A 144,179-nucleotide genomic window follows, 5' to 3' on the forward strand; every position below is an offset into this window, starting at 1 on the left:
CACCCCAAAAGACCTCTTGATATTTACAAAGGTAAAAAGTTAAAAAGGAGGAGGATTGATCGCTTGGCAAGCATATGGAGAATGTAAATCCGTGCCGCTCTCGAGCGATTCACTTAAATATACACCTTCGGCCGAGTGATTGAGTGGTCTCCCGTGAGGTATGTGAACTTGTATATAAATGGAATTTTAATAAGGCATGCTATGCCCAAATAAGTAGTTTATCTTATGAAAAGTTCAAAATAAACCATGACGAATAAGATTGTAAATAAAATAAAAATAGAACCTATACAAACCTTGGATTCCCGACACTCTAGGACAAGTTAAAAAAACTTCTCTTCTACCTATTCCATTTGGGAGTGTAAGCCACATTAAAAGAGTTTTGCTTGAGGACAAGCAAAAGTTCAAGTGTGGGGGTATTTGATGTGTGTAAAATGCAACATATAAAACACATCAATTAAGGCATAAAACTAACCCTTTTTAAGTACTAATGTTGGAAAAAGAGTGTTTTTGTCTTCCTTTTGTATTTTCAGGATGAAATGAGCTCAAAATCACAAAAGAAGCAAAAAGACCACTAATTCTACCATAAATACAAGAAAAGGAACAAAAGTAAACTGCCCGGACCCTCAACGGCACCTCCCAAGACAAAGAGAAGAGAACAGAGTCTGAACACGCCCCGTGTCCAGTGAACACGGGGGCGTGCCCAGGAAGCAGCAGAAAAGACAAACCAGTAGAAGCTTCCATTGCTCACCACGGGGCCGTGCCCAGCGGGCACGGGGGCGTGTTGAAAGTACAGCAGGCGCATTAATTGTAATTCGCAATTACAATTAATGAAGAGAGAGAATGTCAGACGGGCACGGGGCCGTGTCCAGCGGACACGGGGCCGTGTCCAGCGTTCTGTTCAGCCTATAAATAGAGGAGCTTGGCTTCATTCTCTCTCATCCCTTGGCACACCACCTCTCTCACACTTCATCCACCACCCATCACCACCATAACACCATCATCCACCACCATCATCCATTGTCCATCATAGAGTGTGTGAGTCGTCTCGGGATCCAAGATTGATCGTAAGAGTTCTTGACAATCAAGGCCATGTTTGCCTAAGTCTCTTACATCACTTGGTGAAGACAAGTGTTTAGTATAATACTTTTTATTTTTAATCTTTTGCACTTTTTATTTGGTTTTGTATTAATGACTTTAATAACTAGTTACTTATGTTGAAGGTGATCTTTCCTTATCGTTTGTCCGTGGTGTCTTGGCATTATTTTACTGTCTATATAAAATAAAAGATTTTCACCATTCATATCTCCACGGTCTATATGGAGGTATGTTGGCTACCTGGTCGGGGGTTAAGGGAACGGTTTGGTAAGGGTCTTGCCCTTGTTCAGCGTTTAGAGGTCCTGCTTGGGACCTGGGTCAAATTTAGTAGGATCTCCTTCAATGCCCATAGGTATTGGATGGCGGGGATCCAAACTCTTTGACCCCCTCATAAGCTAACTACTATTAATACTATAACCCGGCTATTTAGGACTGTATCCCTGCTGACTCAGACTACTTAGCCGAGGGTAACGTCACCGCCAAAAGCGGGGCCTACCATAATTTGCATTAATAACTTAATTCATTATCTTTCAATAATCCGACCCTTTAGGATTGTATCCTTGCTGACTCAAACTACTGGGTTGAGGGTAACGTCGCCTTCAAAAGAGGGGCCTACTACAATAACTAAGATAATCTCTTAAACAAGTGCAAAAGTGCGAAAATAATCAAAGGTTATACTAATACACGAGTCGGATCCAAGTGATTCATCTTGTCTATCTGTTTTTATTTTATTTTTATTTTCAGCATTTAGTTAGTTTTTATTTTTTTTTTAGTTTAAAACATTTTTCTAACTTTTTGATTTGATTAGACGTTGAGGATAAACCGGTATTAAAAGCTCTTGTGTCCTTGGACGACCTCGGTATCTTACCAACACTATACTACGTCCACGATGGGTGCACTTGCCCATATGTGTGCTTAGTGTTAGTACATATCGTGTTTTATAAATTTAAAACTTGGCTAAAAGTGTAAAAAGGGCTTAAATAAACATCTAAAAACATATATACACTAACACGCATCAGAAGCCATGTAGAATTAAGGTTTTTGTTTTGAAAAAGGGTTTTAGGGTTTTGCTTTTGAAGAGGAAGGTTGAAGATGGAAGTCTCTGTTTTTGAAGGAGGTATTTATAGTGTTTTGAGACAGAGATCTTTGAGTGTTTTTCGTGGGTTATTTGTATTTAGGTGGTTTATGACACCTTAAAGATGTTTTAATCTGTTTAGGAAACAACCGTTTAAAAAACCTTTGGTTTATCTCTAATTTAATATAATTCTTTTATTGAAAATCGGAAATTCCAAGGATTTAGTAGATAAACACTAATGTCCAACTTGCACATTTTCTTCATGTGGGACCCTTTTATTGTAAAAGGTCCAATAGAAAACTTTTTTGAAACTAACGTTGTTCCTAACCTTTTCTTTTGATGATGTATCAGAAAATCCTTGAATAAAATCTTTGAGTGTTGGATTTTCTTCATACTTCATCAGCACTCACTTGATTCATATTTAGAGATTGAAGCATCCCCCCTTTTAATTTATTTTTTTTAAGATGAGAGGGAATAAGTAGAGTTTTGGAGATTTCACTTACATAGCATTTTTGAATTTCACATCTTTGTTCTAATCTTCAAGAAGTGTTGTTGTGCAAAAGATTTTCTCATTATATTTTGTTTCATTCCTTTTTTGAAGATGATTACCCAGAAAATTTTTAGTTTGGACAGAAACTTGTTACAAATCTTTTTCCATGTTGTCACAAGTTTCTTTAAATCTGGTTTTAAAACAATGTTACCTGATAGTTCTTCTCATTTTTCTGTTTTGTTATTCTGGTTATCTTAACTCTTTTCTGTTGTATTATCACATTTTCTAATGATTTATCAGCTTTTCTGATGTATCATCAGATTTTCTGATGAATCATCAGATTTTCTGATGAATCATCAGATTTTCTGATGTCTTATCAGAATTTCTGATGTTTCACCAGATCCATCAGATTTCTTTTGATCTTCATCTGATTTTTCTTGTTTTTATTAGATATGCCATTTTAATTCCCCTAGATCTATTGTGATGTTTGTGAGAAAACATAAAGCAAATATATACTATTTCAAAAACAATTACCACTAAACAAAAAAATAAAAAAAAAAACTACTGCTCATTGTACATGCCCTTAACATGCAACCAAAGGTAGGTTATATGACCACTGTGATTTGTTGATGGAACAAGGGAGGGAACACTGATGTTCTCTTGTAGAGCCATCTGGGCCCTTGGGTACCAACTTCTTACCCCTCCAAAGTCCAACTGTCTGGTTATCACCTTGGTCACAAAGCGAGGTTAGATCAGAAAAGGTTGACTAGTGTACATGTTTGATTCCAAGTCTCTCATGAGAAACTTAGAAAAGTTGTACGGTTTCTCTTGTACAACTACATGAACCACTTCCATCATCCTATAAGACAGCTCGTTGTAGTGTCCAATCTTCTTTGAAAAGCAACACTAAGCTGTGTCACCAAGTACTGGAATGGTGGTATGAAACCAGACTTGCTGATCTGCCTTGACACATTATGTGTTTGATAGCCCATATCCCTCAGAGTTTGTTCCACCATTTCCTTGTTGAGGAAGGTGTTTTCTTGATCATCAACCAGTTGGAGGACATTCCTGAGAGTTTCCTCCTTTAGGATGATTTTGAGCCCCATACCATACTTTCTATCCACATGGTGGTGCCATGGAAGACGGTTTCAGCATTCCACCAGAATTCTTGAAGGAGTTCTGGGTAGATAGTGACATGTGTAGATAGAGCATAGCCCAAGAGACTTTGCTTAATCATGTTTTACACATACCTGCAATCTTCCCATGCAGGACGTTCCAGATTAGACCTAAGTCTAAGGTTGTGATGTTTGTGAAGAGGGAGAGGAAAGTGTTATGGTCTCATTTCTTTTGGGGAAGCCATTTTTTTAAATGAAGTTTCTGAGAAAGTTTTTGAAGTAAAGATTGTTTTGATGAAGAAAATATTCAAGAGTTGTTAATATTTATAGATGAAAGTGATAGTTATGCCATAAATGGTATTAACAACCCAAGATTTTCTATTTCCTTTTCTTTCTCTTCATTTAAGATGATATATGTTGTAGTGAATATATGGCAGTCTTCGAAAACCCCAATTTGTGAGTAAGCATTGAATAACTAGGCGGCTACTTTCATAGCCCCTAATCATTTTTATGCCCCCATCTCTATTTCCTTATGAAAGATGACGTTGCATGCATTGGAAGTATAAGAAAAATTTAATTTTCAGCAAGTGTTTTCCTGTGACGGTTGATTTTCTCTGCTGTGACTTTGAATTTATCTTAATGCAAGTTACTTTCCCCCGTTTTGATTTTTTTTTAAATTAAAAAAAGAAAAAAAATCCAAAAACAGACTATCTACTGTTATGAGTTTATACAAATATGAGATATGAATAAAGATGGCAATTTCATAAAATTTTCTGATGATCAATGATGATTCTGATGTTTTAACAAAGTTTCTGATGTTTTATCAAAATTTCTGATGATTCATCAGATTTTCTAATAATTCATCAGATTTTCTGATAAACTATGAGATTCATTGATAATTTATCATATTTTCTGATATTCCATCAGATTGATGGATTTCTTTATCAGAAACCTGTTGTATTATTCTTTGATTATCAGAATTTTCATCTTGATGTTCATCAGTTTGGTTTTCAGGTTGTGACCTTTTGTTTTCTGAAATATCTTCATCTTTTATGTTAACCATGCCAAGCTTGCTGATTAGAAAATTGTGTCTCTTTTCATCAAGAGGTTTTGTAAAAATGTTAGCAATTTGGTTTTCTGTTGAAACAAAGTACATTTCTATGTTACCTTTTTCAACATGATCCTTTATGAAGTGATATCTGACATCTATGTGCTTGGTTCTAGAGTGATGAACTAGATTTTCTGTAATTGCAATTGCACTTTTTGAATCACATAGAATGGGTATCTTTGTCAGATTTACTCCATAATCCTTCAGCTGAATTTGCATCAACAACACTTGTGAACAGCAACTTGCTGCTGCTACATATTATGATTCTGCTGTTGATGTTGCAACACAGTTTTGTTTCTTACTTGCCCAACATACCAACTTTTCTCCCAAGATTTGACATGCACCAGATGTGCTCTTTCTGTCAATCTTGCACCCTGCATAATCTGCATCTGTGTATGCAATTAGTTCAAGATTTGTATCCTTAGGATACCATAGACCAAGTTCTGATGTGCCTTTTAGATTTAAAAACCCTTTTGACTGCTTTTAGGTGAGATTCTTTAAGATTGCATTGATATCTTGCAAGAAAGCATGTAGCAATCATAATATCTGGTCTGCTTGCGGTTAAGTATAACAATGATCCTATCATCCTCCTATAGGTTTTTATATCTACACATGTTCCATCTTTATCAGAATCAAGTTTGTTCCCTGTTGCCATGGGAGTTTTTGAAATTGAGCAATTTTCAAGTGAGTATTTGTGTTAAATTTGTTTTTACATACTTAGATTGACTTGTAAACCTAAGAAAAAGGTTAACTCACCCATCATGCTCATTTCAAAATGGTTGGTCATTAACTTTTGAAACTTTTTGCGGAACTTTTCATTTGTTGATCCAAATATAATGTCATCAACATATATTTGGACTAACAAAGTGTGTCCCTTGTGTGTTTTAAGAAAAAGTGTTGTATCAATAGTACCTTTTGTGAAGCCAGAATTGAGTAAGAAGTTTGAAAGTGTTTCATACCATGCTCTTGGAGCTTGCTTCAAACCATACAAGGCTTTGTTTAATTTGAAAACATGGTTTTAAAATTTAGGATCATGAAAGCCTTAAGGTTAATGCACATAAACTTCATCCTCAATCTTACCATTCAGGAATGCAGATTTCACATCCATTTGATATACTTTGAAGTCTTTGGATGCAGCATAAGTAAGAAAGATTCTTGCTGCTTCTAATCTGGCCACTGGTGCAAAGGTTTCATCATAGTCAATACCTTCTTATTGATAATAACCTTTGACCACTAACCTTGCCTTATTCCTGGTTATTATGCCATTTTCATCTGATTTATTTCTAAATATCCATTTTGAGCCTATGACTGCTTGTCATTTGGCTTAGGCACCAGATCCCATACCTTACTCTTTTCAAACTCATCAAGCTCTTCTTGCATAACTTGAATCCAATCTAAGTCATTAAGAGCTTCTTTGACAGTCTTGGGTTCTATCTTGCTTAAGAACCCAGCAAATGCACATTCATGTGCTGTTGCAGATCTTATTCTTACACCATCTTCTGGATTTCCAATGATGTCAGAATGAACATGTCCTTTTATCCATCTCAACTTGTTGTGAAAAGTTGTTGGTTCTAATGGATTTGAAGTTTCCCCATGAACATTTGCTTCAGTTGTATGGAATGTATCAAAATTTTGATTGTCAGAAATATTTTCATTGTTTTGATTCAAGCTTTCTGATACATTTTCCATTTGTTCTACAGGGTTAGCACATGAATTGTCTATTGATTTGTTTGTAAGAGATTGATCATGTTCTAGGAAATCTTCTATTAGCATTTCAAAAATATGTTCATATTTTTCTTGTTTATCAGAAAAGTTAATCTACTTCATATATTCATCAGAAACTTCTGTTTCTGATGAGTCATCAAAAGATACATATAAACTTTTTTTGATTGTCCTAGTGTTTAGAATAAAAATTCTATATGCTTTTGAGGACATAGAATAACCAAGAAAAATACCCTTCTATGCTTTTCTGTCAAATTTCTCAAAATTTTCAAAATCATTGAAAACAAAACATCTACAACCAAATGTGTGCAAAAATTTTACACTTGGAATTCTTCCATTTATAATGTTGTAGGGTGTTTTATTGTGTCTTTTGTTGATTATGGACCTGTTTTCGGTAAACAAGCATTTGCTATTGCCTCTGCCCAAAAATGAGTGGGCAATTTTGCATAAGCAAGCATTGTTCTGGCTGATTCCACTAAAGTTCTATTTCTCCTTTCTACCACTCTATTCTGTTGGGGTGATCTTGGACCAGAAAAGTCTTGAGAGATTCCTTTGCTTACAAGGAAGCTCTCAATTTTTGAATTTTTAAATTCTGTTCCATTGTCTGATCTGATCCTTCTGACTGTTAATTTAAACAGATTTTCAATTTTTCTGATAAAATTAATGATTAGATCAGGAGTCTAATTTTTCTTTCTTAAAAACTCTACCCATGTGTATCTGGAAAAATCATCTACAATTACAAGTATATACTTCTTTCCAGAAAAGCTTTCAGTGCTTATGGGTCCACAAAGATCCATATGCAAGAGTTTCAAATTTTGTGTTATTGAAGATTCAGAAATTGCTTTGTGTGAGCTTCTTTTGGATTTGCCCATTTCACAAGCTTCACAAATTTTATCCTTCTTTGAGGATATGAAAGGTAATCCTTTACCAGGCCTTTGCTTGCTAATTTGCTTACATTTTTAAAGTTTAAGTGGGCTAACCTCTTGTGCCACAACCAACTACTACCTTTGTTAATTTTTGAAAATAAACATAATTTTGGATGTTCATTTTCCTCTTTAAAATCAAAATAGTAGATTGACTGTCTTATCCTTTTTCCACTTAAATAAATTTTATTATCATCCATACCAATTAACAAGCATTTTTCTGGTAAAAAGGTTACTTGAAAATCTTTATCTTAGAATTGACCACAAGAAGGCTACTTTTTCTATGGTCAAACACCCATACTTTATGCATCCATACCCCAAAATCCTCCCTTTTACTCCATTCCCAAAATTAACCATTTTACCCAGTTTTGAAACAAAATTACTGAGTAAGCTCCTGTCCCCAGTCATGTGCTTTGAGCTTTCAGAATCGCAGTACCAGATCTGCTGCACATGATGGTCCTGAAATGGAAAAATTAGAGGGTTTTTGGTACCCAGACTTGCTTGGGTACTTTTTCTGATGAGATTTTAATCAGTTTATCTTCTTTTGATGAACTTTCATCAGAACATCCTTTACATGCTGAGCCATGAACATATTTTTCACTTTTCATTTGGAGATAGTGTTGAATAAGCTTCAGAATATCAACACACATACAAGTTTCATTATCAGAATTCTCTGATTTCTCTACTTGTTATGGATTTGTTGGATAATTTTGAAATCTTGAGTGAATCACTTCTGTAGTTTTTAAACATTTTTGTTTTGATTCACTCCCTTTTGCTTTTAAGTTGAGTTTTTAAACATGATTCTGTTGGGATTGAACCCTATCAGAGGAACAGATAATTAAAGCCAAAACTGGATCAGAACAGTGGATTATGAATAAGCAGATGCTGATACACTAATCTCTCCCCTTGAAAGTGATTACAACTACTGATGACCTCCTATCTGCTGATCTTACCAAACTGTTGTCTCATAACTGCTGCTCAACTAAAGATCTGATGGAAGACTAAAGTCCTGCTGATTCAATCTACTGCCTTGAGTCAAGCACTGCCGATCCGGACAAGTGCTGCTGGGTTCACAGCAGTAGAAGGTTGCAGCAGCTGTTTTAAAGTCTGTTTTGTAATAGAATGTATTAGCAGTAGTTAACACAAGCAGTGTCTGTATAGATCAGAGGTTAGAGTTTGTTAGGAGGTTAGATGTCACTTTCATGGTGACGTCAACAAAGATGCTCAGTAGTTTGCAAGTGCCTATAAATAGTTCAGTACTTTGTACTGTTCTATTAGCTCTTTGCATCATTCGTTTTCATTTTAATTCCGCTGCACAACTCATCCATTTTCATCTTAACTTCAAACACAAAATACAATCAAAAAGAAACTCAGATCCAACAATTGGTATCAGAGCTTGGACAGTCAAATTTGATTTAACAATCATTTTGACGTAAATAGTTCAGCTCAAAACAGTTGATACTGATCGTTTGTTCATCGTTGAAAAACAGAGTAAGGATTAATCACCACTAAAGTTGATTTCTCAGTGCCTGTAAAACAACAAGAATGACGTCACAATCTCAGGACGATAAAAACAACATTGGTTCTCTCTTTAAACCACCTATGCTAAAAAGAAATGAGTACAACATCTGGCAGAGGAGGATGGGTCACATCCTCGCTCAACAAAGCACAGGTTGTTGGAAGTCTGTTATCTTTGGTCCTCATGTTCCTACAGTGGCAAGTGCTGAAGATGCTAAAAAACAAGTTCCTAAACCCGTTGAAAATTATACTGAAATGGATTATCAAAAGTTTGAACTAGATGCTAAAGCATTTAGTATCATAGCATCAGCGCTGCCCAACGAAATATATGCTGGATTGTTACATTGTGACAATGCCAAAGAGTTGTGGGACGCACTTAAGGAACAGTTTGGAGGTACCGAAGAGGTCATAGAAAACAATAGGGAAATCCTGAACCAACAGTATGAAACATTTTGTCATGTTAAAGGTGAATCACTGACGCAACAATTTGAGCGGTTCAGTTGTCTCATCAGTGAACTGAGGCTTGTTAAAACCACTTTTACAAGCTCAACTCAAAACAGCAGGTTCCTCAGGTCACTGCCAGATAAATGGGACACAATAGCGTTTGTCACCCGAAACTCACCTGAGTTCAAGGATCTGACCTTGACCCAACTCCATGGTCGACTCCTGACCTACGAAAGGGAGTTGAACCAGAAAAGGAAGTTACAAGAGTCAGGGAAAACCGTTGATGATTATTCATTCGGTAACACTGCTCTTCTGGGTCAAGAAGAATCTGGTGGTAGTGGTAAGGATCAGGGTTATGATCACTTCATTGACATAACTGCTGGTGCAAATTTTAACAACCCTGATCCTCACTCTACAGGTTATGCATTCACTGCAAATGAAAACCAGATGTCAGACAATTTAAGCTTTGAACTAAATGATTTACAGCATTTTGACCCCACTGATCTAGAGGAAATGGACATCTTGCATGAACTGGCCCTGCTAAGTGTTAGAACTAGCAAGTTTTATAAAAGAACAGGGCGAAAATTCCCAGGGTTGCATGGGAATCTAAGGGTTGGGTTGGATAAATCGAAAATCAAGTGCTATAAGTGTAACAGGTTAGGACATTTTGCTAGAGAGTGTAGGAGTCAAACAACTGGTCCCATAATTACTCACCCTAGTTCAAATCCTAGACCTCAAAATCAAAACACTGTGCACTATGCTCAATATGCCCCAGCAGCACATGTGAACACTGCTCACTATGCTGTTGCTCCTGTGCCAGTGCATTATGTCCAAACAGCTGCTCCACAGATTCAATATGTTCAAACCCCTGCTCCTCAGGCACAAGTGCAACCTGCACCACAAACCACTGCTCCAGTAGCAACACAACCAGATCAACAAAGTTTCTTTACTCAAGAGTTTGTTGACTGGAGCAGTATGCCTGAAGACCTCAGTGATGAAAACTTTTCACTCTATGCTTCTAATGTTTCTTCTCATGATGAATTTTGTTTGATGGCATTAGAGTCAATACAGGAGGGTGTTGAATCTGAAGAGAAACAGCTGGTCTCTGAAACAGTGGATGAGGTGATTGAAGCAGTGGTTACTGCTGTGGCTGATGAAGTACTGTTGGAAGAAAGTTCAGGTACCCTGATTGAACCACTGACAGATCTATGGTCTGAAGAAGATAAGAAAGAAGAAAAGGCAGGTGAAGAAGAAGAGAGAGCTGGTGATGAAGAGAATACTCAGTGTGATTGTGCAATGATGGCTGCTGCCAAGGTATCACCTCAAGTTCTAGAAAAACTATGTTCTGACAATTGCATAATTGCTTTTGCTAACATCAAAGAGGTGAATGAAAACCTTAGGAACAAAATCTTAACTGATGAAGTCAAATTTGAAAGATCTTTAAAAGAACTTAAAAACAAATTGGCTGAAAAAGAGAAAGAGATTAGCAGCATGAAAGAAGAGCAAAGCATAACCAAAACCCAACTCCAAACTATGGTAGAAAAATACCAAGTTTGCAAAAAGGAGTTAGAGTCCACCCAGATCACATGTGAGAAATGGGTGGAATCATGCAAAGGGTATGAGGTTATGCTTGAGAAACAGATAAAAAGCAATGTGAAATTTGGGGTTGGTTATAGAAAACATGATGATGAAAACACTGCTTTTGGAAAATCTGTTTCAACTACTAATGTAACCACTGAGTACATCCCCACAAACAAGTATGGCCAAGAAGTGAAAATCACTGACAAACTTGGTAACAAAATCACACTTGACAGACCAATGGGCCCCTCTGCTTTTGAGGAGATTGAAAATCATCAATTTAAACCAAAATGGTCTGATGAGTGTGATATTCTTGAAAATTTCAAGCCAATGGACTTTACATCAACTGATGGTGTTAAAGCTCCAAAAGCTAAAGTCATTCCTCTTAAGGACATCCCAGCAGTGGTTAAAACCTCTGCTGCAAAGGAGTCTGAAAAGAGGAAGAAGAAAGAAAAACTTGATAACTTGTTTTGTGAATTTTGTGAGAAAAGGAACCATCTAACAAAAGATTGTTTCCACTTAAAAGCTTATGATATAAACAAAACAAGTGTCATAGTGTCAGCTGAAAGCTGCATTGTTTGTTGTAAAACAAACCACAAAACTCAAGCATGTGTGTATCTCAAAAACTTTGACATCAAAAAGAATGAGTACCTTGCTAAAACATCCTTGAGTCCATCAGCATCACCATCTGTCAAATTCACAAAGAAACAACCACTGTTTGTGCCAGTTCAAACAGTTGTCACAAAACAGCTGAACCAAACATCTGTTAAAAGAGATGTTCAGGTTACTGATGCACCCCCTGCCAATCAGTTCAGAAAAGGCAAGGAAAAACAGTCTTACCAAAGGATTCCACACGTTTATGAGGTCTACAAAAAGCCCTCTAAACCCAGAGTGAATAGGCATCCTTTCGGTTACCAGCAGGTGATTGGGCAAGACCCTCAACAGTGGTTAGAAAGGAATAGTACTAAAACTGTCCAAACCCCTGACTTAACCACTGTTCATCACACTGTATCCATGTCAGACACTGTTGAGACTCCATCCAAAGCCCTGTTGGCTTTGGAGTCCTTAATGTACTAATCCTTTTACTTCATGTGCAGGGAGCTTCTGCATGCTTTGATAGTCTTTGGTATGTAGATAGTGGAGGCTCCAGGCATATGACAGGATGTAAAGCCCTCCTCAAAGACTTTAAAATCCATGGTGGGGGTGATATATCCTTTGGTAATAATAGTAAAGGAAAGGTTTTGGGGTCTGGAACAGTGCAATCTGGCAATGTAAAATTTGAAAATGTCAATCTAATAGACAATCTAAAATTCAACCTTCTGAGTGTATCCCAAATGAGTGACAAAGGGTTTGGGTCATTCTTCACAAAAGATTGTTGTAGGATTGTTGGACCAGAAATGGTCAAAAAGATTGAAGCAATAATAAAAAATGGTCAAACTAAACTTGTTGCTCAAAGAAGTGGCAATGTTTATGTTGTTGACATGTCAAAAGAATGTCCCAGAGCTGATGCCTGTCTGTTCTCAGCTGCCTCTAACAAAGAGACAGAACTTTGGCACAAAAGACTGGGGCACACAAATCTTAAGACAATAACAGATATTTCAAAAAATGGTTTGGTGAGAGGCCTGCCACAAAAATTGTTTTCATGTCCTGAACATTGCATTTCCTGTTTAAAAGGAAAACAACATAAAAGTTCCCACAAGTCCATTGAAGAGTCCAAAACAACCCAGTGTTTGCAAATGCTACACATGGATTTGTTTGGCCCAGTTCAAGTCATGAGCCTTAAAAAGAAAAGATATTGTTTGGTAATAGTTGATGACTTTTCTAGGTTTACATGGACTTTCTTTTTGCACTCTAAAGATGAAACTGCAGGCATTTTGCAAGACTTTGTGACACAGGTTGAAAAGCAATTTGACCTTCCAGTGAAAAGCTTTAGGAGTGACAATGGCACAGAATTTAAAAATAGGGAGTTGGATGCTTTCTGTGTGAAGAAAGGGATTGTAAGTCAGTACAGCATCCCTAGAACACCATAGAAAAATGGGGTTGTTGAAAGAAAGAACAGAACTTTGATTGAGGCTGCCAGAACCATGCTTGCAGATTCAGGTTTGCCATTAACTTTCTGGGCAGAGGCAGTAAACACTGCTTGCTATGTCCAGAACAGAGTTTTAATAAACCCCAGGCACAAAAAGACTGCCTATGAAATTCTGTATAAAATCAAACCACTGATCTCATACTTCAAAGTGTTTGGCTGCCCATGCTTTATTTTGAACTTAAAAGATTCCATTTCAAAATTTGCAGCCAAAATAGATTGTGGTTATTTTCTGGGATACTCAACCACTGCCAAGGCCTACAAAGTGTTCAATGCACGGACCAAGGTAGTGGAGGAGACTTTGGATGTAAAGTTCAATGAACTTTCATCAATGAAAATCCCAGCAAATCCTGCTGAACTGTTTGATCTTGAAAAATTCACTTTTGAAAATACTGCTGTCAAGACTAACAGTGCAGGTCCATCAGAGGATACAACACCAGACTATGGGTATGAAGTCATCATCCCTCAAAGGTCTGCCACAAAAGGGAAAGCATCAGTTGTTCAAAACATCTGTGAAAGCTCAACTACTGCTACATCAACAGTTGTTGATCAAAGTAGCCCATTTCCCACTGCTTCCACATCCTCAAACACTGCTGACAAAAGTCCTCAAACAGTGGATAAAAGTCAGCAGTGGTCCACTCCATTACCACCCATTCCACCACCTTTTGAAGCCACTGCTGGGTCATCAAAGTCACCAGCAGTGGTTAGCTCAGATGATACACATTTGCAGCCTTCACCAACAAATGCCATCATACCATACCAAGGAGATTTAATCTTCTTGAGATCTCATCCACCTGATCAAATCATTGGTAAGATCAATGAAGGGGTGCTCACAAGAAGCCAAACCCAAAACATTTGTCTTTTTGCTGGTTTTCTATCACTCCATCAAGCAGTCAAGTACCAAGAGGCACTAAAAGACAACAGCTGGGTAGAAGCCATGCAAGAGGAGCTCCAACAGTTTAAGAGACAACAAGTATGGGAGCTTGTACCACTGCCAAAAGAGGTTAGTCCCATTGGCACAAAGTGGGTCTTCAAGAACAAAACAGATGAAAGGGGCATTGTTGTCAAGAACAAAGCCAGGCTTATGGTTCAAGGTTACAGACAGGAAGAGGGGATTGATTATGATGAAACATTCGCCCCTGTTGCAAGATTGGAAGCTATCAGACTGTTCCTGGCCTTTGCTGTCAACCACAACATGAAGGTGTTTCAGATGGATATCAAAAGTGCTTTCCTCTATGGTACATTGCAAGAAGAGGTATATGTATGTCAACCTCCAGGCTTTGAGGATCCATTTTATCCTGATCATGTCTACAGGCTAAACAAAGCCTTGTATGGCCTGAAACAAGCACCTAGAGCCTGGTATGAAACTCTTTCCAACTTTCTTCTCTCAAATGGTTTCAAAAGAGGTACCATTGATAAAACACTGTTTCTTAAATGGAGAGGGAAAGATTTAATGATTGTCCAAATTTATGTGGATGACATTATTTTTGGAAGCACATGTACCAAAATGTGTGAAGAGTTTAGAGAACTCATGACAGCTGAGTTTGAAATGAGTGCAATGGGTGAGCTGCAATGCTTTCTTGGTCTCCAAGTACAGCAATTGCAAAATGGAACTTTCATTCATCAAAGCAAATATGCTAAAGAACTTTTAACCAAATTTGATATGAATGATTGTAAACCATGCAGCACACCCATGGCCACAAATAAGCTGGTCATGTCTGATGAAAAGGATGAGCTGATTGACCAAACACTCTATAGAAGCATGATTGGGTCTTTATTGTACCTAACTGCATCTAGACCAGACATCATGTTTGCAACATGTGTCTGTGCAAGAAGTCAATCAGCTCCCAGAAAATCAAATCTCATTGCTGTAAAAAGGATTCTCAGATACATAAAAGGTGCTCCCACACTTGGTATCTGGTATCCAGCTAATGGGAATATCAAGCTTTCAGGTTTTTCAGACAGTGACTTTGCTGGGTGTCACACCACAAGGAAGTCCACTTCAGGAGGGTGCCAGTTTCTAGGTGATTGCTTAGTATCCTGGCAAAGCAAAAAGCAAGCAGCAGTTTCAACATCCACTGCTGAGGCTGAATACATTGCTGCTGCAAGCTTACAGCCCAACTCCTGTGGCTTCAAAATCAGTTATTGGATTTTGGTATCACTGCCTTAAAGACACCACTCATGTTGGACAGTCAGGCAGCAGAAAATATCATCAAAAATCCAGTTTCCCATTCTACCACAAAGCACATCGACATCAGACATCACTTTGTGAGGGATTGCTATGAAAAAGGTTTGATTTCTCTGCATCATGTTCCAACTAAAGACCAGCTGGCAGATGTGCTCACAAAAGCACTTGATACAGCCACCTTTGAAAGCTTGGTCTCTAGGATTGGGATGCTAAACATGGAATAACAAGCAACATCTTGTTTTTCTATGAATAAAAGCAACAAAATGTTTTCAGAAAATCAAAAATCCATCCTTAAAAATAGCATAAAAATGAAAATGTCATTAAAATCCTTAAAGTCTGCCATAACCACTGATTGTTCAAAAGTCTGCTCTACTTCAAAAAGACGGCCCACTGCTGAAAGGCAACCTCTGTTTTCTCATTCCTTGATAACCACTGTTGTTCAAAAGCAGTGTCTTATCCACTGATATGCTATCCACTGATAGTGAAAATCATCCACTGCCTCCTCTCCACTGCTTTCATCAGTTGCTTTCACCAAAAGTACTGTCCTTCATTTTCACCAGTGGTTGTCACGTGGGCAGTACATAGCAGTCAGACCTTTTGTAACGGCTGCCACGTCAGCGTTCATTCTCTTTCCTAAAACATCCCCACTCACCATCAAAACAGGGTTTTACTGTCGAATTGAATTCTTAAAAATTCTCTTCTCAAAGCAGTTTTTCTTCTCATTTCTCACAAATTTCTTCGATCGTTTCGTTTCAAAAATGACAAAATCGAAGCTTTCTGCAAAACCCTCATCAAAATCATCGAAAACAGCCTCTCAAAAGGCAACTACCACTGAAATTCCATTCAAAAAATCTCACAATCTCCTGGGTCTTCTCACAAAACCAGGAACCACAGATGTTTTCGATTCCATTATCACCATCATGGCAAAATCAAAGTACAAAACTTTGCTCACCGCCGACGCACCCATCTACTTGGTGACCCAACGGGAATTTTGGAAGAATGCAACCCTTGAAAAACAAGAAGACCTTGCAACTGAAATTCACTCTTCCATAAAGGGTAAAGCTGTCCACCTTACACCACAATCCATCTCCGAAGTCTTTCAACTCGATGACCAGGCAGGTAAAACTTCCTTCACTAAAAACGAGTTGCATATTGACTTCATTGAACGAGGGTATGAAGCAACAATGATGAAGAAACTAACCTTAGAAAAAGGTTATTTTCCTCCTGCATCAAGATTTCTATTTCATACCCTCCTCCTATGTGTGTCAAACAAAACAACTTCTTTTAATGAGATCCCTATAAAGATTCAAAATCTGGGATATGCAATTCTTCAAGAAGAAAATTATAATTATTCTCGGGAAATCTTTAAAGATTTGGTAAATAATGTTGAAAGCAAATCATTCTTACTATTTCCAAGGTTTTTAAGTTATTATTTTCAAAAGAAATTCAGTAAGGATGATTTAGCTTTAATAAACCAAGGTGAAATAACTGCAATAAACTGCCTAACATCTGAAACTTTTTCACGAATGTTAGCACCTTGCAAAACACAAGCAGGGGTACCTGAGCAGAATTTAGCAGCAACCACTGCTCCTCAGGTATCTGCTGCCGAGCCTACTGCTCTAGGTGATCAAAGCAGCAGCCCAACTGTTTTGAAACCCACACCTACAAAACCCAAAAAGCCTTACAAAAAGAAAAATCAAAAACCCCCCAAACCAATCAAAATGGCAACTCTGGAGGATGAGATACCGGAGTTAATGCCTGTGACAACACAAGAGTCACAAGACACCACTGCTGCTTCTTCCTCACAGCAGATGGTACAAATATCTCAACACATAACCATAACTCCTCCTGCTTCTTCACAAAAAGAACAGGTTGTACACAAAGGGCCACCACATTATGATGCTCTGGATACACTCGTTTCCATCATCCACAGCTCAATGCCTGGAGCAAATCCGCTTTCTACACCCATCATCACATCCTTAATTCCACCAAAAACACAACTACTGTTGGATGCAATTGATTTGAACCAGGCATTACACAGTCCTTCTCAATCACCTATCAATGAGAATATGCCTCAACAAATGTCTGAGCCTGCTGTATCATTCTTTGCTAATCCACCAACACAACCTGAGGAGGTTACACCCATTGAGTTACAAGTAACTCTTTGTGGTAATCCAAGTGAAGCAGCCACTACAACTGTTCAACCTACAAGTTTACAGTTGGACAGTGGTTACATCCATAAGACTTCCTTGGAGGTAATTCCTTTTATAGCACCTCTGCCAACCACCAGTGGATTTATCTATCCTACTGGCAACATCAAAAGGTTGTCAAGTGTTGAAGGAAGAAGACCCCAGTACCAAGAAAAAGGGGCATCAGTGGTTAAGGTTTGGAGTAAATTCCCTACTTCTACCACTGATAAAACCACTGTTAGTGGGAAATCAGATGATCCCATTAAATTGGGTGATGGTTTAAAATACCAGAAATTGACGGCTCGTGTTGAAAAACTTGATAACTCTGTTGCAGAACTCAAAGAAATGCTACAACAGTTGTTACAAGTACAAAAGGTACAATCCACTGCTGTTCCACCTCAAGCACCTGCTCTACAACAGGCACCTGCTACAAATGAGCTCTGGAATCTATTTCAACCTTTTCTCCATCATCAAGCACAAATAGCAGATCAGCAACATGCAAAACATGTTAAACAATTGAGAAATGCTATGGAGTCTAGGTACAAAGACACTCAGGCTGATCTAAAGGCTCTCAAAACTCAGATCTTGCACTCCACTGGCACTGCTCCTCCACCAGTATTCTTCATTGATCAACTCCCCAAAGATAATGCCAAAAAGGGGGAGAAAATTCAGGAATGGAGAAGAAAAGGAATAACAGATGGTCTTTACCTCGCACCAGAAAATTCAAATATGACCAAACAGATTCCTTTGCCAGATGGGAGTAAGAAAATTGATGTGACTACAAATGCACTTGCAGAAGCACTTACATGTGTAAAAAGGGATAGAGAGGCCAAAAAGAAAGCCAAGGTGGATTATCCGGATCAGGGTACTTCAGGGTCAAGAGATGATGAAAATCTCTTTGATGAAAAGAAGAAGCCTACTAGAAAAGTAAGGCTACCCAAATCCATTCTGGTCAGACGTTCAAAGTCTGCTAAAAAACCACCACCTAAAACAGCTGTTGTAACTCCTGGTGTATCAGCTGCTGTTGGTACTTCAGTAGTTTCAACATCTGCTCCCACTCCAACACACACCACTTCAACACACACTACATCCAATGTTTTACCTCCATCACCACCAAAATTACAATCACCTCCTGTCAAAAGGCAGAAGACAGCAGTTGTTATAACTTCTGCTGTAAAGACAACAGTGGTTGGAACACCAGTTGTTCCAACAACTGTTAGTCTATCACAAACCACTGTCACTACAACCACCTTTCCATCCAAAACATCATCAGTCCCTCCTCAAATAAAGAGGAGAAGGCTAATTCCCAAAGATGATGTCACTTCACCATCTCCAACATCTTCAAAACCTTTAGCTCTTGTCAATATACCAAAACCAGTTCCACTTTCTTCAGTTCCAATGCACAAACCCTTACCTCCTGCAGGTGTTCAATTCCCTCTTGAACTAGAAGCTGTCAGAGAAGAGATAAAATCCTTCTATACTGAGGATGACCCTGCCAAAAGGAGTTTGCCTTCAATCAAAGGATATCCCTGGCCTGAAAACATTGAAGAATATTTGAAGATAAAGGCCAAGCAAGCAGAGGATATCTCGAAAAGAAACACACAAGGGAAATCTGACAAAGAAGTATCAAGATACTACCAATATCTGCTCACACAAGTCAGTTCCCTAGAACGTTTTGCTAAAAATGCCAGTCAACAAATTTCAGAAAGAGCAGCTGAAACTCTAAAGAAAGACTACATTGAAAGCATTATGTTCTACAAGAAATACAAAGGAGATAGACACATGTACAAAGAGTGGACTGTTCCAGAGCTTGAAGCTGAATCAGCCAGAATTCAAGTTATGATAAAAAGGAAAGTCACTCACACTCCTCCTGATTGGGCAAAGTTCAAAAAGAATGTACCTGAAAAGCAGTTGGAACTAAAAAGAATGAAAGAAGAATTGGTTGTTGCTGAATTTGGTACCAAAAGACAAGTTGCAATATGGAAAGAAGATTTGGTCAGGTCAACCTACAAAAGGTTGGAGGAATTAAGGAAGAAAGATCCAAAAATTCCTCAAAAACCTGACTACCCTGAAGCAGCGGTTTCAAAAGGACCATCAAAGCCGCAAACCAGGAGAGCCACTGCTCCAGCTGGTACTGCCATCTACAAAAGAAGGACACAAAGCCAGTTTGGAGCTGAAACTGTTCAAGAAATTCTTGCTGGAAATGCTGTCTTAAAAGAAGGCTTGTTAAGAACGTTAAAAGAAGAACTTGAACAGGAAAACTCTGCTACCACTGCTCAGCCAGTAATGAACCGGCCAGCCTCACCAAATACTTCTGCAAATAAACATCTCCCAAGAAACCCACCAGGCTCAAAAATACAAAAGTGGGCAACTGACAAACAGACCTGCGTATTGACTTTGCTCAGGCCTGGTGGAGTAGTGGATAAAATATCAAGGGAATAAGCTCTTGGCCTGAGTCTTGAAGATTTGCAGGATCTCCTTGATCTTCCACTTAGCAGGGATGATGAAGATACAGATGCCCTTGACTTTGAATTACAATTTAAAGGTCAGATAAGGGAGCTGTTAATGAGGCAATAAAGTATCCACAAATAATGAAGGGTTTTGGCATTATCTGTTCCAGGGGGAGATTGTTGGGATTGAACCCTATCAGAGGAACAGATAATTAAAGCCAAAACTGGATTAGAACAGTGGGTTATGAATAAGCAGATGCTGATACACAAATCTCTCCCCTTGAAAGTGATTACAACTACTAATGACCTCCTATCTGCTGATCTTACCAAACTGCTGTCTCATAACTGCTGCTCAACTAAAGATCTGATGGAAGACTAAAGTCCTGCTGATTCAATCTCCTGCCTTGAGTCAAGCACTGCCGATCCGGATAAGTGCTGCTGGGTTCACAGCAGTAGAAGGTTGCAGCAGCTGTTTTAAAGTCTGTTTTGTAATAGAATGTATTAGCAGTAGTTAACACAAGCAGTGTCTGTATAGATCAGAGGTTAGAGTTTGTTAGGAGGTTAGATGTCACTTTCATGGTGACGTCAGCAAAGATGCTCAGTAGTTTGCAAGTGCCTATAAATAGTTCAGTACTTTGTACTGTTCTATTAGCTCTTTGCATCATTCGTCTTCTTTGCACGAACAAACTACTGAGCACGGGCTAAGGGGGAGTTTGCATTCATACATCTATCTTTGTAATCCTTGTTGAAATTAAATTCAATCATTCGGTTCATAGTGTAAAAGATGTTTGATTAAAGTATTACTCTCATTTGATTGTATGCAAAGTTTGTTTTCATTTTAATTCCGCTGCACAACTCATCCATTTTCATCTTAACTTCAAACACAAAATACAATAAAAAAGAAACTCAGATCCAACAGATTCAGAATCAGATTCTGATGAAAATTTATTAGAAATCTGATGTGTTGCTTTCAGAAAGGTGGTGGGTTTATTTTCACTTGTTTTCACATACCCTAAACCCTCACCTCTGTTCTTTGGTGTTTTTTCAATAAAGTTAATGAAGAATTCCTTGGCTTGTTGAAAACCATTTACATTAATTCCTATATCATGGGTTTTCTTATATAGATCTTTTCTTTCTTTTTCATAAAATTCAATTTTACCTCTGTGATCTAAGCTTTCTTCTATCAGTAATTGGTTTTCAAGTATAACTTTATTCATGGTTCTTTGCAACTCATCAGATTTTTTGCTATCTGATTTTGTTTATCTTGCAGACTTAGAAAATCTGACATGAGTTTGTTTAATTTGTATTCAAGGTCAAAATTATCTATGTTTACCTTTTGTTCTGATGTTTTAGAAATTTCATCAGAAAGTGCCATAAGGCAGAAATTTGCCATATCTTCTTCTTCTTCAACAGAAGAATCATCAGACAGCCATGTATCTGTCCCTGCAATCAAACTGACTTGTTGTTGCTTCTTTGCTTCTTCTAGCTTCTTCTCATAGTATGCAACATCCTTCAGTTTCTTGGTTTTGTACTCTGATGCATAGTGACCCTTTTGTTTACATTTGTAATACACAACTTTAGCCTTTCCCTTATCCTTTGATCTACCTTCATCCGTAGATCTTCCTTCCATCCTCCCTCTATCACTTTTCTGGTATCTTTGGCCTCCTCCCCTCAACCTCTACTCAAAATTTTTGGTGAGCAGTGCAATTGCTTCAGCAAAAGCTAAAAAATCTGATGATGTATCAGAATTTTCAATATTTTGGCTGTTTGAAGGTTGTAGATCATTGGAAGGTGTTCTTTGTGAGTTAGAGATTAAAGCTAAAGACCCCCCTCTCTGAATTGATTCTTCAAATATCTCTTCTTCTCTGGGGACCAGAATGCTATATAAGTCATGAAGACTCATATTGCCTAGTTCTAAGGTAGAGGACAAAGTCATGGTTAGACTTCTCCATTCTCTAGGCAAAGCATCCAGAAATTTTATATTCATTTCATCATTTGATTTTATAATCCCAAATTTCTTTAGCTCATGTGCAAATTTGTGATATGTTTCATATAGTTTTTCATTTGGTAAGCTTTTGAATCTCTCATAAGAGGAAACATAGTTTGTTCTTTTGTTTCTTTTCATCATTTCCCCTCCTTCACAAAGATTTTCCCACTGATCATATATCTATTTTGGACGATGCACATGCATCAACTTGAGATAATATGTCATTAGGGAGAGCCATTATTAAAAGTGACTTTGCCCTTTCATCTGCAGCCACCAGGTCCTTGTCTTCTGGGCTCCAAAGTGTTTCACTTTTGGGAGCCCTAGAGGCAGGGATTCCTGGTGATTGATCAGTTGCTGGAATAGCTGGAATTTCAGTCGTTGGTATACGTGGACCCCTTTTAATGGATTGAAACAGAGCTCGGTCATGTCCATTAAGGAAATTGACCATCCTGATTTTCCATTGTGGGTATTCCTCTCTGACCAAGGTCGGACGTTTAGACATTGAACCAATGTTGAAAGCATTATTCCATGTTTGAATGTTTGCCATATTTAGAGAAAAAGAAGATGAGCAACAACTTTTCAAATCCATAGTCAATACCTTTCCAAATCCATTAAAGAAATGTTCAGGGGGAAACTTCAAATCCATCAGAACCAACAACTTTTCACAAAAAGTTGAGATGGATAAAAGGACATGTTCATTCTGACATCATTGGAAATCCAGAAGATGGTGTAAGAACAAGATCTGCAACAGCAAATGAATGTGCATTTGTTGGGTTCTTAAGGAAGATAGAACCCAAGACTGTCAAAGAAGCTCTTAATGACTTAGACTAGATTCAAGCTATGCAAGAAGAGCTTGATCAGTTTGAAAAGAGTAAGATATGGGATCTGGTGCCTAAGCCAAATGACAAGTCAGTCGTAGGCTCAAAATGGGTATTTAGAAATAAATCAGATGAAAATGGCATAATAACCAGGAATAAGGCAAGGTTAGTGGTCAAAGGTTATTGTCAACAAGAAGGTATTGACTATGATGAAACCTTTGCACCAGTGGCCAGATTAGAAACAGTAAGAATCTTTCTTGCTTATGCTGCATCCAAAGACTTCAAAGTATATCAAATGGATGTGAAATCTGCATTCCTGAATGGTAAGATTGAGAAAGAAGTTTATGTGCCTCAACCTTAAGGCTTTCTTGATGCTAAATTTCAAAACCATGTTTACAAATTAAACAAAGCCTTGTATGGTTTGAAGCAAGCTCCAAGAGCATGGTATGAAACACTTTCAAACTTCTTACTCAATTCTGGCTTCACAAAAGGTGCTGTTGATACAACACTTTTTCTTAAAACACACAAGGGACACACTTTGTTAGTCCAAATATATGTTGATGACATTATATTTGGATCAACAAATGAAAAGTTCCGCAAAAAGTTTCAAAAGTTAATGACCAACCATTTTGAAATGAGCATGATGGGTGAGTTAACCTTTTTCTTAGGTTTACAAGTCAATCTAAGTATGTAAAAACAAATTTAACACAAATACTCACTTGAAAATTGCTCAATTTCAAAAACTCCCATGGCAACAGGGAACAAACTTGATCCTGATAAAGATGGAACATGTGTAGATATTAAAACCTATAGGGAAATGATAGGATCATTGTTATACTTAACTGAAAGCAGAAATTATGTTTGCTACATGCTTCCTGGCAAGATATCAGTGCAATCCTAAAAAATCTCACCTAAAAGCAGTCAAAAGGGTTTTTAAATATCTAAAAGGCACATCAGAACTTGGTCTCTGGTATCCTAAGGATACAAATCTTGAACTAATTACATACACAGATGCAGATTATGCAGGGTGCAAGATTGACAGAAAGAGCACAGCTGGTGCATGTCAAATCTTGGGAGAAAAGTTGGTGTGTTGGGCAAGTAAGAAACAAAACTGTGTTGCAACATCAACAGCTGGATCAGAATATGTAGTAGCGGCAAGTTACTGTTCACAAGTGCTGTGGATGCAAACTCAGCTGAAGGATTATGGAATAAATCTGACAAAGTTACCCATTCTATGTGATTCAAAGAGTGCAATTGCAATTACAGAAAATCTAGTTCATCACTCTAGAACCAAGCACATAGATGTCCGATATCACTTCATGAAGGATCATGTTGAAAAAGGTAACATAGAAATGTACTTTGTTCAAATAGAAAACCAAATTGCTGACATTTTTACAAAACCTCTTGATGAAAAAAGACACAATTTTCTAATCAGTAAGCTTGGCATGGTTAACATAAAAGATGAAGATATTTCAGAAAACAAAAGGTCACAACCTGAAAACCAAACTGATGAACATCAAGATGAAAATTCTGATAATCAAAGAATAATAAAACATGTTTCTGATAAAGAAATCCATCAATCTGATGGAATATCAGAAAATCTGATAAATTATCAATGAATCTGATAGTTTATCAGAAAATCTGATGAATCATCAGAAAATATGATGAATAATCAGAAAATCTGATGAATCATCAGAAATTCTGATAAAACATCAAAAACTTTGTTAAAACATCAGAATCATCACTGATCATCAGAAAAATTTATGAGGTTACCATCTTTATTCATATCTCATATTTGTATAAACTCATAACTGTAGATATTCTGTTTTTTATTTTTTTCTTTTGTTTAATTTAAAAAAAACAAAAAGGGGGAAAGTGAATTGCATTAAGATAAATTCAAAGTCACAGCAGAGAAAATCAACCGTCACAGGAAAATTTTTTGCAGAAAATTGATTTTTTCTTATACTTCCAATACATGCAACGTCATCTTTCATAAGGAAATAGAGAGACACGGGGGCATAAAAATGATTAGGGGCTATGAAAGTAGCCGCCTAGTTATTCAATGTTTACTCACAAATTGGGGCTTCGAAGATTGTTGTATATTCACTACAACAAATATCATCTTAAATGAAGTGAAAGAAAAGGAAATAGAAAATCTTGGGTTATTAATACCATTTATGGCATAAATATCATTTTCATCTATAAATATTAACAACTCTTGAATATTTTCTTCATCAAAACAATCTTCACTTCAAAAAATTTCTCAGAAACTTCATTTTTTTTAAAAAATGGCTTCCCCAAAAGAAATGAAACCAGAACACTTTTCTATCCCTCTTCACAACATCACAACCTTAGACTTAGGTCTAATCTGGAAGGTCCTGCATGGGAAGATTGCATGTATGTGTACAACATGATTCAGCAAAGTCCCTTGGGCTATGCTGTATCTACACATGTCACTATCTACCCAGAACTCCTTCAAGAATTCTGGTGGAATGCTGAAACCATCTTCAGTGGCACCACCATGTGGATAGAAAGTAAGGTAATAGTGTCATACCCCGACCACGTAAAACGACAAATCGTGGCAGAAACGCCGGGGAGTGTTGTAACAGAATTATTGTTTCAAACCGTGGATACGAAGAGTTTTATTTCATTAAATATTAAACATTGTTTTAAAGTTAAACAAGCAAATCAAACATAGACTAATATCATTATTAATTCACTAAGGCCTCGTCCGGTCCTAAGTGAGCATGCTTCCTATTCGCAATCAACACTAAGCAACTTCACCATAAACATATGTAAAAACAAAGTCAGCAAAGAAATGCTGGCGAGTACATAGGTTTTGTGAGAGTGTCAGATTCATGGCTCGTTTATACGTTGGAATAAATTGTGCAACCTCATTAATTGTCATTAGAAAACGTTGTTTTATAAAATGTTTGTACCGTAAAATGAATAACCGAATCAAAATAGTTTGGTTATAATTTATAAACCTCGAAGCCATGAATCTTTACCCAAAACATTTGTTTTTCATAAACCAAATCGTAAATCATTCTCGTAATAAATCTCGTACAGTTTATATCGTTTCGAAAACCTCATTTGTGTGACATCGCTTCCAATTGTTTACCCAAATCGTTTAATTCGTTAACATCGCTTTAGTCGTTTAAATCATTCTCGTTTTAGATCGTGAAACTACTTTTGGTTGTCTCGTTAATAACATTCAAACCTGTGTGACTCGTCTATTGTTCAACTCGTTTTCGCATTAACAAACCTCCAAAGGGTAAGTTACCAATCATCAGATTCGGTCGTTACCCACTTAACCCACACATAACCATGGGTCCGGTCTGATAACGGGATTTGTCAGATCCTATGGTACCATAACCTAATACTGGTCGGTTTGGCCAAAATTAATGAACGTCATTTGTTAGGTAATTACAACCAGCAAGCTCGTTCACATTATCGAAATCGTTATTAGTTTAATATAAACCATCTTACTCGTTGTGAAACCATCGTTAAAACATCGAAATCATTTTGATACATATGAATCACCCCAAAATAGTTGAAAACAGTAAAATTGGGGAACTATGTACTCGCCTTCGGGTGCGTTTTTAAATGTTAACACAATCCCTCAATTGTTTATCCGCCCTAAATTAAATAAGAATGATTTTTAATAATCAAAAACCACACTTTGACATGCAAAATACTACTTATGTCATTTCTGTTTTAATATATATGAAACTGGTCTGTTTTCGGACATTTAAATAAAATGGTTAACTTATTCTAAAAATCCCCAAATTTTTACAGAACATCTTACACGAACCAAATATTATTGTGTAAAAATATCGGGTCTAGTTCATTACCATTATTTTATAAAAATTCATTTTCCCGGACTAAAGTCAGATTTGTTACTTTCTGATCGCAGTCTACGGAATAATTCACTAAAAATTAATCGTAAGTCCGATTGACGTAATTCCAGTTGGAGGATCACGGCGACAACAGTGACCATCTACAGTATAAGTTTCATGATCTAACCCTACACAGAATTCAGGTTACGACTGAAAACAGGACGCACATTTTCCGCAGAAAAATTCAGCTTAAGCTGCTGTTACGGAAAGACACTTTAAAAATAGTAAACGGAGTCCAAAAATTACGATTCCAGTGTCATTAGAACCGTATTTTATAATAACACATTATAGACTTAAGAAAATAAAGTTTTTGTTAAGTTACGATGCAGTTACAGCCAGTTAAAGGCGGCTGGAAAAGCAGATCAGCAAGCTATTTTCAGTCTTTTAATATTATAAAGTGTGTTCGATTGATTCCGTTAACATATTTAGCGATCACAACAATACTTACAGCAGATTATTACTTATATATTACATATTTATCAAGCAATATCATATTTCATTCATCATTTTAACACTACTTTAACCATACTTCATCTTTAGTTAGTTACACTTCAAGACTTGTTTATGTTCATTAGGCTTTCTATCTTTTTGATCTTTAAACATCATTAACCAAATAAAAACATGAACAAGATGAAGATCTAAGGAACTTAATACTAGCACAAGGCTAGGGGAGTTCGAGTGTAGAAAAGTGGTGGATAAAAGAAAATGAGAGCGGTCCTTCGACTTCCGAACGCACCAAGCTTCGTTGTTGACCTTCTTGCACCTTTGTGTATGTATGGTTTGCTTGCAAGAAGCTTGAAGATGGGTGTATAATGGTGTGGTGATGGCTGCCGATTTGGGGAAGGAGGGAGGAGAGAGTTTGCAAATGTTGTGATGTTGTGAATGAGAAAGATGATTAACCTCTATGCTTATTTATAAACCATACTTCCTTATTATCCACCATACACTATGTCTCATTAACCACAACATGTACAAATAAAATAATAAAAGAAATGTGGGGATGTCCCCTCATCCCATGACCGATTTGAAGAGGGGGGGGGGGTCTAGATGTAGGATGTAACCTTATGTTTAGTTTGAAATTGAATTGTAAGTATATAGTTAGTTGTCTAGTTAGTTGATATTTATATGGGGTGTTATAAGGTTCGGTGATCATAACTAGCTCAGAAAAGTGAAATAATGTTTCCAACATTATTTTGTTGTTCCGGGTAAAGTCCGGTTGTTTGGTTAAACACCGTTCCGTTAAAGTGTTTAATTATGTACCGGGTATTTTATTTAGCGTTCAAATCCCGATTTATGGCGTTCCAATTTATTTTTATTATTCTATAAAAATAAACTCGCCAAAATATTACTCAAATAAATTTCAGTTGCCAAGACTGGCTGCGTTGTCCGCGTTTCGCAGTAAAAGCACTGTGTCGCGCAGAAACACTCGGTACGCGCTTAAACTTGAAAAATAACGTTTTTAAGCGTTTTAATTTATTTTTCAACACGAACCTGATTAAAGTAAGATTTTAATCATAATAGAATATTTGTGGGATTTAAATATTATCCGGGTGGTCACCAACGTTCGTTTCGCAGTTTTGTCGTAATTAGTTCTTTAGTTCAAATAAACATGTTTTTGCCATACCGAATCCTTCGAAACTTATTTCTAAGTTATGTAAGGGATATTTAGGGTATGTTTGTCTTACGTCACAGTTCCGAAGTGTATGTCGTGTTAAACTGATTGCGTTTTAAGCACCAGTTTGCGTATAACCTTCCAGAAAGTGATTTAAAGCTTGAAATCGGTATCGAATCAAATTGTAAAATTAATAAACACAATTGCACATATAATAACACCAAAATACACATAATAACATCAAAGAATAATGTTTTATTGATAACTGACATTGTTTTACATTATACGATGATTACAGATCACAGTTGTCACAGTCTTGTAACATCTGTGCCTGTAATCATTGTGAACAGTTCAATTATCAATAAAATAATGTTATTTGATCCCAATGTTTGTTTCGTTGTGCTTTACATTTTTCGTGTTTTGACTTTTGTTCAATTTCAAACTCTACATCGCTTTCTAGAGAATTATACGCAAACTGGTGCGAAAACGTACTCAGTTTAATGCGACAAATACTCCGGAACATCAACATATACTCAACATACCTTAAATAACCTTTACATAACTTAGAAATAAGTTTTGAAGGCTTTGGTATGGCAAAAACAAGTTAATTCGCTTACAGGGACTAAACTTGACAAACTGCGAAAGTATGCCAATTTGAACTGTAACGAACATTCCAGAACATGTCCATAAGTTAAACATACCATAAATATCCTTTACATGGCTTAGAAATGGGCTTTGAGGGGTTTGGTATGCTAAAACAAACTTTTGGATCATTAAGGGGCTAAAAGTGTCAAAAAGTGCACAAGTTTGCACTTTTGCGTATAACTTACGTTCTGAATACATCTGGACATCCAAAAATTTATGTAAGCATCCTTATATTATGCCCAAGTGTATGGCATGAGAAAAATCCGTTCGTCGCGCAATTTGGATCGTCTTTTGCGCTTATGTGCATTCCGTCGTAATTAACCGAGCATCGCGACCGTACGGCTAAACGAACCGACATCCGACATATTTTTGAGCACATTTTCAGTTCGCTATACTTTAACATCATTTTAGAGCTTTGAAATGGGGTTAACGGAGCTTAAACGTGCCAAAAACGCATCAAATACCAAGTTATAGCGCTGCAGGGACCAAAACTGCAAATCTGCCAAACTAGGTCCTTACGGACCGTAAGGCAAAACCCATACGGTCCGTAAGGGGTCCCCAGTACAGCAGAAACCACATTTAATGCTGATTGGCTCTTCAGATTGCGAAAGGGTCGAATGCCTTTTCACCCAATGAAAGGCCAAGGGCCAAATTCAGTGTATTTAACCCCTGGACACATGTACGCACGAGATCAAGGCACGATATTCGATAAAACGATCCTAACGATTCCACTTTTCCTATAAATACCCCCCCCCCCATTTGTGTAAAAACCCACAAGAATCAGATCTAAAGCTCTAAGTTGAAACCATTGTTTCATACCTGAGCTATTTGATCTTGATTAGCACTCGGGGACCCTCCGTAAGTCTTCTTTCGCTCTTTTATTCGCTTTTCGAGTCCGAAAGTCGACGTTTAGTTGACTTTCTGCATTGACCAGCTTATGGTCGATGCGAAGTTCATGGAACTTCATAACGTGAGCGTGATCACGATGGTTATGGTCCGTAGTGACCATACCTACTGATTACCCCGTTATCTAGGCTCAGTGACGAGTCGTAGTTTCGGCCAAAATGCGCATTCTTGCGTATTTTGTAACCAAACTACTCGTGAGCATCAAAGCCGTTTGTTTTGATGCCAAACCTGTTTTCTAAACTTAGTTAAGCATGTCCTAACATGCTTAGCTCGTCACCTTTAGTGTAGTGCTTATATAGGGTCGTAAGGTAAGCGATCTAAACCATCGCTTATACTTTCGAACCCGACCCATTTGGTCGATCATTAGGATCCGACCAAACACATTAGGTGACCATAGCTATAACCTTTCAAGGTTATACCTTGTAGTCACGATGTTAGGCGTTCCGAACGCGTTCTACGCGAACGACGCGTTAGGGTAGCATAAGCTACCTAAACGGGTCGTGATGGACCGTAAGCACTTAGGTTAAGTTTCATTTTAGTATGTAGGCTTGTTTAAACCATATTACACGAGTCTCCATACTCGTTTGGTTTACAAACCCGCGTACTATCCGATCCTCCGATTTAGGTCCGGTATATTAACATAAGCTACCTAATAGGTGCCGTTGATATTCCGTGATCTCTCGCATTTCCTGATTATTTCACAAGAACAACAAAGCAACCTCAGGTGAGTACATTGAACCCCTCTTTTACTGTTTTCTAAACTGTTTTGGGGTGAAACACATGTGCCTATCTGTTACATTCATGCTTTCCATGTTTTCACATCATATGCCTGCTATGTTGTTAGTACATTATAGTACACGATTTCATTACATTTCATGCTATGTATGCCCATTGTGTGCGTACTTAGTACATTGATTTACATTACGTTTCTGTTGCATATGTTTACTCAGCATATGGACACATTGATTTACATGAACATTTCTGTTGCATATGTTTACTCAGCATATGGACACATTGATTTACATGAACATTTCTGTTGCATATGTTTACTCAGCATATGGACACATTGATTTACATGAACATTTCTGCTTCGTATGTTTACTTAGCATACTTAGTACAATTGTTTACATCACATGCCTTCATTTTGTTATGACATTTGGTTTGTTTAACATGGGACAATACATTCATTAACATTGATCACGTCGTTCGTTAGTAGGTAGTGGTACCATAGGAATTGACAACTCCCATTCCTGAAGTCCTGGGTTTGATAGGACTGGAAGGAATGACCGAATTCGATATACATAACTTAGATAAACCTTTAATTTGTTTAAGGGTTTATCGCCGCAGTCTCAAGGCTTGGATGTATGCATAGTTTACAATACCGCATAAATGTTAATATCAATTGAGCATGCATTTTCCGCAGAACATATCGTTGATTTAAACCACGTTTTACTTCAACGACTTGTTTTGTGCATATGGTTTAAGTTGATACATTTCGCTTACCATACATGACACATGTTGGGATTCCACATTACATGATTTACATTGAACATAAACACGTTGACATTGACATACACATTTAGTGGTTTACATTGAACATAAACATTTGACATGGCTTACACAATAACACTTGAGATTTGGGTTATACATGAACAATTTACATGGTGGATTGGTTTGGGTAAATGGTTTGAGTAACGTGGAGTATGTAATATGACGCAAACATGGTGGATACGCCGCTGGTACTTCCTATATATAAATGTTTGTATAATATTACATATCTTGGCGTTATCTAAATCATTTCAGTTTAAACATATAACATTTTATACAAATAACATACTTTCCATATAACATCATCTTACAAAACAACTTATCACATACAAACTCATTTTTACATGGTTATCCGTTTAAATCTTGCACTTATCTATATATATCATCTGATGTCATCGTTTTCCAAATGATTTACAAAGCAAGACAAAGTACAAGGTTCATGACTGACTGTTATTAAACATTCTTTAAACTCAAGTCATGACTCACATTTTCACAAAACCTATGTATCTCACAGGCATTTTTATGCTGACGTACCTACTTTCACATGTGTTTTCAGGAGCTATTCCATAGGGCGATGATCATGATTCTAGGGCGGACCTGTGCCTTAGAGCCTAAAAATGAAGTTAGAACTAGCATAATTATGTTTTGATTTCCGTACTCTCTTTCCAAGACAATGTAACACCCTTGTTTATAAATAAAATACAACTTGTATGCCATGGTTATGAAACAATTAATTCTGTTCACAACACTCCCCGACGTTTTCCGCCGCGGTTGCATGTTATACGCGGTCGGGGTGTGACAAGTCTCCCCTACTTTAGGAAATTTCGTCCCGAAATTTTATTTAGAGGATTCTTGTGAAAACAAATGTGGATATTTATCCTTCATCTGGTCCTTATGTTCCCAAGTAAACTCGGGGCCACGTTTGGATTCCCAGCGAACCTTGACCAAATGAATCCGTTTGCCTTTCAACTGTTTGTATGTACGGTCCACTATCTCCACAGGTTTCTCGACAAAGTGCATCGTTTCATCGATTTGAATCTCGTCAAGAGGGACGTGAAGATCAGCATCAGCTAAACACTTTCGCAGATTGGACACGTGAAAAGTCGGATGAACATTTCCAAGCTCTGGAGGTAGCTCTAGTCGATAGGCAACCTTTCCAATTCTTTCAACAATCTTAAATGGTCCAACATATCATGGTGCAAGTTTTCCTTTCTTTCCAAATCTCACCACTCCCTTCCAAGGTGACACCTTGAGTAGGACACGATCTCCGACTTGAAATTCTACGGGCTTGCGTTTCAAATCCGCATAACTCTTTTGACGGCTTCTAGCTGTCACAAGATTATCGCGAATTTTCTTGATTTTGTCTGTTGCTTCCAGAATGATCACAGGTCCAGTAAGCTGAGCTTCACCGGTCTCATCCCAACAGACAGGTGAACGACATTTTCGACCGTAGAGAGCTTCGAATGGTGCCATCTTAATGCTAGCATGATAACTATTATTGTATGAGAACTCAATCAATGGCAAGTGAGAATCCCAATTACCACCAAAGTCTATCACGCATGCTCTAAGCAAATCCTCCAGAGTTTGAATCGTCCTCTCAGATTGACCATCTGTTTGGGGATGATAAGCAGTGCTTAGATTCAGTTGGGTTCCCAAAGCAGATTGCATGGTCTTCCAAAAATGAGATGAAAATCTAGCATCACGATCAGAAATGATATCCAAGGGAACACCATGTCGTGATACAATCTCGTCTACATAGATCTTGGTAAGCTTCTCAGCAGAGAAATCCTCACGGATTGGTAAGAAGTGAGCAGATTTTGTTAAACGATCAACTACGACCCAAATAGCATCGTGACCTTTAGACATACGCGGTAACTTGGTGATGAAATCCATTGCAATGTTCTCCCATTTCCAAACCGGTATCTCTGGTTGTACAAGCAAACCAGAAGGTCGTTGATGTTTCGCCTTGACTTTGAGACAAGTTAGGCATTTCGATACATACAAGGCAACATCCTTCTTCATACTAGGCCACCAATACTGGGTACAAAGATCCTTGTACATTTTATCAGCACCAGGATGGATAGAATATCGAGACTTGTGAGATTCGTCCATTACTAAGGTGCGAAGATCGTCCTGATTCGGAATCCACAAACGATTCTCAAAATAGAGTAAACCATCGTCTTTCCTTTTGAGTTTAAGCTCAAGTTGAAGCGGTAGTTCATACTTCAATAAGTCTTTGATCACACAAGATCGTTGAGTTTGAAGGATGCGAGATTAAATATCAGATAGAGTTTGAACAGAATGAAGCTTGACTCGTTCCTTTCGACTAAGCGCATCGGCTACGACATTCGCCTTACTAGGGTGGTAGCGGATATCGCAATCATAATCGTTTAAGAGTTTAACCCAACGTCGTTGCCTCATGTTCAGCTCCTTCTAATTGAGAATATGTTGGAGACTTTAGTGGTCTGTGAAAACCACACACTTCGTTCCATAGAGGTAGTGTCTCCAGATTTTAAGCGCAAAAACCACAGCTCCTAACTCAAGATCATGAGTCGTATAGTTCTTCTCGTGAACTTTTAATTGTCTAGACGCATAAGCTATGACTTTACCACGTTGCATAAGAACGCAACCAAGTCCTAGATTCGACGCGTCACAATAGACAACAAAATCATCGTTTCCCTCAGGCAGAGATAAAACAGGAGCATCACAGAGCTTTCGTTTCAGCGTTTGGAACGCTTCTTCTTGCTTAGGTCCCCACTCAAAAGGCTTATTTTTCTGAGTCAAAGTAGTGAGTGGAACCGCGATCTTCAAGAAATTGGAAATGAATCGACGATAATAACCAGCAAGACTAAGAAAAGAACGAACTTCTGTAGGTGTCGTTGGTGTATTCCAATCCTTAATTGCAACAATCTTGGATGGATCTACATGAATACCCTGCTCATTGATAATATGACCCAAGAACTGAACTCCTTTAAGCCAGAATTCACACTTGGAGAATTTAGCAAAAAGTTGTTCCTTCTTTAGGAGTTCCAACGTCAAACGAAGGTGTTGTTCGTGATCAGCTCGAGACTTTGAATAAATAAGAATATTGTCGATGAACACAATGATGAACTTATCTAAATAAGGTTTACAAACCCTATTCATTAAGTCCATGAAGATAGCTGGAGCATTTGTCAAACCGAAAGGCATGACAGTGAACTCGTAATGCCCATATCTTGTACGGAAAGCAGTTTTGGGAATATCTTCTTCGAAAATACGAAGTTGATGATACCCAGAACACAGGTCGATCTTGGAAAAGCATGAAACACCTTGCAGCTGGTCGAAGAGATCATCAATTCTAGGTAGGGGATATCGATTCTTGATGGTAAGCTTATTACGCTCATGATAATCGATACACATTCGAAAAGATCCATCTTTCTTTTTCACAAAGAGGACAGGAGCTCCCCAAGGCGAAAAGCTCGGACGGATGAATCCTTTATCAGACAACTCTTGAAGCTGTTTTGATAACTCTTGCATTTCCGACGGTGCAAGACGATAAGGTGCTTTCGCAATCGGGTTGGCATTGGGTACAAGGTCAATATGAAACTCGACTTGACGAACTGGAGGCAAACCAGGCAGTTCATCGGGAAACACCTCTGGATAATCCCGAACAATCGGAATATTCTGAATACTCTTGCTCTTGTCCTTCTCCTCGGTGACATGTGCCAGGAAAGCGACGTATCCTTTTCGCAAATAACTTTGAGCCTTCATACATGACATAAGCTTCAAACCACCTGATGGCTTCTCTCCATGAACTTCCAGAATATCGCCAGACGGAAGAGGAATACGAACAATCTTATCGAAACAAACCACCTCAGCATGATGTTTGGTTAGCCAATCCATCCCCACGACAATATCGAAACTCCCAAGTTGCATCGGCGTGAGGTCGATGGGAAAAAGATGGTTATCAAGGTTTAACGGACAATCATGAATAACAGAATCGAGCACAAGAGGCTTACCAGTAGCAACTTCGATAGATAAGGGTTTCCTCAGTTTAGTTCTAGGTATAGCAAGCAAAGGCTCAAAAGATAACAAAACAAAACTTCTATCGGCACCAGAATCAAAAAGAATGGATGCAGATCGATTGTTAACAAGAAATGTACCATTGACGACGAGGTTGTCAGCTCGCGCCTCGTTTGCATTCAGATTGAATACTCGTCCACGAGCGGGATTCGCATTCGCATTGACATTGACATTTACGTTCGGATTTGCATTCGCATTTGCCAACCTCGGACAGTTGTTGCGGAAGTTGTCACACCCCTTTCTGCGGCGGAAGCACGAGGTGTGATCATGAATGGTTCTCATTGCATACGAAAGCTAAACATGCTATATGCTCATAAAATAACTTCAAATACCAACCATTCATAATTTGAAAACACAAGTTTAGCGTCTACATCGTGACGATAGCTTAAAACATTGTCTTAAAAGTTTACAACTTTATTTAAACAAAACACAGACGACATCCATAAGCATGGGTAGGACCGCGCGCACATCCATCTTTAGTTACCTGAAATACATGTGAGTTTTGGAAAAACGTCCACATAATGTTGGTGTGAATTCATGCCGTGATTGTTTTGAATGTTTAATATCCTTGAATGAAAACATAGTATGAAACTTGTAGAATGAATGAATGTTTGAATGTAACTCGTAAAACGTATATGTAACTGGGTACTATGACTGTTTGAATGTGTGAGATTGCTAGTGGTTTGCAAGGCCACTAACATATGTCACGACATAGGAAGCCACCAAACCTAGGCATTTTCGTCACCTTGACTGAGACACAGAAGCACTCATTGGTAGAAGTAGGCCAAGAGTGGGGTTGCCTGAAACCCATTAGATCTAACCTTGTGTTCCGCGGTCTGAATGTATACGTTGATTAATGGTGCTTATGATACCCTATTCGAGACATGGTCTAGAATGTTTCACTTGAATGTTTTTGTACCCATCATAACACATGTAAACAATATAAAATTTGTGACATGTATTTCACCCCCGAAGTGTAAAACAAAAACAGTTAAGGAAAAGGGGGAGCATGAACTCACAACTTTGCGTTCTTGTGCGTCGTAAACTTCACCGGGTTTGCTTAATTAACGTCGTGACTTATACGTGTTTTCTTAACGTTAGTTACTAGACTTGCGTCGCACAAGTAGAGTCACTCTCTTTTGTATTCGTATTGTTGTGTTAAAAATATTTTATATTTTTAACTAGGTATCTTACTTATATTATTTTCTCTAAAATTAATATAAGTATCTCGTGTTTTACACTTTGCACCCGAATTACGTGTCTTGTATATTGTAAGTGTATTTTTTATGTTTATACTCCTCATGAGTATTTGGTGTATATTTTAAGTCTTAATACACTAGCACGTATAACACATACTATATACACTTAGCACAAAAGTTGGTGATCGAATAATATATATTCTAAATATATATTTAGCACAAAAGTTGGTGATCGAATAATATATATTCTAAATATATATTTAACAAGTTTTGTAACAAAGTCATGGCGGGATTTATTTGGAAAAGCAAGTTAAAATATATTCATAACATTTGTCGTAAAAATATTTCCAAGTGTTATATTTCTAGAAAAAAATTTCGCCAGAGTTTCCTCTGTAACTGGAGGTGGCCACGCTTTCTAGCGTATCATTTTCTTTTCAAAATTTAATCAATAATTTTCCCAACATCAACAAACAATATTTCAACATCAACTAGTCAAAAATATACATAAATCGCAAACATATGAACTTGTGGGTTATGTAAAAGGGTGTAGTAACTTTCCATTATTTTTAGTAGATCTTTCCATCTTTATAAATAAAGTCGGTTCCTTGTGATCTTTATTCTTGAAGAAAATACATTTTTACAACTTCTAGGTCAAATATTACAAAAATAATTCTTTGTTAAAACCCTCGTTACACAAGTGTCTACACACTTGTTTATTCACAAAAACACCTTTTGTTTATGAAAGATCCGGCCTTAAAACATGATTTCATCATACACTTGGTTCTTCGAAAATACCACTTGTAGATCTTTAGATCTACTAGTTTAGAGCTTCATTTTACAAGAAAAATTTCTTTTACACAAGTTCATGTTATTATGTAGTAGTGTTCATCATCTAGCCCTTTTCATACTTTAACATACACTTAGTCCATGTTCTATGAACATGACTTAGCCGGGTTAGATGACGATCCGAACCACTACTAGCAACTAACAACACAAAATAATCATAACAAGACAAGTTTAACAAGTTTTACACCAATGTTCATTCTTTAACCACTTTGTTCATCATTTTACAAGACTTTTAGTTGGTGATCTTTAGTGTTTATGATTTTTAGCCATTAAATCATCTATTAACCATCATAAACAAGAACAAGATGAAGATCTGAAGCACTTACTACTAGCACAAGGCTAGGGAAGTTCAAGAGGGTAAATGAAGTGGATAAAAGCAAATGGTGATGGTCCTTCAAGATCCACTTACACCGAGCTTCGTTAGTGGCCTTCTTACACCTTCTAGTAGCCTTAGAATGGAAGATTGAAATCGAAAAATGGTGGTGGTGTGGCCTATGGTTTCGGCCGAAAGTTCAAGAGAGGGGAGAGAGGTGATCAAGTTTTGTGTTGGTGGTTAAGTGAATGTGGTGTGTGTGACAACCGGTAATTAACGGCCTCTAATCACGCGATTAACAAATGTTTATGGCGATAATAAATAGTGTTTAAGACGTAGATTAACTTAATTAGGCCTTTGTAGTGCCTAGGAACGTCTACCCGACTTTACAGTGCGCGAACGGTGGTTTACGGATAAACCTGTTAAACGGAAAACGGCAACGAATTGAAACCGAATGAAATACTGACAACGCCGAAAAGTACAAATTTTATACGCATAGTTTATATTTATAAATTTAGTTTTGCGAAATTTTTACGCTTTCGAACGACGCAAAGCGCAAACGTGAACGAAAAACGCGGAAACAGTAATGCACCGACAATCAACGACGAAACGGAAGCACCAGACTCGAATCTCATCTTGATATTAATATATTATGATATATTTGGCATCGTTTTCGAATTTTATTATGCGTAGTCTAAAACGAAATGAACAACGGACAAGAAACGACAATCGAAGCAGTTTATGCAATTTTTAACGCGACCGATGATCAAACGCGGCAAACAACGATTACTTACATATCTATAAACTTGAAATTTTAATTTACGACATTCCGACGATTTCGGTTATAAAAACGGGTCTTGTAGAGGATTACTGGCCACTTAAACACGGGCTTGTGGGCCTTGGGCCCAAGCCCAAAGCCCACTAAACCAAACCTAGCTATAAAAGGGAAGGTGAAACCCTAACCCTCATTTTTTTTGTCAGCCGCACATGCTTGAAGTCCCCCTTGTTCTCTTATTTGCTCTGCTAATCAAGAAATACACACACAAACATATGGAGACCATCTTCTCCAAACCAAGTCCTCAACGACAACCTGCTCTCCTTCTCCATCTCGTTGAAGATCGGCCAAGCGACACCCCCCCCATCTCGATCTATACGGCAAAACACACACACACACACACACACCTGAAATCAGAGCCATAACCATCTCTAAACACAACCACACCCACACAGATCTGACTATAGAGAGAGAGAGAGAGAGAGAGCGGCGGAGAAGAACCAACAGCGGCAGCAGCGCCGCCGTCTACGGCGGAGCGACGGAGGAGACAGGCGGCATCGGTGGTTGATGTTCCGACAACTCTTCGACACGCCCGGTAAGCGACGATTTGGTGGATATCAACAGCAATAGTGGCGGCGGAGGTGACGTCCGGTCACCATGAACGGTTTCCGGCGACTCTCAGGTTCCCTTGATGACGGATTTGGGTTCGTGAACGGTCCGATTCAGATCAACTTTAGGGTGGTTCGAGTCAGTTTGGTTCAGATTCGGGACACGAGCGGTTCGGGTTTCATTTAGATGGAGTCCAGTTTACGGTTTCACGTCGTTCGAGTTTCGGTTCGACAGTCAAAGCCTGTCAAACTTGGTCAAACAATCAACGGGTCAGAATCGGGTTCGGGTCAAAATTTGTCAACATCAGATATGTGTAGCTTCGGTTCAAGTGTTTAAGTTTGGTTCGGGTTCTTGTTCGGTTCAACTCAGATCTGGGGTTCAAGTAGTCACATCAGCAGGATCGGGTCACGGTTCGGTTCGGTTCAACAAGTCAGACTGCGGGTCAAAGTTAGTCAACCACAGGTCATGGTTCGTTTCGGTCAGATTTGATTTCGGGTCAAACTGAGTCAACTCGGGTCTACAGACAGTCAACGCTGTCAACAACAGTCAATGAAGACCCGGTAAAGTTTAAACGACACAAAAGTTTTGTTTCGTTATGCAGATTATAATTATACGCGACCGAGCTCGACCGTTATCTTTAGCGACTACTTACACTTTATTTTGCCGTATTTGATAAAGTCTTAAGTATATATTGTTTGCATTTATTGAATAATTGTTGAGCTTTGACAAAATACGACAACTTTTTATTGTCGGGTTATTCCAAAAACAGAGGAAACTCTGTCCGTTTTTCGTTAAAAATCCAAAATACAAAGCATAATTTTATTGTTTAATCGACACTTGTTGAAATCCGAGCTTTCTTATAGAATGAATAAAAGACGTATTTATTTTTACGACGTTATAAGTTAACGAAAAACCGATATTCAATCTAAAATAAATATAATTATTTATATTTGTTTCAAACGCCCAAACCTCGGAAACTTTTACAACAAAGCTATAATTAGTTATATTTCGTTCAAACGTCGTCATTCGTATAACTTTTATAAAATAAATATAATTGTTTATATTTATTTCAAATGTCGTAAAGTGTATACTTTTATAAAAATAAAAAAATAAATATAATAGTTTATGTTTATTTCAAACTTCTAAACGAAGTACGACACATTTCCGCACTACTATTCGCCTACGCCTTCTAACCGCAACGACTAACACGACTATGTAAGTATATTTATATTAAATATATAAATATATATATTCTAAACCATTCGTAAACTAAGTCGTTTTCGAGACTTAGTTTTATTCTGATTATAAATGGGATCAAATAACCATAGATTGGTTATTCCAGGTCAAGATAACAACACTTTCATCGAATTGTATGATTAACGATTCGGTAGAGCTCGGACACGTAGTTTAACTACGTTGTTCAATTAAAAACTTATAATTATTCCTTGGTTAGGAATACTATAGATGCACGCTAGCTAATTCACATTCTTGGAACGACACTACGGAAACACACTAAGCTAGCATTGCACAGGAACGTCAAGGTGAGTTCATAACCCCCACTATTTACTGTTTTACATTTTTTATAAATGTTTTCGGGGGTGGAAAGACATGCAAGTTTTGCAAAAATAAACAACTTTTCGATGAACGAAAACTCATATTTATAAACCGTGTTGCGAATGAATTTCAAGGAACTTAAATGGTTTACGAATGAGTTCGATCAAACATACCGGTTTTACAAATTTGATTTGCATATTACGAAACGTGCATGATTTTCTAATGGGTACGGGCGACACAGTCGAGGTGATTCGACACAGTCGAGGGGATTCGACACAGTCGAGGTTATTCGACACAGTCGAGGTGATTCGACACAGTCGAGGTTATTCGACACAGTCGAGGTGATTCACACAGTCGAGGTGATTTGACACAGTCGAGGTTATTCGACACAGTGGAAGTGATTCACACAGTCGAGGTGATTCGACACTAAAAACCGTCTACACAGGTTGAGTACTTCCTATGTCGCCGTATACGTTGATGTCCTCGCGAAACATTAACGATCAACCTATTCATAGACGCTTTACATACCCATTTAAAACATTAAAACTTTCATATATTCATAAGATTCATTTGATGGAAACTCACAAACACATGAATTACAAACTTTGGTTACGTTTTTCAAGTTATACCTAAGTAAGAGGAAGCGCTGATCCTGCTTACAAAGGTTCGTTTGGGCTTGGCCCATTCTCTCTCGTGCAATGCACAAAGACTCTCGTGGGCTAGACTCACAGTTCTCATATATTATGCCAAGAAAATGATTTTACTATATTTTCTCAACAACTTTAAACCGGTTACCAAAAAGATTTATTTTAAATCTTTTCAAAGCAAACTATGAACTCGCTCAACTTTATGTTGACTTTTTCGCATGTTCTTTCTCAGGTTGCATTTTTCAAAACTATGGAACGGTTGGAATAGGATAACCCACGGGATTTCGAGTACTTAGCAGGCGTTTAATTTCTAGAAGTCTTAGCTTATTTGCTTCCGCTGTGCAATGAAGATACCGGTCCAGTCACGCCAGCTCTGATTTTTCGGGGTGTGACAGATTGGTATCAGAGCTATAGGTTTCAGCGAATTAGGTTTCTGTAGAGATACCTAGGCTTTAACCTCACTATCCTCTGAGGACTTAGATACCAAGACTTGAGCACATACAGAACGCCTAAGACTCGAATATAGGTTCCAACCGTTGCCAAGAACAATGAGTCCACGATTTTGGTTTTAAACATACACAAGTGTTAGCGTTGATACACGGTTCAACATTCATGAAACAAATTCATACATTAAGCAAAACTTTGAGAGTTTTGGATAACATGCATTTAGGACCTTTGTAAAGTTTATGTCGAAACGCATTAAAGGTCCTCACTTAGAAACCATGACTAACAACTCGGGCAAAACGCCATTGTCTATATTGCCTATGCTTTTTACTTATCTGAGCAGGTAACCTACGCGGAACGAAACGTTAGTGCACAGGAATACACAAACATAAACTATACGTCAGCGGACGTCAAAGTACATCACACACGACTTTCGAAGCAAGCCCTTGGGGAAAACACAAATGGTCACGACAACAATAATGCTAACCCCATCAGCGGGAGTAACAACAACCGAATGCTATACTTTTCCATGTAATCCGGCAAATGACACGAGTCACCCTGAGGTACGTTACAGCAAGATTTCACAACAGTCGATACTTAGTCTGAAGAGACTCACAATGTTTGGCGCTGCAAATAAGTCACATGTCTTCGCATTCTCCCTACTTCATTAATGGCGACTACGCTATGTTCGACATTCCATGGTAATGTCAACTAACAAACGATTATCACGCGAAATTCCAGGTAAAGTCCTTAGATTTCTTTTGTTGAAATTTCGACTTTTTGCATATAGTGAGTAGACTTTCATACTTCTACTCCCCCTAATGGTCATTGCATCACAAAAATTTTCTTTCGTAATAGTGAATGCTCATTTGTTTCATTCTTGATGAATTCATATTTATACATGCGTCGTTTGTTACGCATGTGACTTCACTCGAAATTGTTGCTTTATCAACGTTCAATATTGTTTCTCTATGTTGATTATTGCATTGTGATTTGGACGATTGCATTGTTGTAAAGCGTTGACTCCTTGATATCGAGTCAATGAAACTTGTTGGATCTCTTTTCCTTTTCAAGCTACATACATGGTTTTTCGTTGTAACCATGTTGAAATTTCGTATCGATACGTGCATTCATTGTTGAAATGTGACTAAACCAAGTTCAATTGTTTGAACTTGCTCATGATATATATTCAATTCAAGGTCTAATATGATGGATTGAAGTCATCATATTCTACATAATCCCAACAAGCACTTCATTTGCTTTGAACCATAACATGCTTGTTTGGTCTTCGACTTCATTGAGTCGTTTCTTTGATCACGATCACCTTGTGGTGGCGTCTCACATATTTGAAGCTTGCGCTAATCTCGTTTGCACACATCATGTACGGATTTAATTGCTTATTTATTTGATTATTGATATTAAATCCGTTTGTTCGATTTATTGTATTAAATCAGTCTTAATGCAATTGTGTGTTAAGATGATGGTACACAAGTTCGTGTTAAATATTTCAAGGTATCTCTTAACGATTCTTTCAGCATCGGTCGAACATTTTGTGATATTTATTGCTCTTTTATTTTCGATCGAAAAACATTATTATTTGTTTCATTTTCAATTGAAAATCCTATGGGATTTGTTTGGAACACCCACATTTATTTCGTTGAGCCTTCATTTGATTTAAAACACGGTGATACTTGTTCGATCACCGCTATTATTGAGTTGTTTTATTCACTCTGACACCTTGTGGTGTCAGTATAAACTTGTAGCTTGGGCTAATCATGATCGAGCGTTTCATGCAATACACGGTGATACTTGTTCGGTCACCGCTATCATCGAGTTATTTCATTCACTACGACACCTTGTGGCGTCGGTATAAACTTGTAGCTTGTGCTAATCATGATCAACCGTCTCATGCGAAACTATATATGTTTTTTGTTTGACTCATCGTTTAAATGGTCTTAATGCAACTATGTATTAAGATGATGATACACCAGGTTCGGTTGTATTTCATTTCGGTATATCCTTGCAACACGTTGATTTTATCTTATTCATTTAATGATTCGTTACTTGACAAATCATTTTGTGATTCTATTCATTTGAGCTTGTTGAATTCGACTTTCAATCATACGACAACCAACGCAAGTTTCCGTTGGTAGTGAATTCTATTGTTTCACAGAAAAAAAAAATCGATTTGCACATTGTGAACGTTCATTTGGAATTTTATTGGTCGAAATCCCTCTTTTGTTGGACCCCCGTAAACTTGGTCGCATTAGTGATAGTATCACTACGCTTCGTTCACTTGACTTCGATTTTTGGAACAAACTCAGCTAAACCGTTGGGTTCTTATTGATGGAAAACGTCTTTACATTCATATAATTCGAATTAGTTTTGATTTGCTTATGCGGTCATTCACTTTGGTATTATTCGGACTTACCTAGGAACGACACAACTCTGAGGAGATAACCTAGTCTAAATTTCGAGGACGAAATTTTTGCAACAGGGGGAGAATGTGACAACCGGTAATTAACGGCCTCTAATCACGCGATTAACAAATGTTTATGGCGATAATAAATAGTGTTTAAGACGTAGATTAACTTAATTAGGCCTTTGTAGTGCCTAGGAACGTCTACCCGACTTTACAGTGCGCGAACGGTGGTTTACGGATAAACCTGTTAAACGGAAAACGGCAACGAATTGAAACCGAATGAAATACTGACAACGCCGAAAAGTACAAATTTTATACGCATAGTTTATATTTATAAATTTAGTTTTGCGAAATTTTTACGCTTTCGAACGACGCAAAGCGCAAACGTGAACGAAAAACGCGGAAACAGTAATGCACCGACAATCAACGACGAAACAGAAGCACCAGACTCGAATCTCATCTTGATATTAATATATTATGATATATTTGGCATCGTTTTCGAATTTTATTATGCGTAGTCTAAAACGAAATGAACAACGGACAAGAAACGACAATCGAAGCAGTTTATGCAATTTTTAACGCGACTGATGATCAAACGCGTCAAACAACGATTACTTACATATCTATAAACTTGAAATTTTAATTTACGACATTCCGACGATTTCGGTTATAAAAACGGGTCTCGTAGAGGATTACAGGCCATTTAAACACGGGCTTGTGGGCATTGGGCCCAAGCCCAAAGCCCACTAAACCAAACCTAGCTATAAAAGGGAAGGTGAAACCCTAACCCTCATTTTTTTTGTCAGCCGCACATGCTTGAAGTCCCCCTTGTTCTCTTATTTGCTCTGCTAATCAAGAAATACACACACAAACATATGGAGACCATCTTCTCCAAACCAAGTCCTCAACGACAACCTGCTCTCCTTCTCCATCTCGTTGAAGATCGGCCAAGCGACACCCCCCCCCATCTCGATCTATACGGCAAAACACACACACATACACACACACCTGAAATCAGAGCCATAACCATCTCTAAACACAACCACACCCACACAGATCTGACTATAGAGAGAGAGAGAGAGAGAGCGGCGGAGAAGAACCAACAGCGGCAGCAGCGCCGCCGTCTACGGCGGAGCGACGGAGGAGACAGGCGGCATCGGTGGTTGATGTTCCGACAACTCTTCGACACGCCCGGTAAGCGACGATTTGGTGGATATCAACAGCAATAGTGGCGGCGGAGGTGACGTCCGGTCACCATGAACGGTTTCCGGCGACTCTCAGGTTCCCTTGATGACGGATTTGGGTTCGTGAACGGTCCGATTCAGATCAACTTTAGGGTGGTTCGAGTCAGTTTGGTTCAGATTCGGGACACGAGCGGTTCGGGTTTCATTTAGATGGAGTCCAGTTTACGGTTTCACGTCGTTCGAGTTTCGGTTCGACAGTCAAAGCCTGTCAAACTTGGTCAAACAATCAACGGGTCAGAATCGGGTTCGGGTCAAAATTTGTCAACATCAGATATGTGTAGCTTCGGTTCAAGTGTTTAAGTTTGGTTCGGGTTCTTGTTCGGTTCAACTCAGATCTGGGGTTCAAGTAGTCACATCAGCAGGATCGGGTCACGGTTCGGTTCGGTTCAACAAGTCAGACTGCGGGTCAAAGTTAGTCAACCACAGGTCATGGTTCGTTTCGGTCAGATTTGATTTCGGGTCAAACTGAGTCAACTCGGGTCTACAGACAGTCAACGCAGTCAACAACAGTCAATGAAGACCCGGTAAAGTTTAAACGACACAAAAGTTTTGTTTCGTTATGCAGATTATAATTATACGCGACCGAGCTCGACCGTTATCTTTAGCGACTACTTACACTTTATTTTGCCGTATTTGATAAAGTCTTAAGTATATATTGTTTGCAGTGATTGAATAATTGTTGAGCTTTGACAAAATACGACAACTTTTTATTGTCGGGTTATTCCAAAAACAGAGGAAACTCTGTCCGTTTTTCGTTAAAAATCCAAAATACAAAGCATAATTTTATTGTTTAATCGACACTTGTTGAAATCCGAGCTTTCTTATAGAATGAATAAAAGACGTATTTATTTTTACGACGTTATAAGTTAACGAAAAAAAACCGATATTCAATCTAAAATAAATATAATTATTTATATTTGTTTCAAACGCCCAAACCTCGGAAACTTTTACAACAAAGCTATAATTAGTTATATTTCGTTCAAACGTCGTCATTCGTATAACTTTTATAAAATAAATATAATTGTTTATATTTATTTCAAATGTCGTAAATTGTATACTTTTATAAAAATAAAAAATAAATATAATAGTTTATGTTTATTTCAAACTTCTAAACGAAGTACGACACATTTCCGCACTACTATTCGCCTACGCCTTCTAACCGCAACGACTAACACGACTATGTAAGTATATTTATATTAAATATATAAATATATATATTCTAAACCATTCGTAAACTAAGTCGTTTTCGAGACTTAGTTTTATTCTGATTATAAATGGGATCAAATAACCATAGATTGGTTATTCCAGGTCAAGATAACAACACTTTCATCGAATTGTATGATTAACGATTCGGTAGAGCTCGGACACGTAGTTTAACTACGTTGTTCAATTAAAAACTTATAATTATTCCTTGGTTAGGAATACTATAGATGCACGCTAGCTAATTCACATTCTTGGAACGACACTACGGAAACACACTAAGCTAGCATTGCACAGGAACGTCAAGGTGAGTTCATAACCCCCACTTTTTACTGTTTTACATTTTTTATAAATGTTTTCGGGGGTGGAAAGACATGCAAGTTTTGCAAAAATAAACAACTTTTCGATGAACGAAAACTCATATTTATAAACCGTGTTGCGAATGAATTTCAAGGAACTTAAATGGTTTACGAATGAGTTCGATCAAACATACCGGTTTTACAAATTTGATTTGCATATTACGAAACGTGCATGATTTTCTAATGGGTACGGGCGACACAGTCGAGGTGATTCGACACAGTCGAGGTGATTCGACACAGTCGAGGGGATTCGACACAGTCGAGGTTATTCGACACAGTCGAGGTGATTCGACACAGTCGAGGTTATTCGACACAGTCGAGGTGATTCACACAGTCGAGGTGATTTGACACAGTCGAGGTTATTCGACACAGTGGAAGTGATTCACACAGTCGAGGTAATTCGACACAGTCGAGGTGATTCGACACTAAAAACCGTCTACACAGGTTGAGTACTTCCTATGTCGCCGTATACGTTGATGTCCTCGCGAAACATTAACGATCAACCTGTTCATAGACGCTTTACATACCCATTTAAAACATTAAAACTTTCATATATTCATAAGATTCATTTGATGGAAACTCACAAACACATGAATTACAAACTTTGGTTACGTTTTTCAAGTTATACCTAAGTAAGAGGAAGCGCTGATCCTGCTTACAAAGGTTCGTTTGGGCTTGGCCCATTCTCTCTCGTGCAATGCACAAAGACTCTCGTGGGCTAGACTCACAGTTCTCATATATTATGCCAAGAAAATGATTTTACTATATTTTCTCAACAACTTTAAACCGGTTACCAAAAAGATTTATTTTAAATCTTTTCAAAGCAAACTATGAACTCGCTCAACTTTATGTTGACTTTTTCGCATGTTCTTTCTCAGGTTGCATTTTTCAAAACTATGGAAAGGTTGGAATAGGATAACCCACGGGATTTCGAGTACTTAGCAGGCGTTTAATTTCTAGAAGTCTTAGCTTATTTGCTTCCGCTGTGCAATGAAGATACCGGTCCAGTCACGCCAGCTCTGATTTTTCGGGGTGTGACAGTGTGTCAAATGGTTATATTTATAAACCATGTCAAGTTATTAACCACTATATAACATGTTTCCTATATATTAAACATGTGTGAATAAAATAATCAAAAGTTTTGTGGGATGTCCCCATAAGGAACCGAGTTTGGTTATGGGGGGGGGGGTCCCATGGTTCAATTCCAACTAGATGATTAGTATTAGTTAGTTAGAATTAGGATGTTAACTAGTTACTAACATGTAGTGTCTTATGACGGGTGTTAGGGTATTCGGGGACTCTAACTGGCTCAGAAAAAGAAAAACAGTGTCCATGACAATATTTTTATGTTCCGGGTGATATCCGGTTGTTCGGTTAGGTACTGATTCGTTAAAGTGCTGAATTACACTTTTTAGTGTCTTTTAAGTATCTTTCATGCACCCTTTCAATTCCCAACATCTAGGGAAATATTATGGATAATAAAACGACATTTCTGTATAATATTTCAGTGCCAAAATGTTGATTATAGCTGAATTATGTAAATTTCTGCACTTAATGTGCGTTTCGGGTGCTTTTTGGTGCTTATTTTTGCTATGTATATATATTAACCCTTATACGTACTCTTGGGTTTTAATGTATTTTTGTTATTGGACCTACACCTAGGCTCCAATTTTATTGTCTGACTGCTTTCTGCAGTTCTGCTGACATAGTGTGTCTTACCGGTGAGTTCACTAGTGTTCCTGACGCACTGCTCTCGATTATGCATAAAGCAATATTTTATATCATACAACGTGCATGAATTTACTTGTTTAGCATCTAATCAGTCAATGTTGACATTTAAGCACATAATTGTAATCATTAAATAGTAATTAAAGTGTACGGAGGTTACCGGTTTTGTGCCAGTTGTCACAGTCTCCCCCCGTTAAAAGAATTTCGTCCCCAAATTCAGGCTGAACTAACTCTCGCTGGAGTCTTCTTGAATGGGTGGGGGTACTTTTCTTTGAACTGGTCTTCACGTTCCCATGTGTACTCGGGTCCGTGTTTAGAGTTCCAACGTACTTTGACAAGTTTCACACTGCTCCTTCTGGTCTTGTTGACTTTCCCGTCGGTAACCTCAACGGGTTGTTCTGTAAATCGGAGGGCGTCATCAATATGCACTTCATCCGCAGGGATGATCACGTCTCCTTGTGTTGGACTCTTCTTGAGATTGGATACATGGAACGTATCATGTACCCCATTAAGTTCCTCTGGTAATTCCAACTTGTACGCTACGGTACCTATTCTTTCTAAGATCTTGAATGGTCCGGTGTATCGTGGATTCAGCTTTCCACGCTTTCCAAATCTGACTACGCCCTTCCAAGGTGAGACTTTCAACAAAACTTTGTCTCCCACCTCGAATTCTAATGGTTTACGTCTTCGATCAGCGTAGCTCTTTTGTCGATCTCGAGCCGCCTTAATGCGCTCTCGGATCTGTGTAATCTTGTCGGTCGTCTCTTGAACCAATTCAGGACCAACCATTCTTTTGTCTCCAGCGTCTGCCCAACATAGAGGCGATCGGCACTTGCGACCATACAGAGCTTCGAATGGTGCGGCTTTGATGCTTGTATGATAACTGTTATTATAGGAAAACTCAACTAAAGGTAGATGAGTATCCCAGCTGCCGCCTAGGTCCATGACACACGCGCGAAGCATATCTTCTAATGTTTGTATAGTCCGTTCGCTCTGGCCGTCTGTTTGTGGATGGAATGTCGTGCTTAGATCTAGCTGAGATCTAAAGGCTTCCTGAAATGATTGCCAGATTCTTGAGACAAAGCGTCCATCTCTGTCTGAAATGATTGAGATAGGCACTCCATGACGTGTCACAATCTCTTTCAGGTATATCTCAGCAAGCTTTCCAGTGCTATCCTTCTCTCGGATTGGTAGGAAATGCGCAGACTTTGTTAGCCGATCCACTATTACCCATATCATATCGTGCCCTCTTGGGGTCCTGGGCAATTTCGTTATGAAGTCCATCGAGATTTGCTCCCACTTCCACATGGGAATCTCTGGTTGTTGTAATAGGCCGGATGGGTTCTGATATTCAGCCTTAACCTTAGCACAGGTTAAGCATTTTCCTACGTAGACAACAACGTCACTCTTGAGTCTCGGTCACCAATAGTATCCCTTTAAGTCTTGATACATCTTGTCCGATCCTGGATGGATCGAGTATCTCGATTTATGCGCTTCATCAAGGATGACTTCTCGTAGGCCACCATAGAGCGGAACCCAAATACGCTTCTTAAAGTATAAGGATCCCTCTTTATCTGGCGCCATGTACTTCAATGCACCCCGGAGGTATTCGGCTTTGCGGTTTTCCACCTTAAGGGCTTCTTGTTGTGCGTCACGAATGCGTGCAGTGAGGTTCGTTCGAATAGTCATTTCTAGTGCGCGAACCCTTAGGGTCTTAACCCTTTCTTTTCGACTTAATGCGTCCGCTACAATGTTTGCCTTTCCAGGGTGGTACTTTATCTCGCAGTCATAATCATTTAGCAGCTCGACCCATTGCCGCTGTCGCATGTTTAGTTCCTTTTGATCAAGTATGTGTTGCAGGCTTTTGTGATCTGTGAAGATTGTACACCGAGTACCATATAGATAGTGTCGCCAGATCTTTAAGGCGATTACTACTGCGCCCAGTTCCAGGTCGTGAGTGGTATAGTTTCTTTCGTGCGCCTTCAATTGCCTTGAAGCGTAAGCGATGACATTTTGGCGTTGCATGAGCACGCAACCCAGCCCTTGTCGTGAGGCGTCGCAGTATACCACGAAATCTTCAGTGCCTTCGGGCAAGGATAATATTGGTGCATCGCATAGCTTGTTTTTGAGTAGCTGAAAGGCTTCTTCCTGTTTAACACCCCAGTAGTACTTCTTGTCTTTCTGCGTAAGGGTCGTTAGCGGCTGAGCTATTTTTGAGAAATTCTCGACGAATCGCCGGTAATAGCCCGCTAAGCCCAATAAATTGCCGAACTTCAGTCGGGGTTTTGGGAGCTTCCCAATTCTTTATGGCTTCGATCTTGGATGGGTCTACGTGAATGCCCTTCTCATTCACAACGTGACCAAGAAATTGTACTTCGCGAATCTAGAATTCGCACTTTGATAACTTTGCATACAGTTTCTCTTTCTTTAGTAGCTCTAGAACGGTTCTGAGGTGTTGCTCGTGCTCTTCTTTCGTCCGTGAGTAGATCAAGATATCGTCGATAAATACAATCACGAATTTATCGAGATATGGTTTGCATACACGGTTCATCAGATCCATAAAGACCGCTGGAGCGTTCGTCAACCCGAATGGCATCACAAGAAACTCGTAATGCCCATAGCGTGTTCGGAATCCAGTCTTTGGGACGCTTTCTTCTTGTATCCTTAACTGATGGTATCCAGATCGAAGATCGATCTTGGAATAGTAGCTTGATCCTTGCAACTGATCAAATAAGTCATCAATCCTCGGTAGTGGGTACCGATTCTTGATAGTGAGCTTGTTCAGTTCTCTGTAATCGATGCACATTCGCAGAGTTCCATCCTTTTTCTTCACGAACAATACTGGAGCACCCCAGGGCGAGAAGCTTGGCCTTTTGAATCCTTTATCCAACAACTCCTGGAGTTGTGTAGATAACTCTTGCATTTCGGATGGTGCAAGCCGATAGGGTGCCTTGGCTACAGGAGCGGCTCCTGGGACCAACTCTATACGGAATTCGACTTGACGTTGCGGAGGTAGTCCTGGTAGATCTTCGGGAAAAACATCAGGAAATTCCTTCACCACAGGAATATCTTCGAGTTTCGGCTCCTCAGCCTTCTTATCTACAACGTGTGCTAGGAAGGCAACACATCCTTTCCTTAAGCACTTTTGTGCCTTCATGCAACTGATGATTCGGAGAGGCGCGTCTCGTTTTTCTCCATGTACGATGAGAGTTTCATGATTTGCCAAAGGGATGCGAATGATTTTCTCATGACAAATAACTTCAGCCTTGTTCTTGGACAACCAGTCCATTCCGACTACTACATCGAAGCTACCTAATTGGATAGGTAAGAGGGCGATGCTAAATCTTCGTTCACCAAGTTCTAGTGTGCATCCTCTAACAACTTCGCTCGACTCAACAAGTTTACCATTGGCTAATTCTATGGAGTATGGAATATCTAATCTACTAGACTCTATCCTAAGCGTACGTTTAAATTCCACAGACATGAAACTATAATCGGCACCAGTGTCAAATAATATGGATGCAAAGTGATTGTTAACGAGAAACGTACCGGTGACCACGTTAGGGTCCTCGCGTGCGTCCTTTGCTCCAATCACACATGTGCATTGTCTTTCTTTGGGCAGTCTCTCATGAAATGTTCATTGCTTCCACATCTGAAGCATCCTTGGTTTCGCCCAGCTTCATTTCCAATTCGGTTATTATTTCCATTTCCGCCATCGTCCCCATTACCAGCACCGTTACGGTTTCCATTCTCGTTCCTATTACCATTGCCATTGCGGCCTCCAATACCTTTACCCCAACAATCTTCGGTACGATGGCCTGACTTTCCGCAGTTCCCGCACTTCCCAACACGACGATTTCCCACATGATGAAAACCACAGCGGTTACACTTGGGCAGAGTGCCCTGATACTTCTTAGCTCCAGACTCATATCCCTAGGTGGGTTAGTGTCACACTTCTTGTTGTTCAAACCCTTGTTGTTGCGAGTTGCTTGATTCAGATTCGAAATCTTCCTCTTCTTGTCACCGGACGACTCAGCATGTGTCTCGGTCTTCTCTGTTGGGTTCAATGATAATTTCTCCATACGAACACAATCTTCAGTAAGGCTGACAGCCAGAGTTACAGCCTCGGTGATTGTTTGAGGTTTGGCCGAAGTTACCATGCCGTGAAACTCTAGGGCCAGTCCCCAAATATAGCGCTCAACGCGCTTAAATTCCGGAGTCACCATGTAGGGAATCACTCTGGACAAATCATGGAACCTTCGAGTATACCCAGTGATGTCAGCACCCACCATAGTCAAGTGCCAGAACTCTGTCTCCAACCATTGGAGTTCGGCACGAGAGCAATACTTCTCTCGCATTTTCTCTTTCAGTTCATCCCAAGTCATGCCATACGCGGCATCATCGCCTAGGGTTTGGACTTGTAGGTTCCACCAAGTCAAAGCTTCATCGACAAATAACCCAGTAGCAAAGGTGACTTGTTGATCCGCGGTACACTTGCTCATGCGGATAGTGGCCTCAGTCTTCTCCGTCCAACGCACAAATGCTACCGCTCCTCCAGTGCCATCATAGTTCATTGGTTTGCAGTCGAGGAACTACTTGAAGGTGCAACCTGTAATTAACCCAACCAATTCACATATGAGCATTCGAAGAAATAATGAAGCAAGGACCATTCATAAATTTCTCCATGCTTAGCAAATTGTCTTAAGGTTACCTTGGGCTGCGTTTCCTCCCGACGAATCTCCATGTCCGTTACGCCTAGCATTGCTTGGCCCTCCACTGTCTTGGGTACGGTTCGCCTCGTACTGGGCGATAGCAACAGAGATTCTTTCTTCCAGTAGAGCGTTCAGCTCTTCAGCAGTTCTTGGCAGTGGGGGAGGAGGAGGTTGATCACCATTTCGAGCATTCACAGCTCTCCTGGGTGCCATCTTCTGACAGAACATAACACAACAGGGTTAAATACTTGTTTGATGTCGTCGTACTAAACAGTAGTAGCATATATATTCACAGGTATATACCACATAATTAACATTAAACAATTATTACTCTAGCAGAGTACTTAGTAGGCTTGCACTGAGGCAATCTACATGTGACAAGACTTGCTGTGGTTTCTGTGCACTGAATTCCATAATTATGTATGCATCCATAATTACGTAACTCCTTGCACAGTCCGCACAGTTCGTTTCATCCTCGTATTTCCTCCTTCAGTTAAGTCATTATTTTCAGGCAAAGTCATGAATACTAGTGGTATTCTACATCTAGTACATGTATATGCTAATTATCACACATAATTGCAAGTAATCCTTAATCATAGACAAGTGCTACCCCAGTGCACCCTAAGTCACGTAGCGTCTTTTCTAGACTCATGTAAACAGTTTCAGGCAGTGGATGTCGCGGGACGTTTTATGCAATGAAAACCTTTTGAAAAATTGTTTTCGTGATAGGATCCTAGAGATTGTAGATTAGACTCGAGAAGGAATCCTGGTTCACTACAATCGCAGCTCTGATACCAATCTGTCACACCCCTTTCTGCGGCGGAAGCACGAGGTGTGATCATGAATGGTTCTCATTGCATACGAAAGGTAAACATGCTATATGCTCAAAAAATAACTTCAAATACCAACCATTCATAATTTGAAAACACAAGTTTAGCGTCTACATCGCGACGATAGCTTAAAACATTGTCTTAAAAGTTTACAACTTTATTTAAACAAAACATAGACGACATCCATAAGCATGGGTAGGACCGCGTGCACATCCATCTTTAGTTACCTGAAATACATGTGAGTTTTGGAAAAACGTCAACATAATGTTGGTGTGAATTCATCGCTTCCAATTGTTTACCCAAATGGTTTAATTCGTTAACATCGCTTTAGTCGTTTAAATCATTCTCGTTTTAGATCGTGAAACTACTTTTGGTCGTCTCGTTAATAACATTCAAACCTGTGTGACTCATCTATTGTTCAACTCATTTTCGCATTAACAAACCTCCAAAGGGTAAGTTACCAATCATCAGATTCGGTCGTTACCCACCTAACCCACACATAACCATGGGTCCGGTCTGATAACGGGATTTGTCGGATCCTATGGTACCATAACCTAATACTGGTCGGTTTGGCCGAAATTAATGAATGTCATTTGTTATGTAATTACAACCAACAAGCTCGTTCACATTATCGAAATCGTTATTAGTTTAATATAAACCATCTTACTCGTTGTGAAACCATCGTTAAAACATCGAAATCATTTTGATACATATGAATCACCCCAAAATAGTTGAAAACAGTAAAATAGGGGAACTATGTACTCACCTTCGGGTGCGTTTTTAAATGTTAACACAATACCTCAATTGTTTATCCGCCCTAAATTAAATAAGAATGATTTTTAATAATCAAAAACCACACTTTGACATGCAAAATACTACTTATGTCATTTCTGTTTTAATATATATGAAACTGGTCTGTTTTCGGACATTTAAATAAAATGGTTAACTTATTCTAAAAATCCCCAAATTTTTACAGAACATCTTACACGAACCAAATATTATTGTGTAAAAATATCGGGGTCTAGTTCATTACCATTATTTTTTAAAAATTCATTTTCCTGGACTGAAGTCAGATTTGTTACTTTCTGATCGCAGTCTACGGAATAATTCACTAAAAATTAATCGTAAGTCCGATTGACGTAATTCCAGTTGGAGGATCACGGCGACAACAGTGACCATCTACAGTATAAGGTTACGACTGAAAACAGGACGCACATTTTCAGCAGAAAAATTCAGCTTAAGCTGCTATTACGGAAAGACACTTTAAAAATAGTAAACGGAGTCCAAAAATTACGATTCCGGTGCCATTAGAACCGTATTTTATAATAAAACATTATAGACTTAAGAAAATAAAGTTTTTGTTAAGTTACAATGCAGTTACAGCCAGTTAAAGGCGGCTGGAAAAGCAGATCAGCAAGCTGCTTTCAGTCTTTTAACATTATAAAGTGTGTTCGATCGATTCCGTTAACATATTTAGCGATCACAACAATACTTACAGCAGATTATTACTTATATATTACAGATTTATCAAGCAATATCATATTTCATTCATCATTTTAACACTACTTTAACCATACTTCATCTTTAGTTAGTTACACTTCAAGACTTGTTTATGTTCATTAGGCTTTCTATCTTTTTGATCTTTAAACATCATTAACCACATAAAAACATGAACAAGATGAAGATCTAAGGAACTTACTACTAGCACAAGGCTAGGGGAGTTCGAGAAAAGTGGTGGATAAAAGAAAACGAGAGCGGTCCTTCGACTTCCGAACGCACCAAGCTTCGTTGTTGACCTTCTTGCACCTTTGTGTATGTATGGTTTGCTTGCAAGAAGCTTGAAGGTGGGTGTATAATGGTGTGGTGATGGCTGCCGATTTGGGGAAGGAGGGAGGAGAGAGTTTGCAAATGTTGTGATGTTGTGAATGAGAAAGATGATTAACCTCTATGCTTATTTATAAACCATACTTCCTTATTATCCACCATACACTATGTCTCATTAACCACAACATGTACAAATAAAATAATAAAAGAAATGTGGGGATGTCCCCTCATCCCATGACCGATTTGAAGAAGGGGGGGGTCTAGATGTAGGATGTAACCTTATGTTTAGTTTGAAAGTGAATTGTAAGTATATAGTTAGTTGTCTAGTTAGTTGATATTTATATGGGGTGTTATAAGGTTCGGGGATCATAACTAGCTCAGAAAAGTGAAATAATGTTTCCAACATTATTCTGTTGTTCCGGGTAAAGTCTGGTTGTTTGGTTAAACACCGTTCCGTTAAAGTGTTTAATTATGTACCGGGTATTTTATTTAGCGTTCAAATCCCGATTTATGGCGTTCCAATTTATTTTTATTATTCTATAAAAATAAACTCGCCAAAATATTACTGAAATAAATTTCAGTTGCCAAGACTGGCTGCGTTGTCCTCGTTTCGCAGTAAAAGCACTGTGTCGCGCAGAAACATGCGGTACGCGCTTAAACTTGAAAAATAACGTTTTTAAGTGTTTTAATTTATTTTTCAACACGAACCTGATTAAAATAAGATTTTAATCATAATAGAATATTTGTGGGATTTAAATATTATCCGGGTGGTCACCAACGTTCGTTTCGCAGTTTTGTCATAATTAGTTCTTTAGTTCAAATAAACATGTTTTCGCCATACCGAATCCTTCGAAACTTATTTCTAAGTTATGTAAGGGATATTTAGGGTATGTTTGGCTTACGTCACAGTTCCAGAGTGTATGTCGCGTTAAACTGATTGCGTTTTAAGCACCAGTTTGTGTATAACCTTCCAGAAAGTGATTTAAAGCTTGAAATCGGTATCGAATCAAATTGTAAAATTAATAAACACAATTGCACATATAATAACACCAAAATACACATAATAACATCAAAGCACAATGTTTTATTGATAACTGACATTGTTTTACATTATACGATGATTACATATCACAGTTGTCACAAATAGGGTTCAAAATCAGCCTAAAGGAGGAAACTCTCAGGGATGTCCTCCAGCTGGTTGATGATCAAGAAAACACCTTCCTCAAAAAGGAAATGGTGGAACAAACTCTGAGGGATATGGGCTATCAAACACATAACGTGTCAAAGCAGATCAGCAAGTCTAGTTTCATACCACCATTCCAGTACTTGGTGACACAACTCAGTGTCTGCTTCTCAAAGAAGATTGGACACTACAACGAGCTGTCTTAGAGGGTGATGGAGGTGGTTCATGTAGTTGTACAAGAGAAACCGTACAACTTTTCTATTTTTCTCATGAGAGACTTGGAATCAAACATGCACACTCATCAACCTTTTCTGATCTACCCTCGCTTTATGACCAAGGTGATAACCAGACAGCTGGACTTTGGATGGGTAAGAAGCTGGTACCCAAGGGCCCAGATGGCTCTACAAGAGAACATGAGTGTTCCCTCCCTTGTTCCATCAACATATCACAGTGGTCATATAACCTGTCTTTGGTTGTATGTTAAGGGCATGTACAATGAGCAGTAGTTTTTTTTTGTTTGTTTGTTTAGTGGTAATATTTTTTGAAATAGTATATATTTGCTTTATGTTTTCTCACAAACATCACAATAGATCTAGGGGGAATTAAAATGGCATATCTGATAAAAACAAGAAAAATCTGATGAAGATCAAAAGAAAGTGATATAAACTTGAAAATTTTGTAGGTCTTGTTTCTTGAAAGTCTGATTTCTATTTCCGCACACTATTTTCATATTTGTTGAAATCACTTGCCATATTATGTGAGAAGAAGTTTTTAAGTCTAAACTGGGACCAACAATAGAAATCAGACTTTCATATTTGTTGGCACTGATACCAATTGTTGGTCCCAGTTTAGACTTAAAAACTTCTTTTCACTTAATATGGCAAGTGATTTCAACAAATATGAAAATAGTGTACGGAAATAGAAATCAGACTTTCAAGAAACAAGAACTACAGAATTTGCAAGTTTAAATCACTTTGAAACAAAATGGTTTACAAGGTGATTGTAAGATTATTATCTATTACAAATGAATACTTGTGAATTCTGAGGTGAAAGGACAATGGAGTTTTTGTTATATGTGTTGAATGCTAGGCTTAACTCATTGTTCTTTGCTTGATGAGCCTTCTATTTATAGACGGCTTCGATACACGAATAAACATTTGTTTATTCATGTATATGTCCTGTAAAAAGTAGCTTCTTAACATATTTATTGAATCCAATAATCAAGTTGCCTTTGTCATCATGATATCCAATAATATCAAGTTGCTTCGGTTATTTATGGCAGGATAGAACTGATTTCAGACAAGTGGGTTTTATCAGAATTTCTGATAACCACTTTATCAGAAATTCTGGTGAACAAATCATCAGAAAAACTGATGATCAGAATTTCCAGAAACTGATGATATTTCATCAAATATATCATCAGATCCATCAGAATAGCCTTTTCTGATAATCTTCTTGAGTTCTTGATTAACTTCTGATTCTTTGAAGGAGATGTCGTTCTTTTTAGTTGCCTTATCCGATCTTCTTTCCTGTTTGTTTGATCTTCAAGACTTATCTTCTTCATAGATCAAGCTGAATTTGATTTTCTTCAATACTTACAAATAAAGTTTCCTAACATTGATGCATATAAAGACTACCACCAAATCCAAATGAAAAACGAGGATGAGGAAAAAACGGCCTTCCATACCGACAAAGGGATTTTTTGCTACCAAAAGATGCCTTTTGGCCTGAAAAATCCAGGTGCAACTTATCAACGATTGGTTGACAAAGCATTCGTTGAGCAAATAGGAAGGAACATGGAAGCTTAGGTGGATGAACTGGTGATTAAAAGCAAGACTGAGGGTCAAATGCTTGACGACATTCAAGAAACGTTCTGAAACCTTAGAAAGATAAACATGAAGCTAAACCTGATAAAATGCTCGTTTGGGTTCGAAGAAGGCAAGTTCCTGGGACATATTGTTGGCAAACAAAGCATAAAAGCCAATCCTAACAAGGTCAAAGCTATTTTGGAAACAAAGTCCCCTCAAAGCAAAAAAGAGGTTGAAAGCTTGAATGGTAAGTTGGCAGCCTTGAAGCGTTTCACCTCTAAGCTGGCAGAAAGGTCCCTTCCTTTTTTCAAAACCCTTCAAGGGTGCACAAACAAGAGGGACTTCAAGTGGACAAAAGAAGCGGAGAAAGCCTTCAACCAAATGAAGCAGCACCTGGCTTCACTACCAAACATCGCAACACCTGAAACAGGGGAGTTGATCTCTGTTTATCTATCAATCGCCGAGGAAGCAATCAGTGCAGTCTTGACCATCGAAAGAAACAAGGCTCAGGTACTTGTTTACTTCTTCAGTAAGACATTAAAATTGGCAGAGACCAAATACCCCCACTTGAAAAACTTGATTTTGCACTAGTCAAAACAGTCAGAAAGCTTCGGAGATACTTTCAAGCACATCCCATAAAATTGGTCACGGACCAACCAATCAAAAATGTGCTTGAAAAACCCGAAACTTCTGGACGTTTAGCCAAATGGGCTGTGGAACTAGGTGAACACAATATCACCTATGTCCCAAGAAAAGCTGTAAAAGCCCAAATCTTGGTTGACTTCATTTTGGAAGTACCCAAAGAAACAATAACGGAAGTTAACACAGCCTCCACTGAACCCTCCAGCCCCCATACCTGGAAGCTCTTTACCGATGGAGCTTCCAGCGTTGAAGGGTCAGAAGCAGGGCTAGTTCTGATTGATCCAAATGAATTGGAGTTCACGTATGCTCTTCGCCTTGAATATCAGACTACAAACAACGAAGCTGAGTATGAAGCATTGATTGCTGGGCTCAAGCTTGCAAGGAAAATGGGTGTAAAAAAGCTTCAAGTCTTCACAGACTCATTACTTGTTTCAAACCAAGTATGTGACAACTACATGGCCAAAGAACCAAACATAAATAGATACTGTGAAAAAGCCAAAGAACTCATGAATTCATTCGAAGCATGCACAATCAAACAAGTCCCAAGATCACAAAACAAAAGGGCTGATGCTCTAAGCAAACTTGCTTCATTAACCTTTGCCCATCTCATAAAAAAGGTATTGGTTGAAGTGTTGAAGCAATCATCTCTCCAAGAACTAGAAGTACAAGATGTCATCACCGAGGAAAGCACATATTGGATGACCCCGTTGATCAAATTCCTCGCAAATGGTGAACTACCAAAGGATCAAGTGGAAGCTGAAAGGGTTCGAATAAAATCAAGACAATACGTGTTGCAAGAAAATATCCTATATAAAAAAGGGTACTTTGCACCATTGCTTCGTTGTGTTGGCCCGGAACAAAGTCAATACTTGATCAAGGAGGTTCATGAAGGAATTTTTGGAGCTCATTTCGGCCCAAGATCAGTAGTCTCAAAGTTGATGAACCTTCGATACTTCTGGCCCACCATGCATCGAGATGCAAACGAATAATTGAATAAGTGTGAAGCCTATTAAATACATGCTCTAGTGCCAAAAAGCCCAAAGCATGATTTGGTTCCCATCACATCTGCTTGGCCATTCCACAAATGGGGAATGGACATCGTTGGACCATTCCCCCCGGCCAAAGGAGGGGGTTAAATTCCTCCTAGTAGCGGTTAACTACTTCACCAAATGGCTGGAAGTGAAGCCATCGGCAAAGATAACAGGAAAGCAAATCATTGATTTCGTGTGGGAAAGCATCATTTGCAGGTTTAGGTTACCGGGATTGTTAGTCACGGACAATGGCAAACAGTTTGCTGAGAAGCCTTTCAGCACATGGTGCAAGAATTCCGAATAACACAAATCTTCAGCTTAGTAGCCTACCCTCAATCCAACGGCCAGGTTGAAAGAACAAATCAAACCATTGTTGAGGGCATCAAAACACGATTGGGAAAACATGACACCAATTGGCTTGAAGAACTCCAAAATGTGTTATGGGCAATAAGAACCACCGAAAAAACAAGTCACAAGAAAACACCTTATAGCTTGGTGTTCAGATCCGAAGCTGTAATCCCAGCGGAAATAGGAGTTACAACAAAGAGAGCATTCAACATTGATCTAGAAGCAAATAAGAAAGAGACGTTGTTGAACTTGGAACTCCTAGAAGAAGCACGGGATCAAGCAGCCATTCAAGAAGCAAGGTATAAACAAAAGATGGTATCCTATTACAATGCCAGGTCAAGCACGAACGATTCAAGCTTGGTAACCTAGTCCTTAGAAACAATGAGGCAAGCAAGAAGGAAAGCCAAGGAAAACTTGGTCCCAAATGGGAAGGACCATATGCCATCCTCGAAGCTCACAAGGGAGGATCCTACAAGCTAGCCGATGCAAATGGCAAAAAGCTTCCCAGGCATTGGAACGGCAAAAACCTTAAAAGGTTCCACGTTTAGAAAAACATGTGTTAGAAAAATTGGCAAAGTGTTGTTTTTGTTCCTTTGTAATTTGCACACCTAGATGAATGAACAACGAGGTTCTTGTTTAAACTTGTCTTTTTATCCTATGATTAGGTTGAGAACATAGCAAAAAACTCCATGACAAGGGTCATGTAAGGGGATGAGCTCCCAGGCCACATCGCTCAATAGGTTCAAGGGTTGAATGAACCTATATAAGAGGTGAGTTCCTAAATCAATACAACTCCATGAGACTTATAAAGTTTTCAAAAACAAACTTGTCTCATAGATGGGTCTGAGCAGCCTTCACCAAATGTTCCTTAAGGCTTAGAAAATTTTCCAAAAAACAAACCATAACCAACAGGCTTACGAACCAAGATCAAACCAAGAAAAATGTCAGATAGGACAAGTGCTATGTCTTCTTATTAAAAATACCAAGGCTAAGTGACTGCAGCACTGAACCCTTCAAAGTATAAATAAAATAAAGACAACACAAAATCAACAAAGACAATTACATAAACAAAACACAAGTAAAGGACCAAAGCAACACAAAAGCAAAAAATAATATCAAGCTTAGAATCAAAAGTGCTTAGCAAAAGCACCAAGCTTCCACATCAAGCAATACCCAGAAGCCCTAAAGGCTTCAAGCTAGAAATTGCTTGGCCAAATTTTTTTCAGAAAATATACAACACAAAAATAAAAAAGATAGCAACATAGCACAAGTAGTAAAAGTTTAAAGCATAGCGTAAGGGGCCTTAAGGGCCCTTAAACCTACAAATTTTCCAAACAAAGCCTTCAAGGCTTCAACCATCATAGGGACCAAAGCGGTTCCCCCAAAGTAAGAAGTTTAGAAACATACAAACCGTCAAATTGTTTTAAAGTGCTAAGAAAGCTACGGATATATTGTTCAAACATCAGCAAGAGGCTGAGAAGCCCCAGAACCGTCACCTTTACCTTTTTTGGCCTTCTTTGCTTTCTTGGCCTTTGGACCACCATCACCTCCAACCGCAGAACCCTCGAGGCTTTCTTCCTTGGAAACATCAGCATCTTCTGAAAAAGTCTCTTCACTATCTCCTGAATGAGAACGTTTCTTGGACAGGGAATCAAGCACTTCAGCACAAACCTTCTCGTCTAGCCCAGCCGGTTTAAACTCCTGTAAGACGGCAAGAGGTTTACCAAAACAAGTTGAAACTTCACTTACATATGGGTAAGTCAGCCTCTCCATCTATTGAACAGACTCCTTAAAAAACCCGGAAGGATCAAGACGAAACGTGGGAGATTGTTCTAAGGCCTGACCAGACTGGTGAAGTTTGAAACCAACAATAAGGCCTAAATGTTTCCCATAGTTCAGCAGTTTGGTGTAGACCTCCCCAAGGGCAGAGTTAAATTCATTAGAATGAAGGAGATAAGTGACAACCCGGTGAAAGCCTTGCTCAATGAGCCACTGGTTATCACCAGTAGCTTGAACGACCGAAGCCTTCATACTTCCTTCTCCTCAGCAAAGGCTTTCTTTTGAACATCTAGAGCCTCCCTATCAACCTTCAACTTCAGCTTATCTGCTTCAAAACTCTTCTTCAAGTCATTCATCTCAATCTCATGCCTTCTGGTCAACTCACCAACCTTCTTCACCCAAGCTTCCTCCTTCTTTGAAAACCCATCAACCTCCTTTCTCATCGCAGCCATGGAAGACTTCATTTTCTCTTTCTTCTTTGAAAATTCTTCATACTCCTGCATCCCTTTGTGAAAATGGGTGACACCTTCAGCCACCAAGGCAGAAAGGTTGAAGGAGCTTAGCATCAACCTTGAAATGAAATGGTCACCCTCCATCTCCGATATAGCATCTCGGACACCAGGAGGAGCAAAATGGGCCAACATATCAGAGCAAACATCTGCATCTTTAAATTGTCCCCAATCTTCACACTCCAACCAGGAACATACACCTCGTCTTCACTCAACCCTTCAACGTCTTTGCTTAATGAACCTTAAACAAGGGTTACTGAAATCTTCTTGCCCAAAGCTTTCTTTTTACCAAGAACCATTAACTTCTTCTCCTTCTCAACATCAAGACCTTGACCTCAGAAACCTCAATGTCATCACTCAAATCCACAAGATCAGAAGAAGTGGATTGAGGAACACTCTTCAACATACGACGAGTAGAACGACGAGTCGATGCCTTAGGAGCAGCAGCCTTGGTAAAACCCTTGACATCCGAAACTGATGTGCACAAAATGCAACATATAAATTACATCAATTGTGGCATAAAACTAATCCTTTTTAGTACTAATGTTGGAAAAAGTGTGCTTTTGTCTTCCTTTTGTATTTTCAGGATTAAATGAGCTCAAATGAACAAAAGAAGCAAAAAGACAGCTAAATCTAACATAAATACAAGAAAAGGAACAAACGTGGCATGCCCGACCTCCCGACAGCATCTTCCCAAAGCGAAACAAGAAGACAGAAGGCTGAACACGCCCCATGCTCAGTAAGCACGGGGGCGTACCCAAGTGGCAGCAGAAAAGACAAAGTGATAGAAGCTTCTACTGCCCACCACGGGGCCGTGCTCAGCGGACACTGGGGCGTGGTCAACTGTTGCAGACACATTTAATGAAATTGCGAATTACAATTAATGAAGAGGGAGACTCGGCTGGACACGGGGCCGTGCCCAGGCTTCTGTTCAGCCTATAAATAGGAGTGCTTGGAGCTCTTGCAACTCATCCCTTGGCACACCACCTCTCTCACACTTCACCCACCACCCACCACCATCACAACACCATCATCCACCACCATCATCCATTGTCCATCATAGAGTGTGTGAGTCATCTCGGGATCCAAGATTGATCGTAAGAGTTCTTGACAATCAAAGGCCATGTTTGCCTAAGTCTCTTACATCACTTGGTGAAGACAAGTGTTTAGTGTAATACTTTTTATTTTTAATCTTTTGCACTTTTTAATTGGTTTTGTATTAATGACTTTAATTACTAGTTTCTTATGTTGAAGGTGATTCTTCCTTATCGTTTGTCCGTGGTGTCTTGGCATTATTTTACTGTCTATATAAAATAAAAGATTTTCACCATTCATATCTCCACGGTCTATATGGAGGTATGTTGGCTAGCTGGTCGGGGGTTAAGGGAATGGTTTGGTAAGAGTCTTGCCATTGTTCAGAATATAGATCCTACAAAGGACCTGGGTCAAATTTAGTAGGACCTCCTTCAATACCCAACGGTATTGGATGGCGGGGGTCCAAACTCTTTGATCCCCTCATAAGTTAAACTACTATTAAAACTTTAACCCGGCTACTTAGGACTGTATCATTGCTGACTCAGACTACTTAGCCGAGAGTAACGTCGCCTTCAAAAGAGGGGCCTACCACATCATGCATTAATAACTTAATTAATTATCTTTCAATAATCCGACCCTTTAGGATTGTATCCTTGCTGACTCAAACTACTGGGTTGAGGGTAACGTCACCTTCAAAAGAGGGGCCTACTACAATAACTAAGATAATCTCTTAAACAAGTGCAAAAGTGCGAAAATAATCAAAGGTTACACTACACGCGAGTCGGATCAAAGTGATTCATCTTGTCTATCTGTTTTTACTTTTATTTTCTTTTTCAGCATTTTAGTTAGTTTTATTTTTCTAGTTTAAAAATCTTTTTCTAACATTTTGATTTGATTAGACGTTGAGGATAAACCGGTACTAAAAGCTCTTGTGTCCTTGGACGACCTCGGTATCTTACCAACACTATACTACGTCCACGATGGGTGCACTTGCCCATATGTGTGTTTAGTGTTAGTGAGTATCGTGTTTATAAATTTAAAACTTGGCTAAAAAGTGTAAAAAGGGCTTAAAATATACATCTAAAACATATATACACTGACACGCATCAAGTTTTTGGCGCCGCTGCCGGGGACACAAGGATTTTAAGAAAGTTAGGAATCAACGGCCTAATCATTTTTTCTATTTTATTTTTTTTTTAGGATTTTCTTAGTTTTTCAGCTTCTGCAGAACTCAGCACGGGTCGTGCCCGCTGAACACGTCCCGTGCCCAATCATTGGAACTGGCAATCCTGTTTTAAGTCAGACAGTAAGCTGAACACGGGGCCGTGCCCACTGAACACGCCCCCGTGCCCAAGATTCAGTTAGTTAAAACAGAACCGTAAGATCCTGACGGTTGGTAATTTCTGACAAAAACATGAGTGATAATGATACTTTTACTTTCGGCACTCTTATGGTACGTGGTGTCAATTATGTGGTGGCGGTCATAAAGAATTAGAATGCTATTTCCTAAACTATAAGCCCCACTATATAGACCCATCGTTTTCCTGTAGCCTTAAGAGGGGCTAAAGTAAAAATAATCCTTATCTCTCCCTCGAATGCGCTCAACCAGATATTCTAGGAGAAATGCTCCTCGACGAACTATTTCAACTAGAAGATCTAGTTCTTAATTGGTTAAAAGAACTTAAGATGGATTTCCTTAATTCATCTCAAGACGATGACCAAGAAGAATTGTTGGGTTCGCATTCAAATAAAAACAACCTCGTTGCTTCCAACAATACCTTCCACTCTAGCGAGGACTTGGACGATAGTCATCCCTGTGCCGATTGTGCCGTGAAGGACTCCCCATCAACTTCGTTCGATGCATACATAGACCTGAGCGATTCGGCATACACCTTCTTTAATGAGAGCCCGGAAAAGGGTTGGACTTGTCCACCTACATTTAGCATAGGAATCACCCTCACCGACAACGTATTGCGTTCTCGTCTTTATCTAGAGCAATTAAGGTATCTTAGGCACTTTGGGGTTGTTCCATCCAGTAAGGAACCACCCGATCTGGATAAGTTCCTTGAAAATAGACAATCTTCATAATCAGCCTTTCGACACGGGGTCGTGCCCAGCCAACACGCCCCCGTGTCCACCAAAAGATTCCCTTCTGACTTTACGTCAGAATACGGACAAAATGTGTCAGGATCTTTCCTGCACACGGGGCCGTGTCCAGCATGCTGTCGTTTTCTATAAATGCAGCCAAGAATCCTGCACATTTGGACCATCCAGGGACAGAGATTTGAAGGGATCTTCTCTCCTACCATCCTAGGTATGTTCTAAAAGAAGGTTCCAACAACCATCTTGTCCTTTCCTCTTTTATCCATTTCCTTCTTCTTCATCTTTCTCCAAAACCTCCATTAAAGCTTGAGATTTCAAGCTTTATTGTAAGGATTGTTGAAGTTTTGTTCAAGGATCTTGTTAAAAATAAGTTGCATAACATTGTTTTAAGTTATTATTACTCAAAAAGGCTTCACAAATGGGAAAAATAACTTAAAACTTCAAGGTTCCTTGATCCAAAATTCTGCAGAAAGGTGAACACGGGGCCGTGCTCGTTGAGCACGGGGCCGTGTCCAGAGTACTATTTCATTAAAATAAGCTATTTCTGGTTTGTTTTCGTAGAATGTCAAGTGAAAACAGTGGAACATCTTCTGTACATTCAAGAAACAGTCGAAGGGGGAGAAGGCCTTCCATTGAAGCTACCCTTGTACACTACATCATGGCACTACGGGAAGCTCTCGATGAAATGACTTCGGTGGAGGAGGTCCTAATAGACCATATAAATTATCTTATGGTGGGGCTGGAAAATAGTTTTCAAGAAATTAACCTCTTGCACCAGAGGTTATTTGTTGCATACTTAGTACATTGTTTTACATTACATTTCATGCTATGTATGTTCATTTGTTGCATACTTAGTACATTGTTTTACATTACATTTCATGCTATGTATGTTCATTTGTTGCATACTTAGTACATTGTTTTACATTACATTTCATGCTATGTATGTTCATTTGTTGCATACATAGTACATTGTTTTACATTACGTTTCATGCTATGTATGTTCATTTGTTGCATACTTAGTACATTGTTTTACATTACATTTCATGTTATGTATGTTCATTTGTTGCATACTTAGTACATCGTTTTACATTACATTTCATGCTATGTATGTTCATTTGTTGCATACTTAGTACATTATTTTCATAAAACATCCTTACATTTTGGTATGACATTTGGTTTGTTTAAATGGGACAAAAATACATTCATTAACATTGATCACGCCGTTCGTTAGTGTCACAACCCCCTGTCCCCTAATAACCCAGGAACGGGCGGCCGTGGACAGTTTCAGTGTATCGGTGTTTATCAATTTAGCAGCAGAAAATTTCATCAGGACCGTAGTTAGGAAATATTTTATCAGAGTTAAACACCAAAAATATTTAAATTAAAGAAATGGGATAAACCCAAGTTTCTCTTGTGACAACCCTCACCAAATCAGGTATCCGTACGAATTAATTAATATTTAATTAATGCTTAATTACTGTGCTTGCTTACAATTGTGGTTAAACTGCTACATGATTTCTGATACATACACATACATGCATCATACTTTATTATTGTCACTCCATTACTTACACTGAACTATAGTGACAAACTTGATGCACAAAAGCACAGTAGCATAATAAACGGATAACTCAGTAAACATGCTGACATAGCCAGCATCAGACAGGCACTGTCTCTAAGGCCAGTATGAGCCGGGAATAGATTACTACACTAGTAGGGAGTGTAGGGAGGTGAGGATTGTAGAACTGCGTCACTAGGTGATAGTTACAGTGACCGGATGTGCCTAAAACATGCTCTAACTGCAAAATCCTGCACTTTAAAACAAAATTCAGCATTTAAGCTAACTAGTAAAGTGCAAAAATATGGGAAAATAATACTAGACACTTTCCAAAGTGTCGGGAATTCATTGTGTCACTAAAAATAATATTAAAGACACTTTAAATGCTTATTAACCGAACAACCGGACTTAACCCGGAACATAAAAATATTGTCAACAACATTGTTTTTCCTTTTCTGGGCTAGTTAGGGTCCCCGAACACCCTAACACCCGCTATAATACATAACACACTAGTAACTAGTTTAAACTCCTAACTAATCGAACTAACACTTAACTAGTTAGTTCAAATAAAACCATATTACCCTCCCCCCCATAACCGAACGGTTCCCCTAGGGAACACCCTCCACAAGTTTTTGATTATTTTAATCATACATGTCCTATATCTAGAGAACACATTATCCCATGGTTAATTAAGTTGAATGGTTTATAAATTTAACCAAGTGCTCACCATTTCATTCATAAACACCAACACAAAAATTGCATCTCTCTCTTTCCCTCTCTTTAAAGTCGGCCGAGAATCACAACCATAGCCCCATCACTTTCAAGTTCCAATCTTGCTAAACCACTTACATACAAAGGTGAAAGGTCACACACAAGGAGGCTCGGTGCTTACGGAATCTCAAGGACCTCACTACGTCACTTTTATCCACCTAGTTTTCGCTTTGATTCTTCCCTAGCCTTGAGCTAGTAATAAGTGCTTCTAAACACTTCCTTGTTCATGATTAAAGTGGTTAATAAGAGATTTAACGGATAAAAATTACGAACACTAAAGATCAAAACTTAAAGTCTTGCTAGAATGATGAACTTGTTGGTTAAAGAGTAAATAATGGTGTAAAACTTGTGAATCTTGTTTAGTTATGGTTATTTTATGTTGTTGGTTGCTAGTAGTGGAACGGATCGTCATCTAACCACGCTAGATCATGTTCATAGAACATGAACTAGCAATATGTTAAGTATGAAAATTGCAAGATGATGAACCTTTCCATACATGAACATGAACTTGTGTAAAAGTGATTTTTCTTATAAAATAGAGTTTTAAACTAGTAGAGCTAAAGATCTACAAGTGGTATTTTTGAAGAACCAAGTGTAAGATGCAAATCATGTTTAAAAGCCGGATCTTTCATGAACTAAAAATATTTTTGTGAACTAACAAGTGTGTAAACACTTATGTGACAAAAGGTTTTAACAAAGAAATATTTTCGTGATTTTTGACTAGGAAGTTGTAAAGTTACATTTTCTTTAAGAATAAGATTGCCAAGAAACTGATTTTATTTTTAAAGATGGAAAGATCTACTAAAAATGTTGGAAAGTTACCACATGCTTTTACACAACTTACAAGTTCATGTGTTGGCGATTTATGCTTATTTTTTGACTAGTTGATGTTTAAATGATGAATATTGATGATGGAAAATTGGTTGATTGAATTTTGAAAAGAAAATGATACGCTTGTAAGCGTGGCCACCTCCAGTTACGGAGGAAACTCTGGCGAAATTTTTCCAGGAATATAACACTTAGAAATATTTTTGTGACAAGTGTTATAAATATATTTTTGACTTGCTTCTCTAAATAAAATTCGCCATCGATTTTTATTACAAAATAACCAAGTGTCGGAGGTGGATTTTCATAAATAAAACTTGCTAAATATATATTTAGAATATATATTTCATAGTAAACCGCTGTGTGATTTTATGATTATTTTGCGAACTATACATATATTATTTTTAGAGTAAAAATAATATTACTTGAATACACTGAAAATACGACTTCCAAAATAATACCAACGCCTGCGTAAGTAAATATTTAAGTTACCCCGGTATTATTATTACCACACGAACGTTAAAATGAAACTTATGTATTTTCGGAAAATACCCTTAAATGATTATTTTGACAAAGTATTTTTTTGGATATTTGTAAGGTATAAAATATAGTATTTTTGAGAAAAATATGTATATTTTGGAGATAGAATACTTTAGACACATGAATAAAAATATATTTTATTAAGTGAGACTTAATAATATATTTTGGAAGTTACAAAAGCGCACATGTATTAAAACCCCGATACTTGGGAAGGAACATATTTATACAAAATAATTAAGAAGTGTAAATACGAAATAGTGTAACACCCTAGTTACTAATTAACGATTTTGTATGTAATTACCAACGATTAGATGTGTAGTTAAGACTACACATGCTATAAAAATACGGGTTTATTAAAACTTTTACAAATCATGAGTTATTCTACATCACGTGATCATATGTTTAATCCTTATGTATCAAAGTCAAAACTAATGTTTTAATGGTTTTGACCCTAGGTGATTTACAACATGGCAAAGTGCGGAAGCGTGTATCTATATCGTGTTCGGTTCTTCGTTGAGCTTGATCGTCTTCCGCCATCCAAGGTGTACCTACATTTCATAAACATGAAATGCTTTAGTCATACAGGACTTAAAACGTGTCTAAACGAGTCCGAGAAACAATTGATAACAAAAACAAAATTTTCAACCTGACCTCCACCGTAAATTACGGTGGCACCGTAATTTACGGTGGCCACTGGTTTTACATGCCCCTACCGTAAACCAGTAGGGGGCCACCATAAGGCTTTTCATCTCCACCGTAAATTACGGTGGCACCGTAATTTACAGTGGACCCTGCATCCAGTTTTCCATTTTTTTGCCGTAATTTGACACGAAATCTTCCGTATCTATCAAACCGCTTGTCCGTTTGGCCTACCGTTTCTTCCTACGTGTTTGTAATTTGATTCTCCATCATTTGGAGTTAAAATCCGACATTCGGCTTAACAAAATTTAAGACTTCTAAGTCTTCGGCTTATTACCCTTTATATCAAATTTTGACCCGGTTATGCATTTTATCAAACAAACGTATTTATCTGATTTCTATATTTCGTACACTTCATCAAATAATTGTGATATACCATATTAGGTTCTAATCATAGGTTTATTCACAAATTAAACCCGTTTTCACTAGTATGCTTATTTTGACCCGTTAAGGATATTTTAAGCACTTTTAAGCTAAATTTCGCTTTCATTCTAATCTAGCGTTGTAACCTATATCTCTTATCTAGTACTCTTCCATCACAACTAAATGTGTGTTGGATTTAAAGTAGATATCTATGTGTTCCGAATTTATACCTCTTGAAATATCATTTTACGGCAAAGACTCATATGGAGTCTTTTGGCCCAAGAATTACGTCTTTCACTACCCGTACTCGTTCTAAACTTTTGTTTAATCATAAGACTCCTTTCCAAACAACCTCTAAGAATTGTTTGTTCAATTTAGCCTACAAGGGCGTTTTGGTCGATTTTGGTCCTTCTTTTACAATGAATGGCTATCACCAATTATTCGACCAAATTAGCACTTTTACTTACATCATAAATAAGCGTACCTGGCTCGGATCCACAAATAGACCCAATTTTAATACCTTGCTTTATATTCGCTAATTAAGAACGATGCGAATATCCATTGGGTATCTATTCCTGTAAGCACATGACTCGACAAAAGAATCATTAGTCTATATAGTCAAAAGGTGTTGTCTACACCTTTTGACCCGTTTGGCCTAATTGACCATTTATCTTTGCGAAATGATATTTATTATCATCACCTCTACATGACTCTTCCCGTTTAACACCGTACGGAAATTTTAAATATAAACCGTGTATTTCTTTCGACATAATATGACCAATTTATCGATTTACTTCTTTTTAACCATTATTATGGTTTCTATCATCTTTGATTTTCTTGTTCCGTTCGACTACACGACGGAACATCATATTTCAGTTGTTTAGATATCTCATTCATAATTTATATGATAAGAAAACATTCCACAATTTAAGACTAGTGTAAGCTATACTTACCTTGCATCCGAATTATGCTTTTCCGTCATTCTTGCTTCGTTTGACCCGCTTCCTTTCCAAGCCTCCACCTAGCTTGTCAAGCGTCAAACTATCATCATAATTCGTAAGACGGTTATATTAGTCATCATTAATTATGACTATTCCATCTTACATATTTTCTATCACAATTACCATTCGATCTTATTAATGGTCGGTTTGACTATTTAAAAGTCAAATCACCAATTAACACATATGATTGCACTATCAAGTTCACAAGACTCAATTAGGCACATTATCAACACTTAGTTCTCATTTGGGCATTTTAACAAACACCTAATGTGCATGATTTTACATATTTACTAACTAGTTCCTAACTAGTTATTTTTACCAAGATTAACATCAAAATTCACCACTATCACTTATGATCAATTACTCAAACTTGCAAATTGTTCAAGTATCTTGTTCCTACTAGCAACTATGATGTTTTTAAACATGTGTACATCATCATCTTTACTACATAATCAAAACCCACTTGACACATGAGTGTATGATCATGGATTCACAACCATGAACATCAATTCAACAAGTACATGACTAGGGTTTACTCCTAGACATAGTTTCATCACTAATTTCACCCAAACAACAAACATGCAAGTTCAGATTCGAGTTCTCTAGGTTTGCTCAGAATTTCAACTAGAGATTTCTCAAGAAATTTACATACCTCATGACTCCTTTTTCAATGGAGATCACTAATTCATACCCGGATTTTGATTTGGACTTGATTTGCCCCTTCAATTTGATGAAATTGTGTTGATTAGGGTTTGACCCTTCTTGGTCGCCCCTGAGCTCGATCCAGAACACACACTGTGTGTGTGTGTGTTTGTGTTTGTTTTTATTAAATAGCTTTTCTAGTTATCCCGCTTTAACCCCTCGTGTTTGGTTCGTTATTAAGTAGGCCACAACCTACTTATTTCTTTTAACAATTTTCCCACTTATTAACTAGGTTAAATATTCCTAGTTAACTTAGCGGGTTCGGGAATATTTATGACTAAGTTTATTTTAGGTCCCGTTAACTCGGGCCTTCTAAGCTTTTATTTCTTAAAAGCTTTTATTCACTTTTTATTTATTATTAGGATTAATTATTTAAATCCTAATATTTACCGGGTAAATTTTTACCACTAAAGGTATTTTACCCGTCTTTACTATTAACGTGGTTTGATTACCAAAGCCATTTTCGGGGTGTTACAAGTCTACCCCCCTTAAAGAGGTTTCGTCCTCGAAACCTTTTCTTACTTAATTTATCGAGTTCAACTCCATGTATTTGCTCTCGATAATCAATTAAGCATTTCTCATATCTTAACCGATTGTTAGTATTACCAGAAAAGTAGGGTAATATTCTTTTGGTTATTAATCATCTATGTATCTTACATGACATAATGCAACTGGAAATAACGTAATCTCGTTATTTCCACTAGTTTAATTAACTTAGCGATATTCCTCGCTTTCATATACTATCGAATTCTTTATGAATCCATTACTTTGACCCGTTTAAAGGTTTCTAGTGAAATCTTTCACTTCTAGCGACAATTCCTTTTATTTTCAAATTTACTTATTCGGTTCAGTTATACCGAATTTACCGTTTACAAGCGAACCAATTTTTTTTTTTAACTTAAATTGCTGACTTTAACCGGTTTCATTAACTAGACTTATTTTTCCAGTTCCTTTTTACCGCTTGCTTGGTTATATTGTGAATCTACTTCACATTACATTTCTTGACCGTGATTGTGTTACATCATGTTTAATTTATATCAACCTTTCATTTTTGAGAATATCACTTTTCGAATATATTATCTTGCGCCTATCAGTGTCAAGACTTGTATCTTTCATGTTTACTATTTAAATTCCTATCAGAATATTATGTTTGTAAAAACATTATTTCTTACTAAAACCGAAGTTTTAGTTTTAGGATCTTTTCTTTAACTTGTGTCAATCATCCATACTGGGATATTGACAGTCCGTAATTTAATCCTTTACAGTCTTAGTTTTTATGCGGGGATTCTTAACTGATTTCCTCGCTTTATTCCATCTAACCCGTAGGTTTTATCACTTAGCCTTATGGGCTATTTTTGATTAGACATTCACCTCTTTAAGGCGAAGTCCTTATAACTTCTTTCTAATCATGACCGTGGGTCGTTTTAGTCCGTATATCTCTCATTTGTTTACAACCCTAAAGGTTATGTTGATCCCGTAGATCACTCTTTTTACTCGTGTCTTATTAAAATATATATTTGGTGTCAAAGCACTCTTTTTACATTTGAAATTCATTTGTCTCAAGCTTACCGTTATCCGGCTTGCGCTTACTTACGCCTTCAAGCATTATACTTTATTCAACCCGTTCAATCTCAAAAATAGTTGAATATAATGATCAGAATTTCTGTTTACGAAATTTTTATGGTCTTTTAGTCATAACTCATAATCCGAGTCTTTTGACTTTAAATTCATGTTCTTGTTTCTCGGTTTACGCATGTGTTTAATTCTTACCCATCAACCGGGTGTTTTACCAAAGTCGTTATTATTGCAATCCTCCCGGTATGCATTAAGACCTCGCTTCATTTTTATATTCTGACTTTGTCTTTAAGTTCGACGTTTTACAAAAATGACCCGTTAAGGGACATATTTGCATTTTCCGGGTTCGAGTGCAAGTACACTCCCTCCCATTGCTTGTCTAAATCATTTTTCATGTTTGCGTTTTCTGGGTTCGAGTGTAAGTACACTCCCTCCCAATACTTGTCTAAATCATTTTACATGCTTGTGTTTTCTGGGTTCGAGTGTAAGTACACTCCCTCCCAATACTTGTCTAAATCATTTTACATGCTTGTGTTTTCTGGGTTCGAGTGTAAGTACACTCCCTCCCAATACTTGTCTAAATCATTTTACATGCTTGTTTGTCCCTTCATTTTGGCTCATTATCCTGATGTAATACGCTTCCGTCACTCGGTTGTGCGTTTACATTATCATCAAACATTTTGCTTATCTGATTCATTTGGGTACTTTTAAGTTAGCCCCCATTCACACCGTCCTTACTACATCGGATGTAAACGTGTCCGCCATAAGAAGTTCATGGTATCATATGCCACTACTTACTTGGCCAGAGTAAGCGATTAACACATGACACACATGACCCTTTTATAGTTTTCACATCACGCCCTATGTAAGTAACGCCTCTATTCGTTTCTCTTGGAAACAATATTCCGAATACATTTTCTATTCGGGTTTTTCCAAGTTTTTAATCCACATATGCAACTTTCAATTTCTACTTATTTGTTGCATATTACTATTTGTGCGATTATTTAAAATGTGCACCTGGTAATGTTTGCCCCAACGGGCGTTCCTTGCCATTAACCTTGTTCGCGGTCGTTACGCGATTTAGTCCTCGGTGAGCATGCTCCTCTCGTCATACTTCGGACCGTTCCATCATTATATCCACAATTCGTTTGACTCTCGTCGTCTTCAAACGCGAGTGTCCTTCAATTAAAACATTCACAAAGTTAGTAACGTCAACTTCAATAATCGCCAGTATTATAATACAAGGCTTTTTCTACTATACGCGTCAACGCGCGTATTTTCGTCAACTATATCAATCATTTAATTGGGGTAACGTGTTTTACACGGTAACCCTATGTGTTTTCTACAACACTTTAATACGCTGGACCATTAGCATACATGCACTTACCGGATTTGCGATCAAGCCTCGAACCGAACACACCTTACTCTTTAACCATGAGCTCTGATTACCAACTTGTAACACCCTAGTTACTAATTAACGATTTTGTATGTAATTACCAACGATTAGATGTGTAGTTAAGACTACACATGCTATAAAAATACGGGTTTATTAAAACTTTTACAAATCATGAGTTATTCTACATCACGTGATCATATGTTTAATCCTTATGTATCAAAGTCAAAACTAATGTTTTAATGGTTTTGACCCTAGGTGATTTACAACATGGCAAAGTGCGGAAGCGTGTATCTATATCGTGTTCGGTTCTTCGTTGAGCTTGATCGTCTTCCGGCATCCAAGGTGTACCTACATTTCATAAACATGAAATGCTTTAGTCATACAGGACTTAAAACGTGTCTAAACGAGTCCGAGAAACAATTGATAACAAAAACAAAATTTTCAACCTGACCTCCACCGTAAATTACGATGGCACCGTAATTTACGGTGGCCACTGGTTTTACATGCCCCTACCGTAAACCAGTAGGGGGCCACCGTAAGGCTTTTCATCTCCACCGTAAATTACGGTGGCACCGTAATTTACGGTGGACCCTGCATCCAGTTTTCCATTTTTTTACCGTAATTTGACACGAAATCTTCCGTATCTATCAAACCGCTTGTCCGTTTGGCCTACCGTTTCTTCCTACGTGTTTGTAATTTGATTCTCCATCATTTGGAGTTAAAATCTGACATTCGGCTTAACAAAATTTAAGACTTCTAAGTCTTCGGCTTATTACCCTTTATACCAAATTTTGACCCGGTTATGCATTTTATCAAACAAACGTATTTATCTGATTCCTATATTTCGTACACTTCATCAAATAATTGTGATATACCATATTAGGTTCTAATCATAGGTTTATTCACAAATTAAACCCGTTTTCACTAGTATGCTTATTTTGACCCGTTAAGGATATTTTAAGCACTTGTAAGCTAAATTTCGCTTTCATTCTAATCTAGCGTTGTAACCTATATCTCTTATCTAGTACTCTTCCATCACAACTAAATGTGTGTTGGATTTAAAGTAGATATCTATGTGTTCCGAATTTATACCTCTTGAAATATCATTTTATGGCAAAGACTCATATGGAGTCTTTTGGCCCAAGAATTACGTCTTTCACTACCCGTACTCGTTCTAAACTTTTTTTTAATCATAAAACTCCTTTCCAAACAACCTCTAAGAGTTGTTTGTTCAATTTAGCCTACAAGGGCGTTTTGGTCGATTTTGGTCCTTCTTTTACAATGAATGGCTATCACCAATTATTCGACCAAATTAGCACTTTTACATACATCATAAATAAGCGTACCTGGCTCGGATCAACAAATAGACCCAATTTTAATACCTTGCTTTATATTCGCTAATTAAGAACGATGCGAATATCCATTGGATATCTATTCCTGTAAGCATATGACTCGACAAAAGAATCATTATTCTATATAGTCAAAAGGTGTTGTCTACACCTTTTGACCCGTTTGGCCGAATTGACCATTTATCTTTGCGAAATGATATTTATTATCATCACCTCTACATGACTCTTCCCGTTTAACACCGTACGGAAATTTTAAATATAAACCGTGTATTTCTTTCGACATAATATGACCAATTTATCGATTTACTTCTTTTTAACCATTATTATGGTTTCTATCATCTTTGATTTTCTTGTTCCGTTCGACTACACGACGGAACATCATATTTCAATTGTTTAGATATCTCATTCATAATTTATATGATAAGAAAACATTCCACAATTTAAGACTAGTGTAAGCTATACTTACCTTGCATCCGAATTATGCTTTTCTGTCATTCTTGCTTCGTTTGACCCCTTACCTTCCAAGCCTCCACCTAGCTTGTCAAGCGTCAAACTATCATCATAATTCGTAAGACGGTTATATTAGTCATCATTAATTATGACTATTCCATCTTACATATTTTCTATCACAATTACCATTCGATCTTATTAATGGTCGGTTTGACTATTTAAAAGTCAAATCACCAATTAACACATATGATTGCACTATCAAGTTCACAAGACTCAATTAGGCACATTATCAACACTTAGTTCTTATTTGGGCATTTTAACAAACACCTAATGTGCATGATTTTACATGTTTACTAACTAGTTCCTAACTAGTTATTTTTACCAAGATTAACATCAAAATTCACCACTATCACTTATGATCAATTACTCAAACTTGCAAATTGTTCAAGTATCTTGTTCCTACTAGCAACTATGATGTTTTTAAACATGTGTACATCATCATCTTTACTACATAATCAAAACCCACTTGACACATGAGTGTATGATCATGGATTCACAACCATGAACATCAATTCAACAAGTACATGACTAGGGTTTACTCCTAGACATAGTTTCATCACTAATTTCACCCAAACAACAAACATGCAAGTTCAGATTCGAGTTCTCTAGGTTTGCTCAGAATTTCAACTAGAGATTTCTCAAGAAATTTACATACCTCATGACTCCTTTTTCAATGGAGATCACTAATTCATGCTCGGATTTTGATTTGGACTTGATTTGCCCCTTCAATTTGATGAAATTGTGTTGATTAGGGTTTGACCCTTCTTGGTCGCCCCTGAGCTCGATCCAGAACACACACTGTGTGTGTGTGTGTGTGTGTTTGTGTTTGTTTTTATTAAATAACTTTTCTAGTTATCCCGCTTTAACCCCTCGTGTTTGGTTCGTTATTAAGTAGGCCACAACCTACTTATTTCTTTTAACAATTTTCCCACTTATTAACTAGGTTAAATATTCCTAGTTAACTTAGCGGGTTCGGGAATATTTATGACTAAGTTTATTTTAGGTCCCGTTAACTCGGGCCTTCTAAGCTTTTATTTCTTAAAAGCTTTTATTCACTTTTTATTTATTATTAGGATTAATTATTTAAATCCTAATATTTACCGGGTAAATTTTTACCACTAAAGGTATTTTACCCGTCTTTACTATTAACGTGGTTTGATTACCAAAGCCGTTTTCGGGGTGTTACAAATAGTTGCCTAACTATTTCCCAAAAACTTAAACCTTAAGCCAAGGCACAGCCGTCCGTCTAATAGAAGTTAGTACGTGTAGGTCGTCACGCAGCAGGTTGATTGGGAGATACTATTTCGAGACGCACTTCAGTGAGTTCATGTCCCCTTTTTCTCTTAACTGTTTTCAGTTTTAAACTGCGGGGGTGAAATACATGTTACTATGATTACGAATACTTTTTACATGGTATGGTTAGCGCAAGGAGGGTTACTACTTAGATCATGTGAGTGGGTAGGCGGGAACTGGAGGCCATTAATCCTCATTGTAGGACCGAGGGTCTTTAGCGGTAGATCTATCTGGGTGTAGCGAGCCCAGCCCCAGGCCCAACAGAACGGACTTCGGGGTGACTTGGTACCCGACGCAAAAATCTGCTAGGTTTGAGTCTTCCTACTGCACTTCACACATATCAATGGCCTTGCAAACCATTGGTGATCTCTTTATTTCCTTATTTCCTACATACCAGGGAAATTTTTATACTTACAAAGGTTTTACATACTCATTATACATGAACTCGCTCAACATTTTTGTTGATTTTTCAACTTACATCTATTTCAGGGAATTAGGGATCTGGCGAGGTATGTTATGTTTTCAAGCTGCGTAAGAAGTGCGATGTCATCCAAGTTTGGGAGTTGTGGCTTTTACCTGGACGAGTCACAAGTCTTGAGCTGTGTTTGTTTCATGTCTGTGGTTGTGTCTTTTGAACAATGTTTCTAGTTTGTTATGTTGCATTTTCGTTGCATGTGTCGACGTTTCAAAACAATGTTGTGGTATTTTGTTTTTAAAACATGAAGTAATGGATGATCATTAACATGTTGATGTCAACAATCTGGGTAGAGTTTGTAAGTCAGTTTTTCGTAACTGGGATTGGACTTCTAATGGGGGCCAGTGTACGAAGGGTACTCGAATTATTCTTGGGTGGAACCCAGATATATTTGATGTTATGGTTTTAAATCAGACTTCTCAAGTTATGCATGTTCAAGTTTTTTTCAAGTCTGATAAGAAGATGTTCTTTTGTTCGATAGTTTATGCTGCTAACTATTATGTATCCAGAAGGGAACTGTGGCAACATCTGTCTATGCATAAGCCGATTGTAGGAAGTAAGCCTTGGGTCATAATGGGTGATTTTAACTCAGCTCTAAATCTTGAAGATCAGTCGATGGGGACTTCGTCTATCTCGGTTAGTATGCGTGAGTTTCAGGCTTGTCTTAATGATATTGAGGTATTTGACATCAACCGTTCAGGATTTCATTTTACTTGGAATCAAAAGCCTAAGGAAGGTATAGGTTTGCTAAAGAAGATTGATAGGGTGCTGGGTAATACGGCTTTTGTGGTTGATTATCCGAGTTCTGTGGCTGTTTTTAACTCATACAGGCTTTCGGACCATTGCCTGTGCATCTTAAAGATCCCGAAAGGTGGAGAGGTTAAACGGAAATCATTTAAATTTGCAAACTTTTTGGTGTTTAAACCAGAATTTATTAAGATTGTTCAAAAATATTGGGAGACGAACATTGATGGTGTTCATCAGTTCCGAGTTGTTAAGAGGCTTCGCTTGTTAAAGTCTCCATTACGAGCTCTTTTATTTCAACAAGGAAATCTCCATCGTAAGGTTATTGAGCTTTGAACTAAACTGGATGCTATTCAGCTATGCTGACCCGTTAAACGTGGAGTAGAGAGAAATACATAATCCTAGGAAGTTAATATTTTAGATAAGCGAGCACAAGAAGCTTAAACCAAGGAGTTCTAGCCTAAAAGTTATTCTAATTAGCAAAATTTCCGAAGAGATAATTCTCTCGGTTAGATGTGGCTTTAAAGAACTCCTTCCTCCGGGCATGGGTTCCTCATATGTCGGTGAGCCATTCCTCTATCTCCCTTGGGAGGGGGAAGGCGGGCTCGTTGGCGTCGGTTTGAGGAGGTGCAACTTCCACCGGGACTTCTTGTGGATCTTCAAGGGGAGGCTCTGCTGGAATGTCATCCCATCCGGTAGGGTTGTTGACTCCAAGTGCTAGGTTCCAATCCTCTTGAGGGAGGATTGGTTCCATGGGAGGTGTTACAAGAATATCTTCGGAATGATGAGTCAAAGGCCACTGATGCTTATCAGGAGGCATGCTTGGATGAGGAACGATTCCTTAAACAAAAGTCTAAAGTGGACTGGTTGTGTTCAGGGGATATGAACACGGCATTCTTCCATTCGACGCTAAAAAACAGGAACTATAGGAGTCGGACTGATGTAATTAAAGATGCCGATGGAATTGTGTATGAGGGGGACCAGGTTCATTCGGCTCTAGTCAAACACTATGAGAAGTTTCTGGGCGGTCAGGATGAGATATCGCTAACACCCACTCGCGATTTGTTTTCTAATAAATTGCAACCTGAAGTGGCTAGTTATATGGTTCATCAAGTTACGGAGGATGAGGTGAAGAATGCTATGTTCTCGATTGGTATTGATAAGGTCCGGGTCCTGATGGGTACACTTCAGCTTTTTTTAAAAATGCTTGGTCTATTATTGGGCATGATGTGTCTCTGGCTATTATGGATTTTTTCTCTACGAGTAGAATGCTTCGTGAGCTGAATCACACCCTGATTGTTCTTGTTCCTAAAACAGCTACGCCAGCTTATGTCACAGATTATCGGCCGATTGCGTGTTGCAATGTGCTTTATAAATGTATTAGTAAGATTATTGCGGATCGAATCAAAGTGGCGTTAAATGGGATTGTGAGTGTTAATCAGTCTGCTTTTGTTCCAGGTAGGAAAATTTCTGACAACATCCTTCTTACTCAGGAATTAATGCACAACTATCATAGAAATTCGGGCCCTCCTAGGTGTGCATTCAAAGTTGACATCCAGAAAGCGTATGATACCGTGGACTGGAGTTTTCTTAAATCAACGTTACTTGGGTTTGGGTTCAATAGTCGGATGGTGGATTGGATTATGGTTTGTGTGGGTACTCCATCTTTCTCGGTTTGTGTTAATGGTAATGTTCATGGCTACTTTAGAGGCCAACGAGGGTTAAGGCAAGGGGATCCCATTTCTCCATACCTTTTCACTCTTGTTATGGAGATTTTGACGGCTATTCTGAAATGTGAGACTTCGATTGATTCTTCGTTCAGATTTCACAACAGATGTGAGCGTCAGCAGATTATAAATCTTTGCTTTGCGGATGACCTTTTCATGTTTGCTAGAGGTGATGTGAATTCGGCTAAGTGCATTATGTCTTCTCTTACCATATTCTCCAACATGTCAGGTTTAATCCCTAGTATTCCGAAGAGCACGGTTTTCTTTTGCAATGTTCCTAATAATGTTAAACAATCTATTCTTAATATTTTACCATTTGTGGAGAGATCGCTACCGGTTAGATACTTGGGGGTTCCACTAATTTCTTCAAGACTTCTCTATAAGGATTGTAATGTCCTTATTGAGAAATTGGATAGCCGTATTATGAGCTAGAGAAATAAGCTTCTTTCATTTGCAGGGAGATTGTAATTAATATTGTCGGTTCTTTCATCGATGCATATTTACTGGTCCTCTGTGTTTATTCTTCCAGCTCGGGTAATTCGTGACCTGGAGGCTAGAATGAGGAATTATTTATGGTCTCAAGATGCTTCGTTTCGAAGAGGTAAGGCGAAAGTTTCATGGAAATCTGTTTGTCTTCCAAAATTTGAAGGGGGTTTGGAAATTAGGCGTATTGGTGATATAAACAAAGCTCTTATGGCAAATCACATTTAGAGCATTATCACTAGACGTAAATCTCTCTGGGTGGACTGGGTGCATGATTACAGACTAAAGGGTAAAAGTTTTTGGGTTACTAAGATGTCGACTAATTGTTGCTGGAGTTGGCGTAAACTTCTTCAACTGCGGCCAATCATGAGAGATCACTTTAGTTCTCGGCTTGGGGATGGTAGAAGGACATCAGCCTGGTACGATTCTTGGTCGGAGTTGGGTCCTCTGGGTAATTTTTTTATCTCCAAGGACTATAACAAATGCAGGATTTAGATTGGAGGATTCGGTTGCTGATATTAACATGAATGGTTCGTGGTTATAGCCTATGGCTTGGCGTGATTTATTTCCAGTGCTTATACAATTAGATCAAGTCCATGTAGTAGATAATAAACGAGATAGTATACAATGGAAAAATGGGGATGTTGTGTCAGAAGTTTTGGCTTCAAATATTTGGAATACGGTTCGATATAGTGACTTGGAGGTGGGTGGAGCAAGATTGTCTGGTGTGCGCATTGTATTCCGAGACACGCGTTTCTCTTGTGGCTGATCATGAGGAAGAAATTATTAACTCAAGATATTATCCTTCAATGGGATTTATCGAGGAGAAAGAATATGAATATGATGTGTTGCTTGCTATGCTATGAAAACCATGATTCTCATGAACATCTATTTTTCGAGTGTAAGTATTTAGCAAAGATTTGGAATAGTGTTCGCCAAAAAGTCGGTATGTATGATGTTGTCCCTAGATGGGAGGAGATTGTCGAATGGCTTTCGGATCGTGCAAACTCAAAATCGGCATCTAACTATGTGAGCTGAATTTTGGTGGCGGCTTCGGCTTACTTTATTTGGCAAGAACGGAATGCTAGGTTGTTCAAGAATCAAGTGAGGCCTCCGGATCAATTATGTCAAATTATCATTAATATTGTTCGGTATAAGCTTATGGGTGTTTGGCTGAAGCGGACTGATAATGTGGTGAAGCTGTTGCGTGAATGGGATATCCAAGATGGTGATCGCTTAGATGATGGTGGCTGATTAGTTGTTTTGTTCTCGAGTGTTTCTAGTTCTTAGACTAGTTGTTTTGTTCTTCGTATGGTTTGTTTTTGTGGTGCTACATTCATGAGGCATGTCTCATGTTTGAACTAGTGTAGATTTCTCTACACTACTTGTTTTGGTTTGTTTGTGAATATATAGAATCACCGGGGTAACCCTTTACCCAAAAAAAAAAGTAATGGATGATCATTTTAAATTCATATAGCTTTGTTGTGATTAAGCTATGGTATTAAGAAGTCACACCAAACAAACCCACGCTTCCGCAAAGCCAGGGTGTGACATCTCTGATAATACATTTATAAGTGGGACAAAACCCGATTTTTCATTTTGATATATTTATAAGGAATAAACCTAATTATTGAAAAAAATTCTCCTTATTAATTAGGTAACTTTTATTACCACTTTTCTAAGCCTTCAGTGCTCTCCAGCTGGCTTTTATTGGCTTCACACTAAGTTACTTGAAACACGTGTTTAAAACATTTTATCAGCAGGAAATACTGATGAGTGAATCCCAGTCTAATCAAGTTTAATAAAAACCATTGTACAGTATTGAGGGCGATCTCGCAATTACATTTGTTTCCAAGTTATACCAATTACCACCCACGGTACTATCAGACCTGATTTGTGGAAATGTTACCCCTCCAGTAACAAATTTTGTATACAAAACCCCAACATACCGACGATAATTGTATCCTTACAAATACTCAATAACTGTTTAATATATAATTAATTAAGTGAGGTTTTGTAAAAACAGTTTGCAAAAAGGAGATTACTCACAAAAAGGTTTACACAAAAAGAGGATTACTCACATTGCTATTTTAGGTCTTTCCTTTGTGACTTCCTGGTTATAATCTAATTAAATAAAGAATGCACACGTGTTAGTATAATAACCTACTTTAACATTAGTTATACCTTCCCCGAGACAGAACTCCAACGACTACGTCAGGCAGAGCCTCGACAGCCGTTACGGAGCACTAGATCAATCGGGCAGCGTATCTAATACGTAGTCGGGGGTTATAATACTTACAACGAGGCAGAGCTTCGCTAATTAGGGGGGTATAATGCCCGGTATTATTATTACTACTTCAGAAATTTGAGAGAGAATCGAATTGTGAGCGAGTTGAAATGAGAGCCGAAGCCCTCTATATATAGGGTCTGATCTGAGGTTCGTCGCGCCCCGCGTGGATAGTAGCCAAAGGCTACGCATCCCGCGAGAGATGGTAGGGCGGCGGCGGTGTTGCTGAGTCACTCGGGTTCTGACGCGTGTCCTGCCACGTGGCGGCTCCTTGGGTGCGCCACTTATCTTCTCGCTCGCGGCCCGCGTAAGATGAAGACCAAGTCTTCGCGACCCGCGAGAGACTATAAAACTGATTTTTATTTGATTTTTAATTATGTAAAGGTATCTCAGACCTATTTTACGTATACGGGGTGTATTTAGGACATTTGGGGGTGTCTAAAATATGTTATGGAGGGTTGTTATATCTTGGGTATAACTCCTAGATTGTTTAATAAAATATATAATGCACTCACATTAAGTATAGTAACCCAATTCCACTTTATCCCTACGTTACGAGACAGAACCCCAACGAATTTAGGTAGAGCCTTGACATACGTTACGGGGCCCTAAATCAATCGGACAGGGTATCAGTGATCAGGGGTTAAAACACTTAAAACGGGGCAAGGCTTTATTATTATTATAGGGTTAATAATAATAAAGAAAAGAATATTTATATATAGAGAGAGAGTAGCGAATAAGAAAGAAGTGGACAGAAGAAAAAGTGAGTATCACTATTCTATTTATATATATATTTCAAACTTGGAACTCAAGACATTTCGTTCTGATATGGTACACGTGCCACCCACATAGACAATTCATATGGCTAGTCATATCTTTTAATATTATTATATTAAAATTTACGTTCACTTTATTTAAGTGAGATTTTATTATTACTATTATTATTATATTAATTTATATATTATAATTAAATTCAACTGCTTCAATTATTTGGCGCGTATAACTTCTAAAATATTACGTTTTATAAAACAATAAATATGTCATTAGAACGAGAATAATCATATCTACATTTAACCAAGTTTCATTAAAAACGGAATAGACTCAAATATAATGTATTTTTAAAATTTAATTATTAAACGGTTCCTACGTTTGCCAAAATACTTTATATTTTTACCCGTCAATTTACCCATGACCTATTCGTGTAATAACTTTATTTTAAATTTAAAAATTTTGGGAATGTTACAGTTAGTAGGTAGTGGTACCATTGGAATTGACAACTCCCGTTCCTGAGATCCTAGGTTTGTTTGGATCGAAGGAATGACCGAATTCGATATACATTGTTTAGATAAACCTTTAACTTCGTTTAAGGGTTTGTCGCCACAGTCGCAAGGCTTGAGTGTATGCATTAAAACAATACCGCATAGTGTTTGTATCAGTAAGGCATGCATTTGTTTTACAAAACATAACTTTTGATTTATTCAATTACATTGTTTTGTGCATTGTACATATGGTTTAAGTGGTCATTTTTTACTTGCCATACATGACATTTGTTTACACATTACATGATTTACATTTGACAATAGACATGGTTTTTACATAAACATTTGACAATTGGTTTAAACAAGACATTTTGGTGGTTTGTTTTGGTAAGTGATTTAAGTAACGAGGCGTGTGTAATATGATAAAAGCATGGTGGATACGCCGCTCGTACTTCCTTTATATAAATGCTTTATGGTATTACATATCGTAGCGTTATTTAAACCATTTCAAGTTAGACATAATACATTTTTACACTTATATCATATCTTCATGAAACATTGTTTTACAAACAACATATTTTGTACAAACTCATTTTACTTGGTTATTCATTTCATTATGCATTGTTCTTTTATATCATCTGATTTCTTATCACTTTTGTATGATTTATAAAAGAAAACATTTTACAAGGATCATGACTAACTTTTGTTAAACATTTTTCTTTAAAGTTATAAGTCATGAATCCTAAATCAATAAAACTTATGTATCTCACAGGCATTTTTATACTGACGTACCTATTTTCACATGTGTTTCAGGTGCTGTTGTTAGATGATTATGATGCAAACATAGGATTGGACGAGGGCCTTAGTGACATTAAAAGATGCAAGACTAGTTAATTATGTTATGTTTCCTTGTTTTTAAGACAATGTAACCTCTTATAACTTAATAAAACAAAACTTCAATTTCCATGTGTTATGAATTTATGATTCTGTTACAACACTCCCCGACGATTCCGCCACGATTTGTTGTTTTACGCAGTCGGGGTGTGACAGAAAAGTTGGTATCAGAGCTCATGGTTATAGGGAATTAGGTTATTAGTAATGCTTTGACCTAGTCTATAACCTTCCTAGGACCCTAACACAAGATTCTTGTGTTTAGATCTTAAAACAATGCAGTCACTTATCCTTAGGTGACAACCGCAACAAGAATACAAATTTCGAATCCGCTTCGAAAACCAATCATCTGTTCTAGGATGATTGATTACTAGGTTTTGAACCCTCTAAGTTTTCAAAATCTCGTCAAAGTTGGGTCTTATAATGTGAACACGTGCAATCTGGAAGGGTGGATGCATGTACTCTGAGTTTTCTGTCTAAGGCTAGAGTGTTCGTACAAATCCACATAATCGGACCAGTCACTCTTACCAGGGAACTCTTGGGGTGAATGTCCACTTATAGGCTAAAGCATGTCTTCGTGATACATTAATATGACCCGCTTACTTTGATTAGTCGCCATCTCATTTATTTGCCTTAGGTAACAAACAAATGATCACAACTTCTATGCATTATCATTCTGTTTTGATTATCCGATAAAATTTCGCTTGTTTCCTCCTATGTATTTCATTTCCTCCAGAATGTCTCTTCATCGCAGCGACACTCAGATGTCCGAGCATACTACTAAATTTGCCCAGCGAATAGGCGAAGTAGTCTTGAAGACTGTTGAATTAGCTGCTGCCATGTCTCGTCTCCAGGATGAAGCCACTCAAGAGTCACCAAAGGAAACAGAAGCCAAGACTTCACCAAAACCAAAGAAACGTAAAGCTTCAAAGAAACCCGTAGCAGTTGCACCAAAACAGGCAGGACCTAGCCAAGTGGCAGCACCACCAGCCAAGAAGCCATACAACAGAACTGCACCCTTGTGCAATCAATGTAGCCTTCATCATCATGCTAGTGTGAAGTGCCGCAAATGCCAAATTTGTAGACTTATAGGTCATACGGCAAGAGTTTGCCCAGCTGCAGCTGCACCAAATCAAGCTGGCAACAATCCTGCTCAAGCTCGTTTTTCACCGGGGTCTTGCTACAACTATGCAAGATGGGCCATTTCCGAAGGAATTGCCCAAATCTTGCTAATGCCAATCTGACCCACGGATGAGCATTTGGCTGATTATAAGATGCTGCTGCTTTGAATAATATGAATCTTATGCTTTTGTATCTTTTGTTGAACCCTGAAACAATCTGTTTTGTTTATAAATAAATTGTTGTTCACAATTCTGATGTACAAGTGTAGTTACATATGTGTATGGCATTTCCCTATAATACCTACATCAAGGAACCATGTTCTTTACAAACTACTCTTGTAATTCTCCCTTTCTTATGTTTGTTCATGATTTTCTCGAAAATTCTATATACTCGTTTCATTCTAAGAAATGAAGTACATAAGTGACATTTTGAGTAATCACTTTAAATCCTTGGTTAGATAACTAAGGGTAATTTTTCGATCTCATACCCATTACATTCTGGTTTTCATAACAACATACATAGTATAAGTTTTCAAAACGACCTTCATGATTTCAAAATATTCCATATAGTTTGAAAACATTTTTAACATAGTATATTTACTTAATATATCAAGTGCATGATTTCAAAAGCATCATTCATGTTTTCAAAAACCTTATACATAATTTCAAAATTCATCTCGCATGACTTTAAAACATTTTATAAATATACTTATCTAATACACCTATTTTATGATTTCAAAGGTATTATGTAAGGTTTCAAAAACATTAAACACATTTCTAAAAGAACCCCATGCATAGTTTTCAATAACATTTTCTCATACATTGACTTAACCTTCAAATTCTGCTTCATACGTCACCTTGGCATATCTAGCACCTCAACTTCATGAGCATTCTACCTCGTGTATCGACTTAAGCACGTCTAGTTCAAGGTTTTTGAAACTCCTCCTGCTCTTCAAATTCCAAAATCCATATGGGATCTTCTTATCTTCACAATTAGATCCTTGTGGATGTTTATTGCTCAAATCGGAATCCTTAATTGAATTCCTTGTATTCCTTAATACGTATATTACGATTCAAAAAGGACAAGCCGAATTCCTATTAAGATCTTCCTATCTTCATGATTAGATGCTTAAAATGTTTAAAGTGCCAATCGAAATCCACGGATTGGATACCTGGTGTGCTTTAAATACATGTGCACAATTAATAAACAAATTAACAAAATGATAACAAATTAAAGATCAAGATAAACAATTTTGTGGTTATGTGATTATGTGTTGTGTGTTTTCTTTTGTGATTTTAATTTCGTTATCCGAATCCTCGTAGAATTTTCCATATCTTCATATGCGGGATTCATAGTAGGATATCCAAAGGTACTACCTTATATCCTTAATGGGCTTCTACGTTATAGTTAAGTCCCTTGGATTATATAGTACCATTCCATAATTCAAAAGAGACCCCTTGAGTGGTCTAGTAAAAAAGATTGATTCAGAATCTGGTTAAGAATGGCATGTGATGATATAGTTGGACAGACTCCTTGGTAGTCTATTTAAAGAGATCATTTATTGATTTAATTAAAAGGACCCTATGGTGGTCTAGTCACAATCATCACTGGCTCGTTCGTTCTTTTCTTCCCCTACACATTATAAGATGCATTGTGTGGACTATGCATGGAATTACGTAACTATGGATGCATACATAATTATAAAATTCAGTGCACGGAAACCACAGTAAGATTTATCATGTGTAAGAACCGACAGTGGCAAAAAAACGAAGTGTAAACAATGTAATGGAGGTACGGTGGACGCACCAATGGCGCTTTATATACTTGTATATAAGTGTCCCTCTTACATTGCAAGCATAATGTTATTTAAAGTTACTAGAAGTTCAGAACCATAACCAGTGTTGTTTTATCATTTCGACTTCATGTTTCAAGCTCTCACAAGTTTCCTCTAAATAAATTTTGGGATGAAATTCCTGAAGTAGGGGAGACTGTGACATATGTGCCTCCATGGCCATCAAACAAATACCAAATCAATAAAATATTGTTTTTCATACTTGGGATTTATATAAATATGTGTATCATTTGCACATATCAATTCTTGTTCGATTTTGAGCTCTAAATCGTTTTCTGAGAAGCTATACGCGAACTGATGCGTAAACGTAATCAGTTTAACGCGACAAAAACTCTGGAACAATGAAAAGGGCTTAACATACCTCAAATAACCTTTACATAACTTAGAAATAAGTTTTGGAAGGTTTGTGTGTCGAAATCAAGTTTATTCGCTTACAGGGACTAATTTTGACAAACTGCGAAAGTATGCTGATTCGTACTGTAACAAACATTCCAGAAAATGATCATAAGTTAAACATGCCCTAAATATCCTTTACATAGCTTAGAAATAGGCTTTTAGGTGTTTGGTGCGCAAAAATAAACTTATTTGATCAACATGGACTAAAAGCGTCAAAAAGTGCATAAGTTTGCATTATCGCGCATATCTTACGTTCTGAGTATATCCGGACATCCAAGAATTTATGTAATCATTAAAATATTTTATTTTAGTGATTGGCATGAAAAAATTCCATTCGTCGTGTAATTTGGATCGTTTTTCGCGTCCGTTCGAGTTTCGGCGTAATTAACCGAACAACGCAACCATACGACCAAACGAACCGATATCCGAGAGGTTTTTGAGCATATTTCATGTTCCCTATACTTAAACTTCATTATTGAGCCTTGAAAATAGGTTAACGGGATTTAAACGCATCGAAAATGGCTTAATAGTGTTGCAGGGACCAAAACTGTCAATATTTGAAACTTTCTGGAACTGGGCATGTGGTGGCGTCACGCCACCACTATATGGCATTGCTGTGGCGTGATGACACAGCCTTATCTGGGCAGAAAATCATGATTCTTCAACAGCAGGTCCATTTTCAGCAATGGGGATAAACTTGGGTGTCTTTTTGGTAACTTTTGCAATACCGTTTGATGGTTTTGGGACACACCTAGTGTTCCAAAACCTTGTGCCCACATGTACGGTCCAGATTGAAGCTCAATTATTGAGGAACGATCCTAACGGTTCTTCAAACTCTATATAAACCCACTTGATCTTCATTCATTCCTCACATTTGCTCTCAAATTCTTCTCTAAGTTGAAGCTCTCACCTTGTGAAGCTTCATACCTGATCATTTTGGGATCAAATCTTCAAGTCTTGGACCTTTTGTAAGTTTCTTTCATGCTTGTTTTTGTATTTCATGCATGAAAGTCAACCAGTGTTTGACTTTCTGCTTTGACCTCGTTTTGGTCAACACGAAGTTCGTTTGAACTTCGCAACGTGAGCGTAATCATGATGGTCATAGTCCCTTGTGACTATACCTAACTGATTACCACGTTTATTAGGTGTAGTGACGAGTCATAGTTTCGGTCAAAATGCGTATTCATGCGTATTTTGCAACCAAACTATTCTTGGGTATCAAAACCCTTTGTTTTGATATCAAACTTGTTTTCTAACTTCGTTAAACATGTTCTAACATGTTTAACTCGTCACTTTAGGTTTAGTGCTTATATAGGGTCGTAAGATAAGCGGTCTAAACAACCGCTTAGACTTTCGAACCCGACCTGTTTGGTCGATCATTAGGATTTGACCAAACATATATTGTAACCATAGTTGTATAGGGAATAACCTTCTGAGGTTATACCTTATGGTCACTTCGTTTAGTTAGTTGTATGATAGGTAATTTATATGTCTTAGGAAAATGACCAAAATGCCCTTTTTACGCATAAATTCATTTTAAGCATATATAACCTAAATTTTTACATCTAAACTGATTAGGTAACATTATTAGACATGTTAAGGCATAAAATACTTGTCATAGGACTAGTTAGGCGGTCCGAACGCGTTTTACGCGAACGACGCGTTAAAGTAGGGTAAGCTACCTAAACGGGTCGTGATGGGTCATAAGCACTTAGGATAGGTTTCGATTTAGAATGTAGGCTTTGTTAAACCATATTACATGTGTTCCTATACTTATTTGGTTTACGAGACCACATCCGATCTCCCGATTTAGGTCCGTTTATTAACGTAGTTACCTATATTAGGTGTCGTTTGATTCCGTGATCTTCCTTGCTTTGCTTGGTTGTTATCCAAAGACTATTGAGCAATCCCAAGTGAGTACATAGTCCCCTCTTTTACTGTTTTTCAAACATTTTTGGGTGAAACACATGTGCCTACTTGTTACTTTCGTGCTTTCCATGTTTTTATATCATACTTGCTATGTTCATTAGTTCACGTATAGTACATGATTTTATCCGTGTTTTTGCTATGTATGTTCATTTTTTGCATACTTAGTATATTGTTTTACATTACATTTCATGCTCGTTCATTTATTGAATACTTAGTACATTGTTTTACATTACATTTCATGCTATGTATGTTCATTTGTTGCATACTTAGTACATTGTTTTACATTACATTTCATGCTATGTATGTTCATTTGTTGCATACTTAGTACATTGTTTTACATTACATTTCATGCTATGTATGTTCATTTGTTGCATACTTAGTACATTATTTTACATTACATTTCATGCTATGTATGTTCATTTGTTGCATACTTCGTACATTGTTTTACATTTCATTTCATGCTATGTATGTTCATTTGTTGCATACTTAGTACATTATTTTCATAAAACATGCTTACATTTTGGTATGACATTTGGTTTGTTTAAATGGGACAAAAATACATTCATTAACATTGATCACGTCGTTCGTTAGTAGGTAGTGGTACCATAGGAATTGACAACTCCCGTTCCTGAGATCCTAGGTTTGTTTGGATCGAAGGAATGACCGAATTTGTCACACCCTCAAAAAAACCACGTGCGGAGTACTACCGCAAGGCGTGTGACTGACCAGGATCCAGCCACCAATTATAATGAGTATTCAATTAATAATAGTAATAATGTTCACCAACCACAGGGTTAGTAAATATCATAACTAAAGTTCCAAAAGTTTTAAGTTCAAATAGCAGTTTAAGTAAGTAGCGGAAGCATAGGTAACATAGTTCGAACCAAGTTCATAGTTTAGGTTTATTATAGAACCTAACACACGGGTTAAGACAACCACTACACATCCCCAAGCTGTAAGCTCCTGAATCACTGGTTACCTGCAAAGCATGCAGTAGGGTATCAACATAATGTTGGCGAGTTCACGAGTTTGTCCAGTTTTTAATTCCAAAAACTTGTTTCAACAGTTAATTTACTCATTTATACCATGCCAAGGGGAGCTACCCCTTAAGTAAGCTACTAAACTGGTTTACAATACCGAATACTATGCGACCGTACGTTTCCGTAGAGTGCCCCGTTTGTCAATGTTCTATCATCATTGACGGTTTGCCAGAGTCTATTAGTTCACTCCCGATCCCATATGCGAGCACGGTGTGAGGCTGGTGAGACCTAAATAACGCTATCAACTAATAACCCGTTCACCTGGCCCCGGCGACTAATCGATATTAAGTAGTAGGGACTTGAGTGATAGAGTTTCGTTTAGTATTGCTTGTTGCATCCAATATAAATAGTAATTAACTAAAGGTCCCGCATAAGGGGAGAAAAGTAGGTTTGTATCCCTTACAAAGGGATAGCGTTGTTTAAGTTCTGTTTCCCAACCACCGGGAACGTATGCTTTAAAAGTTGTGAACTCACCTTGGGTTGCTCGACAGATTAGTTTACTTGGTCAAGCACGCTGGTCACCACGTCCTAACATGGTTACCAGTACGGGTCAGGTTTGGGTACAGGAAAGTCACGTATATTCTACACATAACTAACACATAGCATGCATACAGTTATCCATTAAGTTATTGGGCCCGTTCTAATCCTTATACAGTTGATCATAACAACACATAGCAACAGTTAGCACAGATACCAAGCCCAAAAACACGTTGTCACATATGGCGGCCCAATAACTGAGTCGGACAGCCCAATCGAGACTAGGTGGTCTCGACTCGAGAACATGCGGTCTCGAGTCGCAACCAAAGGGTCTCGGGTTGCCAACTGGAGGTCTCGAGTGGTGCATATATGAGTCGCAACCTTGGAGGTCTCGAGTCCAGTCTCGAGTCGAGATCAGGAGATCTCGATTCGAGATCTTGCTGGTCTCGAGTCCCTGATGTCTGCTGCTTGGTCTTGAGTTGTCACGTAGATGGTCTCGAGTCGAAACTGGGGGTCTCGACTTACTTGTATGATGAGGAGATCCTTCTAGGACCTCTGATGTACTATCCAATAGAATTGCAATACCATGATTTTATGTACTATCCAATCAAAATGCACAAACATGTTCCCTTGTCTAATTCCTAAACAAAACGGATCAAACAAAGCATTTCCAAACATTCATATGAATATTCAAACTGTTCTTCCTTAGGGTTTTCATCTTTTTTTAATCAACATGTTCATCCTACACATAATCATGCATTCTGTGAACAAGAATCATAACACATAATTTAGATACCAAGGCAAATCTTGTAAGCCATCATCAAACAAAACATTTGTTCCATAATATCTAGCATAAATCGGATAGTCATAAAGAATCCTAACTATCATTCTTTTACCACTCAAAATATCTTAGCAAGACATTATCATACAACATTTCACACTTTTCACAAAAGAGAATATTGTTCATCTTAGACATTTGGAACCAAGCATGTACATTACTCATCAAGCACACACCTTTGTCATATATTATCATCATCATACATCAAACTATTCACACAAATGAGCACTCTTTGCATAAAATATTATCTTGTTCAAAAGAAACAACTAACCGATTGTTGTGTGACACAAAGGTGTGCAAGAAGGTGATAAAGTGGAGCCTTCGAGTGATGATTACAAGCTGATCTGAAGGTCCTTTTGTTGCAGGTTGGTTCCGAGTAGAAGGGAGGAGGATGATGGTGGAACTTTAGGGTTTTCTAGTGAGAGAAAGTGGATGAGGTGAGAGAGGGAGAGAATGGAATGTTTGGGATTTGAAATGATGATTGCTAGTACACCAAAGAGGAAAGTTGGCTAGCCTTATAGAGGTTTTATACCCATTTCGAGTGGTGCACCCTAAAGGGATTCCGAGTGGGCTCAAGGAGGGGCGCGGCCCAACGGCCCAACTGTTCACTCGAGACCGAGTGGTCTCGAGTCGGGTCCTAGTGGTCTCGGCTCACTAATATACACACACACACACACAGATATATATATATATATATACTACATACACATAACTTAATACAAGGATCACATAGCACACCAAGATAATTAACAGACTTTCATTTAAAACGTATGTACACATAATGCTATTACAAGAAGGTTGCTCTGGAAAACCTAGAGTGTCACATTCGATATACATTGTTTAGATAAACCTTTAACTTCGTTTAAGGGTTTGTCTCCACAGTCGCAAAGCTTGAGTGTATGCATTAAAACAATACCGCATAGATGTTTGTATCAGTAAGGCATGCATTTGTTTTACAAAACATAACTTTTGATTTATTCAATTGCATTGTTTTGTGCATTGTACATATGGTTTAAGTAGTCACTTTTTACTTGCCATACATGACATTTGTTTACACATTACATGATTTACATTTGACAATAGACATGGTTTTTACATAAACATTTGACAATTGGTTTAAACAAGACATTTTGGTGGTTTGTTTTGGTAAGTGATTTAAGTAACAAGGCGTGTGTAATATGTGACACCTGTGTCACTTCAACCATCAAACAAATACCAAACCAATGAAATATCGTATTTCATACCTGGGATTTGTATAAATATGTGTATCATTTGCACATATCAATTCTTATTCGATTTCGGGCTCTAAATCGCTTTCTGGAAGGCTATACGCGCCCCGATGCGTAAATATAACCAGTTTAATGCAAAAAACACTCCGGAATAGTGACATAGGCTTAACATACCTTAAATAACCTTTACATAACTTAGAAATAAGTTTTGGAAGGTTTGGTATGCCGAAATCGAGTTTATTCGCTTATAGGGACTAAATTTGACAAACTACGAAAGTATGTCAATTTGAACTGTAACGAACATTCTGGAACTTGATCATAAGTTAAAAACACCCTAAATATCCTTTACATAGCTTAGAAATAGGCTTTGAGGGGTTCGGTGTGCTAAAATAAACTTTTTGGTCATTCAGGGACTAAAAGCGTCAAAAGGTGCATAAGTTTGCATTTTCGCGCATAACTGACGTTCTGAATACTTCCGGACATCCAAAAATTTATGTAATCATTAAAATATTATGTTTTAGTGATTGTCTTGATAAAAATCCATTCTTCGCGCAATTTGGATAGTTTTTGCATCCGTTACGACTTCCGTCGTAATTTACCGAACAACGCAACCGTACGACCAAACGAGCCGACATCCGGGATATTTTTGAGCACATTTTAAGTTCCCTATACTTTAACTTCATATTTGTGCCTTAAATTGGGGTTAACGGGGCTTAAACGTGTCAAAACGCATCAAAAACCAAGTTTGGAGGTGCTGGGGCCTGTTCTGCCAAATTCTGAAAGTTGCTGCCAGCAAATAGGGTCCTTACGGACCGTATGGAGTTTCTTACGGTCCGTAAAAGTCAAACTTTATTTGACTTTCTGCTTTGACCAGTCTATGGTCAACGCGAAGTTCGTTTGAACTTCATAACATGAGCGTAATCACAATGGTTATAGTCCCTAGTGACTATACCTACTGATTACCACGTTATCTAGGCTCAGTGACGAGTCGTAGTTTCGGCCAAAATACGTTTTCTCGCGTATTTTGTAACCAAACTAATCTAGGGTATTAAAACTATTTGTTTTAATACCAACCCTGTTTTCTAAGTTAGCTAAACATGTTCTAGCATGTTTAGCTCGTCACTCTTAGATTTTTGCTTGTTTAGGTTCGTAAAGGTAAGCGATCTAAACAATCGCTTATACTTACGAACCCGACCCATTTGGTCGATCATTAGGATCCGACCAAACACATTAGGTGACCATAGTTGTATAGGGAATAACCTTCCGAGGTTATACCTTATGGTCACGTCGTTTAAGTAGTTGTATGATAAGTAGTTCTTATGCCTTTGGTAAATTACCAAAATACCCTTTTTACGCATAAATTCATTTTAAGCATATGTAACCTAAATTTTGACATCTAAACTGATTAGGCAACTATATTAGACATGTTAAGGCATATTCTACTTGTCATAGGACTAGTTAGGCGGTCCGAACGCGTTTTACGCGATCGACGCGTTAAAGTGGCATAAGCTACCTAAACGGGTCGTAACGGGTCAAAAGCACTTAGGTTAGATTTCATTTTAGTATGTAGGCTTTGTTAAACCATATCATATGAGTTCCAATACTCATTTGGTTTACGAAACCTTATACTATCCAATCCCCCGATTTAGGTCCGGTTATTTATGTAGTTGTCTATATAGGGTGCCGTTGATTTCCGTGATCCCTCTAGCTTTGCTTGGTTGTTATTCAAGACTTCTAAGCACCCTCAAGTGAGTACATAGTCACCTCTTTTACTGTTTTTCAAACGTTTTGGGGTGAAACACATGTGCCTACTTGTTACTTTCATGTTTTCCATGTTTTTCATATCATATACTTACTATGTTCATTAGTGCACTATTAGTACATGATTTCATTTTGTTTTGCTATGTATGCTTACTTAACATGCTAGCACATTGTTTTACATTACATTTCTTTTGCTATGTATGTCTACTTAACATGCTAGCACATTGATTTACATTACATTTCTTTTGCTACGTATGTTTACTTAACATGCTAGCACATTGTTTTACATGACTTTTCTGCTTTGTATGTTAACTTAGCATACTTAGTACATTTGATTTACATTTACCCTTTTATGCTATGTATGTTCATTGAGTCCATACTTAGTACATTCACATCACATCACATGCTTATATTCGGTATAACATTTGGTTTGTTTAACGGTTCTTTATTACATTCATTAACATTAGCTACGCAGCTGGGTAGTAAGTAATGGTACCATAGGACTAGACAAATCCCGTTCCTGACATCCTAGGTTTGTTTGGGTGTAAGGAATTGCTGAATCCGAAAACATTTTCACTTTGATAACCTTTACTCTAAGGTTATCCTGCTGTCTCAAGGCTTGAATGTATGCGTTTAACATACCGCATAAGTGTTTGTATCAGTATAGCATGCATTTCCACAAAACATAACATTGATTTAAACTGAGTTTTACTTCAATGCTTTGTTTTGTGCATTTTCACCTATGGTTTAGTTGATACATGTTTCACTTGCCATACATGACATTTTGTTTACACATTACGTGATTGACATTTGACATAGACATTTTGACATGGTTTTCACAATGACATTTGGCAATTGGTTTGGACATGGGCAATTTACATTGGTGGTTTGTTTGGGTAAGTGATTTAAGTAACGAGACGTGTGTAATGTGATACAAGCATGGTGGATATGCCGCTGGTACTTCCTATATATAAGTGCTTGTATTATATTACATATCATAGCGTTATTTAAATCATTTCAATTTGGACTATTACATTTTACACAAATAACATATTTTTCACAAGACATTGTTTTACAAAACAGTTTGTTTTATACAAACTCATTTTACTTGATTATTCATTTAACCTTACATTATTCTTTTAAATATACATATCTATCATCGTTTTTCAAATGATTTATAAAACAAAACATTTTACAAGGATCATGACTGACTTTTTGTTAAACAACTTTTTCTAAACTTATAAGTCAAGAATCCTAAATCAATAAAACCTATGTACTCGCCGGCATTTTTATGCTGACGTACCTATTTTCATATGTGTTTTAGGAGATGATGCATAGGATTGATCAAGATACACATAGGCGGACTTGGGCCTTAGTGACAATAAAAGATGCAAGACTAGTTAATTATGTTATACTTCTTTGTTTGTTTAGACATTGTAACTTAGTTAATCAATAAAACAAAATTTCAATTTTCCATGTGTGACGAAACAATGATTCTGTTACAACACTCCCTGACGATTCCGCCACGTTTTGTTGTTTTACGTGGTCGGGGTGTGACAGAAAAGTTGGTATCAGAGCTCATGGTTATAGGGAATTAGGTTATTAGTAATGCTTTGACCTAGTCTATAACCTTCCTAGGACCCTAACGCTAGTTTACTTGCGTTTAGTCATAAAACAATACCGTCACCTATCCTTAGGCGACAACCACAACAAGAACATAAATTTCAAAACCGCTTGAAAAGCAATCATCTGTTCTAGGATGATTAATTATAAGGTTTTGAACCCTCTAAGTCTTCAAATCTCGTCAAAGTTTGGGGCTTATAATGTGAACACGTGCAAACTGGAAGGGTGAACGCCTGTACTCTGAGTTTTCTGTCTAAGGCTAGAGTGTTCGTACAAATCCGCAGTATCGAACCAGTCACTCTTACCTGGGAACTCTTGGGGTGAGTGTTCACTTATAGGCAAGCATGTCTTCAGCGATACATTATTATGACCCGTTTGCTTTGATTTGTCACCGTCTCATTTGTTTGCCTTAGGTAACAAACAAATGATCGCAATCTTTATGCGTTGCCATTCTGTTTTGATTATCCGATAACCTTTCACTTGTTTCTTCCTATGTCTTTCATTCTCTTCTAGAATGTCTGTTCATCTCAGCAACGGTCAAATGTCCGAGCAAACAGCCAAATTTGCCCAGCAAATAGGCGAAGTGATTCTGAAGTCTGTGGATCTAGGCATTGCCATGTCTCGTCTCAAAAATGGAGCCACTCAAGAGTCACCGAGGGAAGCAGAAGTCAATCCAGCACCAAAATCAAAGAAGCGTAAGGCTTCAAGGAGACCCGCTGCTGTTACATCAAATCAAACGGGACCTAGCCAAGTGGCGACACCACTAGCTAAGAAGCCCTACAACGGAACTGCACCCTTGTGCAACCGATGTACCCTTCATCATCATGCCAGTGTGAGGTGCCGCAATTGCCTAATTTGTGGACTTATTGGCCATACAGCAAGAGTTTGCCCAGTTGCAGCAGCACCAAATCAAGCTGGCAACAATCCTACACAAGCTCGTTCTTGCTACAACTGTGGCGAAATGGGCCATTTCCGAAGGGATTGCCCGAAGATTGTCAATGCAAATCCAACCCTTGGATGAGCATTTGGCTGAGCAAAAGATATTGCTTTCTTATGCCTTTGTTTCTTCTGTTTTCTTGTATTATGAAACAATCTGTTTTGTTCATAAATAAAAGTCATTGTTCGCAATTCTGATATACAAATGTAGTTACATATGTGTATGGCATTTCCCTATGATACCTACATCAAGGAGCTATGCTCTTTACAAACTACTCTTGTGATTCTCTCTTTCAAGTGATCGCTCATGATTTCCTCGAAAAATTTTTAAGTACCCGTTTCATTCTAGGAGACGAAGTGCAAGAAATACAGCGAAATTATGAGTAATCATGCTTTTCGCACATCTGTGCCTTTGAATCCTTGCTTAGATAACTAAGGGTATTTTCAAATTTCATACCCATTACGTTCTGATTTTTCAACATGCATAACATAAGTTTTCAAAACAACCTTCATGATTTCAAAAACATTTTATATATAGTTCGAAAACATTTTTAATATAGTGTATTTACTTAACATATCAAATGCATGATTTCAAAAGCATTGTCTATATTTTCAAAAACAACCTCCATGATTTAAAAAACATTGTCTATGTTTTCAAAAACAACCTTCATGATTTCAAAATGTTACTAATACAGTATAATTACTTATATCAAGTGCATGATTTCAAAAGCATCATTCATGTTTTCAAAAAACGTTATACATAATTTCAAAATTTATCTCGCATGATTTTAAAACATTTTTATAAATATACCTACCTAATACATCTACTTTATGATTTCAAAAGTATTATATATAAGGTTTCAAAAACATTGAACACATTTTTTTAAAACCCCTTGTATAGTTTTCAAAAATATTTTCCTCATACATTGACTTAACCTTCAAATTCCGCTTCATATGTCGCCTTGGCATATCTAGCATCTCAACTTCATAAGCATTTTTATCTCATGTTTTGACTCAAGCACGTCTAGTGCAAGATTTCAAAACATCTTCAACTTCAAAAAAAATCTATATGGGATCTTTTTCTCTTCACAATTAGACCCTTGTGGATGATTATCATTCAAATCATAGTCCTTAATTGGATTCCTTGTGTACCTTAATTCGAACATTTCGGTTCCTTACAATCGAAATCGAATTTTCTCTCTAAGACCTTTCTAACTTCATAGTTAGATTCTTGATAATGTTTAAAGCACCAAATGAAATCCACGGAATGGATTCCTAGTGTGCTTTAAATACTTGTGCGCAATTAACAAAATGATAACAAATTGAAAATCAAGTTAAACAATTATGTGATTATGTGTTTATGCATTTTGTGTTTTCTTTTCTGCATTTTGTGTTTTTGTATACTCTGGATATTCGTTATCCAAATCCTCGTAGAACCTTTCATATCTTCATATGAGGGATTCGTGGTAGGATATTCAAAAAGGTACTACCTTAAATCCTTATTGGGCTTCTACATGATAGTCAAGACCCTTGGATTATATAGTACCATTCCATGATTCTAAAAGAGACCCTTTGAGTGGTCTAGTCAAAGGATTTATTCAGAATCTAGTTAAGAATGACATGTGATGATATAAGCTGAAAAGACTCCTTGGCGGTCTAGAGATCATTTATTGACTCAATTAAAAAGGACCCCAGTATGGTCTAGTCACACTCATCACAGGTTTATTCGTTCGTTATTTTTCCTACACATTATAAGATGCACTACGTGACTATGCAAGGAATTACGTAATTATGGATGCATACATAATTATGAAGTTCAATGCACGGAAACCACGGTAAGACTTATTATGTGTAAGAACCGATAGTGACTACCATAACAAAATGTGAACAATGTAATAGAGGTACGGTGGACGCACCAATAACACTTTATATACTTGTATATAAGCGTCCCTCTCACATTGCAAGCGTGATGTTATTTAAAGTTACTAGAAGTTCAGAACTCTAACCAGTATTGTTTGATCTTTTCAACTTCATGTTTCAAGCTCTCACGAGTTTCCTCTAGATAAATTTCGGGACGAAATTTCCTGAAGTAGGGGAGACTGTGACACATGTGTCACTTCAACCATCAAACAAATACCAAACCAATGAAATATTGTATTTCATACTTGGGATTTGTATAAATATGTGTATCATTTGCACATATCAATTCTTGTTCGATTTCGGGCTCTAAATCGCTTTCTAGAAGGTTATACGCGCCCCGATGCATAAATATAACCAGTTTAATGCAACAAACACTCCGGAATAGTAACATAGGCTTAACATACCTTAAATAACCTTTACATAACTTAGAAATAAGTTTTGGAAGGTTTGGTATGCCGAAATCGAGTTTATTCGCTTACAGGGACTAAATTTGACAAACTGCGAAAGTATGTCAATTTGAACTGTAACGAACCTTCCAGAACTTGATCATAAGTTAAACACACCCTAAATATCCTTTACATAGCTTATAAATAGGCTTTGAGGGGTTCGATGTGCTAAAATAAACTTTTTGGTCATTCAGGGACTAAAAGCGTCAAAAAGTGCATAAGTTTGCATTTTTGCGCATAACTTACGTTCTGAATACTTCCGGACATCCAAAAATTTATGTAATCATTAAAATATTATGTTTTAGTGATTGGCTTGATAAAAATCCATTCTTCGCGCAATTTGGATAGTTTTTGCATCCGTTACGACTTCCGTCGTAATTTACCGAACAACGCAACCGTACGACCAAACGAGCCGACATCCGGGATATTTTTGAGCACATTTTAAGTTCCCTATACTTTAACTTCTTATTTGTGCCTTAAAATGGGGTTAACGGGGCTTAAACGTGTCAAAACGCATCAAAAACCAAGTTTGGAGGTGCAGGGGCCTGTTCTGCCAAATTCTGAAAGTTGCTGCCAGCAAATAGGGTCCTTACGGACCGTATGGAGTTGCTTACGGTCCGTAAGCCTCTCCCATGTCAGAAAACTTTATTTTATTAAAACCCAGCTGCTCCCATGGTTTTGCACATAGTTTCTTTGATTCTATGGATTGGTTTTGGATGCCCCTAGTATCACAAAACCTTGTGCCCACTTGTACGCTCAAGATTAAAGCACGAGAATCAAGAAACGGTCTTAACGGTTCTTGTTTTCCTATAAATACCCCAACCCTTTTCACCTCATTCCACACCTTGATCTGATTTTGTCCTCTAAGTTGGGGTTATTATGCTCCATACCTGAGGATAATCGGATCAAGCTTCCATTCTTGGACCTTTTGTAAGTATTCCTTCATTCTTTTTCGCGTTTTTACCGTGAAAGTCAAACTTTGTTGGACTTTCTGCTTTGACCGGTCTATGGTCAACGCGAAGTTCGTTTGAACTTCATAACATGAGCGTAATCACGATGGTTATAGTCCCTAGTGACTATACCAACTGATTACCACGTTATCTAGGCTCGGTGACGAGTCGTAGTTTCGGCCAAAATACGTTTTCTCGCGTATTTTGTACCCAAACTAATCTAGGGTATTAAAACTGTTTGTTTTAATACCAAACCTGTTTTCTAACTTAACTAAACATGTTCTAGCATGTTTAGCTCGTCACTCTTAGATTTGTGCTTGTTTAGGGTCGTAAAGGTAAGCGATCTAAACAATCGCTTATACTTACAAACCCGACCCATTTGGTCGATCATTACGATCCGACCAAACACATTTGGTCGATCATTACGATCCGACCAAACACATTAGGTGACCATAGTTGTATAAGGACATTAGGTACCATAGGACTTGACAAATCCCGTTCCTGACATCCTAGGTTTGTTTGGGTGTAAGGAATTACTGAATCCGAAAACATTTTCACTTTGATAACCTTTACTCTAAGGTTATCCTGCTGTCTCAAGGCTTGAATGTATGCGTTTAACATACTGCATAAGTGTTTGTATCAGTATAGCATGCATTTCCACAAAACATAACATTGATTTAAACTAAGTTTTACTTCAATACTTTGTTTTATGCATTTTCATCTATGGTTTAGTTGATACATGTTTCACTTGCCATACATGACATTTTGTTTACACATTACGTGATTGAAATTTGACATAGACATTTTGACATGGTTTTCACAATGACATTTGGCAATTGGTTTGGACATGGGCAATTTACATTGGTGGTTTGTTTGGGTAAGTGATTTAAGTAACGAGACGTGTGTAATGTGATACAAGCATGGTGGATACGCCGCTGGTACTTCCTATATATATGTGTTTGTATTATATTACATATCGTAGCGTTATTTGAATCATTTCAATTTGGACTATTACATTTTACACAAATAACATATTTTTCACAAGACATTGTTTTACAAAACAGTTTGTTTTATACAAACTCATTTTACTTGGTTATTCATTTAACCTTACATTATTATTTTAAATATACATATGTATCATCGCTTTTCAAATGATTTATAAAACAAAACATTTTACAAGGATCATGACTGACTTTTTGTTAAACAACTTTTTCTAAACTTATAAGTCATGAATCCTAAATCAATAAAACCTATGTACTTGCCGGCATTTTTATGCTGACGTACCTATTTTCACATGTGTTTCAGGAGATGATGCATAGGATTGATCAAGATACACATAGGCGGACTTGGTGTCACACCCCGAAATTATCAGAGCATTGGCGTGACTGGACTGGTATCTTCATTGCACAGCGGAAGCAAAATAAGCTAAGACTTCTAGAAATTGAACGCCCACTAAGTACTCGACTCTTCATGGTTTTCCTATTCCAACCGTGCCTTGGCTTTGAAAAGCAACCTGAGAAAGAAACATGCGAAAAATCAACATAAAGTTGAGCGAGTTCATAGTTTGTTTATAAAAGATTTGAAATAAATCTTTGGAATAACCGGTTTTTGAAATAGTATTGAGAAAACGAATCAAAAGTCATTTTCTTGTCAAGTTATATGGAAACGTTGTGTTTGTAACACAGTATGTTCATAAAAACCATGTATTTATAAAGTCTTATATTCGTAATGTTCGTGTAACCGTCACTGCCCACCCTGACTTTGACTCCATACCCGCATAATCCTATGCTTTGAATTTTGTATAAAACATGGTATTTAATTTGTATGAACAAGTATTTTCCGTAAGTATAAAATCCCTGGTATGTAGCAAATAAGGAAATAAAGAGATCACCAATGGTTCGCAAGGCCATTGATATGTGTGAAGTGCAAGTAGGAAGACTCAAACCTAGCAGATTTATGCGTTGGGCACAAAGTCACCCCGAGGTCCGTTACGCTGGGCCTGGGGCTGGGCTCGCTACACCCAGATAGATCTACCGCTCCTGTCCCTCGGTCCTACAATGAGGATTAATGGCCTCAAGTTTCCGCCTACCCACTCACATGATCTAAGTAGTAAACCCTCCTTAAGCTAACCATACCATGTGTAAAAAGTATTCGTAATTACTGTAACATATAATCCACCCCAGCCACCCTGGCTGAACCTCCCCAGCCACCCTGACTGAGCCTCCCCAGCCACCGTGGCTGAACCTCCCCAGCCACCCTGGCTGAACCTCCCCAGCCACCCTGGCTGAACCTCCCCAGCCACCCTGGCTGAACCTAACTAGCCACCCTGACTGACTCCCTAGTTACGAAAAATCATTCACATTTCGAAAATACGCATTTGTTTTGTAAAAACCGGTATGTTTAGTATAAACCTTTTGTAAATCATTTGAGTTCCTCGAAATCCATTCGTGATATGATTTAGAAATACGAGTTTTGCGTTTGTTCAAAACTTTGTATGTTTCTGAAAATCGTGCATGTCTTTCCACCCCGAAAACATTTACAAAAAATGTAAAATAGTAAAAAGTGGGGGTTATGAACTCGCCTGAATATTCCTGTGCAAAGCTAGTTAAATACGACTACGCGATATCGTTTCCAAGACGAGACTTGCTAGCGTGCATTCTACAATATTCCTAACATGGAATATCTAATAAGTTTCTAAGCAAAAACGGTAACTACGTGTTACCGAATCGTTAACTGAACGATTTGACGTAAGTTGTTAACTTAATGAAAATGATTAAGTTATATTTGTTTAGCTTCATTTTATGAAGTCGTACGTTGATATATAGGAATATTCGTATGAAAGTAATATATAATAGACTTGTATTATATATCGCCTTTTGAAATTATCAATATATATATATATGCATATGCCGTTAAGGCGTTTGACATAAATATAAAAGAGTTATACTCATTCTACAAAAGAATCCTCGAGTTGTATTTGAAAATAAATATATAACTATCTTTATTTTTATAAAAGAACTCGTTTTGTTTGTCGTATGATATCTGAAATAAATATAAAAACTATATTTATTTTATAAGGCAAAATCGTGTCGCGTGATATTTGAAATAAATATGTTACTATATTTATTTATAAAGGATTCGAGTTTATTTGAAATAAATATAATAATAACTATATTTATTTTTGTTGTCAAAATAATTTCCGTATCGTTGTTCTCGTAAGTTGTAAGTCGTTGTCGAAGGAAACTTTATATTTGTATCTCGTAAAAGTCGCTTTAATACAATAGTTGTCGTTTGACAAGAAAAGCACGTTTTTATAATAAAACTCGTTTTATTTTACGGGTTTCCTCGAAAAACGGGCAGCGTTTCCTCTGTTTTTGGACGCCCCGACAACACAGTTGTCGTTATTTTATCAAAATTCAATCAACCATGTAATAGTATAAACAATCTATATAAGATTTTTGTCGAGTATATCAAATGTAAACAAATCTCAAATTAAGTCGGTTCGAGCTCGTTAGTCACGAAATAAATAAAAACTATATAACAACGTAAATAAATAAAACGCATCGCTAATTCTTTACCATTCTTCGTGTCGAAAAGTTGAGTTGACCGAGTCGACTCACCGAGTTAACTTGGTTTGACCGAGTCAACCCAAACCGCTTCACACCCGACCCGTGCCGACTGACTCGAACCCAACTGTCGACTGAGTTGACTCGGTTTGACCGAGTCAAACCGAGTTGAGCCAACATTAGCCCGAACACCGAACCCGAGCCGCACCGAACCACCATCCAGAATCTAACCGGGACCTGTGCTTGAACCATAGTGAATCCGAAAAAAAAAATCATTAGCCGCTTATGAACATCGTCTCTATCATCAACAGTAGTCAACATAAACAAAATCATCATCATCACCTTCAGTTTGCAAGAAGTAAGGAGAATGGAAGGTGATTACCGGGATATTCGTCGGACCGAGACAAGGACCTCCGGTCCGAGTCAAGGACCACCGGTCCGAGATGCAACCGCCGCCGCACTCCACTGCCACCGCCGCTCATGGCGGTGCTGCTCCTTCTCCGGCTCTCTCTCTCTCTCTCTCTCTCTCTCTCTGTCTCCTTCAACCGTCACTCACCATCACGCGCCACCACCACAGTCAAGTCAACCACCACAGCCGCCGCCTGTGGTGGTGCTGTTGTCGTCCGCTGCCACTAAATTCCGTCGTCGGAAAACATCGACGCCGACTCCGTCGGTCGTCGAATCTGAGTCAGAGAAGGAGTGAGAACAGGGGGTGGGTGTGAGGGTTTACCGGTGTGGGTGTGGCTCACCTGAGCTCCGATCGGAGCCGGTTCATTGCCGGAATAAGCACCGGAGAGGGAGAGGGGTTGTTTGGCTGTGGGTGTTGTTTGAAAACATAACCGAGATCAGAGGAGGGTGGTGTCGAGTGGGTGAGGAGGAGAAAATTGGATGTTTGGCTTCTCTGTGTTTCTTTTCCTTTTTGTTTTGTGTGTGTGTTTTGTTTTGAATGTGCAAGGGTTTGAGAGAGAGGGGAGTAAAGGCAGACCTTAAGTCTGTCTGTTGTTTGTGGAATGAAAACAAAACGGGACTAATGGTCCCTCTTTATAAGCAAGATTAGTTTTATTGTATGTTATGCATTCAATTTATATTCTAGTTAAATGTTTTATCCCTTGACATAAAATCTCTTGTAGAGATTTATAAAGATATTGTAAAGATTTTGAGTATCTTGTAGAGATTTTGAGAATCTCTTGTAAATATTTCATAAGATTTTATAAGTATCGCATAGAGACCTGGTATGTTATGTGCGGGTTTAGGTTTGTGGGTTTTGGGCTTGGGCCCAGGGCCCACGAGCCCATCTCATGCGTAAGTGGCCCGTAATTACTACGAGACCCGATATCGCGACCCAAACTCCATAAGCATAAAATATTCTTGTAACATCCATATTTGTCGGCGTTGTCAGTACTTCGTACGGTTTCCAGTTTATTACCGTTAAATTTTCAGTAGTTTCTTCGCGGATCGTCATACGCGCACTGAAATGTCGCATAAACGTTCCTAGGCACTCCAAAGGCTTAATTTTAGTTAATTAGCGTCGTAATTACTATTTATTATCGCGTTAATCACCTGTTAATCACGAAATTAAGGGCGTAAATTACCAGTTGTCACATTCTCCCCCTGTTACAGAAATTTCGTCCTCGAAATTTTTGACTATGTCATCTCCTCATAATTGATGTCAAAGGAAGCAAGACGTATAGGTATAGTCACTAATGTGACTAAGTTAACAGGGATCCAACAATGGACAGGAATTTCGACCAGTCGAATTCCATATGAACGTTCACAACAAGTAAATGAGTTCTAGAAGCAATAACATCCACTGGATGAACTTAGAAACAACAATCTCAAATATAATAGTTTGCATGAAACGCTCGATCGTGATCAGCACAAGCTGCAAGTTATACTGACGCCTCAAGGTGTCGTAATGAATGAAATAATTCAATAATACCGGTGATCGAACAAGTATCACCTGTGTTTTGCATGAAACGATCGATCATGATTAGCCCAAGCTACAAGTTTGTACTGACACCACAAGGTGTCGTGATGATTTAAACAATCCAATAATAGCGGTGATCAAACAATTTCACCGTGTTTGAAGTCAAATGAATGCGCAGTAATGGGAATTTGAAAGTTTGTTTCAAATGACATCATAGAATTTTCAATTGAAAATGAAACATCAAAGAAATAATGTTCTCGATCGAAGATGAAGAAGCAATGAATATCGCAAAACATTCGATCGACGTTGAAAGGACCGTTAGGAGGTACACAGGAATATAAAAATGAATTGGTGTACCATTGTCTTAACACACTATTGTGTCAAGACAGCTTTGATATAATAAATCGAAGTGGATTTAAAGCAACCAATAAATAAATATTTAAATCCGTGCATGAGATGCCGAAACGAGTTTAGCGCAAGCTTCAATTAAGTGGAAACACCACCACAAGGTGTCGAAATCAACAAACAATTTAACAGAGTCGAATGCCAAACAAGTTTATTTCGACTCGGAGCAAACGAAACACTTGTTAAAACGAATTTGAATATGATGTCTTCTATACATCATATGGTATATACATCATATGGTATCTTGAATGAAATGTGTGTAATGAAGAAGTTCAAACAATCGAAATTGGTTTCGGCGCAAGCCGACAACAAGTACATGTATCAACAATAAAACTTTTGGCATGGTCGCAATGAAAACCATGTATGTAACTCGAAAAGTCAAGAAATTTCAAGGAAATGTGTTGACTCGATAACAAAGGAGCCAACATTTACAATAACGTGGGTCATTCGAATCACAAATCGATAATTAGTTTTAGCGAATACAATATTTGAACTTTAATGAAACGCTTATTTGAAATGAAACCACATGCCTAACAAACGATACATGTGTAACATATAAATTTTCCAAGAAATGAAGCAATTAGTGTTCGCTTTACTGAAAGAAATGATCATGACACAATGACCATTAAGAGGAGTAGAGATACGAAAATCTACTCAGTAAATGTGAAAGTCGAAATTTCAACAAAAGAAATTTGAGGACTTTACCTGGGGTTTCGTGTGACGGCCAATTGTTAGGTGACATTACCATGGAATGTCGAACATATCGTATTCATCGTTAACCGAAATAGGGGATGTGGAGACATACGTCTTTCCCTTGGAGTGATTCGTGTCGTTGCGGGATCGCGTGACAAGTTGCCGTTTCCTGGCCGTTAGTTCTCCTGTTGACAGGAATCTAGCGTCATCGTTAAATTGCGCCATCGCGTCTTTTCAAAGGCCTCGCCTCGATAGTCATATGTGACGTACTTCAACCTTCGTTGATGTAAGCTTAAGTTTCACGTATACCTGTGTACTAGCATCGTGTGCCACGTAGAAGGTGATGTACCCTGACATCCGTTGACGTAAAAATTGAGTTCCATGTATTCTCGTGCGCTAGCGTTTTGTTATGCGTAGGTTGCCTGCTCGGGAAGTTAAAATATCATAGACAATATTGATAATAGTGCGTACCCGAGTTAATATTCGCGGTTCCTACGTGATGACCATGCACAAATAATCATTCATATAATCAAATAAGCATGTTAGTAACCAATAAGCAATCAAGTAATTCCCCTAGTCCCACTAGTCTATCCTCCCAGCCTCTCAGACTGAACTTCCTAGTCCCACTAGACTATCCTCCCAGCCTCTCAGACTGAATCTCCTAGTCCCACTAGACTATCCTCCCAGCCTCTCAGACTGAATCTCCTAGTCCCACTAGACTATCCTCCCAGCCTCTCAGACTGAATCTCCTAGTCTCTCAGACTACCTTCCCAGCCTCTCAAACTGAATCTCCTAGTCTCCCGACCAGATCCAGCCACCCGGCTGAATTCCCTTTTCCGAAGGTCTTAAATGCATGTTTCCTAAACTCTCAGAGTGTTGTGTACTGTATGTAATTGTTTTATGCACCGTGTATAAATCACCACTTTAGCGTATTGTTTGGAGACAAAATTTTGACTGTTTGTTTTTCGACAACGGTTGGAGACCATATCCGAGTACTAGGCGTTCTATATGTGTTCAACGTCTCAATGATCTAAGTCCCCAGGGGGAAAGGTGAGGTTAGAGCCTAGGCATCACAACAGAAACCTAATTCGCTGTAACCTATAGCTCTGATACCAATCTGTCACACCTCGAAATTATCAGAGCATTGGCGTGACTGGACTGGTATCTTCATTGCACAACGGAAGCAAAATAAGCTAAGACTTCTAGAAATTGAACGCCCACTAAGTACTCGACTCTTCATGGTTTTCCTATTCCAACAGTGCCTTGGCTTTGAAAAGCAACCTGAGAAAGAAACATGCGAAAAATCAACATACAGTTGAGCGAGTTCATAGTTTGTTTGTAAAAGATTTGAAATAAATCTTTGGAATAACCGGTTTTTGAAAGTATTGAGAAAACGAATCAAAAGTCATTTTCTTGTCAAGTTATATGGAAACGTTGTGTTTGTAACACAGTATGTTCATAAAAACCATGTATTTATAAAGTCTTATATTCGTAATGTTCGTGTAACCGTCACTGCCCACCTTGACTTTGACTCCATACCCGCATAATCCTATGCTTTGCATTTTGTATAAAACATGGTATTTAATTTGTATGAACAAGTATTTTCCGTAAGTATAAAATCCCAGGTATGTAGCAAATAAGGAAATAAAGAGATCACCAATGGTTTACAAGGCCATTGATATGTGTGAAGTGCAAGTAGGAAGACTCAAACCTAGCAGATTTATGCGTTGGGCACAAAGTCACCCCGAGGTCCGTTACGCTGGGCCTGGAGCTGGGCTCGCTACACCCAGATAGATCTACCGCTCCTGTCCCTCGGTCCTACAATGAGGATTAATGGCCTCAAGTTTCTGCCTACCCACTCACATGATCTAAGTAGTAAACCCTCCTTAAGCTAACCATACCATGTGTAAAAAGTATTCGTAATTACTGTAACATATAATCCACCCCAGCCACCCTGGCTGAACCTCCCCAGCCACCCTGACTGAGCCTCCCCAGCCACCCTGGCTGAACCTCCCCAGCCACCCTGGCTGAACCTCCCCAACCACCCTGGCTGAACCTCCCCAGCCACCCTGACTGACTCCCTAGTTACGAAAAATCATTCACATTTTGAAAATACGCATTTGTTTTGTAAAAACCGGTATGTTCAGTATAAACCTTTTGTAAATCATTTGAGTTCCTCGAAATCCATTCGTGATATGATTTAGAAATACGAATTTTGCGTTTGTTCAAAACTTTGTATGTTTCTGAAAAACGTGCATGTCTTTCCACCCCGAAAACATTTACAAAAAATATAAAACAGTAAAAAGTAGGGGTTATGAACTCGCCTGAATATTCCTGTGCAAAGCTAGTAAATACGACTTCGCGATGTCGTTTCCAAGACGAGACTTGCTAGCGTGCATTCTACAATATTCCTAACATGGAATATCTAATAAGTTTCTAAGCACAAACGGTAACTACGTGTTACCGAGCTCTACCGAATCGTTAACTGAACGATTTGACGTAAGTTGTTAACTTAATGAAAATGATTAAGTTATATTTGTTTAGCTTCATTTTATGAAGTCGTACGTTGATATCTATATATATATATAAACATGATAAATAAGGGCTTAGGTGTCATGTTATAAGGACTTGGGAAATGATGTGGCATCACCATAGGGCTTCTTGAAATTGGTTTTGGCTCCAAAAAATTCCACCTTATTTACTCGGGTTTAGCGGGATCCGACAAACATGGTTCCGACCCGCCCATCTAAGAAAATGGATCCATTATATTTCCTTTTTCCTCATTATTCTTTCACAACCCTAAAGAAATAGTTGCAGCTATCTCTCCCTCCTACCGCCACCACCAAGATCCCTCCTAAGTTCCACAAAATCTCACCCATTTCCCATTCGCCCATTCATTGTTCACTCTAAAAACCCTAGCGGCCTTCCTCATGTTTTCTCTGCAGATTCATATGTTGAAGAGTTTTACAATCACAAAACCCTAGCCTTCATCATCTTACGATTCTAATTCAAGACAATGATTAGGTTAGCAATCCTTCTAACATTTCTTATTCCTTATTTTTCAAACCATTTCTTTTGAAGATTTGTTCGTTAGGGTTTTCTTCTGAACACAAAGGAGTGTCGCTTTTTCATTCAATTTTGCTTACTGGATGTAATTTCGGTAGCCCGACAAGTAGATAGGCTTTCTAAGCTTTCCTAGCGAAGTTGAAACTGTTGGTTATGGCATAGAGATATGGACATAAAGAGAACCAGGGGGATGTTGTGTTGCTGCCTTTTTTTTCTTCTGCTTTGGTTCTACGGCTGAGGTTTGTATCCCGCTACCGAATTTCACTGCCGGCAGAAGGTGGCTGATTAGTAGAAGTTTTTTTTTCTTTTTTTAACTTTTGTTGATTTAAGTTGCATTGGTTCTTATTTGGCTTTTTTTTCGTAATTTTGTTCTCTAGGTTTAATTTAATTTTTTGTTCAGTTGGTTTAGTTCACGGCGATTTGGGTTTTTGGGTTAACTTTTGATGTTATTTGTGTTACGTTAGGGAATTGGACTACGTGGAACCTACATATTCTTATTTACATGAGGCGTGAGTAATTGGGATTAGAAAACTAAACACTTAAATTATATGTATCTTGCAACCGGATATTATTTAATTGCCATTATGTTGCATTTGTGGTTAAGGTTTGATGACCGTTACTTTAAGTTGCGTACTGACGACAAAACTAAATTCTTAATGCGCTAATTGTGTTTAACTATTTTGTATTGTAGGCTGGATTTAAAGAGCCACAACGCCGAGCCGTATCCATTGACTTAATACATTCAGGTTCAATAAGCTGTTAGCCTGATTCACAACATGTTTAAGTGGCATGGTTACAACTTTTTACCGTTCATTCAGTTTGCTCCTTTAAGTTTCAGATATCCAATATGTGCAGGATTTGATATTCGCTTATGTGCATGATTTACGCTTTAGTTGCATACTCGCTTTTATTATTAAGTGAACTATTTTCACAATTTCTTTTTGGCCGACTTTGATTGTTTCAATCAATAGGTGTTTAGGAGTTGTGTGGATGGTTAAAAGTAACAATTGCAAGCAGCGTGGAGAGACATATCATGGGATCCAGCCAGGTTATGTAGTTGGTTTTTCTTTTTAAATTACTCTCAACATTCCATCAATATGCTAAACTATTCATACTTTTTTCTATAAGCAAGAAAGATTAATTGTTCGAATGTGTAAGATGTTGTCTGAACAAAGATTCATTGTCTAATGTGTAAGATGTTGTCTGACCCACGGGTAATCAATGAACTCTACAATATTTAGATGTCTTACTGATCCAGGTTTGTACATGCTTCCCATCTCCAGTCTTACTTTCATTACCACAAGAAACACGTTCATCCGTCCCATTATATTTGCAAAAATTACCTTTTAAGTATAGTTTAGAGCTTCAATGTATTTTGTTTTTAATTAGTTTTCATTGAATGGAAGAAGTTAGAGATGATAAAATGGGTGGGTTGAGTAACAGGTAGACAATTTAGTCTAAACTTGTGGTATTTTAGTATGAGCTAAAAAAGGCTAGGGTTAACCCATTGTCTAAAAACTTTCTTAAATATATGCTGATTTGGTACATTTTGGATGGTGTTGTTACAGGCTGACAAGTCTATGTAGCATAAGATAGCATCACGCCTTAATGTGCATTTTTTTTCACCCCAAAGTGTGTAAGTGACTGTTTGATATTGTAATTTGCAGTTTAATAATTGATTGATTAATTCAACTTATTTGGTTGTAGATTTGAGTAATAACTTTAGTGGTCTAAAATGCTATGAAGGAGACTCACTTTGAAAATGAAAGAGAATGTAACCAAGTTCCATCGAGAAATGGTCACTCATTTATTTTTTTATATTGATAAGTTGACTCATATAGATCGACTATTCATCATACTATCTGTATTGTTTTCGTTCAGAAACAAAGGCTGAATACCGAATGTGAAAAGGAAATAGCGGAAATTGTTGCTGAAATAAGGCTCAAGTATTCAGCTAAACATGTAGAAGCAGATGCAGCTTATAACTCAAAAAAGATGGATCTTGAGACCAATATCAATAGAGTAATCTTGAACAGATTATTGGCCAAAGCTTTCAGATGTAGGGGTCAAGGTATTATATGGAAAAATGATATATAAATAAAAAAAATTGTATATTGTTTTCGCTTCGTCAGTTTTAATGGAATATTGTTTTCATTCTTTTCAGACTCTCGGGCTGAAATAATGCAGCAACTGCCTAGGTTATTGGTTTCACCTTCTGTGAGGATTTTCCATGGTCAGTCTTTATGAATCCAGCAGCCTCCACAACCACCATCGTCACGGCCACCTCTTAATGTAGTTCACAAACCAGCAGCTCTGTTCTCAACCACACCGAGCAGGCTACGACCACTACCTGCTCTCTTGCATTAGCTACTATACTGATGTCACTCTTCTGATCAACCGATCGAGGCTCCTCTGTATTTTCGCAGTACGCAACCCACAGGGCACCACTACTGTTCTATGCCACGAACAAAGGTAACTTTCGACCGTTTATAGAAAATCTGGCAACTGAAACTTGAAATTTGTTTTTTTTTGGGGGGGGGAGAGAGGCTTCCGGCACCTAGGAATACAATTGCGAATTGAATAGTGTTTCATTGAATGACTTCAACCACAAATTGGGGTTCGGCCCGATACTCCGGCCCTACAATTGTTCATTTTTCAACCTGAACCATTCGAAACCTTTCACTGGTTTGGATTCACGGATAGTTTTTCAAAAAAAAATAAAATTCAGTCAGTCGATTTAGGAGCTTTCTAACCGTATCGAACGGTTTGGTTTGGGGGTTTATACTTGAGTTGAAACCGGTCGAGAAATAACCGAACGAGAGCGTATAATTTTGGGCCAGGTGAATTATACACACGATTGAATTTTGCTTAAAAATACCGATCCGTTTGCTGTTTATTTCATTTGTTCTACTTATTTGGAGTAAATTATGTATCGCTATATCCCCAATTATTTTTGATTCACTGAATTAGTCATTTTGTTCAAGATTTTAAAGCGGGTTGTTTAATTTATGTCAATAATACATAGAATGTGTTGTTTGTAAATCTCTATTTTATAATATTATGTACAGTGAAGTGATTCACTACTTTGTCAAGTCTTATAGAATATATTTTTAAATTAAATTCAGAATATACTTCAAAAGATATTTTATAGAGATGGTTTTATGCGAGTTAGATAATAAATCAAATAGATGAACCACTTCTTCAAGAGGTTTTTACAAGTACTGGTCCTGTTGAAGGCTGCAAACTCATAAGAAAAGAGAAGGCATCCATTTGTTTTAAACCGGACTCAAAAGTAAAAAGTTTTGATTATCTTTGCGCATTATCTATTTCAAAGATGGCACCGTGCCATATGTTGAGTTATTACACATTTATATATCTTTTTGTTTATCATCTGTGAGGCTCATTATGTGGTGGTCTTTGGTAGGCTTCACCATGTCATTAGTGGAGAAACGGTTCGGTGCTCCATATGATACAACCTTTTTTCGCTTAGTAATGAGGTTTACAATGCAATGCACTGATGGAAAACATCATAAGAAACCTTGATTTTGACTTCCGGAGGTTTTGGAAGATGGTGTTAAAGTGCTTATATATGTTGGAGAAGATTTCTTTCTTTGCAGCCCGGCTTGGTAAGATTTTTAATGTTGAATTTTAAAATTAACATAGATGATATTTTGCTAAATTCAACTATTTAGTGTCCCTTATGTGTCTGTCATGGGCTAGAGTGGGGATATAATTGGGGAGAGGGAATATTACATTTGCTTTTGATATAAATGGTAGTATATCCTGCTTAATTTGCTTAATGTCAGTGTTATTTTTTCCCCTAGCAAACTGTTTATTACCTGGTAGATTTTGTTTGTGAAAGTTTTCCCACTATAGCTGTATGTGTCTTTCTAAAGCGTTTGGTACAAGATGTTTATGCCTATCCCTGTTCTTTCACATTATTGTGTTAATGGGAGATATTCTACTATGGCTGTTTGTGCATTTCTTTGTAGAATTTGGGAGTTGTTGTGTTTGCACAAGATTTTATAGGCCGCCTATCCAATGTTCTCCCTCATGTTTGTATGTAGTGGGTTGTCGTTGTGAGTGGTCTTATATTGTATCTATTATTAAGTGTCGATGTCATCGTGTAAGTGTTTGTGGGCTGCATTTCCTTTCTAAACCAACAAAAATTTGTGGTGGAGAAGGGAAAGAGGATAATTTAGAGGTTCAAAGTGTTATTTAGGCTAATAGATGGTTAAACTTAGGTTTTTATGATCTGTTATATATTATTATCTTAGGTTATTATGTTATAAGGATTGGGTCAAAATATAGGCAAATGGGTCAAAATGAGTCATCTTAACTGTCATGCTTTATTTCATTTTAGAATTAGTATATACACACACACACATACATATGTAATCAAAACTTGTGTTGTTGATTGTAGCCATTTAAGCGCTTCAGTGACGTTTTGGTCAGGTTTTGTGGTGGTTCCGGCTAAAGGTATTGGGTTTTTAGACATTTTGGGTACTCATCTCTAACTATTCTATGTTAGTTTTATAAAATACGAATCATTTGAATGGTCACAGCAGCGGGTGAAAGACTTCCGCATATCACAGAGAGATTCAAGAACATTTAATATTGTTTTGTAATGTTTTGAATATATTTTGTTTGCTGTACTAAATGAATGAAACTATGCGTGTATTTGGACCACATAGCACCTTGCTATGTGAAAAAACTTCCCAAAAAAAAGAAGCCTACTTGGTTTCAAAAAAGGAGCAACCAAACTCACCAGAAAGTTTATAAATTCATAATTAATTTTCATAGCCACACTCCTTTGACTTTTGAAATCTTTTGACTTCTTAATCAATTTCTTTTTCTTGGGTAAGATGTGTTACCTAATGCAAATTGGTATTACTTAATTTCCATTTTGCTTCCCATTTCACATGACTTGTATCATTTGAACGTGATTGAAAATAAACAAAAGTGACTCACCTTTGACTTTTGAGCTCCTTTGACTTATGAAATTTCTTTTTAATTTTTTTGGGCCAATATTCATTAAGCATGTGCAAAAGTGAATCCCACTAAATAAAGTATACATTAAACTAATACTTCATCTGTTTTATTTTTTTTTTCTTTTTTTGAAGACTACCTGCTTTGTAAAGAAAATTTTACTATTCTCAATCCTACACATAGTACACATTTAAAAAAAATTACATTTATTGTTTACATCATTTTAATGGCCAACCCGTGAGTATTCATGGGTGATAACCTATATTATTATATACGATTAACATTGAATCATTGTATATATGTCTACACAAATTAAAAAAAAAAAAAAAAACCTTTTAATAAAATTAATAAAATATTAATTTCCATAAAATATAGCAACCCGTGGGTACCACGGGGAATAACCTAGTATAGGAATATTCGTATGAAAGTAATATATAATAGACTTGTATTATATATCGCGTTTTGAAAATTATCAATATATATATGCATATGCCGTTAAGGCGTTTGACATAAATATAAAAGAGTTATACTCATTCTACAAAAGAATCCTCGAGTTGTATTTGAAAATAAATATATAACTATATTTATTTTTATAAAAGAACTCGTTTTGTTTGTCGTATGATATCTGAAATAAATATAAAAACTATATTTACTTTATAAGGCGAAATCGTGTCGCGTGATATTTGAAATAAATATGTTACTATATTTATTTATAAAGGATTCGAGTTTATTTGAAATAAATATAATAATAACTATATTTATTTTTGTTGTCAAAATAATTTCCGTATCGTTGTTCTCGTAAGTTGTAAGTCGTTGTCGAAGGAAACTTTATATTTGTATCTCGTAAAAGTCGCTTTAATACAATAGTTGTCGTTTTACAAGAAAAGCACGTTTTTATAATAAAACTCGTTTTATTTTACGGGTTTCCTCGAAAAACGGGCAACGTTTCCTCTGTTTTTGGACGCCCCGACAACACAGTTGTCGTTATTTTATCAAAATTCAATCAACCATGTAATAGTATAAACAATCTATATAAGATTTTTGTCGAGTATATCAAATGTAAACAAATCTCAAATTAAGTCGGTTCGAGCTCGTTAGTCACGAAATAAATAAAAACTATATAACAACGTAAATAAATAAAACGCATCGCTAATTTTCGTGTCGAAAAGCTTACTTGGTTTGACCGAGTCAACCCAAACCGCTTCACACCCGACCCGTGCCGACTGACTCGAACCCAACTGTCGACTGAGTTGACTCGGTTTGACCGAGTCAAACCGAGTTGAGCCAACATTAGCCCGAACACCGAACCCGAGCCGCACCGAACCACCATCCAGAATCTGACCGGGACCGGGACCTGTGCTTGAACCGTAGTGAATCCGAAAAAAAAATCATTAGCCGCTTATGAACATCGTCTCTATCATCAACAGTAGCCAACATAAACAAAATCATCATCATCACCTTCAGTTTGCAAGAAGTAAGGAGAATGGAAGGTGATTACCGGGATATTCGTCGGACCGAGACAAGGACCGCCGGTCCGAGTCAAGGACCACCGGTCTGAGATGCAACCGCCGCCGCACTCCACTGCCACCGCCGCTCATGGCGGTGCTGCTCCTTCTCCGGCTCTCTCTCTCTCTCTCTCTCTCTCTCTGTCTCCTTCAACCGTCACTCACCATCACGCGCCACCACCACAGTCAAGTCAACCACCACAGCCGCCGCCTGTGGTGGTGCTGTTGTCGTCCGCTGCCACTAAATTCCGTCGTCGGAAAACATCGACGCCGGCTCCGCCGGTCGTCGAATCTGAGTCAGAGAAGGAGTGAGAACAGGGGGGTGGGTGTGAGGGTTTACCGGTGTGGGTGTGGCTCATCTGAGCTCCGATCGGAGCCGGTTCATTGCCGGAATAAGCACCGGAGAGGGAGAGGGGTTGTTTGGCTGTGGGTGTTGTTTGAAAACATAACCGAGATCAGAGGAGGGTGGTGTCGAGTGGGTGAGGAGGAGAAAATTGGATGTTTGGCTTCTCTGTGTTTCTTTTCCTTTTTGTTTTGTGTGTGTGTATTGTTTTGAATGTGCAAGGGTTTGAGAGAGAGGGGAGTAAAGGCAGACCTTAAGTCTGTCTGTTGTTTGTGGAATGAAAACAAAACGGGACTAATGGTCCCTCTTTATAAGCAAGATTAGTTTTATTGTATGTTATGCATTCAATTTATATTCTAGTTAAATGTTTTATCCCTTGACATAAAATCTCTTGTAAAGATTTATAAAGATATTGTAAAGATTTTGAGTATCTTGTAGAGATTTTGAGAATCTCTTGTAAATATTTCATAAGATTTTATAAGTATCGCGTAGAGACCTGGTATGTTATGTGCGGGTTTAGGTTTGTGGGTTTTGGGCTTGGGCCCTGGGCCCACGAGCCCATCTCATGCGTAAGTGGCCCGTAATTACTACGAGACCCGATATCGCGACCCAAACTCCATAAGCATAAAATATTCTTGTAACATCCATATTTGTCGGCGTTGTCAGTACTTCGTACGGTTTCCAGTTTATTACCGTTAAATTTTCAATAGTTTCTTCGCGGATCGTCATACGCGCACTGAAATGTCGCATAAACGTTCCTAGGCACTCCAAAGGCTTAATTTTAGTTAATTAGCGTCGTAATTATTATTTATTATCGCGTTAATCACCTGTTAATCACGAAATTAAGGGCGTAAATTACCGGTTGTCACACTTGGGCCTTAGTGACAATAAAAGATGCAAGACTAGTTAATTATGTTATACTTCTTTGTTTGTTTAGACATTGTAACTCAGTTAATCAATAAAACAAAATTTCAATTTTCCATGTGTGATGAAACAATGATTCTGTTACAACACTTCCCGACGATTCCGCCATATTTTGTTGTTTTACGTGGTCGGGGTGTGACATAATATGATAAAAGCATGGTGGATACGCCGCTGGTACTTCCTATATATAAGTGCTTTTATGGTATTACATATCGTAGCGTTATTTAAACCATTTCAAGTTAGACATAATACATTTTTACACTTATATCATATCTTCGTGAAACATTGTTTTACAAACAACATATTTTATACAAACTCATTTTTACTTGGTTATTCATTTCATTATGCATTGTTCTTTTATATCATCTGATTTCTTATCACTTTTGTATGATTTATAAAAGAAAACATTTTACAAGGATCATGACTAACTTTTGTTAAACATTTTTCTTTAAAGTTATAAGTCATGAATCCTAAATCAATAAAACCTATGTATCTCACAGGCATTTTTATGCTAACGTACCTATTTTCACATGTGTTTCAGGTGCTATTGTTAGATGATTATGATGCAAACATATGATTGGATGAGTGCCTTAGTGACATTAAAAGATGCAATACTAGTTAATTATGTTATGTTTCCTTGTTTTTAAGACAATAACCTCTTGTAACTTAATAAAACAAAACTTCAATTTCCATATGTTATGAAACAATGATTCTGTTACAACACTCCCCGACGATTCCGCCGCGATTTGTTATTTTACGCGGTCGGGGTGTGACATTTTGGAAACATGGGAAACCTCTATTTTTAGGGGAAACTATGTCAAAATTTTTATAAAATTTTGACACTTAGAAAAATATAAGTTGTGATGAAACTTATTCCCAAAAAAAATCATTTAAAAATATTTATCAAGGTTTCCTAATTTTAGTACAAATTACAAGCTAAGAAATAAGAATTTCTTCAAGTTAAAATCAATATTAAGTATGTATATTTTTAGGAAAAATATATGTATTTAGTGATCACCACATTTTGTGCTAAGAGTATATTATGTGTATTATATATAGTAGTGTATTAGGATGATAAAAAATACACTAAATACTCCCAAGGGGTATCACCAACAAAATAAACAAACATGACAAATACCCAATATTACTCACGCAAAATAACCCATGAAAGGGTATATGGACAAACACAAGAAAATATATTTGCATAAATATATTGGACGATTCGGACAATGGACACCTTAGACAAAATATATAAATATTCCGGAAATTTAACTTGTATCTTGACAAATTTGGTAAACGATACTCCCAAAACCGAACAAACGGCAAAGTATGTATTTTTACAATTATTATGAAAATATATCATATTTTATCAACTTGAAAATATATTATTTTGGAGTGTAAAGAAATATATATATTTTCATAAACAACTCAAAAATATATTATTTTGGTTAAAACTAAAAATGTATATTTTCTAACTTTGATCTTAAAAATAGATTATTTTTAAGATATATGGATATATACATATTTTACCAACTAAAAGTGGATATTTTCTAACTTTGATCTTAAAAATGTATATTTTCTAACTTTGATCTTAAAAATAGATTATTCTTATACGCTTAATATATATATATATATATATATATATATATATATATATATATATATATATTAAGCGTATAAGAATGATGATTTTAATAATGCAAAAACAATATTCCGGAAAATTACACATAAATTAAGTATGAAATACTTAATAAATACAAGAAAATATATATTCCTATACATATAAATACATACTGACATACACTACCAACACTTGGTAAAATGCCCATAAACAAGTACTATGCATAAATATGAGAATACAAAATAACATACTCAAAATACAAGTATACTTACCTAAGTATACTTACACAAAATAATATTGAAAATATTATTTCACAAATTACTTATACTTATTTTGGGAAAATAATATAAGTAACATATTTGGAACAGGTTAAAAATATAGATTATTTTTAACACCTATCGTTTGTCAAACATTACATAAACAGATATATTTTAGGGAGTAAAATATATATTCACAAGCAGACGACACCGAATTCAAAGTACGATGACGCGAAAAACGGGCGAGACCCGACAAACAAGGGCACGACCCTCACAAATGTTGAACATACAAAAGACGAATGCATAAACTTAAGATGGTGACTTGTACTCGTGTGTTACAAGTCTAGTGATTAACGTACATAGTACACATATAGGTTACGAGGCATACAAAACAAGCCGGTGAAGTTTACGACGCAAGTTACGCAAAACCGTGAGTTCATGTCCCCCTTTTTCTCTTAATTGTTTTCGGATTTATAACTCTCGGGGGTGAAATACATGTTTCAATGGTATGGTTTAGCTAAGGAATAAACTGTTAGATCATGTGGATGGGTAGGCGCACTCTTAAGTACCATTAATCTAGTTAAGACCGAGGGGCAGGAGTGGTAGATCTATCGGGTGTAGCGAGCCCCACTCATGGGTCCTTGTGTGGCCGCATGTAGTGACTATGTTGTTCCAGCCGGGTGGACCGGAGGAAATTCGCTAGGTTTGGATACTTCCTACGCCATCACACACATATTAATGTCCTTACAAAACATTAATTGATCTGTCCATAGACGCTTTACATACCTGTTGTCAAAATAATCTCTCAAATGTTTACAAGTTTATTTGGAACTCATACAAAACGCATGAACTCGCTCAACTTTTGTTGATTGTTTTCAAACTTACATGTATTTCAGGAAACTAGATGGATCTTTGGCACTGGTGTTGTTTTCAAGTTTAGATGTCATCCACTTTTGAAGGGTTGATTTGTGTATCTTATCCTTGATGGGATATATGAAGCAAAGCCTTGTGAAACTAGTCTTTTGTCAAAGAAGTCCTTTTATGGAACTACTTATCTTTTGATGGATTGTAACCTGAACTTAAACAACTTGTGTTTGTAATGTTTTAAACTTATGAATGGATGAACATCATTTTAGTCATATAAACGAATGCAATGAAAACCGATCAAGTCACACGTATACGCTTCCGCAAAAGTCAGGGTGTGACATTTAAAACATGGTATGTAATTGTAAAATGTAAGTTTGTGAGTTGTAAATGTAAGGAAATCGAGATTGCTAATATTTTGCAAGGACATTAACATGGGTGACGACATAGGAAGCATCCAAACCTAGGCGACTTTTTATCCATCGATTCACGGTTGTGACCGTAAGCACTCTATGGCAATTCTGTGGACCAAGAGAGTGAGGCTGCCTGATGTACGCTAGAAAACGGGATACAAAATCGGACCTGTTGATTCTCACATAATGCCAGTAACGATTCTTCCAAAATTTGTCGATTCACGAAGAATACCGAAAATTAGGGGTTTCACACACAAAACAATCAATAGTGAATTGGGAGAGAAAAATGACTTTTCATATAACTCGAAACTGATTAGCTTCCTCCCATTACAATCATATAAATAATAACGGAAATTAAAAACGGGCCTCAGAAAACAATTGGGCCAAGAGCTAGAGCAAAATAAAAGTCCACCAAAATCAGTAAAAAAACATAAAAAGATAAATAACTCATAGAAATAAGCGTTTTTAGGCCCAAAGGGCGGTTTGTAGAAAGATGGAGCTCGTTCTCACGATCGTTTCACCTGGTTGCACGCCCAAAACGGACCCCCGTAGCCCAAGTTAGAGCCAATTTAGTGAAGCCCCTTTTGTCACACGATCTTGGGCCTCCAAATACAAGATGGCCCGCTCCTCCACACTTGGGCCTGCATCACTGCCCGTACCTGCTAGATCTAACCCTTGCTCTTTTGGTCTAACTTAGATTAATGGTGCTTACGTATACCCTATTCGTAACATGATCTATGTATCATTCCCTTGTTTTAAACATACCATTGTACATGTATTTTCCCCAAAGTTTAGAAAACAATAAAAATGTTTAAAAGTGGGGACATTAACTCACTGATTTGCGTCTTGAGCGTCTAACTTCACCGGTGTACTTCGTAGATGACGTAACCTATAAACGTTCTACGTATGTTAATCACCTAAGCTTGTAATTCTCTAAGTACAAGTTACCATTTTGTCGTATGTATTCATTGTGTTTTACATGTATATGTTCTTGAATTATTAATGTATATGATTCACAATATATTTAGCTTTGTATTTGTTATTTGTAATTATATATATTTTTATGAGTTAATTACACAGATGGACCCTGTGGTTTATAGCTAGTTTCACCTTTGGGTATTAACTTTTTTTAACAAGTTTAGGTTTTATGGTTTCAATTTTGTAACACCTTTGGGTACTAACATCAAAATTATCGATATAATGACTAAAATACCCTTCCATTCTTTTTAATTTTATCAGTGTAACACCTTTGGGTACTAACACCTAATTTTATTTAAGTTTAAATCAATTTTACAAAATCTATTTTTTTTTTTATTTTCATCTTTTTATTATATCTCTTAATTAAAAAAAATCTATTTACTTTTTTATTTATAAATATAAATTAAAAAAGTCAAAAAACGTCCGCTCCATTTTTTATTTATTAATAATATTACTAAATAATACTAGATAAATATCTGACTAATATTATGAATATATAAAAACTCTTTAAAATATAAATTAAATAATGAAACAAATGATATAATAAGTATCTATTAAAATCCATAGCAATCTTGAAAACACACGAATATAATATCTGAAAATTAGTTAAATTAATATATCACAATATGTAGCATAATCGAGAAAACAGTTTAAAAAAAAACTACAACTAATTTAATATATTTTGTAGTAAAATCATAAAAATGTATAATCTAATCTGATTTGTTTGTTACGATCAATTACTTGGCACATTTTGAGACGGTGTGATTAAACCATGACGTCTCTATTTTATTTGTGTATCTATGTGCTTAGGAAATACTTTAGTTCCAATGAGATACAGTCTTTTATTATTATTGTTATTGGTTTTATATTATTTAATCCCATATATTTAAAATGACAAAAATTAAAACTAAGTTTTATACATTAAACACGTGTAATACACGGAGTTTTAACCTAATATCTTAATAATAATTTATTTTCACATTACCAACTATTATTATACCAATTGAATTTTTAATTATTTAAGATTTTGACCAACTTCTATCATGCTAAATTATTTATCATTTCTTAAAAAATTGTATATAAATATTTAATTATAAAAAAAATAAAATAATAAATAGATTTTATGTTAATTAAGAGATATAATAAAAAGATAAAAATAAAAAAATTATTTTTTTAAAATTGATTTAAACTTAAATAAAATTAGGTGTTAGTACCCAAAGGTGTTACATTGATAAACATAAAAAAATGGAAGGATATTTTAGTCATTATATTGATAATTTTGGTGTTAGTACCCAAAGGTGTTACAAAATTGAAACCATAAAACCTAAACCTGTTAAAAAAAAAAGTTAGTACCCAAAGGTGAAACTGGCTATAAACTACGGGGTCCATTTAAAAACTGGTACCGACTCGTATGTTGTAACCAAGGCTCTGATACCATTGTGGGGTTTCCATGGTGATCAGTTAAAACTTTATTTATCAAAACTCGGTTCAATAAATAATAGTCAGTTAATTAAGCGAGTTAATTAATAAAATGCAGCGGAAAAATAAACAAGTAATCAACAATAAACAAAACTCGACATGATCCGGCTACATGCAAATACGAGCACAGAAGGATACTTAACTACCGATGAAAAAGATATACCTCGGTTAATGACTAACCGGTTGAGACACCGAGGTTCAACGAACACGTGCTAGTGATACGAACCAACGAAACACGGCAAGAGGGCGGTGGCAGTTGGAGGGCAAGGCGGTGGACTCACGACTTGCGGAGGCGGAGGGGGAGGGGGACCGGCGACCGATGTATATTTTTGAGAGCCTTTTTGTTCTAGTTTTTTTTTTTTTTTTTTATAACAAATGCAAGACCAAAGAACATAAATGGGATGGAGGTTCATGCATGTTTGCCAAGTGGCGGAAATGCATATGCATGTGCGACAAGTGGCAAGAAGACTATTCATGCGGACAAGTGGCAAGAAGACTATGCATGCGCGACATGTGGCAAGAAGACTATGCATGCACGACAAGTGGCGATGCAAGGGTGCATGTGCGACAAGTGGCGAGATGAGTGTACATGTCTCACCCGGTCCATATCCCCGTCTCTCAGTTAATACCCGCAGCAAGTTTATTAATTAACATAAACCCGCTCATGATCATAAATATATTTATGATCCGTTTCGCATGTCGTTCGTAATTACCAGTTAAACAGATTAAGTGGATTTTAGTTCGTTGCCCACGGTGTAACTCTTACGGGACCCAGTCGGTAGTGTTGACTTATCGAACCAGACATAAATATCCAACAGCAGTGTGGTGTCCCGTATGAAACAAGGTCCTTTTTTGTGAGAGTGCGAGAATGGGTGGGTTGGGTTGGCCAGGACTTGAGCTTATGATGAGGATGTGATCATCAACTTTCCATGAGAAGGGGTCTCATTTTCTTGCTCTATGTTTACAGATTGATGTCTCTTGAAAGGATTTTCTGACTAGAAATGAGTTCTAGGTCAGGTTAGCTTGTTTGGAGGTTGTTGGAAAGATGATGTTCTCTTAGCTCAGTCCTAGAAGGGGTAGGACATGCCATTATACAAGCATTGTTGGTAAAAACACAATACCCTCATCATACATCTCAGAAGTTGATTCGAGGTTCAAAAAGATTTTTCATAATTAAACACATTGAAATGACTAAGTGGGTTTAAAATTGGCTCCCAACTTTTTTTTAATCAAGGTTAGAAACCTAGGATATGTTGCAATCCTCTTTCCATCCATAGGTTTGGACCATCTCAGCAATGTCAAGCGGAACCAAGCTAGCTCGTAAACTTTCAAGTTACAACCCAACCCTAGCTCAGCTCAGCTCAGCTTGAGAACAGACCCAATCACATAGTCATATAAACTAAACTTGACATATATTGATATCCAGACAGCAGCCCCACTTTGATGCAATGCAGAGAATAAGAAAAGATTGAACATCTTCGAATATTCCAACTTTTTAATAATCCAAGAATTGTGGGTTCAACCCTTTGTTCAACTTTTCCAGTTCATTAAAATGTTTTTTTTAATAAAATTTAAACTTAAAGGAGGTATTTATTTTTAGAGTAAAATGCACGGATAGTCCCTGTGGTTTGGTGAAATTTCACCTTTAGTCCCCAACTTTTCAGAATTACACTCTTAGTCCCTGTGGTTTGACAAGTTGTTACTCGGATAGTCCCTAAAGCGGATGAAGGTTACTCAGATAGTCCCTGTGGTTTGACAAGTTGTTACTCAGATAGCCCTTGTCATTTCACACCCACTTAACCAGAAAAACTAACCTCCATCCACTTTGGGGACTATCCGAGTAACAACTTGTCAAACCACAGGGACTAAGAGTGTAATTTTGAAAAGTTGGGGACTAAAGGTGAAATTTCACCAAACCACAGGGACTATCCGTGCATTTTACTCTTATTTTTATTTTAGAAAGTCAAGTCATTTCAAAACAATATATACAACAATGTGGTTTGTTACAGCTATTATTGCATTCTAAGTTGTTTATTTCAACAAACATTTGCATCAAGGTTTTGGGTTTATGCATTATAGCTTGCAAAGCAGAAGATGCAAATATATATTGAGTTTGTTAGATGTCGATTCTTTCATCTCCTAAACTCGTGGATATGATATTCATAAATCTTTTACTGGCATGGCCCACAGCCTGGGAAGTCTTCTTGGCCACCCCAGCAACAACAGGTTGTATTGAGATCACAGGAAGGTTTGCTCGTTCCTCAATCATCGCTGTTGTATGCAAAACAAGAAGCTAGAAATTTGAGCCTCAATACATGATTCGAAAAAAAAAAAAAAAAAAGAGGTTTCAATTTCAATGAAGTTCTATTTCTAAAGGATCAAAATGCATACACAGAGTTTTTTGTCGAGCCAATGAACCAATTTGTCTGACTCCAGCTTCTGCTGCTTGCACAGCTTGAGCGGACTTGTTTACCCCATCAGAGATCTCCTGGCTGAACTCAAAAGTTAAGACGATCATTAGTAAATCAGGCTCCCGTTTCAAGGTTAATGATGAAAGATTAGGGCAAGTGTTTGGCTGTTACTGAATACTGACAATGTAAAGAAATCTTGTGATCCAAAATCAATACAATCAATTATTCCAATGACCAAATAGCAGAAAATTGCAATCTTTTTGTAAATTAAAAGAAAGTGACAACCAATAACCTCAAGTCACTAAGCTCGAGGGTAAGATCACTGATTTCCATGCCAGAAAGCCTGATTGCAGCCATGGTACTAGGAAGCTCCTCACGAGCAGTATCTGCCAGCTTTGCAACAGCAATTGCAGTTCTGCTCATCGCCTGTCACACACACACAACTATGTTACTCGGCTACTTTGGTCAAAATACACCAGGCCCTTATTTTAGTTCCTAATATAACGTGATCACACAAACACAACTATGTGGAGCTACAAAGATTAAACAAGTATATGGAAATGAAACCCATATAATCTATTAAGTTGTTATTGTTATGACATAAGATTAGATACTACAAATGGGATCAGCTCATGTTGAATGATAACTAAGAGACCCCCAAAAGTTCAAATGGATCAACCAGGAGATGATTTTGACAGCTTGGAAACTAATGAGCTTAGTTTTAAAATGCGCGCATAATGCGTGATGCGCCCGATGCACCAATGAGAGCACATCGCAACAGCTGATGCGATGCGTTTACGTGATGCGAGAATATTGCGCGCATTTCGCATAATGCGCTCATCACATAATGCGCTCTGATGCACGCAACATTGTTTCTTATGTTTTTTTTCCAGATTTTATGAACTGTGTTCGGTTTTTTCCATAATTAACATCTTAGTACGCTTGATTTGAACCAAAAAACACAACTCTTATCTTCTAATTACGTCAGTTGTTTTACTTTAAGTATGTTTTTATAAGTTTTTATGTATAAATAATTTTTAACTATTTTTTTATAAAGAACGCATCACATACGTGATGCGCTCGCATCGCGCATCAGATTTTTGGACTAAACGCATCGGAGCGCATCACGCAATTTAAAACCAAGCTAATGAGACTATCCCAAGATATGATGAACACCAAGTCCACAATTCATTTAATGAAGAATCAAGTATTCCACGAAAAGAACGATACACACTCTTTCTCAACCATCGTCCATCGCCACATTGTTCTTAAAGCTACATGTACTAATTCTTCTATTCGACATATGCACATTTGAGCTTCATATATATCATATCAATTCTCAACTAGATATGTAGCCATTGAGCTTTAGAAATATTTAGAGTGATTTTGACCTATTTAAGAACGATAGTATGATTTGGAGGTGATTAAGGATTTTGTTTCATTTTATACTCTCATGATGTAAACTACTTGTTCATGACTTCAACCAAAGCTACAACCTAGTCACGTGCGGATGTGACTCACTGACTCTAGGCTGGTTAATCAATATATGCACAAAGCATCTAGTTCAACACTTATAACACCTCAATGAATTTCATTGATCAACCAATAACATTAACCGAAAGTAGGTGTAGGCACATTTACATCTATGTTATCACTTTCCACAGCTAAAGAGAGCTTTCCTAATTGTAACAAAGTATTAAAAGATATTTCTAATATAACTAATTCAAATTTGAGTTCAATAATTTTGGGATCAAAAACTTTAAGTGTCACAAAAACTAGAACTCTTCCTCAATTTAAAGTAATGGTTAACTGATTTCTTCTTCAAAGAAAGGTCATTAATAAAAGAAGTTTGGTCAAGGATATTTGCATTGCATCAGCTCTAAAACAAAATAAAAAGCATACAAACCACACATTTAAAAGCATCACTAGACCACCCGTAGTGGTAAAATTTTTGGCGTCTTTCTCCCCCAACCACGCCCAAGCCCCACCCCCTTGGCGTTTTAGGGTGTTCTTTTTCAAAAAATCCTTCAAGGCATGCTTCAATCAACGCCTCTCTTCAATATGCTTGGCCAATGAGATCATTCCAACTCAAATACCATTAACTTTAAATTAAAAAAAAAACAAGAAAACAATAATTGGGTAATCATTGATGGGGCATTATCCCACTACGCCCATTTGTGAAAACGCCCATAATGCCCCTTTGCGGACTGGGATGACATGTGTCGCACAATGCCCATGGGTGGGGGCATTATTCATGGTCTTAGACAGGCATCCACCAAACATTGCAGAGAGCATATCATGAAAGCAGATCAAAATGATATATGAATCAGACAAATGAAAGCGAAAATCTTACATATAGTGCTGGAACAGCTGCCATGACAAAACCAACAAATGATGCTGTAGCCTGCAATGCATACATACATCAAACATTAAGCATTGTGCTACAAAATCCAAGTTGATTTCTGGCAATAGCTAGCTATAAGCAAACTATGATGGATGAATAGCAATAAAGGATGAGGAATGACCGTGCAAGCGATGAATGTTAAGAGAAAGAAAGCCTGATCGCTTAAGCTTAAGCTTAATCTGACTGGAAACCTAGGGTTCCTAACTTCAACCGCAAAGTGTTTAGCAGTAACATTTTCCAGAGGAATTCCGATATTTATGCCGGTAGGAATAGGATTGGAGCGAACGGCAACAAAACGAGGGAGGAGCAGTGGTGGTGACGACAGTGTAGAGACACGATCCGTATGGCGGAGAGATCGAAATTGACTGGGGAAACTGACAGAAGCGAGATTCATTACTAATTTGAAGGTGGTGGTGATGGTGGTAGGAGGTAAAGTGGTGGTAGCGCCCAAAGAACGCTGCGCGGTGTCTACTCAACCGTCGTAAAACTTTGGGAGTTAATTACAACTTTCTATACAACAATGGTGAAAGGGTAGTGTCCGGAGCCATTAACTTTTTTTTTTTGAAGGGCAAATTTCATATCCGGAGCCATTAACTAGGGGTGTTTGGGATTTGCTTATTTTCACCGAATTTTAACTTGTTAACTTTTTAAAAACTTAAAAAGTTGTTCGGATTATTTTTAACTTATTAACTTTTTAAAACGTTAAAAAGTTGTTCGGGATTACTTTTTACTTTTGTGAGAGAATAAGTTAATAAATTACAGTTTTTGATTTATTAACTTTTGGGAGGAGTTAAAATAAGGAATTTCAAACACAAATATTGAACCATTAAGATATCTGAACTATTAAGAGACAGTATAATGTTTACCCGTTCAGAGGGAAATGTCTGATCAATTCAGGTAAGAGGTCTTAACCATCCAGCTTTAGAATAATGGTTAACCATTGAGAGACAAATGTCTGAACCATTCAGATATCTGTTTGAAAAACAAACAGTCTGAACCATTAAATGTTAAATTATTAAAAGCCTGATTAATAGTTAAACAAACAACCCCTAAAGTAAATAACAAACGCAACAAAAGGGGAAAAAAGGTAAATTTGATTTAAGTTTCTATTTTTTGCGGTTTTAACTATCGTTTAAGATTAATTATTAATTTTTATTATTTGAGTACCTAATTTTTCAAGTTGTAATCATTTAAGTCCAAGTTACTAACTCCGTCCACCAAGTTACACAAATAAATAAGGTACAAATCTATAATGCACAAAATATAAGGTACAAGTTTTTAATGCCCAAATGACTGTCGATGTTGGTTTTGGGGATTTTAGGCTGTGAGGGATTACAAATTTACAGATCTGGTTTTGGGGATTTTCGGGGTGGTGATTCAAATGTGGTGATGGTGGTTGTCACACCCTAACCGATGGCGGAAACATAGGAGTGAGACGAACGAGATTTCTCAAAGACTTCATAACATTATGTGAGAATAATTTAATTCAAAACCGATTTCATTGCATATCATAAATTGTCAAGTACATCATGAGAAATTCAAATTACAACATCAAAAGACAAAATACAACAAGTTCAATAAAATGAGATAACAATTCTAGTAATTTAAAAATGCGTTTCTAGTGTCATCCCTACTAGATTTTATCATAATCAACATTATCAACCTGCAACATGTTAAAAAGTATAGTTGGACACAAAAAGCATTGGCGAGTACACAAGTTTTAAGTACATAACATAAGTATAAAAATGTTTAAAACCAACCCACATGGAAAACTAAGTTATTCAAGATTAGCGTAAATCTAGCATGTGATAAACAAGTCAAACCAAAGTTCACGCAAGTAAAAGATTCTTAACATAACCCAAGTTCACAGGCGGTGCGTTACTCCTATTGCGCTATACATGTTAAAGGTAGGCTTCATCAAAGTTAATGACAAGTTCAATCACAAAACGAACAAACCTAGATAGACGAATCAAGTATAACGTTGCATGCATGTATTGGATTGTTTGTGCATAAAGATAAAGATTAAGTGTTGTGATTTTAATAAGCTAACATGTTGCACCCAAAAATGTGTAAAACGTAAATGGGTCAAGTGTACTCACGGTTTTGCAAGCTTCAAACTTGATAATTTCCTGAAGTGTTGAGTACTTGAGGATGGAATCACCAAGTCACCCTACACGGGGGAAACGAAGGTCTGTAAGTTCATGGAATTGGAATGGAAGTTTCAGAAGTGGAATTTAAAGTATCAAAAGTATGTATACGAAAATAATATCTAGTTCTAAGAGCTCGTTTGTTGACACTATAATAACTGGTTTCATGGGTCCCAAATTGCCCATTAGAATCATAACAAGTATCTTAGAATCTTATATATATTAGCCTAGGTTTAAGACGAATAATCACGACTTGATTATCATCACAAATTCAGCCATGTTTTACATAGTTTATATACTTATATAGTGATAATAATAATGACGCAAACTAAGTCTAATCAAGAATATGATGTAGTATCATGTATTGTCAAGCATGGAGGTTAAAACCTCATTATATGATTCACCACTACACAAACCATCATGAAGATGGTTTGGAGGGTCATGAATAACAAGAAAATAAACCTATCTAACATAAGCTCAAGTGACCAAGTACACTACAACCCGGGTGTGCCAACACGACATGGAAAGGTAATACTAAGTGTCGGAGGCTAGACGGGGCTATGGTACTTTGATTCTAGCAAGTCACAAGAGTGTTCATACACAAGGTTCAAATGAAGGAGTGGAACTTAGTTTGGAAAGCCAAAGCTTCCATTTGTTTACACTTCACAAGTCACAAGTTCACATATGGAAGATGATGACTTCTTCTTCTTTCATCATTGGATTACCATGTATAAACAAAATTTAAATGAGTGTTTGAACTCAAAACTTTGATGGAAATAATCCTAACACAAACCCACAACCATAGAATAAGATGTGAGCTTGGTGGGAACAAGATTCTACCAAGTTTCTATAAAAAACATGAAGATAGCAGAAAGTTTAATGCACTTTGGGCCACAAATATACAAATATGGTGAGGTTTCACCTTAGTTTGCCCAAGCAAACTTGTGAAAACCTTCCTAGAGGTTATCCAAGTGTTTTAGAAGAATAAACAAGAAAGAAATAGAGGAATAAGTGAGTTAGAACTCACTTAGAATTGTTGAAAGTTTTTACTCAATTCTACTGAAACTAAGCTGAGTTTGAGAGTGCTTTTGAGAGCGTTTAGAGTGTTGTAAAGCGGTAAAATGGATGGGGAATTGGGGTATTTATAGTTGGGCAATTAGGGTTTAAGTTAGTTGGGTATTAAATGCAAGTAGTTGGGAGATAAGCATTCAAAAATACAAACCAACACCTCTAATAGCTTGTGGCCGCAAGCTGTTTTCACCTTTTTTATTTTTTTAAATAAAAAATAAATAAAATAAAGTTTATGTGCCTGTCGCGGCCTGCGACAGACGAAGGGGAATCCCTTCGCGAGGCGCGACGACCTCTAACTTGTCGGTTACTCCTTAGGCACGTGTCATGTGCGTGTCAAGTCTACTCCGATGCATGGTCAAGCCTAACCCTAGCTAGTGGGGGTGGCGGCCCACGACGGGCTTCGCCCGAGTGCGTCGTGGGACGCGACGGAGTCCCAGAACAACTATAAATAGAGTCGATCAGCCTCTGTCCCATCTCGTTCAATTCTTTTCTCTCTCAAAGTTATATAGCACGAAAATATTTGTTATAATACCCCTAAAATCACGAAGCTCTGCCCCGTTGTAAGTGTTTTAACCCCTTATCACTGATTCGATACTCTGGCCGATCGATCTTGAGCCCAGCAATTGACGCCAAAGCGCTGCCTGATAAAGGCTATGTTTGTAAACTAAGTTGGGGTTCTATCTCGTGACATATTGATAAATTTGAATTGGGTTATTATACTAACATGCGTGCATTGTATATTTTTAATAAGAACTCAAGAAAATTATTAGAAAATATTTCCAGGAAGCTTATAAAAAAACCTAAGTTTACAATGTGAGTCATTCTCTATTTTTTTCAAACTGTTTTACAAAACTTTAAATGTTATACGTACAGGGATTAAGTTTTTGTATTCTACAATTACTGCCAGTATTATAGGGTTTGTATACAGTAATTGATAATCTTCACAACTGGACGATGGGTTAGTCAATGTGTGATATGACCATAGTTACAGATCCGTCGAGTGACAAACACTTGGAGTTTTATTAGATAAAAACGTTGTAATTACCCTTAATACTGTAAAATTATAACAATGTGTTTTTTTATAAAATTGAATGAACTCGCCAGTATTTCTTGCTGATAAAATATTTTTAAACCCCCCCACCCAAACTAAATGCTAAAAACTAAACCATAAAGCTGAACCCCACAACTAAATGCTAAAAAAAGTTTTTTTTAATTTTTATTAATAATCGCTAAATTTCGTCATTAAAAAAACAAAGAACAACAGTACCGATGCAACATGTGCAACATTGCACAAGTTGCATTGCACATGTTGCATCAGTATTGTTCAGTTTTTTTAGTGACAAAATGTAGCATTTTTTTATAAAAAATATTTTTGTTTGTTTTTAATTTTTTTAGGTATTTTTTGTTGTCTTCACATTGGTTCTCGCGGTTCTAGAAATAAAGGGTGGTTCCTAACGGGTTTTTATTCTATATATATATGTATATATATATATATATATATATATATATATATATATATATATGTAGGTAGAGGATCCTGTAAAAAGTCCAACTTTTGTGAGAAGTGTGAGAAATAATTTGGGAATGACAAGTGTCCCTTATCTTAATTAATTCAAAAGGGTATATTAGTAATTGTCCATTCTTATCAATTAATTGATTTCCAAAGATAACTGCCAAAAATATCAGACGATATATTAGGGATGTAATTCGAATTCGACTTGTTCTATATATTTAATTGTTTACGGTAAGTTCTTGTTGTAGTGTTATATTCCCCAGTCAATAGTGTTATATTATGTACATGTATCTTTAATCTCCTTTTCATAGTGTTTTATCCCCATCAATAGTGTTTTATTCTGTATAGTGTTTTACAGTAAACAGATAGTGTTATATCTTTTTATAATGTTGTATCATGTAATATACTCTTCCTTTCATAGTGTTTTATCCTCATCAATAGTGTTTTATTCTATATAGTGTCTTACAGTAAACAGATAGTGTTATATCTTCCTATAGTGTTTTATCATGTAATATACTGTTCCTTTTCATAGTGTTTTATCCCCCATCAACAGTGTTTTATTTATATATAGTGTCTTATAGTAAACAGATAGTGTTATATCTTCCTATAGTGTTTTATCATGTAATATATTGTTCTTTATAGTGTTATAAAAAGTTGTTGTGAAGGAAATCGAAAAATTTATTTCAGTACGAGAAATTCGCTGATTTTTTAGGAGATTGATGGGGGTTTTGAAACAGTTACCATAAATTCGCTGATTTATAGGAGATTGATGGGGGTTTTGAAACGGTTACCATATTTGTGTAACACCTCGAATTTTTGTGACCAATTATGTGCTAACACGTGTCATTTGTTTACACGTGGCATTGATATTAAATAAAGGACTAATTTTGACAAACCTTGAAAGTATATAAATTCGAGGGTTATAAATGTCAACAAGGGTAAATATACTGTATAGTAACCCTAAATAAACGCTTGAACCTTCAAACGAATAATTTATAGATCGTACAGAAGCGAAACGCGAAAGAAAGTGAGAGATTACAAGCTACAGGGGTTAACCGTGTCAACATGTTTAATTATACCTCTGAGTGACCCTTTGACGTTCCCAAGGCTTTGTAACGGTATTATACACTCACTAAAATATAATATATAAATTTCGCGAAGTTTCGTTATGAAACGAGAAAGTTACGATCGAATTCGTAGGAGAAGGGTTAAAAGCGTCAACAGTGAAAGTTAAGGCTTTCCAAATAATTAATAAACTAACCGGGGACTTAATAATGCGGGTAAATAACACGAGGCCCCTATCGGTAAATAACCGAGGGCCAAACCGCAAAGTTACCCCTTCGAACCCGAAAGGTCAGGTAAATCATTACGAAAGATTTCGTTATTAATTACCAGGATTTCGCAATCATGACAAAAGATTTAAAATTTCTGAATTTATAACCTCTCGCGACCCGCGTGAAGGTTAGGGATAAGTTGAGGCGGGCCGCGAGCCTCCTGTTTTACGCGCCTGTTATTTGAATCCCATGCGACCCGCATTAAACCAGCATGGAACTCCCATGCGGGCCGCGTAAAACGCCCAGATGCAGAATACTTGTAACTACATGCCTTTTGGAGCCTTTGAACGACCAACAACCAATTAATGGAGCATGGGCGCCCCCTACTCGACCCATATCACTTAGGGGCACCTGCCCATCATCCATTATCAGTTATAGGCTGTTGTGTAATGATCTTGAAGGCTTTTGAACACTATAAATAGCCACATTGGCTCATAAGTTCACCACACTTCAAACACACTCATCTCTGATCATTCTAAGGCTCCCAAGCATCCATCTCTGCTCTATAAGCAAGAAATAACTTCTGTAAGTCGTTCACAATCAATATGGTCTTGCATTTCCATAGTTATAGCTTATAAACACAGCCGTCGTAACTAACGGTTGTCATTACAATAACTTACAAATGGTTCAGTCTTACGATGAATCAAAGGTGGTTTTGAGTTGGTATTTATGTGGGTAATAAACCTCTAAAAGGGTTCCCCCTGATCACCACTCTAACCATGCCAAATATCGAGTCAAACGTGCGGTTAAAAAGTCAACAGAAAGCTATTTTAGCGATTTATGCATAATCTGTAATGTACATACTAAGAAACCTGTTTTGACACTCATAAAACATGATATTAAGTAAATAAACTTGTTTGCGCTCGTTTGAATCGACCATTTGCTATATTGACCCGGTTCGGAGCCGAATGTCGCAAAAGTTCGACTTTTGCATTGACTTCAGTTCTGACCCGTTTTAGTAAGGTATAGACATACCTTAGGACTCTCTTAGGACCAGGTTACATGATGGTATAAACCTCTGTAATCGGTTCATGAGTTATCCGAGTCTTTTGCGCATTTCCGTTAATCGCCTAAAAGTTGACCGTAACGCCATTTTGAAAATAAAACGAGTATTTCGGACACGTGAATGGACCAGAACCTTGCTTATTAAATTATAAGCATGTCCTTAAAGTTTCACGTCAATCCGAGTTCTAGAATGAGAGTTATGCTAAATAGCGCATTTAAAGTAAACTTTAGTAATTAACGGCGCAATTAGCATAACACCTATCTAAACCAAGATTTCGTCACCAAAACTTTTACCCACTGTATTAAAATAATATTTTGGGAATTTTAAAGATTTTTAATAATTTTTACCTCGCTCATAACCTGCGGTTATGGCTACGGTTCGGTAAATACCGAATATGCCCTTTTTGGCCAAAACTTGAGTTCTACAAGGTCTTTTGACCCGATTCCAGTTGCTACTGATTTTAAATAATAAATAAAGTATTTTAGACTTTATAAACTGTTCGGGAAACTCAGGTTTCCTGTAGAACTCGAAAAGCTCTTTAAAAGTCTTTAAAATGACCGAAAAGCCCCTACGAGGCATAATATTAACTTAAACTCGTTACGGGCATCACGGAAGGTATCCTACTGATACCACAACCTCTTTAAGGCATATTGACTTAGGAAATAAGCGTACGACTCTCATGGTTAACCGTTTCGCCTATTGCGCGCACGGTTCGGCTTATGAAACTAGTTTTCATAAATTAGCCGATACGGGTCAAATTATATTATTTGGACCCCAAAATCCAGAGTGTGAACCATAAACCCATATAAAACAAGTCTCTGAACTTGTTGGGTCAGAATCGCACTCCATTCTCGGTTTTCTCCTTTTCACGCGATTAAACCGTATTCACATATCGGAACCAACCGGTCTAGGCTACGGCCATTATAACGACTCGTTAGGATTCTAAGAGGTTAATTAAAACCTTCGTTCCAGATTAGGAGCCCCAGTAAAAGCTATCGGTGATTTAATCCAAATTAAGGAAATATACTTGCAAAGGTAAATACTTTAACTTATTTCCCCTATATGGGCTTGGGTTACGGTATATTAATACCGCTTGATTGAGCATTATATTCTTCCATCGCTTAGGTGGTTAATTAAATAATATGATCGGCTCATTTAAACAGTTTTGTTTCTTAAAAGCCTTTGGGGGGTTTAATGACCGTTGTCCCGGATATCCTTGGCATCATTTTACGAAATGGCCACGACCATCGACATCCCGGTGTAGGCGTACACCCGGTATATATTGTCGACATTAAATTAAAAGACGTAGCCGTTGGTTTTTATACTACGGTTTTACGCAATGTGGTGTGTCTATAAATCTTTAACCCGGCACGACCCGGGCTACTGAACGCATAAAAGAACATGTAAAACGTTCACAAGATTTTAATAATTTTCCCAAGTTATAAAAGAGTTTGTGCCTTGTGCATTCAAATCAATTTTAATAAACATTTTCAAATGTGTCAGTTGAATGTATTTACCAGTGTAAACTGACGTATTTTCCCCAAAAAGATTAAGTGCAGGTACTATACGAAATGGGCTGGTATAGGCGTCCTAAGCATCGTACATAGTCTCGCAAACTCGATGCTGCATCTGAATGAACAATATTTATTACTTTTTGATCCGCTGTGGATATATTCAACTTCTGTAATACATTTGATATTACAACCAGAGGTTGAAGTTTATATATTTATCTTAAGCTTCCGCTGTGCATTATATAATTGTGTGGTTTGACTATATTGTTGCCAACATCGTCACGGTAATCCCCCACCGGGCCCACCGGTGAGACACGTGGAAATCGGGGTGTGACAGGTTGGTATCAGAGCCAACATTGAGTGAACTAAACACTATCCTATTGTGTTTAATCTCAATGACACAATTGCACATACTTGAGTCTAGACAATAACTTAGGACAAATTCGAATTGTTATTCCAGTTTTGTCTTTTCTTTTATTATTGGAATTTAAAGTTTTATAAAGCAGGAAAATGCCACCTGTTATATTCCGAGGAAGAGGAAGGGGAAGAAGAGGCAGAGGAGAAATCGTGACACATCACGATAACGAAGCTGGACCATCAGGTACAAGACATCCTTCAATGACAAGGAGCGAAGAACCACAACGACGAAGAGATCTCTACGAACCCGCGAGGCATTCCACCTCACACAGCTCGACGCCATCTTATCGGCACTCCTTTGGGCCAAACTCAGAGAATGATCCCAACAACCCACAACCTTCCTTCATACCCCTACAACGTTCGGTATCGCACTGAAATTACGACGACCCTACTCCATACTTCATAGGTCAGTTTAATCTGGCTGACTACATACAGGAACCTTCAGGCTTTGTTCCATTAGGGCCGCAAGATCATTTCTCCGAGGATCATATGGACGAAGATACTGATCCAACTGAACCTGCGCGTGGTACGCCCACGCATCCGATAGAAGTCTCTGATGGGTCATCCTTCCATGGCACACCCTATCAGGGACCTGACAGTTTCCAAGCGATGTTTGACCGACATGAGTGGTACTACACGCCACCTCAACAGACATCACAACAACCGCGACATCCACAGGATCCCTCTGAGGATTCACGCTTTGTGGCAGTTACGCCACCACCTCCGCCACCGGCGCAACCAGTAATACCTGATCCGCCAAGGCGTAGGAGGACAAATGCTCGTATGTCTACACGAGGAGGAGGGGGTATCCACTTCAGCACTCCTCGACATTCTAGTAGTAGCCACTATCCGCCACTACAAGAAGAAGGACCTTCAAGTCCTATACAGGAGGCGAACTCCGCACCAGCTGCACAAAATTCGCCACCATTCGGGTATGACCAACCCATACCTGCTTACACAGGTCCAACGGCTTACAACCCGTTCGAACCGTCACAAGCACAATACAACTACGGCTATGAGCGCGACCCATATGTGGTGTCGGCAAGATATAATGCGCGCTACCCTGACGGAGCACATGGAAACATGGGACCACCGGACTACTCAGCTCATGGGTATCCAATACCTCCCAGACCCCCAGTTCCGCATCAAGCGCCGCAACCACGATTTTCTCCTCCTGAACAGGAAGAGATACTCCATCGACTAGATCGTGTGGAGAGAGAGAGTTCGAGGAAGAAAAGAAAAGCCACCGAGGATTTCTCAAGGGCTTGGCAAACCTACTAAAGGGCAAAAAGAAGAAACGTGACCACTAGCCCTTAATAGTTGTACTAATGAAATTTCTATTTTGAAATAAGTCCCTGCGTGGACACTTATCGTATTTCAGTCCCTACGTGGACTTATCTTTTAGTCCTTACATGGACACCTATCTTATATCAGTCCCTGCGTGGACTTGTCACTTATTTTAAACCTCTATGGAGGTATGTACTATTTGAAACACCCGTTTAGGGCAATATGTAATTGTATTTGAGATCATGGAATGTATGTTATGAGTTTTGTTTTAAATATGTATAAAATAAATCAAAACCATTCCTTTTATATTGATCTGCCTAGATAAAGAATCTTAAAAGGTGAAACCTAGCTTGGTGTCTTTTAAGATCCAGTCAAGATGGTACGACCTAATTGAAAAGATTCTGATTCCCTGTTAACCTCTGTACGCATGTTAACAATCATGGCAGATGTGATTCGTTAAAATTACGCACGTCATTCTTATACAATAATCCTTTAAGGATTTCAAAACCCAACTAAATGATTTATAAATCGTGGGTTAAATCACCAATGAAGGTGATCAATCTTATTAAAACATCCGTTAGTGATGTAGTGCCTACGGGCCAATATTATTAAAACATCCATTAGTGATGTAGTGCCTACGGGCCAATATTATTAAAACATCCATTAGTGATGTAGTGCCTACGGGCCAGTATTATTAAAACATCCATTAGTGATGTAGTGCCTACGGGCCAACCTTATTAAAACATCCATTAGAGATGTAGTGCCTGCGGGCCAACCTTATTAAAACATCCATTAGAGATGTAGTGCCTACGGGCCAACCATATTAAAACATCCATTAGAGGTGTAGTGCCTATGGGCCGTAATAAATGTCTTATAACGACAAAAGGCAGTGGTGGTCTATGACTCCCTGTCAGAAAGAGATAAAAGAACTACGGTTCAAATCTCTATGCCTTTGATTCTCTGAAATCTCGGCTAAAATTATAAAACATCCTCGTGATTAGGCTTTATGCCGCCAATACTATTTATATAGCTGAAATAGGATATATTCAAATCCTAATATTGTAATGAAATAATAAGTTAACCGAATATGGTCTCTGTACCATGGTTGACAAATTGTCATAAAAGACAATTATATAATAATCTCCTGAATAAAATTTTGTTATCTTCTGTAACAGATTCAAGTTACAATGGCGGATCCCAACGGAGAGAATAGCCATACTAATGATGATGAATACGACAATGCGCCAGTGCATTTGACAGGCGCACAACTGAAGGCTCTGATTGACAATGCTGTTCAGGCAGCTCTTGATCGTCAATATACTGAGTCCCAAGGCAGAACCGTGTCAAAACCACCCTCTAAACCAAAGACACACTCCAAACCACCCTCTCAACCCAAGAAAGATGACGACAAACACTCGTCCACTGAGAACAGCGTTCATCGCGATAGAGAATATACCGATGCATCAAATGCTAAGGGTTGCACCTACAAATACTTTGTATCGTGTAAGCCCTGGGAATTTACAGGGGAGAAAGGTGCTGTTGATTGTATCACCTGGCTAGATGAGATGGACACTATAGTGGACATCAGCGGGTGTGCAGCGAGGGATGTGGTGAAGTATGTGTCCTAGTCATTTAAGGGCGAGGCCCTGGCATGGTGGAGAGCGTTGGTGCAGGCATCGGGTAAGTCTGCTTTGTACAAGATGACATGGGAGGAATTTATTGCTCTCATTAAGGAAAACTACTGTCCTCAGCATGAGGTTGAGAAGATCGAGGCTGACTTTGTGTCACTGGTGATGACGAACCTGGACTGCCAGGCATATTTGACGAGTTTCAATACAATGTCTCGTCTGGTCCCATACCTTGTGACACCAGAACCCTAGAAGAATTGCCCATTTCATTGGGGGCTTGGAGCCCGCAATAAAGGCGAGTGTAAAGGCCTCTCGGCCGACGACCTTCAGGTCAGTTACTGACCTCTCCTTGTCTCTCACCTTAGACGCTGTCCGTCTGAGGACCCTAAGGAGCAAGGAGGCTGAGAAGAGGAAACGTGAGGATGATACCTCACGAAGATCTGGAAAGAAGCACCGTGGAAACGGTGACGGCAAAGAGGGGCTGAGACAAAGAAAGATGGGCAAGCTGGTGAAAGGCCCAACTGCAAAATCTGCAAGAAACCCCACTCTGGGAAATGTAGATTTGCATCGAACTCACAGTCGCAATCAAAGACTCCTTCCTGTGGACTATGCAAGTCCAAGGATCATAAAACTGTGGAGTGCAAAAAGATCAAGGATGCAACCTGCTATGGTTGTAACGAAAAGGGGCATATCAAGAGTAACTGCCCTAAGTATGCCAAGAAGGCGGAAGAGACAAAGAAGTCAAATGCGAGAGTTTTTCGCATGGATGCAAAGGAAGCGGTCCAGAACGACAACGTGCTTACATGTACTTTTCTCGTAAATAATATATTTGCAAGAGTACTATTCGATTC

General features: G+C 37.6%; 3 protein-coding genes and 3 long non-coding RNA genes across 18 annotated transcripts; 4 read left to right on the forward strand and 2 right to left on the reverse strand.

Annotated features, from left to right (window-relative positions):
• Window positions 1-45,307: 45,307 nt before the first annotated feature.
• Window positions 45,308-48,108, forward strand: LOC118492287. The gene is made up of 3 exons (XR_004893018.1): window positions 45,308-46,035; window positions 46,931-47,018; window positions 47,949-48,108. It is a non-coding gene; the product is annotated as an uncharacterized LOC118492287 (long non-coding RNA).
• Window positions 48,109-59,242: 11,134 nt separating this feature from the next.
• On the forward strand, window positions 59,243-60,786 carry LOC110942953. The gene is made up of 2 exons (XM_022184714.1): window positions 59,243-59,684; window positions 59,747-60,786. The coding sequence occupies exons 1-2, from the start codon at window positions 59,243-59,245 to the stop codon at window positions 60,784-60,786; spliced, it is 1,482 nt and encodes a 493-aa protein (XP_022040406.1).
• Window positions 60,787-80,232: 19,446 nt separating this feature from the next.
• Window positions 80,233-82,841, forward strand: LOC110942954. The gene is made up of 4 exons (XM_022184715.1): window positions 80,233-80,719; window positions 81,281-81,583; window positions 81,721-82,548; window positions 82,660-82,841. Exons 1-4 carry the CDS (start codon window positions 80,233-80,235, stop codon window positions 82,839-82,841), a joined length of 1,800 nt encoding a protein of 599 aa, XP_022040407.1.
• A 21,783-nt stretch (window positions 82,842-104,624) lies between these two features.
• Window positions 104,625-120,442, reverse strand: LOC110940354. Of its 3 annotated transcripts, none has more exons than XR_004893022.1 (3): window positions 119,390-120,440; window positions 107,148-111,441; window positions 104,625-105,082 (listed from the first exon to the last, which is right to left on the reverse strand). It is a non-coding gene; the product is annotated as an uncharacterized LOC110940354 (long non-coding RNA). The 3 variants fall into 3 exon arrangements; XR_004893021.1 differs by lacking the exon at window positions 104,625-105,082 and having other exon boundaries at window positions 106,999-107,372; window positions 107,478-111,441; window positions 119,390-120,442; XR_004893020.1 differs by lacking the exon at window positions 104,625-105,082 and having other exon boundaries at window positions 106,999-111,441; window positions 119,390-120,419.
• Window positions 112,940-118,034, forward strand: LOC110940355. Of its 11 annotated transcripts, XR_002593063.2 has the most exons (11): window positions 112,942-113,184; window positions 113,255-113,465; window positions 113,918-113,972; window positions 114,198-114,274; window positions 114,795-114,862; window positions 114,934-115,024; window positions 115,108-115,297; window positions 115,391-115,698; window positions 116,651-116,852; window positions 117,650-117,705; window positions 117,792-118,034. It is a non-coding gene; the product is annotated as an uncharacterized LOC110940355 (long non-coding RNA). The 11 variants fall into 11 exon arrangements; XR_002593060.2 differs by having other exon boundaries at window positions 112,940-113,184; window positions 113,255-113,503; window positions 114,198-114,862; XR_002593057.2 differs by having other exon boundaries at window positions 112,940-113,184; window positions 114,198-114,862.
• An 8,125-nt stretch (window positions 120,443-128,567) lies between the features above and the next one.
• Window positions 128,568-131,986, reverse strand: LOC110940358. The gene is made up of 5 exons (XM_022181907.2): window positions 131,536-131,986; window positions 131,364-131,414; window positions 129,303-129,436; window positions 128,991-129,091; window positions 128,568-128,870 (listed from the first exon to the last, which is right to left on the reverse strand). The coding sequence occupies exons 1-5, from the start codon at window positions 131,806-131,808 to the stop codon at window positions 128,716-128,718; spliced, it is 714 nt and encodes a 237-aa protein (XP_022037599.1). The 5' UTR covers window positions 131,809-131,986; the 3' UTR covers window positions 128,568-128,715.
• Between the last annotated feature and the right edge of the window lie 12,193 nt (window positions 131,987-144,179).

Source organism: Helianthus annuus, chromosome 5 (assembly GCF_002127325.2).
Source record: "Helianthus annuus cultivar XRQ/B chromosome 5, HanXRQr2.0-SUNRISE, whole genome shotgun sequence".
Lineage (NCBI taxonomy): Eukaryota > Viridiplantae > Streptophyta > Magnoliopsida > Asterales > Asteraceae > Helianthus > Helianthus annuus.

Coding starts and splice junctions, on each gene's coding strand:
- LOC110942953 (XM_022184714.1), top strand. CDS start 59,243: ATGAAGCTAAACCTGATAAAATGCTCGTTTGGGTTCGAAGAAGGCAAG. Junction 59,685..59,746: donor GGTACTTGTTTACTTCTTCA/GTAAGACATTAA, acceptor ATTTTGCACTAG/TCAAAACAGTCAGAAAGCTT.
- LOC110942954 (XM_022184715.1), top strand. CDS start 80,233: ATGGGTGATTTTAACTCAGCTCTAAATCTTGAAGATCAGTCGATGGGG. Junction 81,584..81,720: donor TAAGGTCCGGGTCCTGATGG/GTACACTTCAGC, acceptor TTCCTAAAACAG/CTACGCCAGCTTATGTCACA. Junction 82,549..82,659: donor TATTGAGAAATTGGATAGCC/GTATTATGAGCT, acceptor TTATTCTTCCAG/CTCGGGTAATTCGTGACCTG.
- LOC110940358 (XM_022181907.2), bottom strand. CDS start 131,808: ATGAATCTCGCTTCTGTCAGTTTCCCCAGTCAATTTCGATCTCTCCGC. Junction 129,437..131,363: donor CAGCTGTTCCAGCACTATAT/GTAAGATTTTCG, acceptor TGTGTGTGACAG/GCGATGAGCAGAACTGCAAT. Junction 129,092..129,302: donor CTCGAGCTTAGTGACTTGAG/GTTATTGGTTGT, acceptor TTTTGAGTTCAG/CCAGGAGATCTCTGATGGGG.